This window comes from Trichosurus vulpecula, chromosome 1, assembly GCF_011100635.1.
Source record: "Trichosurus vulpecula isolate mTriVul1 chromosome 1, mTriVul1.pri, whole genome shotgun sequence".
Classification (NCBI taxonomy): Eukaryota; Metazoa; Chordata; class Mammalia; order Diprotodontia; family Phalangeridae; genus Trichosurus; species Trichosurus vulpecula.
In genome coordinates, this window is record NC_050573.1 from 541,580,501 (window position 1) to 541,682,284 (window position 101,784).

At 37.6% G+C, this 101,784-nt stretch overlaps 1 protein-coding gene across 1 annotated transcript; it reads right to left on the reverse strand.

Moving 5' to 3' along the window:
* Positions 1–1,923: 1,923 nt before the first annotated feature.
* MOSMO (modulator of smoothened) lies at positions 1,924–69,950 on the reverse strand. Its single transcript, XM_036736522.1, has 3 exons — positions 69,845–69,950; positions 7,409–7,621; positions 1,924–2,299 (listed from the first exon to the last, which is right to left on the reverse strand). The coding sequence occupies exons 1-3, from the start codon at positions 69,948–69,950 to the stop codon at positions 2,115–2,117; spliced, it is 504 nt and encodes a 167-aa protein (XP_036592417.1). The 3' UTR covers positions 1,924–2,114.
* Between the last annotated feature and the right edge of the window lie 31,834 nt (positions 69,951–101,784).

Consider the following 101,784-nt stretch of genomic DNA (forward strand, 5'->3'; position numbering starts at 1 on the left):
TTTATTCAGTGGCATAACGGTTATATCCAAAGCTTCACTTCAAAGTGACCCATTTTATTTGAGGACCAACCAAATCTCAATTGGCATAGCAACCCAGCAATCAAACATCCAGAGAACATGTCCAGTAGTATTTTTATAACTGGATAGACATCATAATACTTTAGAAAATTTTTTTCTCTTAGAACTTTTGCTAAGGTGATGTCACCTTAGAAATGAAAAATTACTTTGTAACATTTGGGGAATACTCCACAGATATAATAATCCAAGAACTCCCAAAACAAAAGTGAGCTGATATACTGGGGTTTATTTTAACACTAAAACATTTCTTAACAGTGGAGGTATATGAATAGTGAGTAGGTATATATGAACTATGTTAGAGTTTCTGTTTTCTTATCCGACAAGGGAGCCAAGTAATTCTACGTATACTTCAAAATACAATGTGGCTTCCTGGAAAACTGCCCTCTGCAACAATTATTTAGACATATAACTCTTCTGACAGGTATATTTGGTTTGCCATTTCACTGGAAAGAACAAAGACTTGATTCTACTGCCAAAAAATGCCCCAATCCACTACACAAAGGGGAGAAATATCTATAGTGTGTTAATTTGGAGGGGGGAAATGAATTGAAGGAAGTAGAAAGGAAGGGAATTAGGGAAAGAGAGACACAATTACTTGTGATTTAAGGTTTAGCTGAATTGTCTCTTTTAGGAAGAAACATAAGTTCTGGGTTTAGACAACCCTTAAAGTAAATGCACATTTTAAAATGTCAGCTTTTAGCAAACAAGGCATATAAAATAAAAAGGTATTGCTCAGGTTTTTGATGAAGATGAATTAATAATGCTTAGAGGTGGAACAAATATAAATTCATTTTTTATGGAAGAATGAAGTTAATATTTGTAAATGGCCAAAATACTGCTGTCTATATTCACTAGTGAGCTTTGTATTTATGTAGAGTTGCTGTGCTTAAACCTAGATCAATGCATTATTAATGTAACAGATAAAGCAAGTAGAAAAGAGAATCTCTGTACAACAGACAACAGTTGAAAATAATTTAAATAGTCAGATTTCCCAAATCTGGGTTTGAAGTATGACATGATCTTGCCTTCTACCCTCATATACAAATAAATTAACCATACAAAGATTCTTTAGCTTAACTTAAAATTGCACCTAGAAAAGTATGGGATTATTTGTACCTATTACAAAAACCTGTTAAAATCAAGGGCTGCTACAAAGAATGAGGTAAACTGAAGACTCTCTCCACACTGCAGCCTTCAGAGAAATGGCTTTTTTCTATTGAGTTCTAGGTTTGCACACCACAGTGTTTTGCTAGCAAAGTATTCCAAGTTCTCTTCCAGGAACTGTGTAGGTATATATATGTATATAGACATATATACATACATATATATACACACATACACATACACACACTGTATACTGCACCAGCAAAATATATATATTATATATTCATATAAATATAAGGAAGATTCCCCCCACCCCCAAAAGAATGTATTTCTTAGTATGTTTTCTTGTTGAATTTTTTTTAAACACAGAGAATGGGGAATTTAAAGGTATTTTTTTTCAACACATATTTTAGCAAACACATTTTGATCTATTGGCTTCTTGGTGCAGTAATGCAACAGGAATTCATTTGGGGGCCAAAGGTTTATCTTATCACAAGGGAGTTTTGTACACTAATATCTTAGGAAGTGAGGCCAGCCTCACTTAAATTTTTCTTGCAACCACCTGGTCCACCATTAGTTCATAAATACTTTAAAAAAAATGAATCAGACAAAAACGGAACGGTACAGTCACTTAGGGCCATATGCTTTTCAGTATAAAGCATTCTTCTTCACTAGGTTGCTATCACAGTGCAGACCTGACTGCCTGAATATGCTCAGGAGATTTAGTCAATGTTGTCTGTATTTGGTTATGGAAAAGGCTCTCCATTTTAATCCAAAGTGCATAGTGAGAACGAGTCAACACATTTCTCTTTTCAGTAACAGATAGCTTCATCTAAGCATCCTTCTGAGAACAGGACCGCTCAGATACCTTGCCTTCGTCCTCCCCACCCTCCATCTTTCCCACAAAAGAAGTCAAACAGTTTAGACATTCATCAGCCAGGTAAACAAACTTTGCCAGCAAAAAGAAGTCCCACTATTGTAAAGAAAATTGATAAGACAAATAGTACATATGAAGACCCAACTACTGTATTGTTGGGCAGTTTATAAGGTTGACCTCCAACTTCATTGATGTAAAATCCTATTGGAAATATTAGGGCAGCCATACAGAAAAGGATCACTGTAAAACAAACCAAAAAATCAGAAATTAGTGAAGTGGTTTGGTGATTTGAAAAACAATGACAATTTGGCAAAAAGACATTTATGAAATTTGCAAAGTTTGATAGAGAGGTGGGGAAATGAGCCAGGCGTATCATTAACAACATCAATAGTAAATAAACATCCTGTTAAAAGATGGCTTATCATTACATTGATCTGAATACATCCAGTCCCTTGAACATAACTATAAGGAGTAAAAGATTTATGTAACATGGTAATTAACCTTTAACACAGTGTTATTCCTATCTCTATTTTGTAATAGCTCTAATACAATTTAGATGTAATACAATCTAAATTGTAAAGTGTTTTTATTACATTTGCTAAGTATTCCTTTGTTCTACTAAGGGTTCCATTCCAGACTAATTCACAGGTTAAGATACCAATTTTATGTTCTTCTGACTGGATGCCCACTTATGGAGCATAGATTTGCAGACAAAGTACAATGTAAAAATTTGGTGTTAATTTAATTTATTACAACGTTAAAAAAGACTACCAGGATCTTTTAAAACTACCTTTTAAATATCAATGTTCTTCTAGTGTTTTTTATGGTTGCAGGTCATGGAACACTGTAGTCTCTGAAGAAGTGAAAGTAAAAATCACCCCAAAGATAAAAGAGGCGCATGGTCACTATAAGTGGGCTGCAGCATAACAAAGCAGGAATGAAGAAGTGAAGCAAAAGATGTCACCAAAGAACTGTATTAGCCAAAATGGAGAAGGAGAAGAAGAAATGATGATGGTAAGCTAGTTGTGTGGTGAAGGACAGCTTTGTGCTTCACTGGCATATGTGCAATGTCAGCAGAACACAAGGAAGGTCCAAGCACATTGAAGGGAAGCTCTGTGGTGAATGCATAGGGTGAGAGTTGCATAGGATAGGCAAGCACAGCTAGGTTGCAGTATACATTGGAGGGAATGAATACCCATATGGATGAGATTTCAGATCCATTTATGTATATTAAATATTTCTTTTATTCAGATTTAAGTAAGATCCCTGAAAGATAAAACCTTGCTGTGTTCACTCAGACAAAAGTATCTGAAGATATTTCACTACACTGACACAGAAAGTAGGAAGGACAGAGATTCACCATTGCCTACAGACCCTGGGGAATTTAGCAACTATCCAGGAGATATCTGCATTTTCCAAATATTTGCTTTTCAGCCTAAACAATGTTCTAAAGAAAATAAAACTCCTCTCAAGTTCCTGGGCACAGTTTTATAGGGAAAAGTAGATTTTAAAAGACCTTTTGCTTTGACTGTACAAGCACAATTAAGTATATCTACATGAAAAATGCTGGTCAAAACTCTTCTGGAAAGGCACAAAAACTTCGTATGTCTGGTTCAACAGCTTTTAATATGCTTGTAGAAAGTGTTTTAGAAACTTATGTCCCATTGTACTAATTCGTAGTTCATGGGTAAAGAAATCACTTAAATTTTCAGGATAATATTTTGAGTGTTTTGAAAGGAACTTCACCCCTGGTCAAATATCAATTCCATCCTTTGTAGCTTAACTAGTTTGAGATCTAGAAAATCATACTATCTACAGTATAATGTAAAATAGGACATAGACAGCTGTAGTCATTGCTTGTCAAGAGAAAGAAAAGTGTGGTGCAGCAGAAAGAGAGCTGGGCTTGCTGCTGGAGATCTGGATTTGAATACTAGATCTGATATGATACTACCTGTGTGACTTGGGCCAAGTCACTAAACTCTCTGGGCCTCAGTTTCCTTATCTGTAAAAAAAGGGTTGGTTTTGATCTCTAATATATGTTTTTGGCTCTAATGATTTATAAAACTTGAAGCTTTTAATTACCATCACTGTAGCTTCTTTCAAGTTCAGTTTATTTTTTAGATTAAAGGTGCTACTTGACCAATGTGTTTTATTAAATCATTTTCTAAGCTAGCCAAATCACAGAATTTAGTGTGAAAGTCTGAATAAATAAAAACAAATAAAACATGGGATATTTTTCTGGATGTTAAAATAGTATCTTCTTAAGGATAAAATTCTAAGTAATAAACACTACAGCATTTTGGGCTGGTTCAGTGGCAAGATTTGATATTATTTTATCTTATAAAAAGACAATTATTATTTCATTCTGGAAAACCATCACACTCATTGACACATAAATGGAGGCAGATTACTTCAAATACCCATTAAGGATTAAGATTTATTATAGTAAGTTTTAATGTTCTGTACCATTTCATTATCTAGTCTACACTAAATAATAAATTTGAATAGGGCTGCCAATGGCCACTTCACAGCCTATTTGACACAATTTGCTGATGGAGCTTGTGACCTAATATGATTTGATATGAGGTCTGAAGCTATAATCTAAGCCTTCAATAATACACAAGCTTATTAAAACACAAGACAGAACCAATTCTTTTTAAAATGTCGCTTTCTTAGTGATAAAAAAAGGTTGCTAATTATCTTAATCTTGTACTCAAAATCAAGTTAGTGGAAAAATACTTTGAGGAATTGTAGATTCTAAAGCTGCTAGTTCTAGCAACTGACATACAAGTGCCACTCCTACCTCTTCCTGTCCCCAGTGTAAAATTAATATTCACACTTTATAGTGGAGTAATCAGTGAATATATTCGCATAAAAATAATCTTTAATATTTTATATGAGTTGAATGTTTTCCAAACTGGCAGGAAAATGCTTAATCATTTTTAAAGGAAGCAGATTCTTACTCAATCTGATCTTGTTTGACATCCAAAGACTCGTAATCACTAAAATTCTTAAGCTTAAGATAAATTTTGTATCTCTATGTTTTTAACTGGTTACAAGGAACCATTAAGTTACCTGAGATTTTAAAATAATACTGTGATGATAATAATAAATCTACTGATTTCTCAAGAGTCAGAACAAAAAAGGGAAACGACCACCTTAGATGTGCTCGTAGGTAAGGAGGAGATAGAAGTTAGAAGAGACAAGACTGGCAGCACAGCATGGTGGAAAGAACACTGGCCTCAGAACCAAAAGACCTTTGTTCAAGTCCCAACTTTGTGGTTCCATACTTATTAGCTTTGAGACTTGGAATCACTTTAACTCCCACAAATCTAAATGTCTTCCTCTATTCAAAAATGTGTATACCAATACCACTCCTCCCTACCTCAGATGGTTAAAAGGAAATTGTTTTGCAAATGGTAAGGCACTATATAAGTGTGAGTTGACATCACTTTGCTTTCCCTTCTATCTGCAATGGTTTCATCATGAAATCTCTTTCAAATTTTGGGAATCCATCAAACAATGACCTGTTTGATCCATGAACCAATATGACTAATGTTTAAGAGATACTGGTGCCTAAGCAGAATGTTATATGACAAGATCAAGGTAATCTTCAAAGTTGGGATATAAACACCAGAGAGAGCCCATTCCCTCCTATTACTGCCACACTACAGTAGATGATCTCAACTGGCTAAAACATTAAGCTTGAGGCTTATTCTACCAAACTTCAAACCTTCTCTGCTGGAAAGGAAAGTACAAGAAAGAAGTCAAGTTAACTGCTCCTAGTTTTGATCACCTGAACTAAGTGCCTATACATTAGTTTCAGTTTACTCAATTTATATCAATTACTGAGATACACATGCAGAGGCAGACTAGACCTTAAGTCAACATTTCAACAAAATCTAGGGACAGATTGTTCCATCTATGGCTTCTATGGCTTACTCATAAGTAAGTAATGAACTTCAAATAACAAACGTGATTGCCTTTTGCAGCAACTCATAAAGGCTCAAGTTCCCTTTTAAATCTTTCTTTGATATACCCTAATTCAAGCATTTCTCTTTCTTTAAACTGCCTAAGGGCCCAGATCTATGTAAATGAAGGGACTATCTTCTCTACTGAATTCTTCCTATACTGAAGGTGAAAGAAATTACCAGTTTGTTCTTTAGGCACTTTATAACAAGAATGGACAACTTTTTTCTCTGTCCACAGGAAAAAAAAAAGATGAAAAAATGAAGACAGAGAAAAAAAGAAATAGAAAAATGACAGGAAAAGGGCACAAACTAATGCTGTTAAGACATTCAGATCCCCATAAAGAGTGACTGATTGCTGTTCATGGAAAAGCAACGCTTTATTTTGGCCTTTTGGGATGCTGCCACTAATGATGTGTTGCCTTTTCACAACTATAGAGGCAAATGAGGATATCACTTCTTGATATCTTTGTGACAGGTCAATTAATATGAAGTTGAGGGCAAAGCAAGCCCATGGGCTTCAGTGTCTTTATTCCCACTTTATAATATTAAATGACTTTTATTCACTTGAAATTTGGGCTAGGACAATGAACTATATCAAGTCTACAAAATAGAAGTTCCCTTCAGCGTTATTACTTACCCCTACAAGTCATCATATTTTCTACTGCTTTCATATCTCTCTGAAAAGTAACAGATATAGCAGAAGTAGCAGAATTATAGAACTGACTTTTCTTCTGCATTTTGAGGTTTAGCTCTATGTTAAGCTTTTCTATGATTTATTTCATAATTAGGTTCAATTTTCTAAGTCACAAGAGGACATGCACACATACATTCATTACACTCTTGAACAATGTTTAACAATGTGTAGAACAGTTGATATACATTTATTACGAAATTAAACTTAGAGATTCTTCCATGTATAATAACTCATAGTGGACATACAAAAGTAATAATGTTAGTAAAAACAAAATGTAATTTTGTATTTCTGAAACATTTTCTTTTGATTTATTTCTGATACGGAAACACTATTGCCTGTAGGACCAATGGCCACTATGAGTCAAAAAATTGGACCAACTATGCCACAACATAAGTAAGAATCAAGTTCATCAAATAATTAAGATGGCAGAAGTTTTTCCTAAAGAGTACTGAAGAGTTTTGAAATACTAATCTTAAGTAAAAGCTCTGAATTAGGAGAAACTGCATCTTAGTTCTCTTTGTATATAGTACCTGTCATGCACAATTGGACACTTAATGCCTATGCCAAATACATTTGAGTACTTTGACGGTCACTGGTATTCAGGAAGAACTATTTGCTTCTATTTTTTTTTTCATAAAAGCATGTCTGCTTTCCTGACAAGTTTGGCAACCACAGATTACTTACTTCCAGTGAATGCTATCCAACGAGCGTATTTTGTAGCTTCTCTTCGCCAATGGGAAGCCACCAGCAAGCCACATGTGACAGTCAATGAAATGATTCCCATGATGATGAAAAATAACGTGGTAACCCATTCAGGGGGAAGCCGGGGAGGTATACATGTCCTGTCACGTCCATGGATTGTTTGACACTGCCGTACAAGGCCCACAGTGAGTGCTCCTAGAGAGAAGCAAAATGTGGGGAAATGTTTATGGGGCTGTCGAGATTCTTTCTTCCTCCTCCCCCTAAAACAAACTGAGCTGTCCCTAATTTACTAAGTCACTGGGTTAAAGCAACTCTGCTCCACAAAAGGCTATTTGGAGCTGGTAAACACTAAACTTGAAGAACATAAACATATATATATATATATATACACATACACATATATCAGCTGGAACCATTCTGTTCTTAAATAGAAAACCCACTGTGTAGTGCTTTTTTGTGTCACCAGAATCAACTTTTTCTAGGAAAACTCTGCTGACAAAACTGAGTATTTTGGAACTTACTAATCATCATATGATGAAAGTTCTACAAAGGACTGAAGCATTAGAAAAAATTTCTTGTCAAAGTTAAATGGACTGACACTACATCAACTTTCTCACTAAACCCCTACAAATATGCTGGAAGACACTGTTTCCTATTCAGTAAGTTCAGCAATTTTAGAATATAATAAAAATACTATATCCACAGTTTGAAACAGTCACTAGCATGGCTTATCAGAAAATCAATACAGTACAACCAACCAAAGACATATGGAGCAAATATTTAAATTTTATCAATTAGTGGTTGTTATAAAACATTGTTTCCTTTTTCACATTAAAACAGTTTCACACCAACACTATGGATTCTCCTTTATTCAACAAAGATTTATTAAGTGCCTACAATATACAAGATGCTGAAGGTGATGCAAAAATAAGATAACTTTAATGTCAAGTAGTTTATGCTCAAATAGGCAAATAGGATGTGGATAAAATAAAACCATAACCACAACACAAAACAAAATATAAGTGTATAGAGAGGCACAAAGTACTCAGTGAGCAGCATCAAGGAAGAAAATTTCATGGAGGAGGTAGCATTTGAACTGGGTTTTAAAACGTAGATAGACAAAAAATTCTGTTCCACACCTACAAGAGGTAAAACTGTGGACATGTTAATGGAATGTAAGGAGTTCAGTTTGGATAGACCATAGAATGCACAGAAAGAAAAATAGTATGAGATAAAGCAAGGCAGGTTGAAGCCAGAAAGTAAAGGGTCTTGATTACAAGAATAATGTTTGGACTACATTAAGGAGACAACAAGGATTTCTGACAAATTGTGATTAGATCTATGTCTTACTGAAGGTTAATATGGCAACAGTGTAAAGGAGGAGTACAGAAGAGTTAGAAAAGAAGATTGATTATAATGAGGGATATTTCAGTAGTTTAGGGTGAGATGTAACGAGGACTTTGGCTAGGTTGGTGGCAGTGGGAATGCAAAAGAGATGCTCTATGCTGGAGTCCAAGGAAGCAGAACCAAAGGGATTTGGCAACTATTTGGATATGGGGGTTAAGGGAGGGGGAAGATGAGGCAAAGATGGCTCATTTTGAGCCTCAGGTGACTGAAGAATGACACTGCCATTAACAGAAAGACAAACTGCATAGATCAGGTTTGAAGAAAAAATGTGTACAGTGTAAGAATGAGTGAAAATTTACTCACAGAATCTCAGACTCAGAGACTAGAGGTTTTGTATTCATTTGGAAAAAAAAAACAAACTTCATTCACCACTAAGAACTGTGGGAGAAGTTCCAGGGGCGGAGCCAAGATGGCAGCTGAAAAGCAGGGACTTGCGTGAGCTCCCTGCCAGGTCCCTCCAAAAAACTATAAAAAATGGCTCTGAAAAAATTCTAGAACTGTAGAACCCACAAAATAGTAGAGGGAAGCAGGGATCTAGCCCAGGACAGCCTGGATGGTTGCTGGATGAGGTCTATCACGCATGGAGCAGAGGGGAGTGGAGCTCAGCGTGGGTGGAGGCAGGACCAACCAGACTAGCAGCAGGCTGGAACAGGCCCTAGTGCCCTGAATCAGTGAGCTGTGGCAGTTACCAGACTTCTTAACCCACAAACACCAAAGACAACAGAGAAGGTTAGTGGGAAAAGTTACAGGGGACAGAGTTCGCAGTTGGGCCACTGCCCCAGGGGCAGCGGGGGAGGTGCAGCCATAGAACTACAGCTGCAGTTACTTCTGGCCCCAGGCCCACCATGGTGGGAGGAATTAAGTGGCGGATCAGAGTAGGAGTGCAGAGCCTGCTGAAGATCTGTGTCAGGTTTGGGTTGGTGGTTCTTGAGGAAGGAGGAGTGCTGGTGTGGCAGAGCTGGCTGTATAGAAATAGCTCTGAAATCAACAGCGCATCCCCTCAAGCTTGGAACAAAGTACTCTTTGCTCTACAAGCAGTCATACCCCAACGAAAAACTCAAGGGTCAGGTAAGTTGGCTGGGAACATGGCCAGGCAGCAAAAACGCACTCAGATGCAGTCTCAGACTTTGGAATCTTTCTTTGGTGATAAAGAAGACCAAAACACACAGACAGAAGAAGTCAACAAAGTCAAAGAGCCTACAACAAAAGCATCCAAGAAAAACATGAACTGATCTCAGGCCATGAAAGAGCTCAAAAAGGATTTGGAAAAGCAAGTTAGAGAAGTAGAGGAAAAATTGGGAAGAGAAATGAGAACGATGCGAGAAAACCATGAAAAACAAGTCAATGACTTGCTAAAGGAGACCCAAAAAAATACGGAAAAATACACTGAAGAAAACAACACCTTAAAAAATAGACTAACTCAAACGGCAAAAGAGCTCCAAAAAGCCAATGAGGAGAAGAATGCCTTGAAAGGCAGAATGGAAAAGGAGGTCCAAAAGACCACTACTTTAAAAATTAGATTGGAGCAAGTGGAAGCTAGTGACTTGATGAGAAATCAAGATATTATAAAACAGAACCAAAGGAATGAAAAAGTGGAAGACAATGCCAAATATCTCATTGGAAAAACCACTGACCTAGAAAATAGATCCAGGAGAGATAATTTAAAAATTATTGGACTACCTGAAAGCCATGATCAAAAAAAGAGCCCAGATATCATCTTTCAAGAAATTATCAAGGAGAACTGCCCTAATATTCTAGAGCCAGAGGGTAAAATAGAAATTGAAAGAATCCACAGATCACCTCCTCAAATAGATCCCCAAAAGAAAACTCCTAGGAACATTGTCGCCAAATTCCAGAGCTCCCAGATCAAGGAGAAAATACTGCAAGCAGCCAGAAAGAAACAATTTGAATATTGTGGAAAAACAATCAGGATAACACAGGATCTGGCAGCTTCAACATTAAGGGCCTGAAGGGCTTGCAATACAATATTCTGGAGATCAATAGAGCTAGGATTAAAACCAAGAATCATCTACCCAGCAAAACTGAGTATCATGCTCCAAGGCAAAATATGGACTTTCAATAAAATAGAGGACTTTCAAGCTTTCTCAGCGAAAAGACCAGAGCTGAATAGAAAATTTGACTTTCAAACACAAGAATCAAGAGAAGCATGAAAAGGTAAACAAGAAAGAGAAATCATAAGGGACTTACTAAAGTTGAACTGTTTTGTTTACATTCCTACATGGAAAGATGATCTGTATAATTCATGAGACCTCAATATCATAGTAGCTGAAAGGAATATGCATATATATATATGTGTATATGTGTATACATATATATATGTGTGTCTATGCACATATATATGTAGGGGTGTGTATATATATGTGTGTATTTATGTATACACACACACACACAGAGGGCACAGGGTGAGTTGAATATGTAGGGATGATATCTAAAAAAATAAAATAAAATTAAGGGATAAGAGAGGAATATATTGAGAGAGGGAGAGAGGGAGAAAGGGAGAGATAGAATGGGGTAAATTATCTTGCATAAAAGTGGCAAGAAAAGGCAGTTCTCTAGGAAGGGAAGAGGGGGCAGGTGAGGAGGAATGAGTAAATCTTGCTTTCATCAGATTTGACCTGAGGAGGGAATACCGTACACACTCAATTGGGTATCTTACCCCACAGGAAAGAAGGAGGAAGAAGATAAAAAAGGGGGGATGATAGAAGGGAGGGCAGATGGGGGGAGGAAGTAATCAAAAACACTCTCAAAAAGGGACAGGGTCAAGGGAGAAAATTCAATAAAGGGGGATAGGTTAGGAAGGAGCAAAACATAGTTAATCTTTCACAACATGAGTATAGTGGAAGGGTTTTACATAATGATACGCATGTGGCCTATGTTGAATTGCTTGCCTTCTAAGGGAAGGTGGGCGGGGAGGGAAGAGGGGAGAGAATTTGGAACTCAAAGTTTTAAAAACACACATTCAAAAACAACAACAAAGAAAAAAGTTTTTGTATGCAACTAGAAAATAAGATACACAGGAAATGGGGCATAGAAATTTATCTTGCCCTACAAGAGAAGAAGGGAAAGGTGGATGGGAGGGGAGTGGGGTGACAGATGGGAGGGCTGACTGGGGAATGGTGCAACCAGAATATACGCCATCTTGGGGTGGGCGGGAGGGTAGAAATGGGGAGAAAATTTGTAATTCAAACTCTTGTGAAAATCAATGCTGAAAACTAAATATATTAAATAAATTAAATAAAAAAAATAAAACAAACAAAAAAAAAGAACTGTGGGAGAGAACGTTACTCCTACACAAAGAATAGCTATAACAAAAGTTAGAAGAAAAGAAATGCCTGGGGATCCATCTAGAAATAACATGTTCCTGTACTTTTTGTCCTGGGTATTTTTTTCACTGGAAAGATGATTTCTTTCCAGAAAAGAACCCCTTGGCCTAAGACCATGATTTTTGTTTGTCCTATTTATATTTTTACTCAATAGGATAAAGATGCTTGCCACTAATAAGTGACTTCTTTAAGAATAAAATTTGTGCATTCAGTGCTCCTGATACATGATGGGCTGGCTGTGAAGGAGGAGGTTGTGACAGTAGTCCGGGTGTTTTAGCACCTTAGTTTTGCTAGTGAAGTATTTTTGGAAACAAGAATGAAACTGAGAGTAAATGAAGTAAGAAGTAGGTTGTAGTCTCAAATGGTGCTAGAATCTTGGAATTTTTTTTGAAGTGCTGACTACATATGACCCTAGTTCTTTAATTACAGTTATCAGAGAAGGTAGAGGGAAATGAAATTCAGACAAGCTATGTTTTTATCCTCTGTTACAGCACTAAAATAATCCCACACTTGGGTCTATATGATGATCTTTGCACATAAAGAAAGATAGGAATGTAAATGTAGCAATTTTTTTGAGCTAGGACTAAGGTACACACTAGAGGGAAAGAATGTAAGCAGACTTCCACAGAAACTTTATGCCTGCCTCTAGCCATGGCTTGGAGTAGTATATGCCAAATCAGAATAAGTAAGTTAAATTTTCTTGGACCTCTAATACTAACCTTTAAAAGTCTTGTGATAATTGTTTTAAACAAACTGGAAAACCAGAGGAAAAAAGACAACAGTGAATATATATTTGTCCTTAAGTTATTACCCTGCCAACCTCCACCCCCCCACACCCGATCTCCAACATTTTCTTAAAATGAAAACATGAAGGGGAGGGCCTTCTACAAAACTGTTAACTTCTGATGACAAAACATTTTCTTGTACTTTCTGAAAATAAAGAAGTCATTCATGGTAGTACCCAAGAGCTCAGAACAGGAAAACTACTCCTGACCATTGAGCAAAGGAAGGCCTCAAACAAGTTAACTTCTGTAGTCACTGTTCCATATATGAAAGCAGACTATTCCATGAAAGACTGTGAAAAAAGACCAGTGAAAGGACCCTTGCAAAGTATAATCTGAAAAACAGTATAATCCAAAAACCATCCCAAAACACAACACCAAAGTATAGTCTGATGAATTCTAATTATAGCCCTTTTGATTACTTAACCAAAAGGGCTTTATACTAAAAAAGATGAGGGAGGGAGAAGTCTGCTTATGTATAACTCCCAAATAAGATACTATAGAAAGCAAAGAAAGAATAGCAACTGCAACACCCAGAAATCCATAGGAGAAAAAAAATCTAAGAAAAAGTTGGCAGCAAAATCCATGGCCTCAAAAGTCTATACACAAATTCCAGAATTTAGGTTAAAAAAAAAAAGTAGAGAACTAAAAGCTTTAACACAAGGAGGCAAATTTGACCTAACAATTTTTACTGAGACTTGGTGGGATGAACCCAAGAGTAGTCCATGGCGATAGGTATATCTTATTCAGATGAAACTGGCAAAGGGAAATGGAGACGAGATAGTATATTAAGGAAATATATTCATGCAAAGAAATTCAGGAACCAGGGAAACTAAGAATGACACAGAGTACTTGAAGGTGAAAGGAAGGTCAAACAAGTGATTTTGTCTTTGGAATATACTCTCTACCACTTGGACACAAAGAGCCTTTTGAAATAGGAGAGGAGTTTGGGAAACAGATCACAAGCCTGGCTTAGAGGTGTGATATAGTAGTGACAGGGATTCATAAATCTTCTGTAACTTTCTCTGTGCCAAAAGCAAAGTTGCTAATAGCTTCCTGATTTACCTTAGTAATAATTTCATCTTTCAGAAGGTGGAATAATCAACAAGGAAAAATTGTTTTGCGTCTAGTTCTTACTAACAGGGAAGAACTAGTTTGTTGAGTAGAAATGATAAGAATTCTGGGGAAGTTATCACTCCATCAGAGAATGTGAATAGAGAAGGTGAGAAAATCTTGGCATTGTCTGACATGCATTTGGGATTTGGAGAAAGTAAATTTTCTTTTGGAGGGGGGAAGGCAGGGCAATTGAGGTTAAGTGACTTGCCCAAAGTCACACAGCTAGTAAGTACGTCAAATGTCTGAGGCCGGATTTGAACTCAGGTCCTCCAGACTCCTGGGCCGGTGCTCTACTCACTGTGCCACCTCACTGCCCCTGGAGAAAATAAATTTTAAGGGATTCAGAGGAAAGATAGGTAGGATTCTATGAAGAGGGATGAGAGATCCTCAAGAATGACATTCTGAAGCTACAAAGGGAAATAATTTCAGTGTGGAGGAAAAATGGGATTTGTCTAAAGAGGTATGTTGATATACTGGGAACTCACCAACCAAATCAGATTTTAAAAAGAAGCAAGGCCAAGTAATAGAATGAATGGAAAGAGTGTGCCCTGGTCCTGTAAAAATAGTGTCAAGAATGTTAAATAAGCATAGCAAGAGAAAGTGAGGGCAACAAAAAAGGCTTTTAAGAAAATGTGATATTAGGAGAAAAAGGAGGACCAAAGAAAGAATAAGAACTTTGGGGTGGATGGGACGATGATAACTGATATGACAGCGAAGGCAGAACTGTTCAATATTTATTTTGTTTCTGCATTCTCTGCAAGGAATGACTTTACATTGGAAATGACAGAACAAAAATAACTAAGAGAAGTTGATACCCAATCAAGAGATAATAAGAAAATACCTAGTTCCCCTTGATGAGTTCAAGTTACATGGCCCAGATGAACTACATCCTTGACTCATCAAAGAACTGGAAGATGTGGCTACTGAGCTACTGTAAGTAATACTTACAAGGTTGTAGAAAACCGAAGAGGTACCACAAGAATGTCTTGATTTTCAGAAAAGAGAAGTGAACAATCTGAAAACTACAGGTTAGTGAAGTTGATTCCTGGAAAAATTATATAATGGATTTTTGAAGAGATGGTAGGGGGAACATCTATATCACAGGTTCCCAAACTTATTTGGCCTGCCACCCCCTTTTCAAAAAGAAATTTACTCAGCGCCCCTCTGGAAATCTACTTTCTTTAACCCTTTAACGGTTTTTTTTGAAACATATCACTTTAAAAAATACAAATTTTTTAAATGAAGCATCTCAAATTTAACAATTTATTGTAAATTTGTGGGGTTTTTTCCTGCATTGAAATTTTGATGATACAATGTTGCATAATGTAATCATATAATATCATATTGTAAACAAAGTCATTACATGCACATACTCTTGTCATTGCATGCTGGACTTCCTGGCAATGTGCAATATGCTTGCCTGTCTAGCAGTTTTGACTTTGCTATCTTCCGAGTTTGTGTTTTGAGCTTCCCTGTCACCATAGTAACTTTCTATAATCAGTATCTTTTCTGCTGTTTGCTCATTTTCCTAGCCTATTTCTTGACTTCTAACTGTTCTATACTGTGGCTCTGCTTCTGGAGTGGAGGGGGCACTGTCCCAAGCTTTTCATACATCTTTTTTCAGAGATAATTCTGGGGACCTGTATGTTTTCAGTTCTTCCAAGGTGGTATGACCTAGGGAGAGGTATGTCTAGTACTCTCCTGGTCTGTACTCTGGTCTGTGAGTAACCACAAGCACTCTTTTCCACCCTGAAACTGTGACCAAGGTCCCAGCTGACCTGTAACCACAGCAAGCTCTAGTGTGCTAATGTTCCTCCTTCTCCTAGGACTGAGACCCAGGATTATAACCCAGATCCAAGTATTGGCAATGCAGCGGAGTCCTACTCCTGGTGCCAGAAAAGGGGGCTATGTAATCTTCTGACCAGTTGTCTGACCCCCTAACCATCTGTGGGTTTAGAGGTCTGAAAATGTTATTCTTATCACTGTTTCAGTTGCTGCCAAGGCCTTCTGCTGGTTTACTGGGGCCTGGTTTGTGCTGGACTGTGCTCCACTCTCACCTTGGTGCAACAGACCTTTCTTCCCAACTTTCCAAGTTGTCTTAGGCTGAAAATTAATTTCATCCCATATTTTTGTGGGTTCTGCCACTACAGAATTTATTTTGAGGAATTATAGAGTTTTTTGGAGGGGTTTTGAGGAGAGCTCCAGTGAGTTCCTGCCTTTTCTCCTCTATCTTGGCTCTGCCCTTCCAAACAAAAACAATTCCACAAAAAGCTTGGTGAGAGACACAACTGGGCCACATTATATCAAGGGCATTTATAAACAAAATAGGAGGTCAACAAATAAAATGCAACAAATCTCATGATCTATTTTCATCATTAGTGACAGAGAAACTGCCACATTTTGGAATCAGACACTACAATCCCCACTTTGTTACATGAAGACATAGAAATGGCACTTAAGAAGATGAAGTCAGAAAATAATCATGAATGATATTAATAACTCCAAAAGAGTGATCTAGAGAACACCAGTAACTACTGAATCATATACCTACTTTCTCATCTTCAAACAATGTTATGAAAATGATCTACATGCATAACTAGGTTATCCTTGGTGAAAATATAAGGACAGGCAAGCTTTAAATATAATTCTCTACAAGAGACCACACAACTGGCTCAAGATTTCAAAGAATACAAGATCCTGCTGTATTTATTAACGATGCCTCCCCCCACCAAAAAAAAAACAACCCCGACCCAAATTAGTTTCAGTGTAGCAAAAGGCTTCATGAATTGAACCTTGAAGGAAATTAGGGATTCTAAGAGATGAAGATGAGGTGGTATGGTGGGAGTGCAAAAACTGCTCTCTCTAATGCAACCAATAATCTCAAAAGTGCCAATTCTGATGGTCTTTTCTCAGTTCTCTTCCTTCTTGACCTTTCCACTGATAATTTATTCCCTTAGATACATCCTTATCTCTGGATTTTCATGACACTATTCTCTCTTGGTTTTCCTGCCTGTCTGATGGCTTGTTTTCTGTTTCGTTTGTGGGCTTATCATCCATATTATGTCCTCTAACTGTGGGTGTTCTTTAAAGCTCTCTCCAGGGGCCTCATCTTCCCTCTATACATTATCAGTAACCTTATCAATTCCCAGGAGTTTAATTATTATCACTATATAGATGACTCAAAGTTCTATACATACAATTCCGCTTTCTCTACTGAGCTTCAATCTTTCATCACCAACCTCTTATTTGACATTTCAAACTGCATGTTCTAGAGACACCTCAAATGCAACACGTCCAAAACTGAATTCATTATCTTTTCCCTGAAGCATCCCCCTCTTCTGAACTTTCCTATTTCTGTCACAGGTACCATCCCTTTTCTACTCACCTAGATTCATAATCTTAGTGTTATCTTTGACAGTTCTTCCTCAATCTGCCACAACCAATCAGTTGACAAATCTTGCTGTTTCTAACTCATCTCTTGTAAAAGATCTCTCTACTCACAGTTACGACCTTAGTTCAGGCTCTCATTAATTCTCACCTGAATTATTGCAATAGCCTCCTGGTTGATCTCCCTGCTTCAAGTTTCTTACCAGTCCAGCCCATACTACACTGCCATCAAAATGATTCTCCTTTCAAAGAGATCTTAGCATGTCACTCTCCTTGATTCAAATCTAGTGCTTCCTTTTGTTTCTGGGATAAAACGTAAACTCCCCTGTTTAGCTTCCATGATATTCTTAGCACTTAGCACATAGTAGGACCTTAATAAATGCTTGCTGCTTGATACACTAATTAATTGTACTGGCCATCCAACTACATCTCATAATTTGGAGTTACCATTTTTCATTCACTTTGTTTTTCCTTTATGAATTGTTAGGTCAATCACTTTTGAGTAACCACAGATCTAATTCAGGAGACCCTATAATATTCTGGGTCTTAATGAAATCAACACAATTATCATTGGTAAACAGGAGTATCTGAAAAAACTTACTGTTTATATGGAAACTCTCTTCCATTTGGACCTTGATCAAAGCATTTTCCATGTAACCAGCAAGGAGATATCTCTGTTTTATGCTTAAACTGATGTTAATAATCACAGGGTCATTAAACAGAGATATTTCTGTGGTTGCATTTCTCAAAGAATCTTATATAATTTTTAACATGCATAAGAGGCTCAGACTCCTTGTTGGAGGACAGTTGTTAAAAGCTGCCTTCATATTACTCCTTCTATGTATTTTTTTATTCTAAACTTGACAAATACCAAATGAGTATTTTCATAAACAAAGTAGAACAGCAAAAGAGGACCACGCACATAGCTGAGACTGTTTTACAGGGTTTGCTTTTCGAGAAAAAGATAAACTCAACATGTCATTTTCAAAGCAGATAACAGAGTAGATTAAAAATCAGAATCCTAAAATATTTTTTTAAAATAAGAAACACATTTGAAGCAGAGAGATACACATAGAGTAAAAGTCAAAGGCTGGAGTAGAATATATTATGCATCAGCTGAAGTAAAAAAAGCAGGGGTAGCAATCCTGATCTCAGAGAAAGCAAAAGCAAAAATAGATGTAACTAAAAGAGATAAAGAAACTATACCCTGCTAAAAGGTACCATAGACAATGAAGTAATATCAATACTAAACATATATGCACCAAGTGGTATAGCACCCAAATTCTCAGAGGAGAAGTTAAGGGAGTTGCAGGAAGAAATAGACAGCAAAACTATACTAGTGGGGGACCAAATTCCCCCTCTCAGAACTAGATAAATCTAACCACAAAATAAACAAGAGAGAAATTAAGGAGGTGAATAGAATTTTAGAAAAGTTAGATATGGCAGACCTCTGGAGAAAACTGACTCAGGATAGAAAGGAGTATACCTTTTTCTCAGTGTTACGTGGCACCTACACAAAAATTGACCATGTACTAGGGCATAAAAACCTCACAATCCAATGCAGAAAGATAGAAATATTAAATGTATCCTTTTCAGATCATGATGCAATAAAAATTACATGTAATAAAGGGACATGGAAACTAACTGGAAACTAAATAATCTGATCCTAAAGAATGAGTGGGTCAAACAACAAATCATAGCAACAATCAATAACTTCACCCAAGAGAATGACAACAATGAGACAATATACCAAAACTTATGGGAAGCAGCCAAAGCAGTTCTTAGGGGAAATTTTATATCTCTAAATGCTTACATGAATGAAACAGAGAAAGAAGATATCAATAAATTGGGCATGCAACCAAAATAAAATCTAGAAAAAGAACAAATTTAAAATCCCCAATTAAATACCAAATTAGAAATTCTAAAAATCAAAGGCAAGATTAATACAATTGAAATAAAGAAAACTATTGAATAAATAAAACTAAAAGCTGGTTTTATGAGAAAAAACCCCCCAAACAGATAAACCTTTAGTTAATTTGATTTAAAAAAAAAGAAAGAAGAAAACCAAATTACCAGCATCAAAAATGAAAAGGGTGAATTTGTCACCAATGAAGGAGAAATTAAAAAAATAATTAGGAGTTATTTTGTCCTACTGTATGCCAATAAATCTGACAATCTAAGTGAAATGGATGAATATTTAGAAAAATATAAATTGCCCAGATTAACAGAAGAGGACATAAAATGCTTAAATAACTCCATTTCAGAAAAAGAAATTGAACAAGCCATCAATGAACTCCCTAAAAAAAAAAAATCTCCAGGGTCAGATGGATTTACAAGTGAATTCTACCAAACATTTAAAGAATTAATTCCAATACTAAATAAACTACTTGGAAAAATAGGCGGAGTCCTACCAAATTCTTTTTATGATACAAATATGGTGCTGATACCTAAACTAGGAAAAGCCAAAACAGAGAAAGAAAATTATAGACCAATTTCCCTCATAAATATAGAGGCAAAAATTTTAAATAAAATATTAGCCAAGAGATTACAGCAACTTATCACCTAATACACCACGACCAGGTGGGATTTATATCAGGAATGCAGGGCTGATTTAATATTAGGAAAACTATCAGCAGAATTAACCATCATATCAATAACTAAATTAAAAGAAATCATATGATTCTCTCAACAGATGCAGAAAAACCTTTTGATAAAATACAACACCCATTCCTATTAAAAACACTGGAAAGCATAGGAATCAAAGGAGTTTTCCTCAAAATGAGAAGTAGCATCTACCTAAAACTATCAGTAAGCATTATATGTAATAGGGATAAGCTAGAAGCATTTCCAGTAAGATCAGGGGTGAAACAAGGATGTCCATTATCGACACTGTTATTCAATATTGTACTATTATTGCTTTAGCAATAAGAAAAGAAAAGAAATTGAAGGAATTAGAATAGACAATGAGGAAACAAAACTATCACTCTTTGCAGATGATATGATGGTACACTTAGAGAATCCTAGAGAATCAACTAAAAAACTACTTGAAATAATTAACAACTTTAACAAAGTTGCAGGCTACAAAATAAACCCACATAAATGATCAGCATTTCTATATGTTGTTAACAAAGCCCAGCAGCAAGAGATAGAAAGAGAAACTCCATTTAAAGTAACTATAGACACTATAAAATATCTGAGAGTCTACCTGCCAATACAAACCCAGGAACTGTATGAACACAATTACAAAACACTTTTCACGCCAATAAAGTCAGATCTAAACAACTGGAAAAATATTAATTGCTCATGGGTAGGCCAAGCTAATATAATAAAAATGACAATTCTACCTAAATTAATTTACTTATTCAGTGTCATACCAATCAATCTACCAAAAAATTATTTTATAGAGTTAGAAAAATAATAACAAAATTCATCTGGAAGAACAAGAGGTCCAGAATATCAAGGGAATTAACGAAAAGAAATGCAAGGGAAGATGTAAAACTGTATTACAAAGGAGCAATCATCAAACCCATTTTGTACTGGCTAAGGAATACAGTGGTGGATCAGTGGAATAGGTTAGATACACAAGACACGGTAGTCAATTACTATAATAATCTACTGTTTGATTAACCCAAAGATTCCAGCTTCTGGGATAAGAACTCACCATCTGATAAAAACTGCTGGGAAAACTGGAAAACAGTATGGTAAAACTAGGCAGGGACCAACATCTTACACTTTTAAGATAAGGTTAAAATGGGCATACAATTTAGCTATAAAGGATGAAATTATAAGCAAATTAGGAGAGCAAAGAATAGTTTACCTGTCATATCTATGGAGAAGGGAAGAATTTATGACCAAACAAGAGATAGACAACATTATGAAATGCAAAGTGGATAATATTGATTAAATTAAATTAAAAAGGTTTTGCACAACCAAAGCCAATGTAACCAAGATTAGAGGGGAAGCAGAAAGTTGGGAAACAATTTTTATAGCCAATGTCTCTGACAAAGGCCTCATTTCTAAAATATATAGAGAACTGAGTCAAATCTATAAGAATACAAGTCATTCCCCAATTGAAAAATGGTCAAAGGACATGGACATGAACAGGCAGTTTTCAGATGAAGAAATTAAAGCTATGTATAGCCACATAAAAATGCTCTAAATCACTACTGATTAGAGAAATGGAAATTGAAATAACTCTGAGGTACCACATTGGCTAACATGACAGAACAGGAAAATGATAAATGTTGGAGAAGATGTGGGAAAATTGGAACACTAATTGGTGAAGTTGTGAACTGATCCAACCATTCTGGAGAACAATTTGGAACTATGCCCAAAGAGTTATCAAACCGTGCATACCCTTTAATCCAGCTAAACCACTACTAAGTCTGTATCTCAAAGAGATCATAAAAAGGGGAAAGGATCCACATGTACAAAAATATTTGTAGCAGCTTTATTTGGTGGCAAAGAATTGGAAATTGAGGGGATGTCCATCAATTGGGAAATGGCTGAACAAGCTGTGGTATATGAATGTAACTGAATAGTATTGTTCTGTAAGAACAGATGAGCAGGCAGACTTAAGAAAAACCGGGAAAGACTTGCATGAACTGATGTTGAGTGAACACTGTACATAGTAACAGCAACACTGTGTGATGACTGACTTTGTCAGACTTAGCTCTTCTGAGCAATGCAATGATCTAAGACAATTTCAAAATGTTCATAATGGAAAATGCTATCCGCATATAGAGAAAGAACTATAGAGTAAATGCAAATCGAAGCCTACTATTTTCTCTTTCTTTTGTTGTTTTTTGTTTTTTCTTTCTCATGGTTTTTCCCTTTTGTTCTGATTCTTCTTTCACAACATGACTAATGTGGAAATATGTTTAATATGATTATACATGTATAGCCTATATCAGATTGATGCCAACTTAGGGAGAGGGAAAAACTTAGAACTCAAAACCTAATAAAAGCAATTGTTGAAAACTAAATGTACAAATAAAAAAAATTTCAAAATGCTCTATTTACCTTACATAAAACTTAAATCTTCCTGCAACATCCACTCACTGCTCCTAGTTTTGTGCTCTTGGACCAAAAGAACAAATTTAATCCCTCTTCCATAAGACAGGCCTTCATATACTTGAAAACACTTATCAGAGGACCCTCTTAAGTCTTCTCTTATCCAAACTAAACATCACCACTTTCCTTAATTGATTCTTGTAAGGCATGGTTTCTGAGCCAGCTTGTCCTCTTAAGTCTGCTCTCCAGATTGCCAATGTCCTTCCTAAAATTTGGTCTTCAGGCTTGAACACATTATCTGATCTATTCTGTTCTACTACTGATCTATTTTTGATACTTTAATTAGTACTAGTTTTGATGACTACTTCTTGTATAAGACTCCTTCCACTCTTAAAATTTTTCATCATTTCCTATGGCATTTTTGACTTCCTGTTCTTCCAAATTAATTTGTTGCCATTGTGTCTAACACTACAAAGCAAACTCTTGGTGTTCTGATTGTTTTAACACCAAATCTGTAAATAAACTGAAACTGTGTATTATTTCTATCATGTTAGTGCGGCCCAGCTATGAGTACTGAATGAATAGCTCTTAAGTCTTCCTTTATTTCTGAAAAGAGTACTTTGTATTTATGTAAGTCCTGAGTATATATTAGTTAATTAACTTCCAGATATTTTGTGTATTTTTAGCTACTTAAATGGAATTTTTCTTTACCTCTTCCTCCTGGGTTTTGTTAGTAGTATAAAGAAAGGGTCCTTTTTGTGTATTTAATTTGTAACCTACCAATCTTCTGTTTAAGTTTACTATTATTTTCTCTCTCTCTCTTTTTTTTTTACTGACTCTCGGTGTTTCTGTAAGCAAAGCACTATATTGTGTACAAAGAGATAATTTTGTTTTCTTTTTACCTATGCTTCTCTCAATTTCTTTCTTCTGTTCTATTGCTATCCCTAGCATTTGTAATGCTACATTAAGTAACAGTGATAACAGGGTTACAGACATCTTTACTTTATCTCTGATGTTATTGGGAAAGGTTGTTAGTTCTCCATTACAGAATAATGAAAGCCCTTCCTTGGTTTTAAATATGTTTTTTGGTCATTTTTGAGGAAAGGTCATTTTTTTTCTATTCTTTTTAGGGTTTTAAGTATGAGTCCTGTATTTTGCTGAAGGCTTTTTGTTTCTATTTATGTAAATATGACTTAAATTTTTCAAGATTAATATACTGTCTTCATGGCTTTTCTAGTGTTGGATTATCTAAGGATTCCTGATATAAATCTAACTTGGTTGTGATGAATAATTTTTTTAATATGTGGCAGTAGCTTCTTTGCTAACATGGTTTTTGCATTTATACCCATTAGTGATACTGGTCTTCAGCTTTCTATTTTATCTCTCCCTAGTTTGAGTATCAGGGCCACTTGGTTCACTAAGGCTGGGCTCAGAGGCACAAAAAACTGGAATTCATTCATGTATATGTAGAATTCCCTGGTGAAGAAACTTCCTCTACCAATGCAGGTTGGCATCTTCTCTGCAACTTAAAGCCTGAGTTAACTAGAACAATGAGGGGTTAAGTGACTTGTCCAGGATCACACAGTTTGTATCAGGAGGAAGGAATTGAATCTAAGTCTTCCTGCCACTGAGACCAGCTTTTTATCCCTTATGCTAGGCTGTCTGATCCTAGCCACTGGTAACATTTTTCTCTTTTTCTGACCTAGAAGCTCTCTAACTTGGAAATCACATTTCTGGGCATGTTAAATCTGGAAATTTCTCTCTGGTGATTTATAGAACTTATCATTTTGTTCTTTGCCATTTCGTTCAAATATTTCTGAGCAATTTTTTCTTAGTTTCTTAATACAGTATTTAGATTTTTCCATTCCTCTTCTGGGAGACTTAGATTCTTTCTCTAAACCCTGTTTTCCAGGTTGGTTTTGGTAGTAAAATATCTTGGGTGGTGTTCCAATTTTCCTTGCTTGATTTTTTCCTAATACTTCTTGATAAGAATCATTGAATGTTTGAGTGCTGTTTCTGCCATTTTTTTTCTTTGAAGTATCTATTGACAAGCTAAAATTTCCAAATTAATGTTATACGGTATATTCCACTCCTTATCTCTTCCTTAAGTTCTTTTATTAACTTTCAAACAGTCCTTATAGCCATTCCATCTTTTTATTTTTTACATTCTTTCTAACTATAGTTACTGCAAAATTACTCTCTGCTTCTGGAATTACGTCCTGAGATTCTATTACCCCACAGTTTTTCTTCATTGTATTAGGAGTTTTGGGTTATTTTTTTTTTTTGCTTGTTTCCTAAGTCTCTAACTGCAGGAAAATTAACTAAGTCTCTAACTGCAGAAAAGACGTGGGTGCCCATCATTTGGGAAATGTGCTGGGTCTGGATTTAAAAAAAACCCACAAAAGCTTTGGGTATTTTATACTTTACGTGCTGTTAGTTCCAATTAAAAAAAAAACAAAACAGTAGCTCTTTAGATCATTGACAAAAGCTCATGAGTAGTCTCAAGTTAGACCAAGACAAAAAGTATGACAGACTCAGGGGTGGCTGGCAAAGGCCTCTGGTCTTAAGTTTTATTGTTTTCTTTGATTTTATATTAGTCTTTATTCCTTCTTACCCCATTAAAGCCACCCTTAAAGCAAACAAAAAAAAAACCAAACAAACCAATAACATTTCATCAGAACCAAGAGGACTTGTCTGACAGCATAACTGCACTTTGCCTCTATAGATCCTGACACCTCCTGAGAGAAGAAAGATATGCTTGATCATTAATCCTTTAGGTTACTGCCTCTTCGTGTTGTTCTTGTTTACAATGTTATAGACATTGCACATAATGATCTCCTTTGACTTGGATCACTTCACACAAGTTTTACCATGTTTCCCTGAATTTCTCATATTCATCTTTCTTTAGTCATCTATCTACCAATCTTGTCTAGTGATTTCCCAATTGATGGGCAGCTGTTTTTTTTTTTCCTAGTTTTCCTGCAGTTAATTTCAAACTCAAACAGTAGCTATTGGAGCCCCAAAGCATAAAATCTGAAGTATGGTGCCTGGATTGGAGACTCGAGGCAGGTAGCAAGCAGATAGTGCAGCCCTTTGCTGTTTTTCTTTATGATTTTTGTTCCTCTTGCTTCTAAAAAAAGCTTAAGAACTTTTTTTAGTGTCCTTAGCATTCACTATAAGATTTCATTCATTGAGATTTAGCACTTTTAAATGTCTGAGTATTCTTTGCAACTTTTGTAGTTATCCTTCACTATTTGCCTTTGTTTCCTATCTTTAAAACAAACAAACACAAAAACAAATTGATTGACAAGCAGAGGAAGCACATGAGCAATGGAGTCAGAAGACCTGGGTTTGAATTTTGGGTTCTGCTACTAGCAATCTGTGCAACTTTGGGCAATTCATCTAATTTCTTTAAGCTTCAGTTTGCTTATATACAGAACAAAGAAGTTGGACTAGGTATCTTTGAAGGTCCCTTTCAGCTCACTGTTTCTATATCTTTCTTCCTTATCAGACCTCTATCAGTTGAATGTCATTCTTTAGACCCTCCATCTCTCTTTGTTTCACTTTCCCTTTTGAATTTTAGCTCACAAGATTCTATCCATCCTTTCTGTAAACTCCCTGAAATCTGCTATCCCAAAGAGGATAAAGAACTTAGTGCAAATTACTTGAATCAAGTAATCAGTCTTTTACCATCAACTTATAGTAAAGTTGCATGATGGTTCTAAAGTCAGCATACAATAGTGTTGAGTAAAAATGACCCTTGAATCAACATCCTTAAAGAGTAGCAGGAAAGTATCTCTTTGAAAAGCAATAGATATGGAATAGTTTCTATGGAAATAATTAAATGTAAAGTTCATTTTTCACTATACCCAGCTAAGCTATTGATTAGAAGGAGGCAGAACCAGGACTTCTATTCAAATAGAAAACAAAAACAAGTAAAGGTTTAGCTGGTAGCAAAATGGATGGTTAAGGAAAAAAATCTTGAGAGGGCAATTACACCATCACATAACTATTCCTTTTTCCTGTTTAACCACGAGAGGGACATAAGAAAGTCAAAGGGAACATAGCAGGGGAAAGATGAATAGAAATAATAGAAAGACCAATTAAGACCATCCCCCATGTTAGTTCTACTAGATTAAGCAGACTGTCTGTGGGTATCATGAGGTAGATATTCTACAATCACATTCAGTGCAGATGATCACACTCTGAAGGGCATGCAGGAAGTGGGACCCACTGAGGAAAGAGAAAATTAACATTTCCTGCTCACTCTAGGGAATATATTCATTGAATGGAATGACTGATGAAATCCCCCAGATTGCTTTTTCACCTTTACATGTGTCTTTCCATAAATTTTCCACAGAGAATTTACTCAATGTGCTGGAGGCCTCCCTTTGGTTCTCTGAATATCATAGGGGCATACCAAAGTAACACTTACCCTCGCAACCTATTTGATGCTTTTTACCCTTAATATATGACTTATATACTTCCTTACTCTGTTATACACATCACTGATGTTTTTTATGCCATTTCTTTTACATATTGTCAGTAATGTGATCCAGCCTATTAAATAGGCTGGATCACCTTTTGTCATTTTGATTCCTCTGGGATGTTCCATTCATCACAGACATGTAGTATAACTAGGAAAATACTGGAAGAAGGTCCATTATAGTACCAAGCAGTTTAGAATGATTGAAAGCACTATAAATGCAGTCTGACCCCAACCCCTTTTACTCAATTTCATGCTCATGTTACTCTTTTAATGCCTAGCTGACGATCAGATGACTGGGAATTCTGACTGGAAAGAGAAGGAAATTGAAGAGAAATGGTAGTTTTGGATCATGGTACATTTCTGGAATAAATAATTCTGAGTTAGCTTTGGCCAGCTGAAAGATAGCATAATGGCACTGAGCATCTGGAGACTGGAAGGTGGATGAGGCTCAAATACAGACGATCTAACTTTATACTGTGATCAATATGGTGCAATGCAGGGAAAAGCTGAATTTGGAGTTAGAGGACCTAAACTCAAATGCTCCCTCTCCTACTTCCTTACCTGTTGTAATCTTGGGCAGGTTGCTTACCCTTTCTGGGACTCAATTCCCTCATCTGTAAAATGAGGTGGTTAAAGTTCATGCCATTTGAGCATCAACTGAAAGAAACAGTGATTTTTAACCTGGAGAAAAGATTTGCAGGGATTTACAGAGAGAACTTACAGTTATCTGTTTAAAGGTTGTCAAGCGGAAGGATCAGACTTCATTGAGTTCCAATCCCCCTTTACTAACTACCTCGTGGACATTTCCCATGGATGTCTCCTAAGTATCACAAACATAAGTTGTATAAAACTGAATTCATTAACCATCTAACCAACTCCCAGACCTACTCTTCTTTCAAACTTCCCTAGTTATTTATATTTCCAGTTACACCCCAAGCTCACAACCCTGGTGTCATCCTCAATTCTTCTTCATATTCTATATCCATTCAGGTGATTGATCTTATTGGTTCTACCTACAGATCTCTTGCATCAGTCTCTTTTTCTCTACTCACAGGCCCTTATTACCTCTTGCCAGGACTATTATAATAGTCTAAATGGCCGCTCTGTCTCAAGTCTCTCCCTTTTCTAATCCATCTTCCACATAAATATTAGCAAAGTGATTTCCCTAAAGTGCCAGTACAACCCTGTCATACACCTGTTCAAAAAGCTCCAGTGGTTCCCTACCACCTCTTGGATAAAATATAAACTCTTCAATTTGGCATTTAAAACCATTTGTAATCTTCCCAGGTTATTACACACTCTCCCTTCCAGCCAAACTGGCACCCTTGCTTTTAACTACAGTACATACAGCATTCCATCTTACCTCCTGCGCCTTTACACAGGCTCTCTGTCTCACTTGCCTGGAATGAACTCTCCCCTCACTTCTGCCCCTTGGCATGTCTTAGATCCCTTTAAAGCTCAACTCCAGCACCATAAAAATAATAATCACCATAGCTTTCATTTAATAGCACCTACTTTGTGCCAGACACTGTGCTAAGCACTTTTCAAATACGATCTCACTTGATCCTCCCAAAAGTTCGGGGAGGTAGGTGTTATTATTATCCTCATTTTACAGCTGAGGAAACTGAAGCAACTAGAAGTTAAGATCACAGAGCTAGTAAGTATCTGAGGCCCCATTTGAACTTAGGACTTCCCTATACAGGGAATGAAACCAAATACGTAAGAGTAAGAAGCAGTTCAGTGGGTAGGGGAGAATATAATCAGAAACCAAGAAGATGTAAAAAAAAAAGATATTAACATGAAACATTTTTAAAAAAGAATTATATTCCTCCAATTTAAAAAAAAAGGTTTCATGAGATTCAACTCCCTCCTTAAATTTAAGTTTGAATATTTAAAAAATTATTTTTTTATATGAGGCAGCGTGACAGCTGAATAGGGCAGTAGACATGGGTCAGGAGAATCTCAATTCAAATCCTACCTCAGATGCTAGCTATGTGATCCTGGGCAAGTCATTTAGCTTCTTTGCACCTCAGTTTCTTTATTCATAAAATTAGGGGAGTGAACTTAATTGCTTCTAAGCTTCCAGCTAGCTCTAAAAATCTAGGATCCTTTAGTCTAATCTATCTTCCAGGACTTTTTACTTATCTCTAACCCACTTCTTTCTTGAGTTTAGCCAAGTAAAATAATAGTTAATAATAATACCTAGTATTCATAGAGCACTTTAAGTTTTGTAAAGTGCTTTATATGCTATTTCATCTGATCTTCACAAAAATCCCATAAGACAGCTGCTATTACTACCATTTTACAGATAACGAAACTGAGGGTGAAAGAAGTCAAGTGATTTGTTCAGAGCCACACAGTAAGTACCTGAGAATTTGAACTGTGATCTTCCTGACTGACCCAAATCCTGCACTTTATCCACTGTACCACCCAGACAACACAGGTTCAAATTCTGTATATAAAATTATTTTCAAATACAATGGGATCAACTGAATAATCAGCTGAATAAAAGTGGTAAGTGAAGCTCAGGGAATGAATTAAATTGTCGAAGATAATGGAGAATAAATAGGGCTTAAAGAGACAGGAAGAGTATGAAGGGCTAGTGAAAGAGACAGAGAAGGAGCAGTTACAAAGGTAAGAGAAGAATGAGGAGTGAAGTTTATCTTTGAAATCAAGGAAGGAAAGTATTCAGGAGGCAAGAGAAGTCATCAAATTCTAAGAGGATAAAAAGGATGAGAAACTAAAATAAGGCCACTGGATAGGGAAATTAAGAGGTCACTGGCCACCTTTGAGAGTATAGTTTCAGTCAAGTGGTGGGACACAAGCCAAACTGCAAGGGAATGGGAGAATGAGTAGTGAGGAAGTGAAGATTTTGGATATAGATAATACTTCATGAAAAGCTTGGAAGTGAATGGGAAGAGAGCCATAAGGTAGTAAATGGATGTTGTAGTAGGATCAAGGGAACATTTTTAAAAATTGGACTTATCTAGGCATGATTATAGGCAGGAAGGAAGAATCTAGTAGAGAGAGAGTAAGTAAAAATGAATAAAGTTTAGACCAAAATGGTTGCAGCAGAAAAGGAAAAGAAGAAACTTTATGAAGGAAGAATTACAAAATATGAGCTTGAAGGGATTGCAGGAGTCATCAAGATCACTCGAGATCTGAATAATCACAGGAACATACCAAATTCAGTTAAATGAATTCTAGTGAGGGAGAACTCACTACCTTCCCTCCCTCAAGTCCCAAGGAACTTCCACTCATGTTTATCTCTAATTGTAATATAGTTTTTCATTATATCAAGCTTAAATTCACCACTTTACAACTTCCCCCAATGGTCTCAGTTCTTCCCTGTGTTCAAACAAGACAGATCTAATCCCTCCTTTCATGTGACAACCCTTCAAACACCTAAATGCAACTATCAAGTCTTCCCATAAGTTTTTCCTTTTTCAGACTAACCATGTTTCAGTTCCTTTAACTGATAATATGGCATGAACCTGAGGCCTTATTAAGTTGCTATCTTCTGAATACTCTTGAGTGTATCGATATCTTTCTTGAAATGTAGTGCCCTCAACTGACCGTGATATTCCAAATATGATGATTGTATAGTGGGACTATCACCTTCCTAATCCTGGACACCTGGACACCTAAGATTGCTTAGTTTTCTTGGTTATGGTATCACATTGTTGACTCATAGAAAGCTTGCAGTAACCAAAACCCCAGAAACATAGAATATGGTGAATGTATTGTAGGATGGATAAAAGAGAAAGAAGGGAGGTTCTGGATATGGGTAATTGGGTAATTGGAAAATTGCCTTAAAAAAATAAAGATCATTTTTTTTATTATTAAAATCAGGAATCAGTTATAGAATTGCAGAGCTACAAATGGGTATAGTAATTATCTTGTAAAATTTTTATTTTATAGTTGAAGAAATTGAGGACCAGAGAGAGAAAGTGTTATACAGGCAAAATTAGTACTAGGGTCTGGGTTTTCTGAACTATTTCAGTGGCTTCCCTCCCCGCCCCACTAGACTATATACTAAAAATGTTTAAAAAATAAAGCAGATTTCTGTAGCCTGATGGAAATCATAACCAAGACAAATAGGATAGTAAAGGGAGTCTTGAAAAAGATATATATCATTATTTCCCAACATGGGGAGTGATTTTCCTGTGAGACAGTCTCCATAAATACTGTATCATTCTTAAGATATTTAATAGAAGACTGACAGAATTGATACAACCAAAAAGAAAAAAAGAATTTGCCAAGATGAGGGAGGAAACTAAGATAAGGAGGGGAGAAAGAGAGAAGGAAATGAAGGGCAGAAATCCAGTTAACTAGGATATGTCTTAGTTCTGGCTAGTCCTCCTCTGCAGCTACTAAACTAGCTGGTAGAATTCTAAAGGACTGAGTAACTCAAATAAGGTTTCCTATCTATAATGAAACTCGAGGAAGACTTCAGTGGTATGATCCTTTAAGTTTGTCTTCTGTGAATACTTAACGGAAGACGAAAGGCTCAAAATCTGTAACTTTGTACGGGGGTGTCCCTGATGTATGGATACAGGCAAAAATGCATATTTTCAAGAAATGAAATGAATGAAATTTTCAACAACATTTTATTTAACTGGAAAATAAATATTAACAGACCATAGCCCCTTGGAGAAGGCGTACTCAATGAAAATCACCGATGCAATACACTTGATTCAACACATAAAGAGTGAATGTGCTAAAATTGATGGCAATGTAGAGTTATTGCATCAAGTTCATGTGAATCTTGCAAAGCACATCAACCTTTGCATCACAAACCTAAGTTTTAGCACTTTTGAAAATTTCATTTATTTCATGTCTTGAAAATACACATTTCTGCCTATGTGTCCAGACTTTAGGGACACCCTGTATAATACAAAGTAGAGCCTTGTTTAAGGAGGTTCTAATATCCAGCGCTTTAAAGAATAATTTAATTTTTCTGTAACCTCAACTTTGAGGTGTTCTTCAATGCTCATGATAAAAAACTGCTAAGAGTTAATCAACTATCTTAGCTCTATTTGGATAGAACTACTAAAAACAAACCCTTAAGATGCCAATCTAGTGCAACTCAAACATTAGTAAGAATATCCTCCTACATCATACCCAACAAGCAGTCATCCTGTCTCTCCATGAAGACCTTTAGTATGGGATAAACCATTACCATTCCACTTTTGTAGACCTCTGTTCAAAAGTTTTCCCTAGGATCAAGTCCAAATCTTTCTTTCTAATTTCCACCCATTCATTACTCCTAATTCTGTCTTCTGGGACCACAAATCTAATCCTTCTTCCATGTCAGAGCCCTTCAAATGACAATTACCTAATACTCCTAAATTTTCTATCTTCCAGGCCAAATGTCTCCTGTTCCTTTAAACGATCCTCACATTTTATTTATACCGTAAAAAGACAGCAAGTAAGTCCTTTATTCTGTACCTAGACTACATTTACCATCTAGCTCAATTTTTCAACTATTTAAATTTGTATTATCTTTGAAAAATCCTCTTATAATCAGTTAAAAAGTGTAACACACTTGTATATGATCCAATGACAACAAATTCCACACATGGCTCATTTGTCAAAGGTAAGAGAAAGAATTGCTTTATAACAATAATGGAAAGTTTCAAAACAAGTGAAGTAACAAATATTTTAGACATTAGAGCAAAGCAATTCTGGTGCAGCTAGGTGGCACAGTGGATAAAGTACAGGGCCTTGAGTCCAGAAAACTCATTTTCCTGAGTTCAAATATGACCTCAGACACTTACTAGCAGTGTGGCCCTAGGCAAGTTACTTAACCTTGCTTGTCTCAGTTTCCACATGTGGAAAATGAGTTGGGAAAGGAAATGGCAAGCCTCTCTAGTATCTTTGCCAAGAAAACCCCAAATGGGGTCATAAAGAACTGTACATGACTGAAATGACTGAACAACAACAATTCTAGTAAAATCCTGCAGAATCATGATATGTCCAATGGTAATACAATCTACTAAAGGATATAAATAAACTCAAATAAATACAAAATGTATACAAAATAATATAAAATAATTACAAAAATGTAAGGGTAATAATAATTGGTGGTCACGAACCTACAGGGAGGACACAGGAAAGGCATTATCCAGAAGTTAACATGAGTTGTGCTGTGAAGGGATTCTAAGTGGCAGAACTGAAGGAGAACATTCCAGACATATGGGACTACTTGTACAAAGACAAAGAGATGGGGGATAGAATGCTATATATGGGGAAGAGTTTAGACAGACTGACAATGTGTGAAGCCTTAGCCTCAATCAAGATCATGACCACTATTTTACTGCAAATGGAAGTATACTATATCAAACCACAGGGTGTGTTTTTATTTATGAACCCAAATTTACAAAAGACAAATGAGGGAATATTTTCTCATGATATAAAAATATCTGGCTGACAAATCATTATTTGGTGGAAATAGAGAACCATATAAAGATTAATGAAAAAACAAAGATTAAAAACTCTTAAAGTATAATGGGGAAATATGTACCAATTAATAAAAATCAGATTGATTCAGTCTTTCAGCTATATGTCTATTACACAAATCAATGGTAAAATCAATGCTAAAAATAATTCTAATCACGTTACATTAGATACTATATGTAAGAGGACAAATTTGCCCTCTGAAAAATATTTTATATTCATGCCATTTCTCTATTAAAAAGAAGTCCCACTATTTTATATCCAAGTGTAAAATTTTAGATTTGTCTTTGTAATTTTTTTCTTTTCCCTTAGAGGAAACCAGATGGTATGTTAGAGTAGGAGCACTGGACTTGAAATAAGGAAAACTTGAATTTAAATCCTGTTTCAGACACTTACCAGCTGTGAGACTCTGAATAAGCAGTTAAACTCTATTTGCCCCCCAGTTTCCTCATTTGCAAAATGGGAATGTTAGCAGCACCTACCTCCCATGGTTATTGTGAAATTACGAATATATCATATATGTACATATGTGACATAGAGAACACTTTGCAAACCTAAAACCACTATACAAATATTAGCCACTATTATCACTGAAATAAATTTATAATGTAAAAATCTTAATGCCCAATCTTGTGTTCTCTCTCGCTGTAGCTCAAAGAAAACAATTCAATATTAAAATCAGGGTGGTAACTAATTCAGAACAAAACAGTGCAAAAAATATTCATCAGTAACCCTATGTTCTCAGAAGTATTACTGCTTGTATTTTATATAGCTAAGAGTAAGAGCAAATACCACCAATAAATTCTTCCTACTCTCAAAAAAGGAGTAAACACAATCAGAAATAGAAAAGTGAGTGAAATTATTAGCATCAAATAGGAGCCAAAGTCAATCCTAATGACAAAGAAAAAGTAAATATTTTAATAACTTTGATTTCTAAAAACAACATTAGTATTAGCATCAGCCATTGTTTATAAATATGAAATGCCTCTACCACAACCACTTCTTCAATCACTCTTCAATCACTCACAAATATAGAGGAAGAGTTATTTTCCAAATTTCATGTTATAATAAAACAAAGTATAGGACAAACCCTGTCAACTATTTGAAGCTGGGCAGGTATGAAATGACAAATAAGATAAAAACCTTTTTTCTACTGTTGGAAAATATGAATTTGCTTTGAAACAAACACAAAATTAAATTATCAAAGGTACCAAATTTGAAACTAAGCATTTCAGAAGATTCTAACAAACAATACATGGTTTTATAAAGACAACTGAAAGGAAAAAGTTAACAAACTAAACAGAAAATGAAGCCATACACAGTGATTTTGTGGATGGTCAGATGTATAGGCACTGGTCACACTGAGCAAAGAGCACAGATTATCCTATTCTGTAAGAATCTACTTCCCATTCACTGCTTCTATGAATTGTGTAAATATCTTTTGCTTCCCAGATATGTGAGAGTAAAACTTAAAAGATTTTTAGAAGGTCCTTTTGAAAGCCTCAAGTCAGGGCTATTTTCTACCCATTGAATGTTTGTTTCTTCTTTGTCCTTTACAGTTAAAAAATAAAGCTTTAATCACTAGTAAGAGAAGACTGACTTCTGTATAATGGCTATAAGTAAGAAAAATTTTCTTTACAAAAGGGAATGGATTCACTTCCTACTGAAGATAAATGCCTTTGACAAGTTTGAAGGTTTTTAATTAAATAATAAAAGGGTTCTAATTATTCTCTTAAAAAGCAAATAAGAAAAAAAAGATATGTGAATAGTCTTGGGAATAAACAGAGTGTGCTCAATTAGTGGAAACAAGTAAGTTTTCCTTCTACATTATCAAATGCAGGGATACAAAAAATGGCATATATTTTCTAGCACATACTTAAGGTCTGCAAAAAGGCTTTAGTAAAATGAATATTCAAATTTATAATTTTTATCTTATGTAAATAAATGAGTGAACAAGTGAATGAATGAAAAAGCATTTATTAAGCATCTGCTATATGGCATGCACTGTGCTAGGTTCTAGGATACAAATACAGAAGTGTGACAGTTTCTGCCCTTAAGGAGCTTACAGTCTAAAAGAGGGAGACAACAAATATAGGGGAGTGATGGTCAAGGAAGGGAGTTTTTGTTTGGGAAGTCACAGGAATGATGAATGGAACCACAGGGCAGTTGTCATTCTCTTTCCAGAAGCAATGGTAGTACTGATTTGATTACTGTTCTCCAAGCAAGGGTGAAGGGGAAGGGAAAAGGTTACATGAGTAACAATAGGACAGATATCCCAAGATGTCCAGAGTAGCTGGATGTGAAACATGGTCTGGGGCCAGCTAGATATAGTCAATTGGGTGAGTTGGCATTCACTGGCCAAACAAGCTCAGACCCAGAGTGGAGTTCCAAAGATGAGTGGATTAACTCACCCAGGGAAGGAGTCATAGTCTCTGGTCCAGAAAATGATGCTGTTCCAGATGGGGAGGGGAGGGCAGCAGCAGGGCAGATGACAAGGACAAGATGTTCCAAGAATTCCAGGGTGGATGTATATGAAGTGAAAATGCTACCTGCTGTGAGTTGGGCAGAAAAAAGTACTAAGGGTATTATAATGAGAATCTCTTTAAAATAATAAAAGCATTCAATGTATGAACTAAAAAAACGTGGGCTTGAAAAGACCATCTTTTGTCACTAAGTGCAGCCAGTTAATTATAAGAGTGTTCAGTGTTCTCAGAAAACCTGGTGCTAGTTAAACTATCTGACCAACAAAGAAGCATCAGCCCTTTCAGTTCATATGTGATTTGGAAAACTTGCAATGCTACCAGATGACCAACGCATAAAAAGTGATACAGGAATTTTCCCAGTTGTCCTTCATAAATGAAATATAGAGAATTCTCCCTTCTTGTTCTGATGTACATATTAAACAAAATTTAATTTTTACAATAATCACTTTAAAAGAGATTGCACTATGAAAACCAGTGTCTGGCTGACTTTTCCTATAGTATTATTGCTATCCTGGATTATTAGCAAGTTCATGGGTTTCTCTGAGGATAGCTCCTCCATCAATATTTGTTTGTTTCTTTAAAAGGCATGAACTAAAATAGTGATATTCAATTTAATTGAAAATGTTGTTTCTCAGATATCAGAATTATTTCCTTTTGTAATTATTTTTTAAAATTACAAACCAAGACATTTGGTATTTTTTTTTTAAAGACAAGCTCTATTTAACTGCATCTAAAACCTTAAGTCACACAACTGTGCTGACTGGGACTGGCAAACTCAATTTGGCTTGCACTGCCAGCAATCCTTTTATTCTTCCTTAACTGACTCCTTAACGATTCACACAGCATCTCTCTTCTTTCCTCAACCCTCCTAGGATAACATTCCCATCCCCTTACAGAAGACCTCACCTCACACTTTACCAAGAGAACAGTTTATTAGTCTTGAGCTCCCTCACTTAAAAAAAAAAAGAACCTTGTTCTTACTGGAATTCTACATCTCAAATCCACTCAACATTATTTTTCAATCTCTCCTTTGCTCTAGTCTAGTCTAGAAGAGATGGCCTTTCTCATTGCCAAAGTCTTGTTAAATGCCTTAAGAAAAATAAGGAGAACCATATTTAGAGGCAAAAGAGCCATTAATAGCTTCCATGTCCATTCATGTGTTAAATTACATGCTGCCTGATCAATAAGATGTGAGCCATTATGATTCTTTTTTTGACAAGATTGTAGTATGCTGTAGGAGACAGAGAACTAACTGGCCCTGAAGGCATTAAGATCTGGATTCAAGTTCTGCCTCTGATAGATACTGGCTATGTAACCTTTGTTTGGTAGAGTTTCCTCCTATATCAATGACTTCACAGGGCCAGATTCTATCTATTAAGGCCAGGAAAAGCCAATAAATATAAACTCTACTGAGCTACTACCAACACTTGGACAAAATCCAAAATAGTAACCCACAAATTAAGGTTTCTATTAATGACAGTCTGAACTGCCTAGTTTCTTTCATGAAGTCTCTCATAAACAAGTGGAAAATATTTAATGCCTGGAGAGAAGAATTATAATGAGTAAAAAGGATAGCTATGGTTTAGAATTCATTCATTTGATCTTCTCTAATTTTGTTTTGATCGTACCTCTGATTTCATCTGTATAGATTTTATCATGAGAAACTACCTCTCCTAATAAAGATCAGCACCATTCTACAACTGCCAATCTTAAGGCTAACCCCCCTCTACTTGTTCAAATGATCCCACTCCATCTCATCTCTGCCACTGCCCCCTCTGTTATGTCCACCCTTTCATTTATCTCTCCCTTTTTACTGGTTTAGTTCCTATTGTCTGCAAACATGCCCACATCTCCCCAATTCTGAAAACGAAACAAACAAAAACCCTCACTTGACCCTTACATTCCTGAAAATTATCCTCTACCTTTTCTGCCCTTTGTAGTGAAACTCCTCAAAAAGCCAACTACAATAGGTGTCTCCACTTCCTCTCCTCTCATTCTCTACTTAACTCCTTACAATCTGGCTTTCGACCTTATCGTTCCACTGAAACTCTTTTTTCCAAAGTTACTAATGATCTCTTACTTGCCAAACCTAATGGCCATTTCTCAATTCTCATTCTTCTTGACTTCTCTGCAGAGAAATAATTCCATTTAATCTATACTTCTAATGAAAAGGCTACAGACTAATATTGAGGAATATCAATTCCAAAACTCTATTGCATTAACACTCTAAAGAATGGGGACCTTCCAAATCACCCAAATGAGCCCTGTGCCCTTTTCAGCTCTCCTAGAAGGTTCTCCTTTGTCCTCCTACAGTCTGCCCACTGAGCCCCTCTGGCCTTTTTAATCCACATTTCTTTTTTTCTCCCTCTCTATTCCTTTGAGCACTGTCACCTTTTCTTCCTTTTTACTGCTACCCTAACCTTTTCCCTATTATTATAAGGACAAAGGCAAAATCAAGAATAGAGAGAAACAGATCAAAAGAAAGGAAAAGGACACATAAATAGAAAAATATTTATAGAAGCTCTTTTTTGTAGTGGTAATGAACTGGAAACTAAGGGTATGTCCATCAATAAGGGGATGGCTAAACAAATTATGGTATGTGAATTGTGCTTGTAAGAAATAATAAGGATGGTTTTGGAGAAACCTGGGAGGACTTATATGAACTAATACAGTCAAGTGAGCAAAACCAAGAGAACAATTAATAAAGTAATAACACTGTAAAAAATAATTTTGATAGAATTAAGGACTCTGACAAATGCAATGATCAACCATACTTCCAGAGGGCTAATTAACCCACACCTTCCACCTCCTGTTAGAGAGGTAATGGATTCCAGATATAGAATGAGACACACATTTTTGGATGCAATGTAGGAATTTGGTTTGATTTGTAAGGATTTTTTTTTTAATTTCAAAATGAGGAAAGGAGAATAAAGGCTTGTTAATCGAAAAAAAAATTTTTTTTAAATTATAGAGGGAGAACCAAATTTTAGACTAAGGTATTATTTTACCTAGGGCTAGTCTCATGCCTCATTTTCATGAAATCAGAAAAAACAGGAAGAATCTGAGTCATCTACTAAGCATAAATTTGCTTCCCTATAACTTCCATCCTTTGGTACTAGTTGTGTACAGTTCAATGGTCAAAGGCTATGATCAACCAGTTCTAAAAAGCTATTAACAATTTCAAGCTATTAACAATCACAAGAAAAAATTCTCCAAATCATTAATAAGACAGAGGCAAACTAAAACAACCTTGAAGTTCCGTCCTATACTCATCATATTTGCAAATACGACCAAAAAAAAAAAAAGGAAATGGCAGTTGTTCAAGAGGATATTTGATAGGTACACAAATGTACCCTTAGTTGAACTGTGAAGTAGTCCAACCATTCTGGAAAGCAAGTTTATCCAAAAAGTCACTTACCTATGCATACCCTTTGGCCCAATAATACCACTATTAGCCATATATCTCCAAGAGCTCAAAGGCATATATAGAAAAATATTTATAGTAGCATTTTTTATTTTAGAAAAGAACTGCAAACAAAATGGGTGCCTGTTAACTTGGGAATAGCTTAACAAATTATGGTACAGTTGGTGTAGTGAGTAGATAGTCTGCCAGATTTGGGAGTCGAGAAGTCCTGAGTTCAAATCATTTCACCTCTTTTAGCCTAAGTTTCCTCATCTATATAACGGGGATGACGGTAACCCCTGTTTCACATGGCTGTTAAGATCAAATGGGATAATACAGGTCTTTCCAAATCTCAAGATGCTACATAAATGTTAGCCTTTTGATTATTTTGCCATATAACAAAATGGATAAATTCAGAGGAACTTGTTTAGACTTTTATGAACTGATGGGGAGTAAAGTGAGCAGAACCAAGAGAACAATTTATAAAATGACTTCAATATTGTAAAGGAAAACAACTTTGAAAGACTTGCAAACTCTGAACAATGTCCTCCTGAGGACTGATGATGAATTGCGCTTTGTGCCTCTTGGCAAAGAAGAGATAGACCAGAGGTGCAAAATGAGACATACGTTTTCAGATGTAGGCAATGTGTCAATTAATTTTCCTCGATTATCCTTGTTTGTTAAAGGGGAGGGATTTTAGATGGGGTGGCATAGAGAAAATAGGTGGGAATAGTAATAGTGAAGGAAAATAAAAAACAAACAAAAAAAAGCAGCATTAATTAAAAAATTTTTTAAATAGTGAGAAGGAAGTCCAAAAGGGGACATAGACAAACAGGGTAGTGAGCATTCTACCATGCTAAATCTAATATTTACTTTAAAAAATGAGTCATTGGCGGGGGGGGAGAGGAAGAAAATTTGGAACTCAAAAACTTGTGGAACTGAGTGTTGTAAACTAAAAATAAAAAAATCTAATTTTTTTTTTAAAAAAAAAGGACTAACCTGCCTTACAAGAAAGTAAGGGGAAAGGGGATATTGGGGGGGTCGGGGGAGGGGAGTAGGGTGACAGAAGGGAGGGCTGACTGCGGAATGAGGCAATCAGAATATATGCCATCTTGGAATGGGGAGAGGGTAGAAATGGGGAGAAAATTTGTAACTCAAAATCTTGTGGAAATCAATGTTGAAAACTAAAGTATTAAATAAAAATGATAAAATTCAAAAAAAACTAAAGGACAGTGACTGGGAGAAAAATGAGTCATACATAAGAGTCATGGTTTCATACGCAAACTTTTTCTTTTCCAAATATGGAAAATTAATGCTTATTGATATTTGTCAAGTTAATAATAAAAAATTCAAAAAATAGATAGTAAAGTTCTCCTTCCACAAGATACTAAAATGGACTTGTGATCTTGTCAATGTGGGCATTTATTCCAACAACAGGGACCTGTAAGATTGGGTCATTAAAAATTTTGTGATTTCCCCTAAAGTAAACCAGGCAAAGAATTCTTCCTCCCAAAGAATTCTGAGTACAATTCTGCTGCATCTTTTCAAGAGATGGATAGATGGACAAGCTATATAGGTTTTCCATACAACTATATACCATAGATTGGTCGATAGGCCAACTAGGTTTCTCCTGCGCATTTAGTTAGGCCAAACTACTTGGTGATTCTGGATCTTACTTTGAAGGCTTTGCAATATTCTGGGTTTGATGCAATCAGCATAATCTATTTGTAAATGGGAGCATCTAGGAAACTACACCATTTTGGGGGAAATTCTCCTAGACTGGACTCTGAGCTGGACCTTCTTTATGATAGTATTAACACTTTTGGTAAGCAATGTTCCTGTTTTAAGCCTTGATTAGGAGGCTGATTGAGGTTTTAATATATCTTTCAAGGGATCCTGTATAATTTTGACATACAAGGGGAACATCTCATTGGAGCAAAGTCTTTAAGGCAGCATTTTACCGTAATGAATCAAATACTTTTTTTACGGTCAACTAACAATACAGTGGAACCTTAAATTCTCTATGTCTTTCCACTGGTTGTGTTATGGTAGAGGTATGGTTTTCTACAGACCACTGCTTGTGAAATCTCACCTGTTCCCTTCTAATATCTCATCAGGGATCTATAACATCTTCAATGTATGGGCAGATTATTCTCATACAGGGAAAAAGTAGGCAGATAGTGGTTATTCATCTTCCCTTAGTTGTATTTTCTTAGTAATAATAATATTTTTCCATGCTTTTAGTATCTTTTCCTTCTTCAGATATAATGAGTATCAATCCTGTATGTCTAGTATAGATCTCCTCTGTATATACTTGGTCTAGCACAGCTACTTTTCCCATCTTTGTTTTCTTCAGCACCACTTCCAGTTAATCTGGCACTACACTTAGGCAAGGACTATGTTAGAGTCCAAATGTCGTTGTTTCATTGTCTTCAGTGGCTTACCCACAACTGAAGATAAGCACTTTACTAGAGACTTCTTTCCAGGCTGATATTATGTTTGGCTATGGTTTAACTAGTTCAAATTCTACCTACAAGTCCTACTTTTCTATCTTGTCTACAAAGATACAGCTAAACAACACACTGCTTAAGCTCCTGGAAGAAAACCAAAAAGTAATAAAGGACAGGTCTAGTTATATTCATGTCTACAAGAAAATAATCATATTCACATCCTTGAATATCAAACTGGGAGTTTGAACTTTATTTTGCAATCAATGGAGAAAGTGTAAAGTGGTATTTTAAGGAGAAGAGTTGAAAAAATTATAGCATATTAATGTAATGGAATATCACTGCTTCATAAGGAATAAGAAATAAGAAGAATTCAGAGAGAATTGAGAAGACTTTGAATTGATGCAGAGCAAAGAAAGCAGAACCAGGGAAAAATACACAATTGCTACAATTATGTAAATGAAAATTATAGTAAAAGACAGTTGAACTCAGATTAATTGTAGTGAATAATCTTGATCCCAGAAAAAAGATGATGAAACATACTTAGTTTCTCTTAGTAGAGAGGTAGAGAGATACATAAGTGTAATGTTGCATATGTACTTAACTTGTCAGTTGTATTTGCTTAATGTTTTTTCTTTGTTACAAGAAAAGGGTTCAGTGGAGGAGGTGACAACTGGAAATAACACTGGAAGAACTGAAACATATCAATTTTGACAGTCTCACTGTAAAAGAGACCAGAACACAAAATGAAGTTATGGTTAAATCGATATATGCTTCACAGGTTCTCCTTGGAAAAGCTTTAAATAAAAGAAGTGGCACATCCAAAGGCAATAAGAAACATTTCAAAGGGACATTTGGTCATTTGGCACTACAGTGCAATAAGCACTTATAAAAAGACCATCATGAAAATCATAGAATTAATATAATAAATAATATTATTTCTGGTGGAGGATGAAGAGGTAATGGTATTCTATTAAGAACTTAATAACAAAGATATTCAATGACATTCTGATTATCAACATCAAGTAAGACACAAAACTGGGAGCCATATGCTTGCCAAAAGTGTTTGTTGCCAACTTGAAATATGTACAATGTAAAGTCCAAACAGTAGAAGAATTCTCTTTAGATGTTTTCCAGACATGTAAGTCTTCCAGATACCCATGTTTGCAGTTGACATTGGACACTGACATTGACTGCATCAGCCCTGGGACACTACAAAGATTCACAAATTAAATTCACAATTATTCAAAAGTCTAGCCAATCTACACAGGAAAAAACGTAGATGAAGAATGTCTGAAAAGCTGTTGGATGGATGACTCATAGAGCTGGTCTGACAGAATACATCTCTTAACAACTGCAGGTAGACAACGAGCTGACCAGAAAGAAAGTAGCCTGGGTTGTCTTTGATAATGTGCCTTTAATATTATTTTAATGCTTCAACTTTCTTTAATATTATTTTAATGCCTCAACTTTTCCCTGAAATAAAGATCCATCTTTTTAACATTGATACTCTTCTGATGAATCTATATAGCTGTGAATCACTGAATACTACAAAGAGCAGTAAAAAGGTACGGGGGAAGAATGATAAGGTTGCAACATACTGTATATGTGTAGTGGATTTTTATAGGACTCCAATAGAGACATATGACTGGAAAAGGAGGTAGTGTGCTCATGAGAAAGAAAGAAAAGAGTGACAGACTAGATGCTCTGCTGTCCCTTGTACAATGTTAAGATACCAAGAGGAAGGCCCCAGCACACTGTGGACTCCCCATGAAAGATCTACTACAGGACATGAACAAGAGTCTCACAAGATGGGAAGGTATGAACAAGTTATCCGTACCATCAGAGGAATTAACCACAGGAAAAAAAAATTTTTCAGAGGAATGTACTAATTTTTGAGAAACCAGACATACCTGTAGAGTGATTATTTTTAGTGAAGCTACTGAGCAGTTTGTGATTTTAGTAATTTCCATTTGAACTTTCAATTTCCTGTTAAAATCCTTCATCTTAAATATTATTGCTATTTCTGATCAGTAGATATACTTTTATAAAGTTCTATCAATTAATTGCAAAAGTACATTTTGGCAACAGAATATACCTTTAAAAAGAGGTGAAATAAAAAGGGCAAAGAGAAAGAATTTTACTCAAAATATATCACCTGCAAAATTGCTAGTAACATATATTAAAGGGAGACAGATGGGAAGTAAGAGCTGGTTTCTACCTCTGGTTCTGTCACCAAGCTGCATGACCTTAAGCAAAAACTTTTCTGGGGCTCACTTTCCTCATCTATAAAATGTCAGGTGTAATTAGATATCTCTAAGTTTCATTTTAGCTTTAAATGTTATAATGCTAAACTCTATTTTTTCTTTCCATGTAAGTGACAAGAACAGAAGGCTACAAATGGCAACCAAATTGAAAAAGAACTATAGGGAACAATATTTTATTCTATGAATCCTGTATATGTATAATAGCCAATAAGATGGCTCTTTCAAGATTGTTTACAGATAGTTACAATTTAGGGACTTCACATAAGCAGCCTTTTCCCATTTTTAAAACATGGATATTGCTGAAATGTCAAAGGCTGTAACAGTGCCTGGAAGATTATGGTAATATTAAGATAAAAACATTCACCAAAAAAGAAACTACCACCCATTATCTGAATTCTTCAAGAGATAATCTAGTTTCAGTATAACAATCTGCTCATTCACATACAAAAAGCTAACACTAAGGGGGCAAAAGAACTCTGGTCCAATACAATGGTCAATATTAGTATCATACTAATAAGGTAAAAATCACACCTATTTGTGCTGTTAACTTTGTAGGAAGGTTTGTTTGGATATCTCTTGTATCAAACAATATGTCTCAATTAAAAAAAAATAACACTGGCTTATGAGTCTCTGAGATCACATCCTGAACAGTGTTCAGGTGTAAGTGCCACATTTTAGAAAAGGCATATAAGCGGCACAGCATCTAAATAAAGGAGGACAACCCAAATGATGAAAAGCCTCAAGTTCATGCCATGAGGATCAGTTGAGGGAACTGTGAATATTTAGCCTGGAAAACGACAGACTTAGGAAGACAGGAAAATAATCCTTAAGTACTTGAGGTGCCATCCAAAATAACAAGGATAATATTTGTTTTGCTTAGTCCCAATGGATCAGAAGTAGGAACAATGAGTGAAAATTGCAAATTGGTAAACTGTTCTAATGAAAACTTTTCAAGCAATTAAAGTTAATTCAGAAGTGAAATGAGTTCCCCAGGAGGTGGTGGGACCTCCCATATTATAGATATTCAAGCAAAAATTGGATGACCACTTGTCAGGTATGTTTTATTAGGCATTTTATTCAACTATGGGTTGTAGATTAGATATCTAAAGTTCCTTCTAAAATCCTGAGATTCTGTGATTTATTTAAAGATGGTCAGGAACTTCTGACTATGTGCTTCAGAAATCAGTTAAGATCATTCCTTTCAAAGATGGCGGCTTGAAAGTAGGGACTTGCCTAGGGCTGTCCCCCAGGAACCTCCAAACACCGATAAAAAATGGCTCTCAACAAATTCTAGAACTGCAGAACCCACAGAATAGCAGAGGGAAGCAGGGCTCCAGCCCAGGACAGCCTGTGTGGTTGCTGGGTAAGGTCTATTGCACACGGAGCTGGGAGTGGAGTGGAGCAGAGCCCAGTGTGGGCTTTGCCTGGACCAAACAGACCAGGAGCTGGGCAGAACAGGCCCTAGCGCCCTGAATCAGTGAGCTGTGGCAGTAACCAGACTTCTCAACACACAGACAACAAAGACAACAGAGAAGGTTAGTGGGAAAAGCTGCAGGGACAGAGTGAAAGGAGCTTGTGGTTCGGCTACCACCCTGGGTGCAGCGGAGGTGGTACAGCTATAGAACTACAGCTGCAGGTGCTCCTGGCCCCAGGACCACCTGATGGGAGGAATTAAGTGGCGGATAAGAGCGGGAGTGCAGAGCCTGCTTAAGATCTGAGTCAGGTCCGGGTTGGTGGTTCTTGGGGGAGAAGGAGTGCTGGTATGGCAGAGCTTGCTGTGAGAAATAGCTCTGAAAACAACAGCGCATCCCGCCAAGCTTGGAACAAAGTACTCTCTATTCTACTAGCAGTCATACAAAACTCAAGTGTCAAGTAGTTGCCTGGGAACATGGCCAGGCAGCAAAAACAGACTCAGATTCAGACTCAGACTTTGGAATCTTTCTTTGCTAACAAAAAAGACCAAAACACACAGCCAGAAGAAGTCAACAAAGTCAAAGAGCCTATATCAAAAGCCTCCAAGAAAAACATGAACTGGTCTCAGGCCATGGAAGAGCTCAAAACGGATTTGGAAAAGCAAGTTAAGAGAAGTAGAGGAAAAATTGGGAAGAGAAATGAGAAGGATGCGAGAAAACCATGAAAAACAAGTCAATGACTTGCTAAAGGAGACCCAAAAAAATACTGAAAAATACACTGAAGAAAACAACACCTTAAAAAGTAGACTAACTCAAATGGCAAAGGAACTCCAAAAAGCCAATGAGGAGAAGAATGCCTTGAAAGGCAGAATTAGCCAAAAGGAAAAGGAGGTCCAAAAGACCACTGAAGAAAATACTACCTTAAAAGTTAGACTGGAGCAAGTGGAAGCTAGTGACTTGATGAGAAATCAAGATATTATAAAACAGAACCAAAGGAATGAAAAAATGGAAGACAATGTAAAATTTCTTATTGGAAAAACCACTGACCTGGAAGACAGATCCAAGAGAGATAATGTAAAAATTATTGGACTACCTGAGAGCCATGATCAAAAAAAGAGCCTAGATATCATCTTTCAAGAAATTATCAAGGAGAACTGCCCTTATATTCTAGAGCCAGAGGGTAAAATAGAAATTGAAAGAATCCACAGATCGCCTCCTCAAATAGATCCCCAAAAGCAAACTCCTAGGAACATTGTCGCCAAATTCCAGAGCTCCCAGATCAAGGAGAAAATACTGCAAGCAGCCAGAAAGAAACAATTTGAATATTGTGGAAAAACAATCAGGATAACACAGGATATAGCAGCTTCCACATTAAGGGCCCGAAGGGCTTGCAATACAATATTACGGAGGTCAATAGAGCTAGGATTAAAACCAAGAATCACCTACCCAGCAAAACTGAGTATCATGCTCCAAGGCAAAATATGGACTTTCAATAAAATAGAGGACTTTCAAGCTTTCTCAGTGAAAAGACCACAGCTGAATAGAAAATATGACTTTCAAACACAAGAATCAAGAGAAGCATGAAAAGGTAATCAAGAAAAAGAACAAGAAAAAGAAATTGCAAGGGACTTACTAAAGTTGAACTGTTTTGTTTACAATCCTACATGGAAAGATGATGGGTATGATTCATGAGACCTCAGTATTAGGGTAGCTAAAGGGAATATGCATATATATATATATATGTTTATGTATATATATGTACATGTGAGTGTGTATGTATGTATATATGTATGTGTGTGTGTATATATATATATATATATATATATAGAGAGAGAGAGAGAGAGAGAGAGAGAGAGAGAGAGAGAGAGAGCGGGCACAGGGTGAGTAAGATGCAGGGAAGATATCTAAAAGAAATAAAATCAAATTAAGGGATGAGAGAGGAATATATTGAGAGAGGGAGAAAGGGAGAGATAGAATGGGGTAAATTATCTCACATAAAAGTGGCAAGAAAAAGCAGTTCTGTAGGAAGGGAAGAGGGGGCAGGTGAGAGGGAATGAGTGAATCTTGCTCTCATCAGATTTGACCTGAGGAGGGAATACCATACATACTCAATTGGGTATCTTACCCCACAGGAAAAAAGGAGGAAAAAGATAAAAAAAGGGGGGATGATAGAAGGGAGGGCAGATGGGGGTGGAGGTAATCAAAAATGAACACTTTCAAAAGGAGACCGGGTCAAGGAAGAAAATTCAATAAAGGGGGATAAGTTAGAAAGGAGCAAAATATAGTACATGATACATGAGTAGTGTGGAAGGGTTATATATAATGATACGAATGTGGCCTATGTTGAATTGCTTGACTTCATAGGGAGGGTGGGTGGGAAGGAAAGAGGGGAGAGAATTTGGAACTCAAAGTTTTAAAAACTGATATTCAAAAACAAAAAAAAAAGTTTTTGCATGGAACTAGAAAATAAGATACACAGGCAATGGTACGTAGAAATTTATCTTGCCCTACAAGAAAAGAAGGGAAAAGGGGATGGGAGGGGAGTGGGGTGACAGAAGGGAGGGCTGACTGGGGAACAGGGCAACCAGGATATACATCATCATCTTGGAGTGGGGGGGAGGGTAGAAATGGGGAGAAAATTTGTAATTCAAACTCTTGTGAAAATCAATACTGAAAACTAAATATATTAAATTAAAAAAAAAAGTTAAAAAAGTACCCAAACCAGGTAGAGTCAAAACAGAGAAAGAAAATTATGGACCAATTTCCCTAATGAATATTGATGCAAAAATTTTAAATAAAATATTAGCAAAAAGATTGCAGCAATGTATCATGAGAATAATACACTGTGACCAGGTAGGATTTATTCCAGAAATGCAAGGCTGGTTCAATATTAGGAAAACTATTAGCATAATTGACCATATCAACAACAAAACTAGCAGAAACCATATGATCATCTCAATAGATGCAGAAAAAGCCTTTGACAAAATACAACACCCATTCCTATTAAAAACAGTAGAAAGCATAGAAATAAATGGAGCCTTCCTTAAAATTATAACTAGCATCTACCTAAAACCATCAACAAGCATTATTTGTAACGGGGATAAGCTAGATGCATTCCCAATAACATCAGGGGTGAAACAAGGACGTCCATTATCACCCCTACTATTCAATTTGGTACTAGAAACGTTAGCTGTAGCAATAAGAGAAGAAAAAGAAATTGAAGGAATTAGAATAGGCAAAGAAGAAACTAAATTATCACTTTTTGCAGATGATAGGATGATTTACTTAGAGAATCCTACAGAATCAAGTAAAAAACTACTTGAAATAATAAACAACTTTAGCAAACTTGCAAGATATAAAATAAACCCACATAAATCCTCAGCATTCCTATACATTACTAACAAAGCCCAACAGCAAGAGATAGAAAGAGAGATTCCATTCAAAGTTACTGTAGACACTATAAAATGTTTGGGAGTCTATCTGCCAAGACAAACCCAGGGCCTATATGAACATAATTATGAAACACTTTTCATACAAATAAAGTCAGATCTAAATAAATGGAAAAATATCAGTTGCTCATGGTTAGGCAGAGCTAATATAATAAAAATGACAATTTTACCTAAATTAATCTATCTATTCAGTGCCATACCAATTGAACTACCAAAAAATTATTTTATAGAGCTGGAAAAAATAATAACAAAATTCATCTGGAAGAACAAGAGGTCTAGAATATCTAGGGTATTAATGAAAAGAAATGTTAGAGAAGGTAGCCTAGTCATACCAGATATTAAACTGTACTATAGAGCAGCAGTCATCAAAACTACCTGGTACTAGCTAAGAAACAGAGTTGTGGATCAGTGGAATAAGGATAGGAACACAAGATGGAGAAGGCAACAACTACAGCAATCTACTCTTTGATAAACCCAAAGAGGCCAGCTTCTGTGCTAAGAATTCACTATTTCACAAAAACTGTTGGGAAAATTGGAAAATGGTAGGGCAGAAACTGGGCATAGACCAATATCTTACACCATATACCAAAATAAAGTCAAAATGGGTTCATGATTTAGGAGTAAAGGCTGATACTATAAGTAATTTGGGAGAGCAAGAAATAGTTTACTTATCAGATTTATGGAAAAGAAAAGAATTCATGACCCAACAAGAGATAGAGAGCATTACAAAATGCAAAATGGATAATTTTGATTATGTTAAATTGAAATGTTTTTGTACAAAAAAAGCCAATGCAACAAAAATTAGGAGGGAGGGAAGAAAATATGGAACTCAAAATTATGTAGAAACAAGTGTTGTAAACTAAAAATAAAAAAAAATTCCCCCCCCCCCAAAAAAGAGCCTAGATATCATCTTCCAAGAAATTATCAAGGAGAACTGCTCTGATATTCTAGAGCCAGAGGGTAAAATAGAAATTGAAAGAATCCACCAATTACCTCTTGAAAAAGATCCCAAAAAGAACTCCTAGGAATACTGTAGCCAAATTCCAGAGCTCCCAGATCAAGGAGAAAATACTGCAAGCAGCCAGAAAGAAACAATTTGAGTATTGTGGAAACACAATCAGAATAACCCAAGATCTAGCAGCTTCTACATTAAGGGAATGAAAGGCTTGGAACATGATATTCCAGAGGTCAATGGAGCTAGGATTAAAACCAATAATCACCTACCCAGCAAAACTGAGTATCATGCTCCACGGCAAAATATGGACTTTCAATAAAATAGAGGACTTTCAAGCTTTCTCGGTGAAAAGACCAGAGCTGAATAGAAAACTTGACTTTCAAATATAAGAATCAAGAGAAGCATAAAATGGTAAACAAGAAAGAGAAATCATAAGGGACTAACTAAAGTTGAACTGTTTTGTTTACATTCCTACATGGAAAGATGATGTGTATAATTCATGAGACCTCAGTATTAGGGTACCTGAAGGGAATATATATACATACATATAAATATATTTTATATATATACATATATATATATATGTATATATATATGTCATACATAGACAGAGGGCACAGGGTGAGTTGAATATGAAGGGCTGATATCTAAAAACAATCAAATTAAGGGATGAGAGAGGAATATATTGAGGAGGGAGAAAGGGAGAGATAGAATGGGGTAAATTATCTCGCGTAAAAATGGCAAGAAATAGCAGTTCTGTCGGGAGGGAAGAGAGGGCAGGTGAGGGGGAATGAGTGAGTCTTGCTCTCATTGGATTTGATCTGAGGGGATACCATACACACTCATTTGGGTATCTTACCCCACAGGAATGAAAGAGAAAGGAGATAAAAAAGGGGGAGACCATAGAAGGGATGACAGATAGGGGGAGGAGGTAATCAAAAACAAACACTTTTGAAAAGGGACAGGGTCAAGGGACAAAACTGGATAAAGAGGGATAGGATAGGAAGGAACAAATATAGTTAATCTTTCACAACATGAGTATTGTGGAAGAGTTTTGCATGACGATACACATGTGGCCTATGTTGAATTGCTTGCCTTCTTAGGGAGGGTGGGTGCGGAGGGAAAAAGGGAGAGAATTTGGAACTCAAAGTTTTAAAAATTGTTCAAAAAAATGTTTTTGCATGCAACTAGGAAATAAGATATACAGGCAATGTGGCATAAATATCTATCTTGCCCTACAAGAAAGTAAGGGAAAAGGGGATGGGGGGAGCGCGGTGAGAGAAGGGAGGGCTGACTGGGGAACGGGGCAATCAGAGTATATGCCATCTTGGAGTGAGGGGAGGGTAGAAATGGGGAGAAAATTTGTAATTCAAACTCTTGTGAAAATTAATGCTGAAAACGAAAAATATTAAATAAATAAATAATGATTTAAGCTAAAAAAAGATCATTCCTTTCTGTATAACTTTATGGATCTTGTCAAGGATTCAGGGTAGAGTTGAAAAGATCCACTTCAACCCTGTAAAGAACTGGAAATCTTAACTGACACTGCGTGAGAAATGTCTATGTTATTTATATAATCACACAGTTAACAGCAGCTTATAACTGTGAAACCACTGAAATAGTATAATAAATATTGCTGTTAAATTATTTTTCTTTTTAATGAACAACTACTTTGTCCTTCTTACAGTGTTTGGACTAGTATGAATAGCTGAATATAATAAAGTGTTTATGGTGCAGTAAATACTGATCAAGCCCTTCATTGAAATTAGGACACATGGAATTAAATGCCAATTCAGATACCTGCTAGCTGTTTCATCATATCCAAGTCGCAACCTAAGTCTTAGTTTCTTCTGTTAAGCAAGGATAACACATAATATATCACAGTTGTGAGGAAATCACTTTGCACACTTTAAAGCTATGTTAGAAGCTATATAAATGTGAGTTACTGTGTGATGTTCTTAGGGGGAAATTCAACTTTAGACCTTTTACAATACCAAATTGCTTTGTTATGAGTAATAAATGAGATTTCTAGGAGAACGTGTTTTATTTTTCTTAGGTGAAAAAGACCTTAGAAACTTTTAATTGCTCTATGATGCTGATAAAATTTGGACAGCTCCATTTAAAAAAAAAATATCTCTGAGTTAATGAAATGCTGTTCCTATTTGTATAAACTCAATTTCTTTACTTATGTACTTATCACAAGGATCAATAACTTTTCAGAAGTAGCCTGCCAATTTTTCATTTATTCATTCATAAAAGTAAAAAGCAAAGAGTAAAGGTGAAAAAATGGCTTGAGGGTGTTCAGCCTTCACCTTTGACACCTAACCTCCAACAGAGTCTTTAAACCAGAAAACATCCAGCCCCAAAGATGTGAAATGACAACTGGACTCAATAATCCAATAAACAGAAACATAGTTGGGGATTCCCCAGGAGCACATTCCCAGTAAATGTGGACTTCTCAGCAGCATAGCAAATCAAGCAACAAAAATTTACCTTATTTTAAAGGGGATGAATGTGTTATTTTACATGAAGGAATAGCATCCTTTGAACTTGTAGATTCTTGGGCTCCCATGGTTGTCTTACACCTGTTATCAGGTTACTCTTAACCAGTTATCAGGTTACTCCTAACTACTCCTATTGCTTGTTATAGCTATCTTACACCCTGCTGTCACTATTTCAAGTATTATGGTGGCTGTTTTACAATAAAATTGTTGTACTTAAATATGAGATTTTAAGAGGACTGCTCAATAAAATGTGATTCATCTTACCTAGGAGCCACATTCCCCACTTTCCCCAACATAACATACCTCTAACTTTAAGAGTACATCCATGAAAACAGAATTTGGTTTTTTTTTAAAGCAAATTTCATTGAATCACCAAATTTTAGAATTTGAAAGAGAACTTAGAGGACATCCAATCTGCCTTGTTTTACAGATAAAGAAATTGGGCCTAGATATCTCAAGTGTTTTTTAATCTCTTTTAGGTCACAAACTCTTTCAAAGCAGACATCATATTTCCTCTAACAGTCCAAGTTCAGATAATTAATAAATATTAACTGGAATGGAAGTAATTTAAATTATTTAAGAAAATATCCATGAGTGAAAATTACAAAAGAAAACTATATAATAATAGTGGGTAGTTCCTGTAAATTGTTACCAAAATCAAGCATCCTGATTTTTTGCCAATAGTTCTCTCCAGAGGCTGGAAGATATCAAAATAAAGTTTAGTTTTCAATGACATAACTTTTAAGGCATGTAGGTAAAACAACCCTAAGCTTGACCACATAATATCACTCTAGCAGACAGAACTATGGTGGGCTGTACCAAAATCAATAAAATCTTAATATGCTCTTCTAACTTGATGAACAGTCAAAATAAGGTCATTAGAATGACTAGAAATCTGACTGATTCTGTAGCAAAGCTAAAATCCTACTCAGAATGACTTTCTATCTATCTATGCACACATAACTTCAGGCTGAGAAGTGCACATGAAAAAGTTAAGAAAAAATAATTTTTTAAAAAAAGTTTTCTCTTTACAATTCAAGGGCTTAGGCAACTGATAAGAATGTAAAAATGAGAGGAAATGGAAGAATTAAAACCTTTTTTAAAAAGACTACCCTAACCCTAAATGCTACCACCCTGCAAGGAATCACTGAGAAAAGTCTGGGGTGTGATATTAAAGAAAGGTTAAGAACAAATGAAAGAATTTAGTATTAGTTCAGTTAAAGCTTAGAAATGAGTTTCTATACTTCTAGCATCCAATCACTTGTTAGAGGATCTATTTCTGAGAGTTCATGAGCTTATCTAGTACTAAAGGAATGTTGATTTCTAAAGAAAACTATTAAATACAAATATTCTCTTATCAGATTTCTCAGGCAAAGTGGAAAGATAGTTACAATGAGATTAAATCTAAAAATATGGAGTAGTCTATTATAAGACAGTCCTTTCATAATGCCCTTGGGCTGATTTTAAATGGTCACCCTGAAGGAACTGGACGATGTCCACCTACCTACCTTTCTAGTAGATACTAGAAATACTAATACGATGGAACTGTATTATTCCACAAAGGGCTCTTATTCAATTGACATTTCAGCAAATTTATTTTCTGATACCTTAAAGTCTAAATAAGAACAGATCTACCTCAAATAGGAACTATCCTTAAGAAAGTTCTCAAAAGCATGTGCATCACTTACCTACCTTTTCACCCAGCCTGTCTAACAATGTGTTTGTTCTAAAAAAGTAGAGGATCTTAAGATTCTGGTCCCTAAACTTAGTTTCTTATTTAAAAAAACAAAATCACACCAATCCAATAAGCCAGCATCCAAAGTATGCATTTTATCTACTATAGAATGACAAGGTAGAAAGAGTTTAATATCCCAATTGTAATTTATCTGTATCTTTATAATCAGTACTCTTTAACAGAATACTTGTATTATAACAATATGCATTTTGATTGCGAATACACAATGTGTCAGCCAAGTTATAGGATACTACATAGCCTTTTCTGAGCTAGGTAAATTTTATAACATTGTTTAGGTAAAGGACTTATCGGACATACATTTTTAGACATGACCAAAGTGGAAATTTGTTTTTTCTTTATTTGCTTTAAGAGTCTAGTTTTTCTTTTTCTTTCTTTCTTTTTCATTTCAGATGGGAGGGACAGAAAATAAATTCTTGTTAATTTTTAAAAATTAAAGGTTTTTTTTTAAAGAAACAAACCAAAAAACTCACATTACACTGTTTCCAAGAGCAAATACATTTCAAGTTTCTGTCAAATAGGTTTTAAAACTTTTGGGACCAAATAATTTTATCTGCATAGTGTTGGGGCTACGAAATTATTTATAACACTTCTTAGGCTCTTATTTGGCAATACCTTTTTCCCTTTCCTCTTGACAGCAAAGACCAAGACTGAATTTTGTCAATATGCTTGTTTCAGGATAGCAAAATTGGTACAAGGTACAGTTTCATTTGCCAAAATGGAATAAGACAAATTATCTTACCTCTTTTTCATCACTTTAATTATTACCTTCTGTATATGACTTCCAAGTCCCTCTCCAGCCTGGACTTCTCTCCTGAGTCCTAGTCTATTTTCCCTGCTTCAACATTAAGTTACTTCAAGCACATTTCTAAAGGCATACTCATCACTTTTACCCTAAGCAGGCTCCCCTTCCTTATCTCTGTTAATGTAATTATCATTCACTCAGGCTTAAAATCTTGGAGTCATTTTTTTAAGGACCTTAAAGTCCTTGAGAGTAAAGATTATTTCCTTATTTAGATTTTGTATTCCTAGCATAGTGCCTGGTACATAATTATTAGGGTAGTAGCCTATTAGTTTCCCTATCTCTAGTCTAAATATTGCCTTCCTATGAATATTACTTCATTTATATAACTCTACTATTAAAAAATTGTCAAAGGCTCCCCATTGCCTACAGGATAAAGTTCAAACTCAGTCCAGTACGATCTAATTCAACTATCTTTTTCAGTATTATCTTATAACATTCCTCTACATGAATCCTCTCCTCCAGCCAAAATAGCCTGTTCATTGCCTCCTGAACCTATCATGTACTCACTTACTCCTCAGGCCTTTACTTGGGCCACTCATCCTAAATGTAATGTTTTCCTGGTCTCCATTTCTCTTATTCATCCTCTAGGACAGGCCTGCATAACATACGCCAGTCAGTAGGTCAGATGTTGTGCAGGCCTGTTTTACATTCTCTACATTCTTCCTGGGCCACCCAAAATCCTTTGGCAGGGCAAGTGGCCCTGTGTTGTTCAGGCTTACCCTAAGGGAACTATACATAGTCAGTTTTGCTGAGGGATTTGCATTTTCCAGCAATGTAGTTCAGGCATGCTCTAAGGCCTACTTCTCTCTTTTCCACTAAGCCTTCCCTAACCATCCCAGGTAGAAATAATCTAACCATTCTTCTAATTTATGTGTAACTATAAAACACTATACAAATGTTACTCAGTTGTAACTCCCTAACAACAGAGCCTGAACATAGTGAGTTCTCAATTTCTGTGGATGGATATAAGAATTAATGAATTTATTAAGCATCAACTATGTGTCAGGCACTGCGCTAGGTGCCGGGACATAAAAGGCAGGAGAGGTAACATGTACATATGTATAGGGATAGAGATTGGGCCTGTGATTTCATTAACGAAGGAAATTCTTTTTATGAAGGCAGATCAGCACCTTCTCTGTAACTTATAGCATTAGCACAAGACTTCTTAACCTCTCCTGTGCCTTACATCCCTTTGATAGTCTGTTGAAGCTGTCATGAACCTCTTCTCAGAATTCTTTTAAACGCCTAAAATAAAATGCATAGCATTATAAAGGAAACTATTAAAATTGTTATCAAAATATTAAAAACAAAACCAAACACAAGTTTACAGATCTTGGGTTTACAGGTTAATAATGCCCAGAGTACTGAAAGTTTAAGTGACTTCCCCAGGGTCACATATCTAGAGTGTATCAGAGGTGGAACATAAACACTGGTCTTATTGACTCCAAGGCTGGCTCTATCCATTACCTGACGTGGCCTGTCAACTATAATAAAAATATATAACATACACAAAATAAATACAAAGTAATTTTCCTTCAAGGAATGAGGACCTTGGAGGGAATCAAGAAAGGCTTTGTGTAGAAGATGGCATCTATGCTAAACTCTGAAGGAAAGCAGGGTTTCTAAGAGGAAGAGATGAAGGAGTGCATTTTAGGTGTGAAGACAGGCTGTGCAAAGATATAAAGATGAGAGATGGAATCTTATGAGTGAAGAAGAGCCAGAGGGGTAGCTTGGCTGAACTGAAGAGGAAAGGAAACAACTTATCAAATGTTGCAGAGAAGTCAAGAACAATGACCCTGAGGAAAACACTGATATCAGAGTGGGCAATTAAGAAATCACTGGTAACTTTCAAGAGTGCATTCTGATTGCTGAGATGCAATTCAGAAGCCAGATTGCAAAGGGTTGAAAAATGAGAGAAGAGCAAAGTCAAGCAATGACTGTGGACAGCTTTTTCTAGGAGTATGGCTGTGGAAAGGAGGAGAAATACTGGACAATAGTTAGAGGGAGAAAGGTAGGATCCAGTGACTTTTTTTTTTAACAATGAGGGACATCTAGGCATATTTGTAGGCAGCCGGGGGAAAAGTACATAGAATGGGAGAAGACAGGAGGGGAAGGCAAAAATATTTATTAAGCACCTACTGTACTGTAAGTACTTCACAAATATTATGATTTCGTGGGAAATCTGCCATAGCAGACAGGAAGGTATAGTATCAAGGGTATATATGTATAGAAGGGCAAACTTGGGTGAGAAAAAGGACCATCTATCAGAATTGCAGTAAAAGGAGAGAACGGGAAATAATAATATCAAATAGTTTCGAAATGTAGAAAAGAGTAGAGAAAGATCAAGAAGAATGGAATTTATTTTTTCAGTAAAATATAAGTCAAAGTCCCCTGAGAAAGTAGGAGGCAAAGGTGGAAGGAAGGCTTCAGGAAAGCACAGAGAATAAAGAATATGGAAGTCTTTATAGGTAAAGAAAAACAAAATCAATTAGGGAAGAGTAAAAGGAGAGTAAGAGGTCAATTAAGATTAGATAACATAAATCTGAAGTATTTTCAGCACAGCTGCCTGACCTCCTCCAGCACAACACATAAGTAGGAGCACAGAAAGAGATGATTCAAGTAATCCAGGGTTGAAATTAGGCAATGCATGAGTGGTGATAGGACAAGGTGGCAAGGGACTTGAGAGTAGAGGAATTCGGTGTTGAACTGGTTAGTTATAGTGTTGAATGGGAAGAGAAAAAAAATTGCCATTGCTAGAGCAATGATAATAGTCTGGGAAAATACAGAGTGATGGTTAGAGATAATGGTGAGAATGAAGAATAAGTTTAGGACAAGGGATGGAACAGGGAGAGATGGAATTAGAGGATATTATGATCAGATAAAGGAATTTCAGAATTCTCAATATGAAAGAGGAATATTTGTGTATGATGTAGAGATCAAGGATGAGACCATTTCTATACCTCTGTGTGTAGGTGTGGTGGAATGGAAAAGGCCATGGGAATTAATGAGATTGAGAAACTGGGAGGCTATTTTCAGGGAACATCAGCATGTATTAGCCCCCTAGTACAAGGAGGCATGGGGGAGAAGGGAAAGGAAGACTATGAGCCAGGCACTAAACTCCTTGAGAAAGGAAGAGAATCTAGATTGAGTTATATAATAAGATATAGTGAACCTTAAAGCCAGAGGGGTTGCTGACTGATGGCAGCAAAGGGACAGACTGGAATTTGCAAGAAGTTAAAAATCTGTTGTTCAGTTTGGAAGAAGAAATAGTATTGTAGGATCTACAGGATATAATTACCTCTTTCTAGCTCTTTTCGGTAAAGGTTCATTTTAGCAAAAAAGATATTATAAATGAAATTAAATCACTGGTAATCCAAAACAGAGGACCTTAGAGACCCTTGGGAAGTAAAAAAATAAAGAGCAGTTAATTCCTGACCAACAAAACTGATATGGGCATAGTCCATCCACACCTGGAGAGAGCTTCTATTATAGAGGCTGAAACTTGATCTAATGCTCCAGGTGAACAACTCAGCTGTGATTACATTAGAAATGGCAAAGTCTCATGAAACACCCATCTCCCACATTTCTTGCTTGATTTAACCAACTGAGTTTCTACTCTACTTTTTCTCGTTCTCTAAGGATAAGGTCATGGTCTAGAGTTGAACAGCTCCATATTAAAATTCACCAGCTGTCATTTTACTCAATATACACAGCAGCAAGTGTTGCAAAGCCAAATGTGACCTTTTATTTATAGCAAAGCTAGAATAAAACTGAAACTCCACGTGATTCCTCACATGTATGTGTTTACATATACAAACCTGTGCAAATTTACTACATAAACATAATTTAATAGTGATCCAAGGAAATATCAGTTTATTTCAAAATTGAATTATGATAAACTCTGCTGTGAGATTTCATATAAACACAGTCTTAAAGCATTATATAATTGCCAACTATTATTATTTTACATAAGGTCAATATGTACATACATATACATGTATATACATTTTATACCAATAAAGGAATTCTTAATTCTTTCAATTCTAAAGCAATAGATGCCAAAGAAGTATATTCCACTTAATCATGCCACACATAGTATCTTTGGTATAATTCTTTTGCTGCACTTTACAACAAGATAGAAAGTACTCAGACAAGTTTCTATGAATATATCACTGCTAAAAATTGTGATTAAAAACGCACATAAAATATTTTCAATGCAAAGCCTTACAGAATCATATAATTTAAGAGATGGAAGAGACCTCAGCAGCCATACAGTCCAGTCCATACACAAAAAGAATATCCACTATACCCTACTTGACAAATGGTTGAACAGCCTATGCATGAAGACCCCCCAAGAAGGAGGAACCCACAGTCTCTTGGGGAAGCCCGTTTCCCTTTCGAGCAATTCAAACTGTCGGTTAAATTTTTCCTGATATCAAGTCTAAATGTGCCTCTTTGCAATTTCTACTCATTGCTCCTGGTTTTGAACAAGTCTAATCCATCTCCTACAGGACAATCCTTCAAATATTGATAGGTCCTCCCTGAATTATTGCCAGGGCAGGCTAATCATGTTTATTACCTCCTTCAAGCAGTCCCTATATATCATGTGTTCAAGGCCCCTCCCATTCCAGTTGCCCTCCTTTGGGAATACTACAATTTATCGATGTCTTCCTTAAACTAGAGTGGCCAGTACTGAACATAATACTCCAGATGAAGTCTGACAAGAACAGAGTATAGTGGGACTATACCTACTTATTTCTGGAAGCTATGCTTCTCTTAATATAGCCCAAGATCTCATTAGCTTTTTTGGCTGCCACATTACATATATGACTCATATTGTGCTTGCAGTCCACTAAAACCTCTAGATCTTTTTTAGAACAACTGCTATCTATTCACGCCTTCCTCATCTTATGCTTGTAAAAGTTGATGTTTTTGTATCCAAGCACAAGACTACATTTATTCCTATTGAATTTCACTTTATTATATCTAATCCAATGTTTTAGCTCAGAGGTGTCAAACATGGCTACATGCGGCCCACAACATTCCTGAGTGTGGCCCCAAATAGATTAAAATGTAATTGGGAAATATTTTACAAAATAAGTAAAAATACAAGGAATGCTAATAAATAAAACATAGATAAATTTAATATGTGAATTTCTAAGTCAATATGTGGCCTGAAGAAATCCTTATGTATGGTTAGTGGCAAGTTTCTAATTGAGTTGTTCTAGCCTGTCAAGATTCTTTTGGAACCTTACTGTGTCCTCCACTATGGTAACTATGGTAACTTTGTGTCATTTGCAAATCTGATGAGAATATCATCTAGGCCAGACCTTCATCTCACATACCTAATACTTGCAGGCATCCCCCAAGATTTTGTCTTGGGCCTTCTTTTCCTTTATATTGATGATCTCATCAGTTCTCATGGTTTTAATTATCATCTCTATGCAAATGATTTTCAGATCTATTTATGCAGTCCTAACCTTTCTCCCAACATCCAGTTTCACATCTCCAACTACCAGGTACCAGGTACCAGGATGTACCTATTAGACATCTTGAATTGAATGTCTTAAAATCAATATATCCAAAACTGAATTTATTACCTTTGTCTCTCAAACCTACCCATCTTCTTAATTTCCCTATTACTGCTGATGGCACCACCATCACCTCAGTCACAAAGGTTTCCAACCAAGGTATCATCCTGATCTCCTCATTCTCACTCATCCCTCATTTCCAATCAGTTGTCAAGTCTTCTAGTTTTTTACCTTTGTAATGTCTATATGCTTCCTTCTCTGACACTACAACCACCTTGGTATAGGCCCTCATTGCCTAATACCTGGACTACTGACAATAGTGTGAAGATTATTTTCACTGCAAGTCTTTCCTCACTTCCACCTATCTACTCTGCTGTCAAATTGATCTTCCCTGAGCACAGGTTTGACCATATAGCCCCTTTATAAACTCCAGTGGCTCCTATCACATCCAGGATCAAATACAAAATTCTCTGTTTGGTTTTCAAAGCCCTTTGTAATCCCATGCTTTCCCACCTTACTGCTCTCTGTGTACTTTGCAACTGACAATGGCCTCCCTGCTATTCCTCATATGACACTCCATCTCTGGACTTTGAGCATTTTCACTGGCTATCCTCCATGCCTAAAATTCTCTGTTCTCAGTTCTACCTTCTAACTTCCTTTAGGTCTCAGCTAAAGTCCCACTTTCTGCAAGCAGCCTTTCTCAGTCCTCCTTAACTTTAGTGCCTTCCCTCTAAAACTCCCTTCCAATTTATCTTTTTTATATCTTGTTTGTGCATAATTGTTTGCATATTTGTGTCTCTGGAGAGCAGGGACTCGGTTTTGCCTTTCTTTGAATTCCTAGTGCTTAGCACAGTGCTTGGCATATAACAGGCATGTTATAATGGCTATTTGACTGACTAACAGCACAGGATAAAGCAGTGATTCTTGGGATGCACGAGTTGTTTTTAGATATGCCCTTTGCACTTGTCTCTTTTCTGGTACTCCAATGACAATGTTGGCTGAGCCACCCCCCACAGCAAGGACTAACTAACGTTCACCCAAATTTTACCTCTTGAAATGGTGAATCTGTTATACCACTAGTCAGGACAAGCTTTGTAAAACAACTTATCAGAAGTGATACAAAATGCTTAGAAAAATCTGAGTATCACCAGAGCTTGCACAGAAAAACATTTGACAATCAGAGGGAAATAAATGTAATACATAAGCCATTATAAATAATTAAAGATGTAAATATGAAGTTTACCACTTATATGTACAGTTAATCCTGTCACCGCATAGCCTTATCTCTTGGGTGACTTAGAGGAAAGGTATAAAATAAAGTCACTGTGTGAATAATTACCCATTCAAATTGCCTGATTACGCTGTAATTTACACTCTAAAAATAACAATTTCACAAACATCAACACTTCATTAGTTGCCTGAGTAGCATACATGAGATTTTACGACATGGTCCGTTATGTAACTATGCACTGGAATAAAGCCATGAAATGGAGAAAAATTCATTTTCAGAAGCTGTCCTATTATAATAGGACATTACTCTAATGATAACCAGAAGAGTTCTTATTCTTTAAGCTGGAACTGAAAGTACTTAAATTACCTGGCTGGATTTCCATGAGGAAATAGATATTTTGTCTATTTCAAAGCTGATTTTCAGACTTGAGAGGACTTTCAAATTTAGTTGATATTAGTCAAATCCTCTCTTTGATTCTCAACTGAAAAACTATAAATTGTCAACTTCTAAGCATACCTTTTTAAAAAAAATCTGAGTTAAATGAGCTCTAGGGAACATACTGTTTTAACACCCATATACCCACTTAAAAAACTCAGAAGGCCTGAAAATAGGATAAATTCAATTTAAAAGAAAAAAATGTCAGCTAAAAAAAAAACCATAAAAAGTTTGAGTTTAACAAATTTTAAAACGCCTTCCTGCTTTGAAAACCTCTTCTATCTGCTCCAGCTAAGTATAAACACTGGTCGTTTCTCATTTTTTATATTTGCATGTGTCCCAATAAGCACTAACTTACTGCTAAAAATGTAGTCTCTCAGATTGAACCCTGCTGGGTTTCAGACACAAGAAAGTTCTGCTCAAAATGTAAACACTTTGAAATAACAATCAGTTGAAATCAATTATTTTTCTTCTGAAGCAAATATACATTAAGAACAAGAATGAATAAAAAATAAACCACTCTGAAGTGAGATGGACTGCACGGGCCAAAGCTTCTAAGATGAGGTTAAGGCTTCTTGAACACATTTCTTTTCACATCTAAATTCTGAGAGAGCTGTTCAAAAAGTTGGATGAATCAAATATTTCAACAAATAGACTCAGTTTTATGAATCTAGAGGCTGACATGATTCCATAGCATTTATTTTCCTGCCTTTCTTTCTTTTTGCCGATCTCCATTTGTTATTTGTGTCTGCTAATACAGGTTTCCAATCCTCCTCCTCCACATCTTGCTGCATGTGCTGCTCACCAGTTGTCTGCTAGCTGTCTACCTCTATCCCAGAGAGCAATACAACAAAATCACAAGTCTGCTCACTCACACACCCCGCTTATCTTTGATGTCAACATTCCTTAAAACATAAAGTATGCTTGCCTAAAGATCTTTGTTACTTTAGGGTACAGAGATTTCTATATGCTCTAGTATTTCTGGTCAATTTAATAAATAAAACTGAACCGAATGGAGTAAATGTTTGTAATGACTACTTAGATTATTGACAACATCCCTCATACCAAAGTATCTTTGGGATAACTGAGGTCATCACTACTCTGGAAAATGGAGTTGTTATCAGGTTTTAAATTACTGCAACTTTTAATTTCTTATTGATTGCTTACAGCAGGAATATCCAAACAGTTAACTGGGATCTACCATTAAACTCTGAAGTGCTCCAGAATTCCCAACAGGGAAGTACAACTGGCAATGACACATAAGTCCCCATCCCTTTTACCCAGCAGACCTCAAATTTTGAGGGAAACAAAAAGTAACTCTTCTTCACAAAAGGATGAGAACCTTCAGCTTAAAGAAATGATCATTAAATTAGACTAAGTGATACTTTTGAAAATATGAAAAGTAGTATAAAGTATAAAATTATAAACTTTAACTCAAATAAATTAACTTTTTCTCTTCTCCTTCTATCTCTACTCTTATTTGGTAATCTCATAAGCTCCCACTGATTCAATTATCATCCCTATGCAGATGCTACTTGGACTTATTTATCTAGCCCTCTTTTCTGACCTGTAATTTCACATCACCAACAACCTACCATCAATTCCCTCACCCTGTATCACATGAAAAGGTAGCCCATTCCCTTGGCTAAAGCAAATCCCTCTACAAACCCCCTTCATGCCATTCCATTCTGTCCTCTCCAGAAGAATACCCCCTTGTTATCCCAACTGTCCCACTAAGCTTCAATCTTTTCTTGTCTACTGGGGGCTTCCGTTTCCCCTGCAAACACACTTAAGTATAATCCATCCTCTAAAAAAACCTTTACTTCATCCTTACCATCTCTCCCTTAGCAATTGTCTTATATTTCTCCTCCTTTTTGGGGCTAAACTCCTTTCAAAAGCCATCTACAACTGGTGCTTCCACTTTCTCTCCTCTCACTCTCTTCTAAACCCCCTTGAAGTCTGGCTTCCAACCTTATCATTTAACTGAAACTGCTCCCTCCAAAAATCTTTCAACAGACAAATTTCATAGCCTTTTCTCAACCTTCAACTTTCTTGACTTCTCTGTGTCCCTTGATACTTCTTCGACTAGTTCCTCTCTAGCTAGGCTTTTGTAACACTATTCTTTTCTGATTGTCCTTCTACCAGTCAGACGGCTCCTTCTCAGCCTCCTTTCTTGGATCTTCATCCTCACTGGTCACACCTGAAAGAATTCTAACTGCGGGTGCCCCACAAGGGTCTGTCCTGGGACCTATTCTCTACACTACTTCACTTGGTGATCTCATCAGCACCCATGGATTCAATTATCATCTCTATGTAGATGATTCTCAGTTCTATTTATCAATAGATAACTTCTCTTTTGACCTCTAGTATCCAACTATGAAGCAGACATCTAAAATTGAATATCCTGTAGACATCTCAAACTCAAACATATTGAAAACAGAATGTCATTACCTTTCTTCCAGAATCCTCCCCTCTTCTGAATTTCCCCTTTACTGCTCAAGCCACCATCATCTTTCTAGTCACCTTAGCTCCCAACCTAGGGTACCATCCTTGACTCCTCATTCATTTACCCCCCCTCTTCCTGCCCTACCCCACCCCCATCCAGCCTGCTGCCAAATCCTGTTGATTATACCTTCACAATATCTCTGTCTCCTCTCCACTCACACAGCCATCACCCTGGTGCATGTCCTCATTTCCTCATACTTGGACTAATACAAAGCCTTATGGTTGGTCTCCAACCCTCAAGTCTCTCCCCACTCCAGTCCTTCCCTCCACCCGGCTGTCAAAGTCAGCTTCCTAAGGTGCAAGTCTGACCATATTACTCCCCCACCCAAAGTCCAGTAGGTCCCTGTTACTTTCAGGTTCAAATATAAAATCCTCTATTTGGCTATTAAAGCTATTGACAATCTGGCCCCTTCCTATCTTCGCAATCTTTTTACACCACACTCCCTTCAATGTACTCTAAGATCCAGCAATAGTGGCTGTCTTGCTGTAACTTGCATACAGCACTCCACCTCCTGCCTCCACAACTTTTCATCAGCTATTCCCATGCCTGGCATGCTTTCTCTTTCTCCCCTTCCTATTGGCCTCCTAGCTTCCCTCAAATCTCAGCTCAAATTCCACCTTATACAGACTTTTTAGTCCCCCAATTGCTACTGCCTTTCCTCTAAGATTATCTCCACTTTACTATGTACAGACAAAACACATTCTAGAGATCTGAAACACAGGTAAACAGGACTCTGCATTTCAGTGAGGGGGACTGTAGGAAGGAAATCCTGGGGTCTGAGGAGTGGGAAGGAAGCTTGGGAAGGAAGTGCAACAGAAGGACGTTAAGGGGATAAGAGGAGAAAGGGAGCTAGGTAAGACTCCCTGAGCTGAATACTTAAGTGTTTTTTGCCCTTCAATTGGGAGCAGCTTTTGGGCAGTGACCATATTTTTGCCTCTCTTTGTGTGCCCAGGGCTTAGCACAGTGCCTTACATGTAGTAAACAACTTAGTAAATGCTTGTTGTTGTTTAAGGAGGGAAGATGATATTGTTGGAAAAATGATCATGAATTTCTCTGAGAATGAAGCAAAAATCAATGGCCTTCAATTATCAGAAGAAAAATTCTGACTAGACATAAAGAACTCCCTGCACTGCAGTAGTCTCCTGAGGAAAGCTGTGGAATCTTCCCGAGGAGATCCCATTGGCTCAAGGAAGGTTTATTGATGGTATAGTCCTCCCAAAAGATGGCTACTGAATTCCATTATGAATAGGAATCCTTCAATAAAGGATCCCTTTAGAAACTAAACAAGTTTTTAGCCACCAAAAGCCATTTTTCTGAGCTCACCACTTTACAAAAATTAACTCTTTAAACTTCAAAACAATTCCTTAAGTAATGGTGTGTAAAGTAAGAGATGAGATAATTTTAGGACTGCATCTAAAACTTCCCTCTTCCACTGAAAGCTTTTTTACCTAATCTAAAAATAATAAAGGCAAACACTACTTCAACAAAGAAAAGTTTTATTAGAATAAGGTTAAACTTTCTCCCCAGATTCTAGAAACAGAAGTCTTAGATTTGTATCATTAGCACACAAGAAACAAAATGTGAAAATGGCTATTCTCAGTCTAGGCAGATACAAAAAGTAAACCAAAAAGAATGAAGGAAAGGAAATGTGATTTTTTTAAATGTTGATAATCAATAATCAATGTTAATAACAAAAAATCAACCAGCTTAAGTATAGCAGAATTCCTTAATGATACCACCTTCACTTCCCATGTGGTTCTGCCTGTAATATTAGAATCCCACCTAGGTTTTCATTGAACTACCCATTAAATTTCATTAAACTACCGATTAAACTATTAAATGTTCGCCAAAAATATTTATTTTTCTACATATACTATTTAAAATTTTAATCTCTTGGTTTGATTACATCTTGAAATATTTCTAAATCAATCCCTATGTTAATACAATATGATGTCTTCAGTCAACTCTGAGCTCCCAAAGATGTCACTACATTTTCCTTTCTATACAAAACAATAAACACGGCTTGGAGGGATGAATTTCCTGTATCTCTGCAGTATTAAGAAGACAAGCACAACAAACACACAACACCTACAGAGGTAGGTCTATGAGATAGTTCACATTCTTACAATAATAATCTGAATTTTGGGAAGTTCACCTACTTGTCTTTTCATGATGTTTTAAGCCACACTTGCCTTAGCTCAATTTAACTATTGTTCCAAACATAGAACTATGGCAATGTTGCCATGATCGAGAATTACAAATTTATCTTCCTCATGACAATGCTGGCTATGAGACTCTGGGCAAGTCTCTAAGACTCTTAAGTTGTAGACAAGTTGCATTGGTATAGGAAGTTCTTCAGTGGGAACTCAAAATGTGGTTCAACTCACCAGCGGTTCTCAAAACATGGTCCAGAAACTCCTGGAGACCCCCTTGCAAGGACTGTGTATTTTCAAAATAATACTAAAACATTTTCATTTCAAATAAAATAAGTATCAAGATAATAAACCACATTAACAAAGGTTCTTTGGGGGAGGGTTCCTCAATAACTTTAAAACTCTAACAGGTTCTGGGACCAGAAAGTTTGAGAACTACTGCTCTACACTAATAAAATCATGAGTTTAATATCTATAGCTTTATCTTACACTAATTTTAAGCCCAGGCTTATTCTCCCTGACAGTGCCTTATTTCCAACAATGTCTACTAACAGTTTAAATTTCACTTTTAACCACTCAATGACACTATGGAACTGCAGAGGCCACTGCCTTTTAAAGATGTATTAATTTTTACTAGTCACCAGTTTTGTCCTTCTGAGAATACAATTTTTTGATAAGGCTTTATTTCTGAACCTAGGATTCTAATGACCGTAATTACAAAGTGGATGATTATTGACTAAATCCTAGATGTCTGGAACTTTTCTCTTAATGATTTCTACGATTTTGTTTTCCTTTACATACCTTTGGGCCTTAATAGGCCAAAAGAAGTTCTACAAATAGCAAAGGGCCCCATATAAGCAAATACCAAAACAGGGACAAGAGGCAGACTCAAGTCAGAAAGAACAATAGATTGTGAGTTAGTCTTTTCAGGTTTAACTTCAGGTGCAAAAGACTATGATATTATTATGCTTGAGTTTCAAAGTACTTAAATACTTTCTTCATACATTTTGCAATTTTGAGCTTTGCTAAAGCCATATAGCCAAAAGGATCCTACCAATAAGCAAAAACATCTGGTAGCATGATTTTCAGTTACATGGTCCAATGGAGGGGGAAGAAGGTAGTAGTGGTGAAATATATTGCTAAGGAAGCAATAAATGTCCTCTCTGCTGCCATTTTTGAAAGAGCTAAAAATACTGCTGAATAGTAAGAAACGCTTCACAAGTTTGACAAAGCAGTAATTTATGTTTACAAATCATTTTTAGAGATTAATATTTCACCATTCCCCATAACATCTACTGAACTGACAATTTTAAAGTGAGCTCATTAACTTAAAACTACTTTAGTTAGCTCTTCTATTCCTTATATTAGCTAAACAAAGTGAACATTCTCCAAAAATCCATTCTCAACAACAAAAACACAAATTTTGGGATAGTGGGACGGAAAACTGACAGTGCAGAATCACCTGAGACACTTCAGAGACTATCTACTGTCTTGCCTAGAGCCTTGAAATTTCTATCAGGCTCTGCAGTTACTAGGAACCTTTACAATTCTGTGTTTATTTTTTCTAAGTACTATTAGGATCTCTTTTTTATGATGTATCAGAATGAAAAATGCCCCATAAAATGAGGTTTATTACTAGTATTATTATGACTTCTGGGCTTAGGGAAAAGGAAAATTATAACCACACACTTCAAAGGGAGAATCTGAATCTACATGTCAAGAGCTGTCAAGAAGCAGAAGCAGGTAGAGATGATGCGGAGGGTTCTGATATGCTGCCATACTCAGGACAGTATCAAGCTTTCCTAGCCTCCTTTGCCCAGCACCAACTACAAACCTTGACCTCCCTAGTTTTGGGCCCTGTTCTCTTTCAAGGCCCTGCCAGCTCTCTGAAAGCCAGCTCTCACATCTCTCTGGATATTGAATCTGTACTAATTTCCATTCTCTTGCTTTTCCAGATCTCTCAATTGAATGGCAAAACAAATATATTTAAGTATTCAGATGAAGGTACCTTGCCCATCTCATCCCTTCTCCCTTTATCCCCTTCACATCCTCCTGTTACACTTCCTTCACAGATTTCCTTTTCTCCCTCAGACCTGAGGATTTCCTTTCTACAGGCTCCCTCGTAGAAACCCAAAGTCCTGTTTACCTGTGTTTCAGATCTCTAGTCCCACCCGCATTCCCATTCCCTTCAATCTCCAATTACTTCCTACTTTTTCAGATTCTCTGCATCTCCTCCATCTCTAAGAAAGAAAGGTTAAAGCCAGATCCTCTCTGTCTCTGGATAAGTCCAGTCGCCACTGAAGTCCCCAGCTCACCTATTATTCTTCCTCCATTAAATGTCCCTTACTCTTCCTCAGTCCTAGTCTCTCCTCATTCTCCTCCTCAGCCCTGGCATCCTCTCCTCCTTTTCTTATCCAGCTCAGTCTCTCCCCTTCGTTCTCCTAATGCCAATCTCACATTTTCCTCCTCAGCCCCGGTCCCTCCTCCAGCCAGTGTCTCTTCTCAGCCTCAGTGTTCTCTACATTCTCCTCAGCCCTCCTCAATGTTCTCTGATCTTTCCCCTCCTCAGCCCTGCTGTCTTCTCACTCTCCTCCTCATCGCAGGGTCCCCTTCTGATCTCTCTCCTCCAGCTCCAGTGTTGTCGTCCTCGTCCCCACACCCCCCACCTCCTTCTCTCCCCTCTTCAGCTTCGGTGTTCTCCCCTCATTTTCCTCCTCAGCTCCAGCGTCCCTTCCTGATCCTTCTCCTCCACAGCCCTGGATCCACCCTCCTGATCTCCTCATTATCCTTTTCAGCCCCAGTCTTCTCTTCCGATCTCTTCTCCTCCTCATTCTGGCTCCCTTCCTCATCCTCCTCATCCCTGGTTTCTCCTTCTCATCTCTTTTCTCAGCCCATCTCTCCTCCTGATCAACCCGTGTCTTCTCCTTAGCTCTCCTCTCTCACCTCCTCAGCCTGTGTCCCCCCAGCTCTTCTCTCACCTCCTCAGCCCCAGGGTCTCCTCAGCTCTCCTCTCTCCTCCTCAGCTCTCGCCTCTCTCCCCTCCGCGCATCCCGGCCCGGCCCGCTGCCCCGCCCCCTGCCCGCTCACCGGCGGACTCCCCGGTGTTGATCCAGTCGGGGTTGGCGATGCTGGCGATGGCGAAGATATCCGCGGCCAAAAAGAGACATCCTGAGATGATGGTCAGTTTATCCATCTCCCCGTCCCCACTCCCCACTCCCCCCTCCCCCCCTCCCCCCGGCCCCGGGACTCGCCGAGGCCTCACGCCACCCGCCCCATGGGCCGCCGCCGCCGCCGCCGCTGCCGCCGCCGCCGCCCGCCGGGGGCCGCCTCCCGCGCCGCCGCCTCCTCGAGCCCGCCCCCGTCTCCTCCTCCTTCCCCCTCACCCCCCCTCAGCGCCGCTCGCCCGGACTCAGCGTCCGCGGCGGGCCCGCACAGCGCCGGAACCGCAGCCCGCCCCGGAACTGCTTGGCCCGCCCGCCCCTGACCCGGAAGCGGGACCTGCGTGCTCGGGGTTGGCTCCGGAGGAGGGAGCCGAGCCCACCTCCCTGGAGCCTTTCTTGCTTTTGCTCGCCGCCTACCTAGTGCCCTCCTCGGGCGGGGAGCATCCCAGGCGGCAGCACGGCCGACTCCGGCCCTAGTCTCCTGGGAGGGGGCCGGGAGGGAGGCAGGGAGACACTTCTTTCCCTCTCCGGCACCAGCCTCGCCCGCCCCTCCTCGCTTTGGCTGACCAAGTCCCGAAATTTTGTGTTGCCGAAGGTTAGCTCTACGGCTTAGTATCCGCCACCCCGCCTCGATTAATTGGAAATGGAGACCGTTTCCCCACTTTCCGAAGGACCAGCTGAGTGTTTGATGATACCTGGGGACCTGCTGAGTATTTGGGAGCAACCTCTGGGCACGAAGAAGATGACTGACTTAAAGTTCCTTGGCATTGAATTATTGAGTTTTTAGTTTTGAAATAAGCTGTTGTTGAAGAATCACTTGGAGAAAAAATACTCTGAACGTATTGATAAGCAGACACTTATTTACATTACAGAGTTCAAAACGGTTCCTGTTTTCCGCATAACAAACGGATTAGGCCCATGGGGTTCTAGATTACGAAGAACAAAATTTTTAAACGCTTACTATGCGCAAAGCGCCAGGGATTCCAATAGAAAATCAATCCTCACTTCCGAGAACCTCTTATGCTAATGAGGGAGACAACACATGGGAAGTTTCACCTGCAAGTCGTGGAAGGGTCCCATGGCCCTTTGGGTGCAGTGGAAAATGGAGTGGTAATGCCTCTTTTTCAATGTTGTTTCCACCGATAAAACCACCCATATTCCTGAAATTAAACCATTTTGGTGATAAGTTTCTTCTTTGGGTGTTAAGTAGTTGTGACGCTAGCACAGGAACGGTTGCCAGTCTTCATTGTCACAAGGATTACTTCCTAGGATGATGGCTGCAGGCACAGCCCTGGAAACCTTGCTACTCCCAGGGTATTTGGGTTCAGAGTCCTGGGCTATCTCCATGAGGTTCTGAGGGGAGATGTGGTCAAAGTAGTGGCGGTGGTGGTTTGACTTGCCTAACACATGCTGCTTCCTCTTTTTCACTAGAATTTTCCCACAGGAGTTGGAGGTTAGAGCGAAGAGTTGGAGAGGTCAGAAAGACCTGGGTTCAAGTTCCATCTCTGAACCATACTGGCTTCTTGACCTTGGGCAAGCCACTTAATCCCTCAATGCCACAAGCAACTCTCTAGGACTGGCTATAAATTGCAGTACTGTTGCTGATCTGCTTTGGTTGAAGGGAATTAATTTTATGTCGGCGGAAATCAAGGATAAATTCAGTTAAAATAACTATTATCTTGGGCAGCAGGTAGTATAGAGTACCACCCCGGAGTAAGGATGATCTCAGTTCAAATCCAACCTCTCAGATACTTGACACTTACTCCAGGTAAGTCACTTAACCTGGATTGCCTCCAAAAAACCAAAAAAAAACCCTATCATCATGATTATCAAAAAGCATTTATTAAGCACTATGTACTAATGTGGGATACCAAGAAGCAGAAACTGTCTCTGCCTTCAAGGAGCTCACATGCTATTGGGAGAGAAAACATACTATTTATATACAAGATAAGGTATATATATGTATGCATGTACATATATACGTATATATATCAGGAAGATAGTAACTGAAGTAACCAAAACACAAGATAAATAAATTACAAATCATTAGTAATAGAGTCAATCTAAGAGTTCCTTATCTTCAACAGAGGCAACTTGTTATGTGATAGAGGTTTCCTTTTTTTAAGAACTCCCATGCTAATTTCCATTTCAGTTTCAAACTAAATAAACAGTAAATAGAATATCAACTTTCCCCTTCAGTGCCATTTTAATTGGCCCTTGAAAGACCTATAAGAATGTTCTGTTCCAATTTTTGGATTGTCTGCCTATTTACAAAACCAGTGCAATCAGCCAGTCAGCAAAGATTTACTAAGCACTTGCTATGTGCCAGCCACTGTGCTAGGCAATGGGAATATAAGTGAAAAGTGAAAACAGTCCCTGCCCTCAAGAAACTATATGTATATATACATACATGTGCATATATATATATATATGTATATATGTATATATATACAAAATAGGTGATTTTGGGTGGAAGACACCATCAGCTGGGGAAGGAAGGATCAGAAAGGTTGTTGATGTAGAGAGTGGTACTTGAGCTGCCCTCTAATGGGAACTGTAGATTTTAAGAGACAGAGATGAGGGAGTGAATTCCAGGGATGCAGGGGAGGAGAATAGTACAAATGAACAAAGATGGGAAATGGGAGTGTAATGTGGTTCAAATTCCAACAGATCCTACAGCTTTGCAGATCAATTTTATAATCTGGATTTTCCTGAACGAGTGCTAGACTTTTAAGGAAAAGGTTATTATTTTTTAAAGTTATATAATAACTTCTCTTTCACTAAGAAATTGGCACTAGACCATACAAATATTCCAGGGGCCCTGGATATGACACATGGATAAAAATATAAAACATCACCAAGCAGCCTAGAACACTGCATTACTGAGTGATGCTGTCATTTTTCCACTGAAGTGCTTGAGTTCCAAATAGTTGTATTTTTGTCTATCCTTTTTGTTGCCAAGTGGTGAGGGAAAGCTTCACCAAACAGTACTAAAAACTACACATTTGCCATCTTCATATCCCTAAATAGTGGTTATTGATGATTAAATTGATCAATGAGCCTTATCATAATTAGCAATGGTAATTAGCTCATGAAAATGATGAAATTAGTGTTTCTGGTGAGTAGAGGTATAATGATTTATTTCTTGGTCTTAAATAACTAAAAAACAAGTTCAGGATCCAGACTCAACCTGTGCCTGATTCTCTAGCCCTTTCTATTTATGACCCAACAGAAGAGATATGAGTCTTCAAGGAAAAAACAAAAGTATACCAGAATTGAGAAATTAAAAAACAAACAGAAGATGCTGGGGAGATATAAGTGGTGACAAGTGCATTGGCTATAATGGCAAGCAAAGTGAGACTTTTCACTGTTTTTTTCTTTTGGAGTGCTTCTCTGCACTGAGGCAATCGAGTGCCTTTGATTGAGTCAAGAGTCTTTGATGACCTGCTTAGATCACAAGAAAGCCTAAATCACATGAGTCTGAGTCACGTAGTTGTGACACCCTCTGACCCTGAAGGGGCATATATATACTCCAAGGTTAGCATTTTGCTTGGGGCTCACTCATTGTTAGAACAATTAGGCTAGCAGCTGTTGTGGGGGTGAAAGACCAACATAAGCCCAACAACAAGAATGCTGCCAGCACAGATTCTTTTGATCTGCTTTACTAAGGAAAGCAACGTTAAGGGGTTAACAATCTTACTTTAATCTGACATATACATATAAACTCACTTAGTTCAGGAGGAAGAGCCAGCCACCTGAACTTCAGAGCAAATACAAACAAGTTACAAACATACACAATATGAACAGACCAGATCACAATTCATAGTTACCAAGAAACCATCAACATCTGGGTTGATGAGCCTGGAGGCTCTTAGAGCGGCTGCCCAGAGTCCCACGCCAACACTCCTCCAGAAGTGAGAGCCTCAAACTCTCTCACTTTTTATACAGTCTTTGAACATCATCAAACATCATTTAAGTGACCAGAACTTAGGCTCCTACTATTGGCTCTGGTCTTAGCAACTCCCCTTAGGGCCTTGGGGGATTTACGTCTCTCTCAAATTAGCCAACTAGTTTGCTAACCAGCCTGGGGCTTTGCACCTAGTAGTAAAAGGGTATGGGCCTGGGGTTTAGCACCTAGTAAGACCCAAAGACAATTAATTTAGCATTCTAAAACAGTAAAAAAAGTCCCGACTTAATTAATATTACAGTCATTGGAAGAGAGTTCCTGTGAGTTCTTGTGATTTCGCCAGACAAGACTCTGGGTAGCCATTAAGGAGTCCCCCGGCTTTGAAAACTCAGATGATGGTGCGTCTCTCTCCGGTAACTATATATGTATTGCTATGGACAGAGAGAGGCCCTGTCTGATTTGTGTTATTTGCTCTGTTTATATAATTTCTGCTTGTAATTTCTGTTTGTGTTTTCTCTGAAGTTCAGGGTGCTGACTTTTCCCCCTGAACTAAGTGAATGATATATGTATGTTTGATTAAAGTGAGGTTGTAAACACCTTAAAGTTGCTTTCCTTAGAAAAGCAGATCAAAGAGCCTGTGCTGGCAGCCCTCCCGTGCGCTGGTGTTGTTGGTTTTACTTCTACCTCCATTGCAGCTGCTAACAGCATTGTTGTTACATTGACCTAGAGGTCAGTAATACCTAGGTTCTCGTCCTGACTCTACCACTAACTGTGTGATGATGAACAAGTCATGTCACCTGTAGATCTGTTTCTTCCCGTATTAAATTGCATGGTGGTGATGGTAAGGTTGGATAAGATAATTTTTAAGGCCACTTTCAGCTCTAAACGTTTATGCTATTATGATTGAGGTCTATTGGATTACTTTAGTCAAGGTTTAATCATGGTGGATGCAAGGGTAGTAAGCCTAGCTCTTTTTATTCAGTGAGGAAATGAACCAGGAGACTTCTTATGGCAAGATGAGGAAGAATGCTCTGGGGTACTTAGGAGAAAAGAGAAGGTGCCCTACAAGGTACAATACTTGAAACCAGAAACTATAAATGGGGGGGGAGGCTTTATGGTGATAATTGCTGTGGATCTGTGGACCAAGAGAAGGATGGTGTTTCATGGAAAACCAAAGTGGATACTACCTAACCCCTCTTTTAGGATTTAATGCACCATAAGATCTTTAGAGATCATCTATGCTACTCCACACCCCTCAACACACATTGCTATAGAGACCTGATGAGGTGGGAATTTTATTGGCACTGGTATTACACATAGTTCCCTAATTATCTGGGATGTTTTGCCTTGGGGAATTTTCTTCCACCAAGAAGCTATGTGACTGAGAAGCTGAGAACCCACAAGATCAAGAGAAGAAATGTGAACTACAGTGGTCCCCTACATTTCTCTTGTCTAGCTAGCAAGGAATTGGGGGACGAGATGTTACACTTGTGTCAAAAGCAGGTAAAGCAAAAAGGAACTGAGACCTAATGGCATAGTAGAAAGTTCATGGAGGCAGAGAAATCTGAGTGGATCCCAGTGACTGGAGCAGAGAGCAGACCATAGTTGGCCAAAAGATTGAGGTCCAGTCCACAACTGATCTTTCTAGTCTACCATGGAGGAAATTCGCTTCTCCAACCATTTTATCTCCCATTCTTCTACCAACTAGATCTTTGGTTTCTAATTTTTTAAAATGTACATTTAGTTTTATCAATCATCTCTTTTTGTTTTGTTAACATATTTTTGATAGCTCAGTTGGTAGCATGTTGGCCTGGGGTTAGTAAGACCTAAGTTCAAATCTGGCCTCAGACGATAACTAGCTGTGTGACTCTAGGCAAGTCATTTAACCTCTGTTTGCCTTAATCCACTGGAGAAGGAAATGACAAAGCACTCCAGTATCTTTGGCAAGAAAACCCCATTGACAGTATGATCCATGGGGTCATGAAAAGTCAGACACAACTGGATAACGACACTGTTTATAAGGATATGATTTCCCTTGAGTACTGCTCTAGCTTCGTCCCATTAATTTTGGTATGTTGCTTCATCATTTTACCACTTTCTTTTTTTAAGATTTATTTTTAGTTTTCAACACTCATTTCCACAAGATTTTGAGATACAAATTTTCTCCCCATCTCTACCTTACCCCCCCCACTCCAAGGTGGCATGTATTGTGATTGCCCCTCTCCCCAATCTGTCCTCTCTTCTATCACCCTCCTCCCCCTCCAGCCCCTTTCCCCTTACTTTCTTGTAGGACAAGGTAGATCTGTATACCCCATTGCCTGTATATCTTATTTCCCAGTTGCATGTAAAAACAATTTTTTTTAACATTTGTTTTTAGAACATTGAGTTGCAAATTCTCTCCCTCCTTCCCTCCCCTTCTTGAGAAGGAAGCAAGAGATTCAACGTAGGTTATACATGTATTGTTATGCAAAACACTTCCATAATAGTCAGGTTGTGAAAGACTAACTATATTTCGCTCCATCGTATCCTGTTCCCCTTTATTCAATTTTCTCCTCTGACAATGTCCCTTTTGAAAAGTATTTGCTTTTGACTACCTCCTCCCTCACTCTGTCTTCCCTTCTATCATCGCTTCCCTCCCCCACCCCTCCCCTTCTCCCCTACTTTCCTGTAGGGAAGATACCCAATTGACTATGTATGTTATTCTCTCCTTTAGTCAAATCTGATGAGAGCAAGATTCACACATGTAGTAGCAATTTAGATTTGAAGATCTTTCCCACCCATTAATAGGCCATGTGATCTGCTTATATCACAGGTAGACTAAGTCACATGTGGTAGGAGGAGCTTCCTGATGGGAAAAGGAAGTTATGTCACAGGAAATGCAGAGGGAGAGAGAGAGAGAGAGAGAGAGAGAGAGAGAGAGAGAGCAGTTATGGCTGCTAAGGGCTGCTAAGGGCTGTTGTGATAGTTAGAGCTCAACAGACTATGACTTAGCTGTACCGTGAGTTTGTCTTTGGGAAGATCCCGGCAGGGGGTCAGAGAGGTTTTGGGATAGCCAGGCTCCATGTTATGATATCATGTTTTAAGTTCTTTGCTGTTATGATAAAGTGGGCTGCCTGGCTGTGGGACCTGAACATTTGGTTATGGGATATGGTTTTCTGGTGTCTGAATAAATGTTATACTTCTACCTTCTATATGGAGAATCTCTCATACTTTGCGATACAGAACTACATAGGCATATTCACAATTATTGTTGATGGTGTGTTTATTGCCTTACTTATGGCGATGGATAGTATGTGATTACAAGGTATAAGATCTCTGTTTAGAGGTAGAAGGGCTTTAGAGGATGAAATGGTTATCCCAGGATGGGAGGACGTAACTTATTCCTCCCTAGCAAGGGAATAGTCTAAAGGCACTGGTTTGTGTGACGACTGGAAACAGAAGCCACAGAGGGGAGAACCTAGAGATTTGGAAAGATGTCTGAAAGAAGTTATAGTTAACCCAGGTAGAGAAATGCCAACAGCAGTCTCCAGACGAGGCTGGATTTTATTCACAGCCTGTCGTATTATATATGAAAGCAGGGACAGACTATTACGAGAGAGAACTCAGACCCAGAGAGCTGCTGAAAGGTCTCCTAATTCAAGTGAGAGTGCTTCTTCTATACCATAGCAACATGAGGAATCTCAGGTGGTAGAACAACAGATTCTACTAACAGAATCTACTAACTTTGTTGTAAATTCAGCTAGAAGGCAGAGGGAGCCGAGGAGGTCAAGAGTGCACCTCAGTTCAGCCCAGGTCGTCTAGCAGCCAGTCCAGTTACCACGGTAAGAGGGGGAGAGAATCTATACAGAAGGATACAATGTCAGAAGCGGAGGATACTTTGTGGTATGATGCTCCTGAGCATCATGTTACAGTATCATACCAGACTTCTCAAACAGACGTGCACCCCATACAGCAAAGGAGACAAGAAACATAGGATCTCAATACTATGTTCAGGCAAGTTTTGGAGGCTTTTACACAGTAGGAAATCACAAATGTCTTGAGTAGGTTCACCCAGAGAATGGGAGAATCATTACTATCTTGGATGGTGAGAATCAGTGATGAAGGGGCTGTAGGAGTGTCTGTAGATACTGTGGATTGTATGAGATTCATAAGTATTAGTCAGAATTCTTTTGTACAGTAAGCTTTTAGGGATTATAATTTGCAGAGGTAACCAAACAACCAATTTGTTGGCTTTGGCTGCAGCAGGCTATAAAGGACAATATCCTGCTGATACTATGTAGCCTACTGCATATAGACCCTGGTATGAGAAAGTTAAAGGAGGAGGTAATGAAGACTGATATTATGATAGGGAATGCCAAAGTTTACTATGAAACTCCCTTGGGAGTCTCTCATAGGAATTTGATCATTAAGATGGCACCTCCACTGATAAACATGTAGTTCTGACTGCTAATTGCAGAAGTAGGGAACCCTCTTTCAGAGGTGCTGGATAAGATTTCACATTTAAGTGACTTAGGAGACTGGGGAAAAGATAAATTTCATCGGGAGAGAAGGGTAAATAGCCAGAAGATTCAAAGTCGGAATAGAGTGACAAGAAAAGAAATGTTTGCTGCTGTATTGAAAGCAAGGGTAGATTTTAGAAGAGTAGATGGTATTCCAATGAATGAGCTATTTAAATGTACCAAGATAAGGAGCTTAATAGCAGATGGAATAGGCTAGATGGAATTTGTCCCTACAAATCCTACAGATCTTGAACCCTTGTATCCAAGTGAGTCACACCTTCAACAAGACTAGGGAATAGGCTGAGCCCCAGCTCAGATTAAAGAAACACACAGACCAGATTACAGACCACATATTAATCTGACTATATATTAGAAAAATGGATCAAATACTTTAACTAGGGCATTGATTGACACTGGGGCAGAGGCCAGCTTGATTTATGGAAACCCTGACAAATTTAAGCATGGAACTCCTATTACTATCAAAGGACTAAGAGGGGCTAAAATATCAGCCAAACAAGTCAAACTGATGATGAAAATTGGACAATTGCATAAGAAAGAATATACTGTGGTCACTGTACCCATTCCTGAATACATCATTGGAATAGATATATTGAAAGGCATGACTCTGACTTTGCCTAGGAGGAGATATCAATTTGCAGTAAGGAAGATAGGAATTAATACAGTTTTAGTGGGAAAAGGAAAGATGAACCCTATTACTTTACCTGAACCTTCTAAAATAATTACTTTGAAGTAGTATTGTGTGCCAGCTGGGCAAGATGACATTGCCAATACTATAAAGGAATATGTTGAAGCAGGAGTGTTAGTCCCTACAACCACTCAATGGAATAATCCTGTATGGCTAGTAGGAAAGTCAGATGGAACATGGAGAGTGACAGCGAATTATAGACAATTGAATAAAGTGACTCTACCCTTGTATGCTGCTGTTCCAGATATTGTAACCTTAATGTATCAGTAAGGCAATAAATGCAACATCAACAGTAATCATGAATATGCCTATGTAGTTCTGTATCACAAAGTATGAGAGACTCTCCATAAAGGTTAAAGAAGTATGGCATTTATTCAAACACCAGAAAACCATATCCCATAACCAAATGTTCAGGTCCCACAGCCAGGCAACCCACTTTATCATAACAGCAAGGAACTTGAAATACCATATCATAGCCTGGAGTCTGGCCACCTCAAAACCTCTCTGACTCCCTGCTGGGATCTTCCCCAAAACAAACTCACAGTACAGCTAAGTCAACCTGTTCAGTTCCAACAATCACGAGGGTAACCATTAGTGGCCATAACATCTCTCTCTCTCTCTTTCTCTCAGCATTTTCTGTGACATAATTTTCTGTTCCTGTTAGGAAGCTCCTCCCACCACATATATCTTAGACTTACTGTGACGCAAGCAGGTCACGTGGCCTATTAATGGGTGGGAAAGATCTTCAAATCCAAATTGCTACTACACTTAATAAAAAGGATCCAGAAATATGATGGGACTTGGTACACAGTTATCGATTTAGCCAATGCTTTCTTTACTATACCAATAGACTCCAAACAATGGGACCAGTTTGCTTTCACATGGCAGGGTTGACAATATATTTTTACCTGATTGCCTCAAGGATATCTGCATAGCCCAACTATTTGTCATAACATTGGGCTTGAACATTTGGATGAATTGAAGTTACCTGGTGTACAGTTTACCTGCTACATAGATGATATTATGATATAGGGAGAAAATGTAAAAGAAGTGGAGAAGAGTTTGATCCTTTTAATTGAGTATATGAAAAGCAAAGGATGGGAAATTAAGCCTGCAAAGATTCAAAGACCAGCTCAAACTGTAAAATTTTGGGGTATACAATGGAATAATGGGCTGCAAGAAATTCTCCCACAAGCTCGACAAAAGAGTCAAGATTTTCCTATCCCCACCAATAAGAAGGAGGCCCAAAAATTCATAGGACTATTTGGATATTGGCGGCATCACATTCCACATCTTGGACAGATTTTGAAACCCTTATATAAAGTTACCATGAAAAAATATTAATTTGATTGGGGACTTGAACAGAGTAAAGCTTTTGAAGAAACTACAGCTTTTGAAGAAGTTAAAGCTTATTGTCTCTGGATTTATGGCCTATGCAGAGTGGATGGGTAGAATTACAAGTGACTGTACAAGAGGACTATGTGAATTGGAGTTTATGGCAGAAACAATGAAGCCAAAATTTACTCTTAAGATTTTGGTCAAGGAAACTACCTTCATCTGGATTACAATATACACCTTTTGAAAAGCAGTTGTTAGCTGCATATTGGGCTTTGGTAGAGACTGAGCAACTGACTGGGCCATGAAGTGATATTGAGGCCTGGAATTGCAATTATGACTTCGGTAATGAGTATCCCAGCATCTCACAGAATTGGACATGTGCAAGAGGCTAGCATAATTAAATGGAAATGGTATATTCAGAATAGATAGAAAACAGGCAAAAGTGGAGTTTCTGCTCTACATGAATCTATTGCAAGTATCAACATTGATGGGAATAACAAACCCTCTGAACCAAGGCAACAGTTGGTATAATCCTTGGTAAAATGGAATGATGGATATGATGGACTAACTGAAGAATAGAAGAAACATGCATGGTTTACAGATGGAACAGCAAAATATAAGCTGTAGTCTATAACCCATGTACTAAGAGAACTTTGGAAAGTACTGGGATAGGTGGAAGTAGTCAATATGATGAACTTATGGCAGTACATGAAACTATTACAACAGAGAAAGGAGGACAGTGTCATATATTCACAAATTTGTGGGCAGTAACTAATGGATTAGCTACATGGATGGCAATGTGGAAAAATCAAAATTGGGAAATTCATGGCAAACAAGTTTGGGGCAAAGATCTGTGGGAAGATATATGAGGCATGTCTTTGGTTACTAATTTGTCAGTTTTTCATGTAGACGCTCACGTGCCCCTCACTATGCCAGAACGTGAGTACAATGTACATGCTGATTGACTAGCAAAGATTGCTACTGAACGTATTGTCCCTACTTCAGCACCAGCTGATGATCCAGTACTAGCAAAGTGGGTCCAAAGTGGGAACAAGATTGAGGTATTAGTGTCTCTTATTCACTGTTAAAGCAAGTAGCAGAGGAATGTCATATGTATCAATTGGAAAAGGAATGAACTGTTCCTCGGGTAGTAACTGGGAAAATAGCAAGGGGAAAAGTTCCAGCCCAGATGTGGCAGATAGATTATATTAGACCCACTCCCCCAAGATAAAGAATGCAAATTTATATGTACTTATGTTGACACCTATTCAGGTGTAATAGTGGCTTTTCTTTATAAGAATGCAACCCAGAAAAAACACCTGTAAAACTCTAGATATTATAAGTCTATATTCTGGAGCCCCAATGCAGATTCAAAGTGACAGTGGGTCACATTTCAAAGGTAATGAGATGAAGAGATATTGTGTATTGAACAATATAGAGTGGATATATCATATTCCATATTATCCACAAGCACATGGGTTGATAGAAAGAATGAATGGTTGTTGAAAGAACAGTTAAGAAAGTTAAGTTCTAATAATTCATATCAACATTTGAAGGATAATTTGTTTACTACTTTATGTAATTGGAAAAATAGACCATTAGGAGGAAGTATACCTCTAGCCAGAATGATGACCCCAAGTTTGCAAAAAAGCAAACATTAAGATCCAAAATATTGAATATCGGACTGTCAGGGAAGATGTCCCACCACTGTATTCAGGAATACCTGGTTCGGCAGGATATGATTTAGATTGTTTAGAGAACTTTTGGTTGGATAGAAAAGACACAAGAAAAATCTCTACTGGGCTATGGATGAGAATCCCTAAGAATCATTTTGAATGGATATTACCTGAACCAGGATTAGCAGTTTAGGGAATACATGTATTGACTGGGGTGACAGATTGTAGTTATCAAGGAGAAATTGTTGTGACACTCCTGAATTTAGGTGAAGAACCTATACAGTCATGTAAAAATGATAGAATAGTTCAATTGATTATTAAATCTTGTGAAAAAATGCCCCTTGTGAAAACTGACACTCCTTCCAAAATAACTATCAGAGGAAAGGAAGGATTTGGTTCTACTGATAGAATAAAATTGGGAGCTAAAGTAGGGTAAAACAGAAGCCTGATGATTTTCCAAAGGCTGCAGAAATTATAGCACATGGGAAAGACAATACCGTAACAGTGGTTTACCCAGGAGAACATAATTATGGAATTGTACCCTTGACTCATATATTCTATCGTGAATGAGGTTATAATAGTCTCTTTGTTTCTTTTTGGCTTTTATCTGCTAAATTTGTTTGTGAGATTTGTTTCCTGCAGGCTTAGTACCATCCACCTGCAGATGCCTGATCACTTAAGCCAGATGTCACCCTCTGATGTGTTCGGATGTCACCTCTGGACCTGTCGACAATTGTGATGTGTCATCTCTGGACCTGGCATCAACTGAGTTCCAGATGCCAGCTTGCTAAAGAACCAACCTCTCAAATAGGACACTATCTTTTGGGGCAGGGACAGCTCTATGTCCAATTTCAGCAGGAAGAAGCTTTGGAGGGTGAGACCTTCACCCATTATCCCAAAATTTTGAGCCCTATTCTTTCAATGGGGGAATGATGACATTGTTTTATATACTTATCTTGTGTTATCCCTGTTATATTGTTGTGTAAAGTTCTATTTACACCTGTTATCCCAAAATTCCCATTGCCCTATGTAATGGATAAGAAAGATTTTGGGGCCAAATGTAGTAGCAATTTATATTTGAAGATCTTTCCCACCCATTAATAGGCCATCTGACCTTCACAGGAAGCCCAAGTCACATGTGGTGGGAGGAGCTTCCTGACAGGAAAAGGAAGTTATGTCACAGGAAATGCAGAAATGATAGAGAGAGCAGTTATGGCTGCTAAGGGGCGTCATGATAGTTAGAGCTGAACAGACAATGACTTAGCTATATTGTGAGTTTGTTTCTTGGAATACCCCAGTAGGGGATCAGAGAGGTTTTGGGGTGGTGAGGCTCCATGTTGTGATATTATGTATTGAATATTTTATTGCTCTGATAGATTGGAAAAATGGCTTGTGGGATTCTCTGGTGTCTGAATAAATGGTTTACTTCTTCTACCTTCTGAGTGGACAGTCTCGTATACTTTGCAATACAGAACTACATAGGCATTTTGACAATTCTCATCTACAATGTTATTATTGCCTCGCTGATACAACTCACTCCCTTTCACCTACCCCCTCTTCCCTCCCATTACAACAGCTTTTTCTTGCCACTTTGTGTGAAATAATTTACCCCATTCTATCTTAACTTTTCTCCTACCAATATATTCCTCTCTCACCCCTTAATTTTATTTTTTAGATATTATCCTTTCATATTCAACTCACCCTGTGCCCTCTGTCTATATATACATTTATTCCCTTCAACTACCCTAATACTGAGAAAGATCTCATGAGTTACAAATATCATCCTTACATGTATGAATGTAAACAAAATGGTTCCACTTTAGTTGCTTATGATTTATGATTTCTTTTTTCTGGTTACTTTTTTATGCTTCTATTGATTCTTGTATTTGAAAGTCAGATTTTCTATTTAGCTCTGGTCTTTTCAACAAGAATGCTTGAAAGTCCTCTATTTCATTGAAATATTTTGCCCTGAAGTATTGTGCTCAGTTTTGCTGGGTAGGTGATTCTTGGTTTTAATCCTAGGTCCTTTGACCTCTGGAATATCATATTCCAATCCCTTTGATCTCTTAATGCAGAAGCTACTAGAGCTTGTGCTATCCTGATTGTGTTTCCGCAATACTCAAATTGTTTCTTTCTGGTTGCTGCAATATTTTCTCCTTGACCTAGGAACTCTGGAATTTGGCTACAATATTCCTAGGAGTTTTCTTTTTGGGATCTTTTTCTTGAGACGATCGGTGGATTCTTTCAATTTCTATTTTACCCTCTGGTTCTAGAATATCAGGGCAATTCTCCTTGATAATTTCTTGAAAGATTATATCTAGGCTCTTTTTTTGATCATGGCTTTCAGGTAGTTCAATAATTTTAAAATTATCTCTCCTGTATCTATTCTCTAGGTTAGTGGTTTTTCCAATGAGATATTTCACATTGTCTTCCACTTTTTCATTCTTTTGGTTCTGTTTTATAATTTCTTGGTTTCTCATCAAGTCACTAGCTTCCACTTGCTCCAATCTAATTTTTGAGGCAGTATTTTCTTCAGGTTAATTGTGCCTTTAAGGTATTCTTCTCCTCATTGACTTTTTGGAGCTCTTTTGCCATGTGGGTTAGTTTATTTTTTAAGGCGTTATTTTCTTCAGTACGGGTCTCCTTTAGCAAGTCATTGACTTGTTTTTCATGATTTTCTTGCATCTCTCTCATTTCTCTTCCAAATTATTCCTCTACTTCTCTTACTTGATTTTCCAAATCCTTTTTGAGCCCTTCCATGGCCTGAGACCAGTTCATATTTTTCTTGGAGGCTTCTGATGTAGGCTCTTTGACTTTGTTGACTACTTCTGGCTATATGTTTAGATCTTCTTTGTCACCAAAGAAAGAGTCTATAGTCTGAGTCCTTTTATGCTGCCTGCTCATTTTCCCACCAAATTACTTGACTTCTGAGGTCTTTGTTAGGGTATGACTGCTTTCAGAGTAGAGAGTGCTATGTCCCAAGCTTCAGGGTTTTTGCGCTGCTGTTTTCAGAGCTACTTCAGTTCTGAGGTAGTATGATACTCCTCTCCTGGTCTGTGCTCTGGTCAGTGAGTGATTTCAAGTACTCCTTTCTGCCATGTCCACCACAAGCTCTGCCACACCAGTGCTCCTCCTCCCCCAAGGACCATTATCCATGACTGTGAACCAGATCCAAGCAGGGTAAAGCAAAAGAATGTTGTCTCAGAGCCAGTAAACAGATCCCTGCACTCCTGCTCTGATCAGCCGCCTGATTCCCCACACCATTTGTGAGCCTAGAGCTCTGGAAGCATCTGTGCTGCAGGTGCCACCACTGCTGCCACAGCCACTGCTGCCGCCACTGCCACAACTGCCTCTGCCACCCCAGTGCTGGGGCTGGACTGCGCACTTCTCTCACCCAGGTCCTACAGTTTTCCCACTGATCTGCTCAGTTGTCTTTGGCATTTGTGGCATTGTGAGTCTGGAAACTGCCACAGCTGCCAGTGATTCAGTGCCCTGAGGACTACTCTACCTGAATCTATTCAGGCCTGGTCTCTTCCAGTGTGGCCCACACTGGACTGTGCTCAGCTCCCAGCATGGTGCAGTAGACCCTTCTCAGGGACCATCCAGGCCATCTTGGGCTGGAGACTTGTTTCACTCTTGTCATTTCGTGGGTTCTGTAGCTCTAGAATTTGTTTAGAGTCATTTTTATAGGTGTTTGGAGGAATTTGGGGGAGAGCTCAAGTGAGTCCCTGTTTTCATGCTGCCATCTTGGCTCCACCCACTACCATTCTCTTTTACATAATTATTGTTTCAATGATCTGTTCTTTGACTCACTTATTTAAGATTTCATTAGGTCTCCATTTGGGTCTGTGTCTTTTATCTGTGGTCCCAGAACCAACTGCTATGTTTATGTTGCTATGTCTGCAAAGGATGTGTATACTATTTCTGTCTTTTTATATTTGTTTGCAATATCTCAGTGCCCTAATACATGGTTAATATTTGTAAAAGTTCTGTGTGGGTGCTGAGATAGTCCCATTTAGAAGATATCCAAAATCTTTTAGCTCTAATTTTATTAGCAATTTGTTTCTGTATTTTCCCTTTGTTCATCTTTCTGTTAGACTCATCCACAACTGAGATGTCACTTTTGTGCTACTGTTTATGTGTTATTGTAGCTCAATTTATGTTCACTTTATGACTTTAGAATCTAAGGCACTTGGAGCATGTTACTTTTAATGTTTATGGTGGTGGTTGTCTATGGTACCTTTTAGCATAAAATTGTTTCCTTTTTATGTTTTGAATATTTGTTTTTCCTCTGTTTGATAGCATGATTGTAACATCCTGTTCTTTTGGATTCACTTGTTACATAGTAAAATATTTCCCCTAGACCCTCATTTTTATTCTGTGTATATCTTTGTTTTTAAAATGTGTTTCTTGTAAGAAACATATTATGTGGCTTTTTAAAAATCCAATTTGTCAGTCTTTTTTTGTTTTGTTGGATTTTTTAATTCACTCACATTTAAAGTTGTGAGAATTAGGTTATTTTACTCTGTTTGTCTTTTTTTTTTCCATATTGAGATTCCCCCACCCCCACCCCCTTCTGTAAATACAGTGCTTTGTCTCCAGTTATTTTAGCTTAATCTATTTTAAGGCAAACCTATTCCCACTGGCTCTTTTTTCCTTACCTTCAATCCTTCTTTTCCTACCTTATCCCCAGCTATCCTTTTCACTAGTTTTAGAATCTGGATTATTATTTCCTTTTTTCTTTTTTGATTTTATCTAGTTATTTAATCTTTGGCTTCTTCTCCCCACCCAACCCCCAGTTAAATGGTGAAATAGAATCTCCCTTTTGCTCTTCCTCTTCAACTTGTTTTTTAAAAAATATTTTATTATTTATTTAATATTTTTAGTTTTCAGCATTGATTTCCACAAGATTTTGAATTACAAATTTTCTCCCCATTTCTACCCTCCCTGCCACTTCAAGATGGCATATATTCTGATTACCCCATTCCTCAGTCAGCCCTCCCTTCTGTCACACCACTCCCCCGAGCCCCTTTTCCTTTACTTTCTTGTAGGGCAAGATAGATTTCGATGCCCCATTGCCTGTATATCTTACTTCCCAGCAGCATGCAAAAACAACATTTTTTTTGAACATCTGCTTTTAAAACTTTGAGTTCCAAATTCTCTCCCCTCTTCCCTCCCCACCCACCCTCCCTAAGAAGGCAAGCAATACAGGTCACACATATATCATTATGCAAAACCCTTCCACAATACCCAAGTTGTGAAAGACTAATTATATTTTGCTCCTTCCTATCCAGTCTCCCTTTATTCAGTCTTCTCCCTTGACCCTGTCCCTTTTCGAAAGTGTTTGCTTTTGATTTCCTCCTCCCCCATCTGCCCTCCCTTCTATTGTCCCCCCCTTTTATATCTCCTTTCTTCTCCTTTCCTCTGGGGTAAGATACCCAACTGAGTGTGTATGTTATTCCCTCCTCAAGTCAAATCCGATGAGAGCAAGGTTCACTCATTCCCCCTCACCTGCCCCCTTTTCCCTTCCTATAGAACTGCTTTTTCTTGCCACTTTTATGTGAGATAATTTACCCCATTCTATCTCTCCCTTTCTCCCTCTCTCAATATATTCCTCTCTCATCCCTTAGTTTGATTTTATTTTTTTAGACATCATCCCTTCATATTCAATTCACCCAATGCCCTCTGTCTATATATATCTATATTTCCTTCAGCTACACTAATACTGAGGTCTCATGAATTACACACATCATCTTTCCATGTAGGAATGTAAACAAAACAGTTCAACTTTAGTTAAAGTCCCTTATGATTTCTCTTTCTTGTTTACCTTTTCATGCTTCTCTTGATTCTTGTGTTTGAAAGTCAAATTTTTCTATTCAGCTCTGGTCTTTTCACTGAGAAGGCTTGAAAGTCCTCTATTTTATTGAAAATCCATATTTTGCCTTGGAGCATGATACTCAGTTTTGCTGGGTAGGTGATTCTTGGTTTTAATCCTAACCTCTGGAATATCATATTCCAAGCCTTTTGATCCCTTAATGTAGAAGCTGCTAGATTTTGTGTCATCCTGATTGTGTTTCCACTATACTCACATTGTTTCTTTCTGGCTGCTTGCAATATTTTCTCCTTGATCTGGGAGCTCTGGAATTTGGCAACAATATTCCTAGGAGTTTTCTTTTGGGGATCTTTTCCAGGAGGTGATTGGTGGAGTCTTTCAATTTCTATTTTACCCTCTGGTTCTAGAATATCAGGGCAGTTCTCCTTGATAATTTCTTGAAAGATGATATCTAGGCCCTTTTTTTGATCATGACTTTCAGGTAGTCTAATAATTTTAAAATTATCTCTCCTGGATCTATTTTCCAGGTCAGTGGTTTTTCCAATGAGATATTTCATATTGTCTTCCATTTTTTCATTCCTTTTGGTTCTGTTTTATAATTTATTGATTTCTCATAAAGTCACCAGCTTCCACTTGCTTCAATCTGATTTTTAAGGTAGTATTTTCTTCAGTGGTCTTTTGGACTTCTTTTTCCATTTGGGTAATTCTGCCTTTCAAAGCATTCTTCTCCTCATTGGCTTTTTGGAGCTCTTTTGCCATTTGAGTTAGTCTATTTTTTAAGGTGTTATTTTCTTCAGTATTTTTTTGGGTCTCCTTTAGCAAGTCATTGACTTGTTTTTCATGGTTTTCTCACATCCTTCTCACTTCTCTTCCCAATTTTTCCTCTACTTCTCTAACTTGCTTTTCCAAATCCTTTTTGAGCTCTTCCATGGCCTGAGACCAGTTCATGTTTTTCTTGGAGGCTTTTGATGTAGGCTCTTTGACTTTGTTAACTTCTTCTGGCTGTATGTTTTGGTCTTCTGTGTCAGCAAAGAAAGATTCCAAAGCCTGAGTCTGAGTCTACATCCTTTCTCACTGCCTGGCCATGTTCCCAGCTAACCTACTTGACCCTTGAGTTTTTCGTTGGGGTATGACTGCTTGTAGAGTAGAGAGTACGTTGTCCCATGCTTGAGGGGCTGCACTGCTATTATTAGACCTACTTCTTCACAGCAAGCTCTGCCACACCAGCGCTCCTTCTCCCCCAAGAACCGCCAACCAGGATTGCAGCCCAGATCCAGGCATGGCAAAGTGGGCTTTGCACTCCTGCTGTAATCTGCCACTTAATTCCTCCCACCAGGTGGGCCTGGGGCCAGAAGCAACTGCCGCTGTAGCTCTGGAAGCACCCTCAGAGCTGCACCACCTCCACTGCCCCCAGGACGGTCGCCGACCAAGAACTCCTTTCACTCTGTCCCAGTTGTCTTTGGCTTTTGTGGGATGATTCAGGGCACTACGGCCTGTTCTACCCAGCTCCCGGTCTGGTTGGTCCTGGCATGGCCCATGCTGGGCTGTGCTCCATTCCGCTCCCAGCTTGATGTGATAGACTCTTCCCAGCGACCATGCAGGCTGTCCTGGGCTGGAGCCCTGCTTCCCTCTGCTATTTCATGTGTTCTACAGCTCTAGAATTTGTTCAGGGCCATTTTTATAGGTGTTTGGAGAGATCTGGGGAGGGGCGGAGCTTAAGCAAGTCCCTGCTTTCCAGCCGCCATCTTGGCTCCCTCTTCAACTTGTTTTGTTCGTTAGTTTTTAAAATTTCATTTTCTGTACCTTTTTTCTAGAAAGGATTTCTTTTACTTACTCTCTACATTTTCTTCCCTTTCTGTCTATTCTAGACTTTATTTTGTGATTCATGGCCCTTATATTTATTTAGTCCTTTATTCTCTGTATATCTCATGGAATTAAAACTTTTGGGTATCTACTTTGGGTTTCCTCTTCTGAATGGTTTCTGTTATTGTCTTGTAGATTTTGCCCTCTCCCTCCCCATTTTTTCTGTTGTACCTTACTCTTAGAATTACTAGTTCCTGACTGTGAAAGAGATAAAATTGCCTCATTCTATGTATCTTCCTACAATGTCCCTGATTGTACAGTTCATTATTGACTTTTGTCCTCCCTTTGATCAACCCCAATTTGTCTCAAACTCTCTTTCCTAGTTCCATTCCCTTACAGTGGTGCCAGTTGCCTGATTTCTTTTCTCCTGAGGCAGGATGAGTGATCTAAGCACCAACTGCATGAAGATAATACCCATTCTAAGATCTCCAACACCATTTATAGAATATCTCTCTTCTTTTGTAGGAGCATTTACCAGTAGTACCGCCTCCCACAAATGAAACAAGTGTTTTTCCTTTTCTTTCTCCCTTTCTCTATTCTCCTGTAGGCTTTCTTTTTCCCGGTAACAGGAGTTAAGTTACTTTTCCTTTGTGGTATACTTTGATACGATTACATTACCTATTCCCTCCTATCTTCTTCCTCTTTCTTATGTGCCCTCTTATTCTATAATTTAGTTTCACAAGAAATATTGATCCACTTGTAGACAGAATGTTGTGAGGTTTAGTCCATGTTGTTTCAGGACTGGTTCTCCACCATCGCTTCTATTTGACTTCTGCTTTTTTGTCTCTTTAAGTATATTTAGAAAGAAATATCTAACTGATTTCTCTGTTATTTTTGTCCTTAGTTGCTATATTCATTTTCCCTTCTCATATTTCCATTGTCTGGGGTGTTTGAGAAGAAGATAATCTCTTCATGTCTGGTTTTCTTTCTAGGAGTGTTTTGAACAACTCCTTTTTTATTATTTGTCCATATTTTTTCATTTATGGTTACACTCAGATTTGTGGGGTGGGTCACCTTGGACTACATCTCTTTTGTTCTTTGGCACACATTATTCCATTTTCTCCTGTGGTTTCTGGTAAGTGTAGAATAGTCTTTTGTTATATGAATTTCTTTTCCTTTATATTTGATGGTCTTTCTCTTGGTGCTTGCAGAATTTTTTTTGTTTGTAATAGAACTGTTACATTTAACTGCTATGTGACTTTGAGTTTGTAGCATAGGGATTTTTTGGAGGTAATCTATAGAGTCTTCCAATTAGTGCTTTATTTTCTGTGTTCAGATGTTCTGGGCAGTTTTCTGGTATTACTTCTTGCATTGTAGTGTTTGGGTTTTTGATTTACTGGATTCTTCTAGGAGTTCTATAATCCTGAAGTTGTCTCTGTGTATCTTGTCTTTGAGATCAATGTTTTGCTTATATGGAGATCATGTTTTTGTTACAATTGAAATTAATGTAAACTGAGGCACAAAGTTCTGAGAATGTTCACTTTATTGGTAAGGCTAGCAATTGCCAATAAAAGGGGTCTTTAGCTCCTCAGGTGGCAAAATACCTCAAATGAGGGCAAACAGATCATTTTTCAGACAAAAGTAGGAACATACAAAAGCTAGTAGGCAACAACATAGATGGGAAAATAACATGACTAGATGGAAGTCTGGCATGCAGGGCTAGCTACAACCCCTCCTTCAGTCATGTCACTATGGAAAGCCCATTGGTGGTATCCATCTGCATGGCTAGTTAGTGTCACATTAATAACAGACTAGACTTTCTGGAAGGCCAATGTTGCAGAGATAACAGACCAAACTACTTGGCATCCACCTGCATCTTTCAAGGATAACAGATTTCATTGACATAAGAATAGAACAGTAATTAGCAGGGACATTGAACTTCTAAACTTAACTCAGAGTGGAAATCTGAATTTATGAACTCAACTCAGAGACACAGAAATGTGACTTAGGCAGTATAAAAAATGTGGTGGTGACACAGAATAGAACCAATTACAAAAATACAGGCCGTATCATTTTGATTTTCTTACTTTTAATGTTACTTCCCCCCATTGTCCTTTGCTTCTCTGTATTTGCATTCCTAATCAGCTATTCTCTCTTTTATTTGTTGAGACTTGCACCATGGATATAAGTTCTGTTCTGCTGATTATTTCTGCTGTGCAGGCAGTGCATTCTTTGATGACAGTTGCTGTGGAGACTGGATCTCAAATGTCTTGACCTCCTCCTATACTGCACAATTAATGGTTCACTAACCTCAGTTTTTGACTTCTGAGGGAATAGATTTAGCCCTATCAGGATGCTGGGCACTTTCCCTCAGGCTTAGTGGAGAGCCACACATGTATGTATCTTGTCCCTGTCCCCTCTGTTCCCATTATCTGGCTGAGCTCTGTTGTGCCATAGAGCACTGCATCACTATCATAGGCTGAGCAAATTTCTGCCATTTCAATCTCAGTGGCACTGGAGCATCAAAGAAGCCTCCTTGCTAGGAGGGAGGGGACATGGAGTATAGAGTTGAGTTCTATTGAAAGCACGTGGGTCACCTTGTGTGGCCTGCTCCAAGGAGTGTGGTGGGTAGTGTGGGAGGGGATACTGAGTGAGCACATCAGGTAGGGATTAGCCTACTCTGTTGTTAGTTCACTGAGTTTTCACCTTGTTTGGTTCTTGGTAGCCTAGATGATGAAGACAATGAAAATTGCTTCAACTCTTACACATTGTTCCTATTTTCGAGAGGTCTGAGGATTGGAGAAATTTCCAGTCCTCCATTATGTTGATAGTGTGACCTGGCAATGGATGTAAGAAACTCAATAACTCACCCCTTATCAAAATTCATTATTTCCTCCAATTACTTATTGCCACCACTGAAGCAATTTTGTAGTTTTGGTACCCAAGGCCACAAAAAGCATCAGAGATAAGTAGCATGAAAATATTCCCAACTGACTTTTTTTAAATGTAAATTCATTTGTTGGGGAGAGCACAGATCTAGGACACAAGGTTTCCCTGAGAGGAAAATCTCCAAAACACCAGCCTGTAGGAGAGGAGGAGTAGAGACCTGCTTTATTTTATGTTGTGTATTATCCTGTGTTATTTGAAAATATTGTTAAAGTATAAAGCCATTTATAGTCATTTTAGTCCAAGCCAATAAACGCCCAGTTTGAGATTGAGAGAGGGAAACCCAAAAGGGAAAAACGTTTCTCAGCTAAGGCCAATGTGGGGGTGGTCTTACTAGAGAGACACTTTCTAAAATACCTATACCTTAGACTGCTTTATGGACTTCAAGAGAGACTGAACAAGGAAAAGAGCGAATAGATGAAGGCTGGTATGTTTTATTCAGGTAATCACACACCCTATACAAAGTACTTAACTAAACCCCTATCTGGCTACATAAATAAGGAATTGAGGCCCAGGGGGCTGAGATGATGCCATATCCATGGGCTGGTGGTGCTGCTGTTCCGTCATTCAGTCATGTCTGACCCTTTGTAACCCCATGGACCATACATAACACACCAAACCATTCTATTCTCCACTATCTCCCAAAGCCTGTCCAAGTTCATGTTTGCTGCTTCCATTACATGATCTATCTCATTCTCTGCGGTCCCTTCCTCCTTTTGCCTTCAATCTTTCTCATCATCATGGTTTTTTCCAGTGAGTCTTGTCTACTCATTATGTGGCCAAAGTATTTAAGTTTGAGCTTCAGTATTTGTTCTTCCGATGAACAGTTTGAATTAATTTCTTTAAATATTGACTGATTCGATCTCCTTGCTGTCCAAAGGATCTTAAAATGTCTTCTCCAGCACAATTCAAAAGCTTTGATTCTGTGGTCAGCTTTCCTTATGGAGTAGTCTGCCTCCAAATAAAAATTAAGGACAATGCTTTTTATCAAGATAAGCTTCTTAGCAGAAAATACAGCTTAAGTATGTTTGGGGGTAATAATGAAGTAGTTGGCCATTTTTTGTTCATTTACTGTTTGCTTTTTGGAGTGTTAGGTCAATCCCTTTTGAGTTACCATGGATCTAATTCAGGAGACCCTATAGTATTCTGGGTCTTAATGAAGTCAACACAATACATTAGCAAACACAAGTGTCTGAAAAATCTTGTCATCTATATGGAAACCCTCTACCATTTGGACCTTGACCAAGACATGGCACTGGCAAGGAGATATCTCTTTGTTTTATGCTTAACGTGATGTTAATAATCAGAGGGTCATTGAACAATGATATTTCTGTGTTTGCATTACTCAAAGAATACCGTATAATTTTTACCTTGCATAAGAGGCTCAGACTCTTTGTGGGAGGAGAGCTGTTAAAGCTGCCCTCATTCTGCCCCCTCCATGTATTTTTTTATCCTGAACTTCACAAAAACTAAAGAAGAGTATTTTCATGTACAAAGTAGAACAGAGAGAAAGAGGATCACACATGTAGCTGAGAATGGATTATAGAGTTTGTTTCTTTTTAAGTATAAAATATTCAACATGTTATTTTCAAAACTGATTTCAGTCTCCATTTTTCACTCCCTTCTGTTCTGTGCATTTTAAAAATTCTTAAATGATTCTTTTTTCTCTTCATTTTTACTGCTAGTTCTTCTCTCCCCACAAAAACCACAACCAAAAAAGCCCCCAATAACCCATGTCCCAAGTATCAAATATGCACATTCAAGCAAAACAAATCCCCTCATTGGTTATGTCCACAAAATTCTCTTCTGTACTTTGAGTTCATCACCTTTTTGTCAGGAGGTGGCAAGCATATTTGTTCCACTATTTATCTTCTGGAATTGTCATTGCATCTATCAGGTTCTTAAGTCTTTAATTCTTTTCTTGACCATGTTGCTATTATATAAATTGTTCTGTGTTCTTCTCAATTCTTTTTGTATCAGTTATACAAACCTTCCTAGATTTCTATGAAACTATCCCTTTTGTCATTTCCTATGGTGCAGTGATATTCTATTATTTTCACACACCATAATTTGACAGCCATTCACCAATTTCTTTTTGCTACCCTCACAACTGAATGACTTAAAAAGGTGCTGTGGGAGGCAGGTAGGTGGTACAGTGGATAGAGCGCTGGGTCTGCAGTCAGGAAGACCTATCAGATCTGACCTCAGATACTTCCTGGCTGGGTGAGTCTTGGCAATTCACTTAACCTCTGTCTACTTCAGTTTCTTCAATTGTTTTTTTTAAAAAAGTGGGAATAATAGTAGAACTTACCTCATAAGGTCCTGAGAATCAAATGAAATACTATTTATAAATTGCTTAGTATAGTGCTTGGCACATAGCAGGTGCTAAATAAATGCTTATTCTGTTTCCCCTTCTTTTCATGCCCCAAGTCTCTGATGATTTAATTGTGAAATTACTTTGAAGGGAGTCACAGGGAATAATAATCATAGCTAACATTCATATATTTCTTTAAGATTTATTAAGGGGGGGGGCAGAGCCAAGATGGTGGCTGGAAAGCAGGGACTTCCATGAGCTCCCCCCAAGAACCCTTCAAACACCTATAAAATGGCTCTGAACAAATTCTAGAGCTGCACAACCCATGGAATAGCAGAGGGAAGCAAAGCTCCAGCTTAGGACAGCCTGGATGGTTGCTGGGTAAGCTGTATTGCGCACAGAGATGGGAGAGGAGTGGAGCAGAGCCCAGCGTGGGTGGCGCCCGGACCAACCAGACCAGGAGCTGGGCAGAACAGGTTCTAGCGCCCTGAATCAATGAGTTGTGACAGTAACCAGACTTCTCAACCCACAAACACCAAAGACAACAGAGAAGGTTAGTGGGAAAAACTGCTGGGGACAGAGTAAAAGGAGTTCATGGTTTGGCCACTGCCCCGAGGGGCAGCAGAGGAGGTGCAGCTACAGAACTACAGCTGCAGTTGCATCTGGTCCCGGGCCCACCTGGTGGGAGGAATTAAGTGGCAGATCTGAGCTGGAATGCAGAGCCTGCTGAAGATCTGAGTCCAGTCCAGGTTAGCGGTTCATGGAGGAGGAGTGACGCAGGTGTGACAGAGCTTGCTGTGTAGAAATAGCTCTGAAAACAACAGTGCAGCCCTTCAAGCTTGTGACAAAGTAGTCTATACTCTACAAGCAGTCATACCTCCATGAAAAACTCAAAGGTCAAGTAAGTTGGCTGGGAACATGGCCAGGCAGCGAAAATGGACTCAGATTCAGACTCAGACTTTGGAATCTTTGCTGACAAAGAAGACCAAAACATACAGCCAGAAGAAGTCAACAAAGTCAAAGAGCCTACATCAAAAGCCTCCAAGAAAAACATGAACTGGTCTCAGGCCATGGAAGAGCTCAAAAAGCATTTGGAAAAGCAAATTAGAGAAGTAGAGGAAAAATCAGAAAGAGAAATGAGGACACAAGAAAGCCATGAAAAACAAGTCAATGACTTGCTAAAGGAGACCTCCCCAAAATACTGAAGAAAATAGTACTTTAAAAAATAGACTAACTCAAATGGCAAAAGAGCTCCAAAAAGTCAATGAGGAGAAGAATGCTTTGAAAGGCAGAATTACCCAAATGGAAAAGGAGATCCAAAAGTCCACTGAAGAAAATACTACCTTAAAAATTAGACTGGAGCAAGTGGAAGCTAGTGACTTGATGAGAAATCAAGATATTATAAAACAGAACCAAAGGAATGAAAAAATGGAAGACAATGTGAAATATCTCATTGGAAAAACCGCTGACCTGGAAAATAGATCCAGGAGACATAATTTAAAAATTATTAGACTACCTGAAAGCCATGATCAGAAAAAGGGCATAGATATCATCTTTCAAGAAATTATCAAGGAGAACTGCCCTGGTATTCTAGAACCAGAGGGTAAAATAGAAATTGAAAGAATCCACCAATCACCTCCTGTAAAAGATCCCCAAAAGAAAACTCCTAGGAATATTGTTGCCAAATTCCAGAGCTCCCAGGTCAAGGAGAAAATACTGCAAGCAGCCAGAAAGAAACAATTTGAGTATGGTGGAAACAATCAGGATAACTCAAGATCTAGCAGCTTCTACATTAAGAGATTGAAGGGCTTGGAATACGATATTCTGGAGGTCAGTGGAGCTAGGATTAAAACGAAGAATCACCTACCCAGCAAAACTGAGTATCATGCTCCAAGGCAAAATATGGATTTTCAATAAAATAGAGGACTTTCAAGCTTTCTCATTGAAAAGACCAGGGTTGAATAGAAAATTTGACTTTCAAACACAAGAATCAAGAGAAGCATGAAAAGGTAAACAAGAAAGAGAAATCATAAAGGACTTACTAAAGTTGAAGTGTTTTGTTTACATTCCTACATGGAAAGATGATGTATATAATTCACAAGACCTCAGCATTAGGGTAGCTAAAGGGAATATACATACATACATACATACATACATATATATGTATGGGGAGAGAGAGAGAGAGAGAGAGAGAGAGAGAGAGAGAGAGAGAGAGTGAGTACAGGGTGAGTTCAATATGAAGGGATGATATCTAAAAAAAAAATCAAATTAAGGGATGAGAGAGGAATATATTGAGAGAGGGAGAAAGGGAGAGCTAGAATGGGGTAAATCATCTCGCATAAAAGTGGCAAGAAAAAGCAGTTCTGTAGGAAGGGAAGAGGGGGCAGGTGAGGGGGAATGAGTGCATCTTGCTCTCATTGGATTTGACCTGAAGAGGGAATAACACACACACTCCATCGGGTATCTTACCCCCCAGGAAAAAAGGAGGAAGGAGACAAAAAAGGGGGGACGATAGAAGGGAGGGCAAATAGGGGGAGGAAGTAATCAAAAGCAAACACTTTAGAAAAGGGACAGGGTCAAGGGAGAAAACTGGATAATGGGGGATAGGATATGAAGGAGCAAAATATAGTTAGTCTTTCACAACATGAGTACTGTGGAAGGGTTTTGCATAATGATACACACGTGGCCTTTGTTGAATTGTTTGCCTTCTTAGGGAGGATGGGTGGGGAGGGAAGAGGGGAGAGAATTTGGAAGTCAAAGTTTTAAAAGCAGATGTTCAAAAAAAAAAGTTTTTGCATGCAACTAGGAAATAAGATATATAGGCAATGGCGCATAGAAATGTATCTTGTCCTACAAGAAAATAAGGGAAAAGGGGATGAGGGGGAGTGGCGTGACAGGAGGGTTGACTGGGGAATGGGGCAATCCAAATATATGCCATCTTGGAGTGGGGGGTGTAGAAAGGGGGAGAAAATTTGTAATTCAAACTCTTGTGAAAATTAATGCTGGAAACTAAAAATATTAAATAGATGAATAAATAAATAAATAAATAATGATGAGATTCCCCAAAAAAGTATGCAATAACATTATGGATAAAAATGTGCATACCTTAATTAAAAATACTTTATTGACAAAAATGCAAACCATATAAAAAAAAGATTTATTAAGGGAATAGCTAGGTGGTACAGTGAGTAGAGCACTGGTCCTGGAGTCAGGAGGGCCTGAGTTCAAATCCGACCTGACACTTGACTCACTTACTAGCTGTGTAACTTTGGGCAAGTCACTTAACCCCAATTGCCTTGCCTTCCCCCCTCCAAAAAAAGAGATTTATTAAGCATTTAACTTATACAAGTGTCCCCAAAATCTTAATATAGTTTTAAGCAAACTATATCAAAATTTTTTGGACACCTTGTATTATCTCTTTTGGTCCTCATAACAAACCTGTGAGGTTTAGATATTACAGGAATGGAGCATGCTTGGGTTTGCCCTTTCTGGGGGGTTTTACAGAGCACATGCAGATATTCCCTATCTGATTCTAATCCAACAAAGTGGAAATTTGGTAGATTTTTCCCAGCTATGCAGGACTGAAGGCCTGGCACTACGTGACGATGAAATGTCTTCTAATTGGCTGTGGAGCCACAAAAACTGATGACTCTTGAGTTTCTAAGACAGAACTGAGTTTACAGATAAAAGGTTAGAACATTTCTGTTTCTTTCTTTGTTGAGCTACACTGTGGGGGAGGAGCAGTCTATTCTCTCCTTTTTGACCACCATATGTCCACGAGCGCATGGCACCTCTTTTTCTTTTGTGTTTATCCCTGATTTTAGATAACAGCATTTTGGATGGGAATGCCCATGTGAGTTGGCAAATTCAGGAGCGCCAGCAGTCCCATGAGAGGTCTCAGCAGCAAACAGCCAACAGAGTCCACCTCTTGATTATGTTGGAGAAAGGGTGAAGCACCTGAAAAGAAAGGATGTTTTTTGCCTGATTTTTAAAGTGATAATAAAGACAATAAAAGGGCATGGGGGGAGGGCGTGTTGTGGTGTAATAGATTTAAAAAACTTGGCTAGAAGTCCTGATTATGATGCATACTAGCAGTGTGACTAAGGGCAAGTCATGCCTCACTGCCTCAGGTAATGCTCTAATAAACTAAGTTATGGGTGTTGAAGTGGATAGAGTGCTGGACCTGGAGTCAGGAAGACTCATCTTCCTGAATTCAAATCTGGCCTCAGACACTTAATAATGGTGTGACCCTGGGCAGGTCACTTAACCCTGTTTGCCTCAGTTTCCTCATTTGTAAAATGAGCTGGAGAAGGAAATGGCAAACCACTCTAGTTTCTTTGCCAAGAAAACCTCCATGGGGTCACGAAGAGGTGGACACAACTGAGAAATGACTGAACAAAAATTTACTATCTTTTTTTTGTAAAAAATTTCTAATTTATTTTATCTTCAATTCCTAATTCTCTCTCGTACTCCATCCATTGAGAAAGAAACAAGATATTGCGAATATATATAGTCTTAGAAAGCAAATTCCCACATTAATTACATTAAAAAAAAAGAAGGAAAGAAAAAATACGTTTCAGTTTGGACTCTGAGTCTAGTCACTTCTCTGTGTGAAGGTGGATAGTGTGTTTCGTCATGAGCACTTTGGAACTGTGGTTGGTCATTGTGTTGATCAGACTTACTAAGTCTTTCAAAGTTGATTATTTAAAATATTTCAATTTTTGCTGTCATTGAATAATTATTCAATTATTATGGTCATTATAGAAATTGTTCTGGTTTTGCTCATTTCACTTTGGATCAGTTCATACAAATCTTTCTAGGTTTTTTTGAAACCATCCTTCTTTATTTCTTATAGCACAGTAGTATTCTATCCCATTCATAGACTTGTTCTCCAATTGATGGCTAGCCCCTCAGTTTTCAATTCTTTGCCACCACAAAAAGAGCTGCTATAAAAATTGTGATCTTTTTCCTGTCTTTGATGTCTTTGGGGCATAGACTTAGTAGTAGTCTCATGCAAAGGGTATGCACAATTTAATAATTTTAATAGGTTTTCAGGCATAGTTCCAAATTGCTTTCCAGAATGGTTGGACTAGTTCACAGCTCCACCAGCAGTATATTAGTGGGCCCCTTTTTCTTCAGTTGCTCCAGTATTTGTCATTTTCTTTTTTGTCATGTTAGCTAACCTGACAAGTGTAAGGTGATACCTCAGAGTTGTTTTAATTTGAATTTCTCTAATTATTAGTGACTTAAAGCATTTTAAAAATATGGCTATTGATAACTTGGATTCTTTTTTCTGAAAATTGTCTATTAATATCCTTGACCATTTACCAACTGGGGAATGGCTCTTCCTCCTGTAAATTTGACTCAATTCCTTATATATTACAGAAATAAAACCTTTATCATAGAAACTTGCTGCAAATATTTTTCCCCAGCTTCTTGTATTTCTACCAATTCAACTGCATTGTTTTTGTTTGTGCAAAAACTTTTAAATTTCATATAATCAAAATTATCCATTTTACTTCCTGTGAACCTCTCCATCTCTTGTTTGGTCACAAATTCTTTCCCTATCCATAGACAGGTTCTTGTTTGTCAATATCCTGCAACTTTCTGATTGTTCTGTTTGTCTTCTTAATGCTGTCAAGATACAGGAAATTCATCCCTCCAAGCTGTGTTTATTGTTTTGCATAGAAAGGACAGTGAAGTAACATCTTTGGGAGCCCAGAGTTGACTGAAGAGATCATATTGTATTAACATAGGGATTGATTTAAAGAGATTTCAAGATGAAATCAAACCAAGAGATTAAAATTTTAAATAGTATATATAGAAAAATAAATATTTTTGATCAACATTTAATAGTTTAATTGGTAGTTTAATGAAATTTAATATGTAGTTCAATGAAAACCTAGGTGGAATTTAAAAATTTTAATATTATAAACAAAAAAAACCACATGGGAGGTGAGGGTGGTATCATTAAGGAGTTCTGCTATACTTAAGCTGGTTGATTTTTTGTTATTAACATTGATTATTGATTATCAACATTTAAAAAAATCACATTTCCTTTCCTTCAATCTTTTTGGTTTACTTTTTGTATCTGCCTAGACTGAGAATAGCCATTTTCACATTTTGTTTCTTGTGTGCTAATGATACAAATCTAAGACTTCTGTTTCTAGAATCTGGGGAGAAAGTTTAACCTTATTCTAATAAAACTTTTCTTTGTTGAAGTAGTGTTTGCCTTTATTATTTTTAGATTAGGTAAAAAAGCTTTCAGTGGAAGAGAGAAGTTTTAGATGCAGTCCTAAAATTATCTCATCTCTTACTTTATAGAAACACACCATTACTTAAGAAATTGTTTTGAAGTTTAAAGAGTTAATTTTTGTAAAGTGGTGAGCTCAGAAAAATGCCTTTTGGTAACTAAAAACTTGCTTAGTTTTTAAAGGGATCCTTTATTGAAGGATTCCTATTCATAGGGGAATTCAGTAGCCATCTTTTGGCAGGACTACACCATCAACAAACCTTCCTTGAGCCAACGGGATCTCCTCAGGAAGATTCCACAGCTTTCCTCAGGAGACTACTGCAGTGCAGGGAGTTCTTTATGTCTAATCAGAATTTTTCTTCTAATAATAGAAGGCCATTGACTTTTGCTTCATTCTCAGAGAAATTCATGATCATTTTTCCAACAATATCATCTACCCTCCTTAAACAACAACAAGCATTCACTAAGTTGTTTACTACATGTAAGGCACTGTGCTAAGCCCTGGGCACACAAAGAGAGGCAAAAATATGGTCACTGCCCAAAAGCTGCTCCCAGTTGAAGGGCAAAAAACACTTAAGTATTCAGCTCAGG

Excerpts from the sequence above, each read along its gene's own strand:
- MOSMO (XM_036736522.1), bottom strand. The coding sequence starts at position 69,950 with ATGGATAAACTGACCATCATCTCAGGATGTCTCTTTTTGGCCGCGGAT. Across the intron at positions 7,622-69,844 it reads CAACACCGGGGAGTCCGCCG|GAGCACTCACTGTGGGCCTT; the intron begins GTGAGCGGGCAG and ends GCTTCTCTCTAG. Across the intron at positions 2,300-7,408 it reads TTGGATAGCATTCACTGGAA|TGATCCTTTTCTGTATGGCT; the intron begins GTAAGTAATCTG and ends TTTGTTTTACAG.